This window comes from Lynx rufus, unplaced genomic scaffold (genome assembly GCF_022079265.1).
Source record: "Lynx rufus isolate CCGP_SWC_20201006 ecotype Redwood Valley unplaced genomic scaffold, mLynRuf1.p SCAF_8, whole genome shotgun sequence".
Classification (NCBI taxonomy): Eukaryota; Metazoa; Chordata; class Mammalia; order Carnivora; family Felidae; genus Lynx; species Lynx rufus.
Window position 1 is genome coordinate 103,103,746 of NW_025814896.1, and position 120,112 is coordinate 103,223,857.

The 120,112-nt window shown below is 44.2% G+C and overlaps 3 protein-coding genes, 1 long non-coding RNA gene, 1 other non-coding gene and 1 pseudogene across 9 annotated transcripts; 1 reads left to right on the plus strand and 5 right to left on the minus strand.

Moving 5' to 3' along the window:
- Positions 1-1,862: 1,862 nt before the first annotated feature.
- On the minus strand, positions 1,863-18,418 carry SLC20A1 (solute carrier family 20 member 1). Its single transcript, XM_047068688.1, has 11 exons — positions 18,223-18,418; positions 17,160-17,773; positions 16,873-17,013; positions 16,597-16,682; positions 11,861-11,957; positions 9,292-9,411; positions 7,236-7,505; positions 6,556-7,114; positions 4,884-5,069; positions 3,819-3,903; positions 1,863-2,821 (listed from the first exon to the last, which is right to left on the minus strand). The coding sequence occupies exons 2-11, from the start codon at positions 17,503-17,505 to the stop codon at positions 2,666-2,668; spliced, it is 2,046 nt and encodes a 681-aa protein (XP_046924644.1). The 5' UTR covers positions 17,506-17,773; positions 18,223-18,418; the 3' UTR covers positions 1,863-2,665.
- Positions 18,419-29,439: 11,021 nt separating this feature from the next.
- LOC124503332 (uncharacterized) lies at positions 29,440-51,799 on the plus strand. The gene is made up of 5 exons (XR_006960152.1): positions 29,440-29,541; positions 35,343-35,441; positions 35,768-35,853; positions 47,930-48,032; positions 51,314-51,799. It is a non-coding gene; the product is annotated as an uncharacterized LOC124503332 (long non-coding RNA).
- CHCHD5 (coiled-coil-helix-coiled-coil-helix domain containing 5) lies at positions 34,923-77,920 on the minus strand. 5 transcript variants are annotated; one of them, XR_006960150.1, is made up of 6 exons: positions 77,736-77,920; positions 76,524-76,664; positions 76,258-76,423; positions 68,115-68,273; positions 67,431-67,740; positions 34,923-35,801 (listed from the first exon to the last, which is right to left on the minus strand). XR_006960150.1 is itself a non-coding variant. In XM_047068308.1 (3 exons), exons 1-3 carry the CDS (start codon positions 76,673-76,675, stop codon positions 73,377-73,379), a joined length of 342 nt encoding a protein of 113 aa, XP_046924264.1. In that variant the 3' UTR covers positions 72,935-73,376. The 5 variants fall into 5 exon arrangements, 1 of the variants encoding a protein (XP_046924264.1); XR_006960148.1 differs by lacking the exon at positions 34,923-35,801 and adding an exon at positions 46,577-47,085; XR_006960149.1 differs by lacking the exon at positions 34,923-35,801 and adding an exon at positions 65,616-65,898.
- On the minus strand, positions 69,304-69,376 carry TRNAK-CUU (transfer RNA lysine (anticodon CUU)). Its single transcript has one exon. It is a non-coding gene; the product is annotated as a tRNA-Lys (tRNA).
- A 7,428-nt stretch (positions 77,921-85,348) lies between the features above and the next one.
- On the minus strand, positions 85,349-112,866 carry POLR1B (RNA polymerase I subunit B). The gene is made up of 15 exons (XM_047068943.1): positions 112,612-112,866; positions 108,534-108,701; positions 108,135-108,281; positions 106,347-106,479; positions 105,114-105,250; positions 104,117-104,340; positions 103,201-103,372; positions 100,645-100,816; positions 99,289-99,570; positions 97,995-98,128; positions 93,177-93,347; positions 92,412-92,568; positions 89,333-89,529; positions 87,928-88,181; positions 85,349-87,283 (listed from the first exon to the last, which is right to left on the minus strand). Exons 1-15 carry the CDS (start codon positions 112,786-112,788, stop codon positions 86,401-86,403), a joined length of 3,408 nt encoding a protein of 1,135 aa, XP_046924899.1. The 5' UTR covers positions 112,789-112,866; the 3' UTR covers positions 85,349-86,400.
- LOC124503719 (NADH dehydrogenase [ubiquinone] 1 beta subcomplex subunit 8, mitochondrial-like) lies at positions 110,718-111,403 on the minus strand (annotated as a pseudogene).
- Positions 112,867-120,112: the final 7,246 nt, after the last annotated feature.

Sequence of the window (120,112 nt, forward strand, 5' to 3'; positions counted from 1 at the left end):
GGCTCTCTGCGCAAAGCCCACTTGGGATCCTCTGTCCCCCTCTCAAAAATAAACATTAAAAAAAAAAAAAAAGGCAACATTGGGGACACCTGGGTGGTTCAGTCAGGTTAAGCATCCAACTCTTGGTTTTGGCTCAGGTCATGATCTTGCAGTTCATGAATTCGAGCCCCACGCTCTGTGCTGTGGAGGAGCCTGCTTGGGATTCTCTCTCCTTTCTCTTTGCTCCTCCTGCTCCCTCTCAAAATAAACTAACTTTAAAAAAAAAAAAAGGGAACATCAGGTGACTGGACAGCTCAGTCAGTTGGGCATTCTGACTCTTCATTTCAGCTCAGGTCACGGGCATGCAGCCTGCTTGAGATTCTCTCTTCCCCTCTGCTCCTTCCCCACTAGCTCTCTCTTAAAAAAAAAAAAAAAAAAAAAAAAAAGCCAACATCTATTCTCAAGAAACACAGGCCAAGGTTCTGTCAACCACATATCCCTGGCCCATATCAGACATTACTATACATGGAAATACAAACTCCCTCTGGTTTCTTCCTAGCTTTTGGGGTTCCTCTTCCCCAGACCTGGCTGCTCTTCCTAGAGAAGCACATTTTTGATTCAAGTATTTTTTCCGCTGTTCTCTCCTGAGCCAAGGTGAAATGCCGAGGAAGGTTACTATTCTCCATTTTATCACAGGGAAGATAGGATCTGGGCTTGTGTGAGGTCATATAGCGCCAGGAGAGGAAGCCAGTACCAAAACACAAGAGGGTCTCCTCCAAAACCTTCAGTTCAGAGATTAATGCTAGGTTCCCCTTTACCATACATAGCCTCCTCCCTCCTTCCTCAAACAAAAAGTTTCAAGACCACTTTCAGCCAGTCCCAAAGGCTAAACTGATGTTCATTCTCTACTAACATGTAATATTGGGAAAGATACGGTTCCCCGAACAGATTCTATCATCTGTGAAAGAATATTAAGACCTGTTTGAAGAAATCTTGAGGATTAAATGTATATAAAAAGCTGAGCACAGTTCCCGACCTTAAATGGTGAACGCTGACTGAGCCATTCTATGGCATGTATCCAACCAGTGATCTAATCTCTTTCAGGCATAGGTCAAGCAGGCATAACTTCATCTGCTACAGTGTAGCTTCTCAAAAGCATCCTCCTAAAACTTAACTCTCAGGACAGTAACTATCTACCTAGTTTGCAAAGCAATGCACTTTTCACTAACTGTTCTGACCAAGGGTAAAAGAAAGGGTCAAGACTCAAGAACAGAGAGAATTTTTAAATAAGCTGAGCTACACACCACACCCCCCATCTGTCTTAGCATCCTTCATAATAGCAAAGCTAGGAATAAATATTTAGTAAAATAGTCCATCCAAACAGGAAAACAATGAGTAGATTTATACATGCTAACATCGAAGTGTCTAGGTTGTGCTATTGAAAGGAAAAATGGGGCACCTGGGTGGCTCAGTAGGTTAAGTGACCCACTCTTGATTTTGGCTCAGGTCATGATCTCAGTTTAGGAGTTTGAGCCTCGTGTCAGGCTCTGTGCTGACAGCCCAGAGCCTGCTTAGGATTCCTTCTGCCCCTCCCCCAACATGCGCTTGCAAACGCCCCCCCCCCCAAAACAAATAAATAACCTTTAAAAAAAAAAAAAGGAGGAAAAAAAAGGAAAAATGTCAAATAGTTAAACAGTGCCTATGGAGTTATGTCATGTATATTCTGGGATCCCAAGAAACTTAACAGGGAGGAGTGGGGAAGTTTAAGTTGGTCGGTAGTTCTCATTTAAGATATCCACACTCTGCTAAGAATGGCATAGGGCTAACTGATTTGGAGCCCAGATGCTTCAAATATGAACAAAAACCATGAGAACAAAATTTTCTAAAAACTGTAGGCTTTTTTATTCAGTTAAGAGGTAGACAGATGAACATGGAAGGCTGTCCCATTTTACTTGCCCAAAGTTCATATTCCACTTCATTCATCCATCCCACACTGCCAGAAATCTTAAATAACCACAACTGCCAGAAGGCTTTTTCTTCCTACTTCTTTTTAGCAATAATAGTCAATGAATTGCTTGCAAAGAAGTTACTACTAACTTAAATCTTCACCGTGTCCAAAGAACCTCGTCCCTATAAGAAGTTCCCACATATGCCAATGGAACCTGCCACTACCGGACAGGAGGGCAGAGTACAAACGGCTCTATTTCTCTAAGAGACTACAAGGGAAGCTTCAGTTATGTTTCTGTTGTTAAGTCCCTGTGCATGTTAGGGCAGAAGCTGGTGAAACCACCAAAGCAGAGCACACTGTGTCAAATGGCTCTGAATGGTTTAAAAAAAAAAAAAAAAAAATCACAAGTTATCTTCAGAGACAACATTAAAACATAATGGAATTGAAGCCTGATACAAAAAGTAGAGAATTATGTACAGGAATTCACAGCCCAGAAGGAAAAGGGACCTTAATAGGAACCAGTGGAAACCTGGCTATTTTACATAGCTAATTTTGAGACAAGTCATATTTAGCACAAAAGCAATTATAGCACAAGTAACACTTCCCTCCCACAGCTCCCAAACTTTAAAAAGACTCTTGTCGGTCTTCTGTAACACTGTGATCATTCTTCAAAGGAGCAGGAATGTGTAAGGTGGCCCCAAACATTGACAGGAATTTTAATCTCAAACAGCTTCACGCTCAGAGGATGACATATTTGAAGACTGCCATAATAGCAGCACTGATAACGCCAGAAATGGGGACTGTAACAAACCAGGCCATAAAAATGTTGCGGAAGAGTCGCCAATCAACAGCCTTTTTGGATCGGAGCCAGCCAACAGATACAACAGAACCCACCTAGCAGAGAAAGGGATCAAGGAAACTGATTAGTAAAGGCCAATGGCATTTTGGTAACAGACACATAACCTTATTTATGTAGATAAGGAGCCCGAGACTGCTGGATGAGACTGATTCCATCAAAGATGGTTTGTATTAAGAAGATTACTAATAAGAAGATAAAAACAATATAAAAATCCAACCAAGTCTGTGTTAATTGGGGTAAAATAGGAGAACACTTCCTTTTTCTCTTCTGAGCTACTGGAATTTAATCAACTACTTTAATGAACTACTTTAATAATATTGAACCACTTGGGGTGCCTGGGTGGCTCAGCTGGTTAAGCATCCGACTCAATCTCCGCCTCGGGTCATGATCCTGCAGTTCGTGAGTTGCAGCACAGAGCCTGCTTGGGATTCTGTCCCCACCCCCCAAATAAATAAACTTAAAAAAATATATTGAACTACTTTAATAAGAAGTTATTTTCAGTTTTAGGTTTTCCAAATATCATTTCAGAGGGAGACAGATATTAGACCTCATAGCCAGTGACCTGGAGATATCCCGGAAAAAAAAGGATAACTGACAGACTCCATCTTTTTAAGATCAACCAACTTAAATTGCCTTAAGGAAGCCAGTTTCTTCCTCTTCCCACAGTTAATGCATGGCCATCACGCAAAGTCTGAATTCAACAAGTTTCTTCATACTTTGATTCGGAGAGTCTCTGAATATATTCTTTCCATAAATAAACTGCCCTTCAATGTCCAATAAGCCTCAAAGACTTGCTAACCAATACAAAAAGGGCTTTTGCATCATTTGGGGAAAGCCTACATCATTTGCTTAAATAAGCATACTAGACCCAAAAATTGTAAAATGTAATAAGCCTTTACATTCTTACAGTCTCGTCCTAAACTTGTGAACTCTTCAAGACTCCAACTGTATAAAACTTTCTAAACCACAGTTTCACACTTAAAAACTCTCTCCATATTAGAGCCATTCAACAGACACAATATGTTTACTTACTTTACAATGCGTTGTACTGATGGGAAGACCAATATTTGATGCGATTACCACAGTGAGGGCAGATGCCAGTTCAATACTGAAGCCACTGTAAACATAGAAAGATTAGTTGTCAAGAATAGAAATTGATATTTTAATAAGCTAACATTATCTCAAAGTTAACACAATCTTACTGTGCTCTCATACTCGGTGACAAAACCTTCACTACCAATCTTTAATTCGCTATAGCTCCTGAAATATACTTTAAATCAAGCTCTCGGGGCACCTGGGTGGCTCAGTTGGTTGAGTGTCTGACATCGGCTCAGGTTGTGATCTCACAGTTTGTGACTTCAAGCCCCACATGAGGCGTGCTGTGCCAGCACAGAGCCCACTTTGGATCTTTTGTTCCCCCTCTCTCTGTTCCTCCCCCGTTCACACCCTCACACTCAAATAAAACACTAAAAAAAATTAATAAATCAGGTTTAGGCGCCTGGGTGGCTCAGTTGATTAAGCATCCAACTTCGGCTCCGGTCATGATCTCACAGTCCGTGATTTCGAACCCCGCATCGGGCTCTGTGCTGACAGCTCAGAGCCTGGAGCCTGCTTTGGATTCTGTGTCTCCCTCTCTCTGACCCTCCCCTATTCATGCTCTCTCTGTGTCTCAAAAATAAATAAACATTAAAAAAAAAAATTTAAATAAATATATCAGGTTCTCTTCCCTCTTCTCTAATGTTTTGAGGTTTTAAAGTTTTCTGGAAGCTCATTATTAAAGTTTGCACTTTTATTTTGAAGAATTTAATAATCAGTCTCAGCTCCCAAGTAAAGACAAAGTATACATAGCTATTCACACACACCTTTCTCAGAAAAGCTGTACTGTTAAGAAACCACTGGAAATGAATATTTGACCAAAATTATGTTTAAGGGCCAGACAGTATGTAAAACCTAAAAGTTCACACAATGAGAGTAACATCAGGAACTTATATAAGCTTGGGTTACTTTAGATGAAGAGTTGTGTGGTAACACTACACAGTACTATGAACCTTAAGAAAATGAGCATTAATCTTTCTAAGACCTGCTTTGCCAACTTACCTAGAAGGTGTGATCGGTGTCAGATCTTTCCCCATGGTCTGGATAACTCTCCTTCCCCAAACCCACAGACCAATACAAATACCAACTCCACCATAGAGCAGAAGCCATATCGGTGTTGCCACTTTTGAAGAAACATCTCCTGTGTCATAAACCAGATATAAAGCAACCAGAGGACCGATGGCATTGCTGAAAGAAAAAAAGAGGATGAAGATGATTTTTCAGGCAGAACTAGAATTTCGCAAGATCCAGTTTGCTAAATGACCTACTAGATTATTCAAAGCAAAGCTGGCAAGCTCATCCAAAAGAAATAAATGAAACCCCAACATACACAGCAGAAGAAAATAAAAGCTGCTCTCAGAAGAATCCCATGCATTTGGTGGCCTATCTTCCAACAGGTAGCCTAAAAAAAACGCAGGTTCCAATGGCCAGTTTACAAACCACAAGACTAAGGCTAACAACTAAGTTATCACAACAGTGATTAAGTTTTTCATCTTACACTCAGAGAATTTACTATCAAAGAACTGGATCCTATCTCAATAGACAAGACCATTCTTTGTAATCTCTCTAAAGAAAAAAATTGTACTGCCTGTTTAATAAGTCAATAACTCCTCTGACCTCATCCTTTTTTTTTAAAAAAAAATTTTTTTTCCAACGTTTTTATTTATTTTTGGGACAGAGAGAGACAGAGCATGAACGGGGGAGGGGCAGAGAGAGAGGGAGACACAGAATCGGAAACAGGCTCCAGGCTCTGAGCCATCAGCCCAGAGCCTGACGCAGGGCTCGCGGGGCTCGAACTCACGGACCGCGAGATCGTGACCTGGCTGAAGTCGGACGCTTAACTGACTGCGCCACGCAGGCGCCCCAGACCTCATCCTTTCTAGACTATTTAGTGTCCCACGGGGTGGTATGAGCAGCACAACCACAAGCAGAGCCTTATAAAAGGGATAACGTGATATAAAAATAGAAAGTGTGGTGGGGGGCACTTGGGTGGCTCAGTAGGTTAAATGTTCAACTCCTTTTTAATTAAAAATTTTTAAACGTTTTTATTTTTGAAAGACAGAGCTCAAGCAGGGAGGGGCAGAGAGGGAGACCCAGAATCCGAAGCAGGCTCCAGGCTCTGAGCCGTGAGCACAGAGCCCAATGTGGGGCTGAAACTCACAAACTGTGAGATCATGACCTGAGCCAAAGTCAGATGCTTAACCAACTCAGCCACCTAGGCACCCTTAAGTGTCTGACTCTTGCTTTGGCTCAGGTCATGATCTTATGGTTCCTGAGTTCGAGTCCCATGTCAGGCTCTGTACACTAGCCAGGAGAAGCCTGCTTGGGATTCTCCCTCTCCCGGGCCCTCCCCTGCTTGTACTCGCTTCCAAAATAAATAAATAGGGGTGCCTGAGTGGCTCAGTCGGTTGAGCGTCCGACTTCAGCTCAGGTCATGATCTCATGGTTTGTGGGTTCGAGCCCTGCGTTGGGCTCTGTGCCTACAGCTCGGAGCCTGGAACCTGCTTCTGATTGTGTCTCCCTCTCTCTCTGCCCCTCCCCTGCTCATGCTCTGTCTCTGTCTCTCAAAAATAAATAAATGTAAAAAAATTTTTTTTAAATAAACTTAAAAAAAAAAAAGAAGAAAAAAAAAAAAGAAAAGAAAGCGTGAGGCTGAGATTCCAAGTCAACTGACCTGACATCATTTCCACCATGGGCAAATGACCCAAAGCAGGCTGTCAGGATCTGCAGGAACTGGAAGAGGAGAGATACCTCCGGTTTATCTTGGTCATACCATTCTTCTAGAGAGCTGCTACTTCCTTTTCTGTCACCCAGACCCATCTCTGCCTTGACACTCATGTCCATCTCAGATGCCGAGTGAATATCAGACACAGCATTGCAGTAACTGGTGTAACTATCCATTCGAATTCGCTTCTTGCTCTCCGCGTTAGGCCATGTCAGCTTCTCCATTTCTTCACCTTTCTGTTCACCTTCTTTGGCACGGAATGAATCCAGAGGCATGCCACAAATTGCCATGGTGTAGGAAGTATAGCTATTATTGCGCCTCAAGGGTTTGTCGCCAGAGTCTCCCATGCAGTCTCCCACCTTGGCGAGATGTAATTTATGCAGCAGCTCTTTGTATAAGCCAGAATCTTTATGCACGGTATGATACTGATAGTGGCCACTGGAGTTCATCTGGTTACTGACGGCTTGATTGAACTGAACAAGGTTCCCATTAGGCAACTGAACTGCTCCTGGCCAAGACCAAAACAGTCACATTAAATACAAAGACCCATCAGGTCCAAACAGTGAGCCCCCTCACCAGTACAGGTAACAAAGTAAAACCCTTATTTTCCCCACTAAGAAACCACTCACCATTCATGGCGCTGTCTATGCTGGTTTCCTCTTTCAGGTCCACACTGGGAAGCCTCTCTCGCTCTGGAGCTTCCTCCAAGTCTCCAAGTTTGAATGAGACCGTTCTCTCCTCCACCACAGCCCGGAGGGGCACAGTGGCAGATCCTACCTCAGAAACGGGACTCCTGGTTTCAATATCACTGACAGACAACTTTGTTTCTTCATGGTCTTCTTTCAAGCTATTCTTTTTTTCCATTAAGGGGCTTTCAGAAGGACTAGACTTTATTTCTCCTAGAAAAAACGGGGGATTTTTGTTTGGTTTGAACCAAACTAACTTGTTCCCCATCTCCCCTTTCCCCCCACCTCAAAAAAATCCATCTCAAAAATATATTTCAGTGAAAATTCTGGATAATATTCCTGTCTACTTCATTTGCCGTATCTCCTATCTTTCCTTTGCAAAGATATAGCAATGCTTCAGGGGTCACACGCTTTTTCAGTAAAGGGCCAGACTGTAAAATATTTTTTTAGGCTTTGTGGGCTCTGTTGTGTATTCCTGTCCTTCACAAGACAAAGATTGTTGTTTTACAAGGGTAAAAACCATTCTTAGTTCCCTGCTGACCCATTCTGAGGTGAAAGATACCTCAAAGCATGAGGCTGACAGACTGAAAGTTTAGACTGCATCTAGTTTATGTTCTTTTTAAAAAAGGAATGCCCCCAAATTTCAGTCCAGGAGTTCAAGTAAAGCAACAGAGCTCAATGCAGGCAACTAAAGATGACAACTTGAATTCCCACCTCCTGAAACAGAGATGTGCCTTATGGTTCTACCTTATGGTTCTAAATGCCATGACTACACAGGAATATTTATTTTCTGCCCATCCTACCGATGCCCAGTATGTTTACATGTTCATTCAGGCATCACAACTAGGCTACAGACTAGGACCGAAAACATTATCAAGACTTGTATCATCTTCTCCCAGACTGGGGGGAAAACGAGGTCAGAAAGTGGTACAAGCCTCGTTCCCACTGTGCGCTCAGCACAACCAGACTAGCAAAGACCAGAGCCTCTCAGAGGCATCTCAGTGCAGCTGCATGACGCAGCACTCTTCCTAAGGCCTCTGCAGTCTGTGCATCCGTCCACTTCCAAACAACAAACTTGAAATCACTAACCAAGCATTTGCAGATAGAAAGGGCTGAGAAGATTACTTTAAAAGCTCTCAGCCAGTAAGGAAATGAATACAAGGTTTAAATAAGACTGATGCTAACCAAAATTTATTGTATTTAATTATACTCTACTACCGTGTGATAGTAATGATCTAAATGATTCCTTCACATTAACACTGGAAAATGTCTACCTCTAGAATCTGTGCTATAATTCTGAGAATTAACCAAATCTAAAGTCAGATATAAAAATGTGACTTAGCTTTACAGGCCCAAATCTGAAATTACACACAGAAGTAGTTCAGATAAATGTTTCTTGAAAATATTTTGTATCTACTCCTTATTTTATATTAAGATATCCTCACACTTCCCAATTAATGTAAGCTACATCTCTATATATCTCTGTCACCAGCAACTGATGTACGGTAAAAAAAAAAAAAAAAAAAAAAAAAAAAAATTACATTAAAGGCCCAGTTTGCCCCTAGCATATGTCAAAAATCTCTTATAACTAGGTCTCAGGTCATTTCAAGTCAATAAAAACAGTTTGGGCAGGGGCACCTGAGTGGCTAAGCCAATTAAGCGTCCAACATCCACTCAAGTCATGATCTCGCAGTTTGTGAGTTCAAGCTGTGCATCAAGCCCAGTGTCAGACTGCTTGGGATTCTCTCTCCCTGCTTCCCTTCACCCACTTGCACGTGCTCTCTCTCTCAAAATAAAAAAAATTAAAAAACCTAGTCTCTCTCTCTCAAAAAAAAAATTAATAAAAATTTAAAAACCTAGTTTAGAACAATAAACCCATATTCTGAAATCTCATTTAAATGTGTGACTTCGCCAATCTACCCAAATAGTGAGTTTTTGTACACAAGAAGTTAACAGACACATTGCCAGTTAAAACGATCTGCTACAATTTGTTACTTACGTTCAATTTTTCTCTTCATCCTGGGACATACAAAGAACCAGACGATAAGGGCACAGAAAACTGCACATCCCACCGAGATGAGGATGGTGCCCCACAGAGGAAGTTTGTCAAAGCCCAGCACTAGGAGATAAAATGGTGCATCTTGAAAACCCCAGGGCGACAGCCCCCTGCAACAACGTGTAAACCCTCCTCGGGGGGACTCTGGGGTTCCCCCCAAGCCAGCCCATCACCCTTTACAACTGCTGCCAGCCTTAGGTCCACAAGGTTTATTGTACTGACTATACAAATTCAGGAGAAATCCAATGGTCATCTGAAACCCACACCTCCACCTCTGGCCCACTCTCCACACCTGCTGGATTCAAGTCCCCCAAGTTCCTTCAAAAACTAGCTTTTTTTCCCTTTTTTTGTTTAGAAGATAAGGATTACTATACTCTGAGGATCTGCAACTAGCTATGAAAAAAAGGAAGCATTCCACTCCCTAGCCTCCACATGGTAGCTGCCACACATTATGTTTGCACATACAGATTTTAATGTTAAAAAAGGGACCCTAAGAATCACATTTGTCATACTGATAAAATTTTCTGTGGAAGTTAATCGAATCCATTGTACTAACCTCCAGCAAAAACCTTTAACAAGATTATCTCTTAGGATACATTATCAAACTAAGATACAGAAAACCAGAATATTATCTATCAAAAGATAAGGATAGTTCAAAGGACCATCTTTCACAAAAATAGTTCAGTGGTAATTTCATTAACAAGGCATATCTTAGAGACATGCCTACTTTTCACATGGCTTTGGGATCATTAATATCAGTCCTCATGTGCTTACCCCTTAAATGCCAATAGGCTTCAAGCCACTAGCCTATACTAAGGACAGAAGCAAAGCACTACAGAATTCTATTTAAGACTGTAAGATGTTATAATGATCTGTAGTTCATCCACAAATAGCTTGGCTACCTGCAGTTCTTTTGCTTTATTCTGATAGGAATAGATTACTTATAAAATGGAAAATCTATTGCCCCCCAATGATTAATATTTAAAAATCAGATGTAACCGTGGTCCTTTCAAAACTAAAGTCCTATAGTGACTACAAATCCTTCCATTTTAATTCCTATCAATTCTGACCATGTAGTCACACAAACTAAAATATACATGAAGCTTAATTAATCTCTATCACAGTTTAAATCTATGTTACAAGCCAAAAGGGGAAATGAGAAAGGGAAATTTTTCTTGTAAATGATCCACAAAGAACAGAACAAAAATATCCCAAGTTCCTTTTTCAAAAATGATTGCAAGTTTAAGTTTCTAATTTCACTGAACTATGACCTTTGCCGCTACCAGATAAAACATCTGTGCTTAGAGTGTCACAGGAGACTTTAGTTTAGCATGAAGAACTCAATTTAAAACATAATTGGAAATGTAGCATGCAAGCTTTTCTTTGCCTGTACCATTTGGTGAGGAGTCTGGTATCCCCTAAGTAAGATCAATATTCTCATAAAGTTGTCCATTTTCTTCCCTAATTATTCCAAGAATAAAGACAAGGTTAAAAATACTTAGCTAATTCCATTTTTGGCCAGTGACTTACTACTTCAGTGAAGTTTAAGAACCAATTTACAATCCATTAATCAGAAACCAATTTAGTGGGCTCCAATGAGCATTAAAAAAAAAGCTAAAGAGAAGTATCTGAAAACATGAGGACACAGCACATAGTAAGGGTAAGTAGCTTCTAAATACTATTCTAGTTTTCTTTCCCTCTCTCTCTGTCTCTACGTGCACATATGTCTTGGGCAGCAACGTACAGTGTATTTTTTCCAGTGGGTCACAGTCAAAAGATCAAAAGCCACTCGCCTGACCATCAAGTCAAAAGACCCTAGAGAGCGAACCTGAACTGATAAAAAGCAGGTACTGTCAAGTTACAAGTTAGTAATCTTTTTCAGTTGCTAAATTGAACATGGATCATATTTTTATCCATGCTTTGCCTTAGTCCCAAAATAAAAGTAATCATCTGAATCTTTATATCCTCACAAATTATTTTTCCTCTTAGCTGCATGAATTTCTTCTTCCAAGTGCACTTAGATCAGGTGTTTAAACATCCCAACTCTTCTCATTCAAGCAGATTCAGGGAAGTAAATTTAGTGCTTAGAAACAAAAGTAGCTCCATTTGGGAGAGAAAAAAGAGAATATCCAGCAAACCAGTCCTAAATGACTGATTATTGAAGACCAAATATAACTAATTACTCTTCAGCAGTTGAGGTCAGTATCAATTCCAGTTATTTTTAGCACAGAAAGGAGAAAGGGAGGGAGAAGATCATATTATCGGTGGATCCTGTGAAGACTATAAAGAGTAAAGGTCTGTAGTGATTTAGAATCTGAGCAGGTCTCTTTGGTTGAAAAACTATCTAGGTTAACTCAGCATACACTAGCCTGCAGCCTTCTGAAATGGGCGCAGGCCAGCCACCTTCTAGGAGATTTCAGCCCTGTAAAGCAAAAAGGGGTAAATTGGGCATTTAATGCAAGTCTTATAAACAACGTTAAATTCACATTTAAATATTTTGGTATGTACTTACAAGGTGCTCCAGTATACATGATGGAAAAGAGGTTTATTCCAACTGTGCAGGCATAGAAAACTGGCAAAGCTCGCAAACCATTAGGAACGGGATCTGTCTAAAAAAGATTATCAAGATCAGTATCTTGAAAGGTGTTATAAAATTATGTTAACTAACTTGAACTTAAATTAAAAAAAAGGGGGGGGGTTAAGTTAACTCATTTCCATAGAACTTTGTAAAAAGGGCAGGTTCAGGAATTACATAAGGCCAGTTAATGGTATCCATAGTAGTAGGAAAAGCCCAGTTGGCCTCGCTCCTGAAAGTCTCCTTACCAAGGCTGATCTCATCTTTTACATCTACCTGAATTTAAATTTGTGTTTGTTTTAGGTTTTTTTTTGGGGGGGTGGGGGTGGGGGGGTGCTATTTCTAACAAAGTCACCTACACCAGTGACTGGTAATGTCTCAAATAATGTTTCAATACCCAGTGTCCTAAGGTACCCGATTGTCCAGATGTAAATCCGAGCATACACCTGAGATGTACTATACATTTGTAAAGGATATCAAGAAATAGACTATGAGATGTCAGGACATTTCTCACCATGCCTGCAAAGATTTCTTAAAATCAAAACATGTAGAATTACCTGCAACAACAATCTTATCTAGACATTAACAAATACACCACTATTAATGACTTACCAAAGAGCTAAGATAAAAATCAATTGTACACTAAGTTACCTCCTCATTCAACAGACTGTACCAAACACCATCCTGGGCACTAAAATATGGGAGTGAATGAGAAAGTTCCTGCCCTCAGAGAACTAACATTTACATTCTAATACAGAATAATGTAAAGTAGCAATAAATGCTATGAAGAAAATAAAGAAGGGTAAGGAAGAGGCAGTGATGGAAGGCAGAACACACTGGGAATTATCAGTGGAACAAAGACACAAGCCTGGTAAGTCAACAAGCCATGTACATACATGGGGGGGGGGGGAGGTGGGACACAGAATATTGCAGACAGAGATAACAGCAAGTGTAAAAACCCTGAGGCAAAAACTCAGGAATTGCAAAGAGGCCAGTGTGACTGGAAATAAAAAGAGCTCCACTTAGAACAAATGTGTATTAATTCTACAGGAAAACACCCAGGTCAAACACTTAAAGAGAACACAAACTTGAATATATGGGAAGGCTAAACTATGAAGATGTTATCCTAAAGGTTTAATGCTGTCTGGATAGCAATCCAAAAGAAAATCTTGGGAAAGAGAAAGATCCAAAGTGCTTCTAAAGCTTCTAACTAGGATAATCAACAGTTGGGAAGAGGGAGATAGTGGCTGAAGACAAACACAACAGAAGAGAAAGGAAAGATGCCATTCAAAATCAGTAGAGATGGGCCCTCACTGAAACTTTGAATTTTAGCTTCCCATGAGGTGCCTGGGTGGTTCAGCTGGTGAAGCGTCAGGACTTTTGATATGGCTCCGGTCAGGTCGTGATCCTACAGGTGTTGAAATCAAGCCACAAGTTGGGCTCTGCTGGGAGCCTACTTGGGATTGGTCTCTCACTCTCTCTGTCCCTCTCTCCCGCTCTCTCTCTCAAAATAAATATTTTTTTTAAAAAGTTGATTTTAGGGGCACCTGGGTGGCTCAGTTGGTTAAGGGTCCGACTTCAGCTCAGGTCATGACCTCACAGTTTGTGAGTTCGAGCCCCGCACTGGGCTCTGTGCTGGGCTCTGTGCTGACAGCTCGGAGCCTGAAGCCTACTTCAGATTCTGCGTCTCCCTCTCTCTGTTCCTCCCCCACTCGCACTCTGTCTCTCTCAAAAATAAATAAAGATTAAAAAAAATTCAAAAACTTAAAAAAAAAAGTTAATTTTAGCTTCCCTATCCATACTTTAAATATATATAAACACATCAATAAATACACAAATAAATAAGTGCTACATACAGAGAAATAGCCAAAATAAAAATGATAGCCTATACCTAGAACTATTCAGCATCCTGGAATAACTCAACAGTGTGGGACACACTCCAAGGGCAATCAATAAGCTATCAATTCATAAGATCCCCCCAAAATCAAAACCCATTAGGGATCTATAAACATTATGTAGGGACTTCTCTTAACAGATTTTCAAATACAATTTGGTAATATGGTATCAAATCAAACTAATTAGAGTTGAGAAATAATAGGTTTTATTTTATTTTTCTGGGTTTTATTTTTCTGTACAGTCCAATTATGTATTCCCTGAGGTAACCAGTATTTAATTAGTAGCAGGGAAGGTAGTGAATGAATGATACTTGTGGTTTATTATGAAACACAAGCTCATCATCTTTTAAAAAAAGGCAAAGTTCATAAATCTAGGAACTTTTACTCCCTCCAGACTCGTCTCGGTCACTCGCAAGAGATAACCAAGGCTAACAACTTTATAAGATTTGTATTACTGTATGACCCATCTAACTACACACTTGGAACTTTATCTGGAAATAATGTAAATATCTCATCATCCAGTCATGTGAGATGGGAAGGGGGGGCGGGGGGGGGGGGGAGTCTTGGTAACTCCCCATCCCCAACCAGAATAGTTCATTGTTTACATACTGGATGTTCTGATAAGCCTCTAAAGAAAAAGGCTCCTCTGAGTTTGAAAAGATGTCCTAGATTTAATGTGATTCCTAACAAAAGGGAGACTGCTCAAAGACCCATTTTTCTCTGACTAGCATTTAAATAATAGGATAACTTTCCCTTTTCCCCCATTCCTTTATTGCCCCTAGCCTTTAAGGAGAAGTACCTCATCTCCACTCTGGATTTTCCTACTAGACTACCCAACACCCTTGGCACAGACATCAGAAAACAGAAAATTTTAAAAAAGCAATTTTAATGTTAATTTCCAAAACAGAATCTTAAGTTGAAAAGCAGCTTAATGGTCAAATATTCAGACTTTAACAGCCAGTACCCCCAAAGGTTACCAGCATAAGGATGTTTTGAGATTTAAAATCGAACAGTAACCACAACTATTCACATTCATCACCCAAAAACTCATTAGCAGATTGGACACAAGACTATGATGGGTCACAGGGAGGACAGGGGAGTTTGGAGGTAAAAAAAAAAAAAAGTCCTCAAAGTCAATACTGCTAAACACTATTCCAATCATTCTTGATCATGCTCTTATCCTCATACCTACATAAAGAATATATTGTTACAAAGGGAATATATTTAACTCCAGCTCTCAACTGTGGGTAGAAAAATTCCTGCCATGCAGTTCTCAGATGAGAGATACCGAACACCTAAAAATCCCTCTTTGCACCTCAGAGCACCACCATTTCCCCTCCAACAAAGAAGACAAGTTTTATCTTGAGACATACAAAGCCTCTCCAGAATCAGAACAATCTGCTTCCCAATAAATAATCAACAAAGACCCAGTGTAAAGTTTCATAAAGCAGGAATCCATAATACAGGATCCTATGTATTCTCCTTGTTCTCTGGTATGGAGTAATCTATATGGCTCTAATAAAAATACTGAAAAATCTGATCTGTCACTACCAGTAAGCCTTGAACCTAAGCATCATGTTATCTATCATATGCTACAACAATTCTGGGGATCCGGCGGGTAGCTCATCAAATCTGCTTGCTAAATAAAACGATATCAAACTTCAAGTCCATTAGTAGTAACAACGAACTATTTACTCTCAAATTCTAACCAATCTATAAATATTTCAATTTTCCAAGTATTCAACTGCTATATTCTGGCAGACTCAGGTGATAGGAAAGAACAATTAATGAATCAATTTACCATAGTGTTTCTACAAAGGCCCAAAACCTTCCCTACAAAAGCTTACAACTAGACCGAACAAGTGGGTCTGAATATATTCTTACCCCTTGGGACTAAGCTACCTATCTCTCTTCACTCAGATGTCTACAGTTTAGGAGCATTTTACAAACTTACAATGGGCCGTTAAGAGGCATTCACCTCAGAAAAAGGACAACTTTGTTTCCTCAGAAAAATGCATTTATTCTTACCAAGTAATTCAGTCCAGTGACAACATCCCTTGTCGTCTACATTTATTTTGGAGCCAGCATCAGACTTCTTGATAAAAGAAATGCTATTGGGTCCCTCAAAAGGGATTTTCAATTGGACAGGAAATTAAATGACTGTCTGGAATTTTTTTTTTTTTTTTTGAGGGCCAAGGGAAAAAACAAAAAACACCTTTACGGGCTCTTTTTACCCCATCTGGGAAATTAGAGTCAAGTCACTGTGAAAGATAGAGTCCCCACCCTGAAGCTTGTAACCTGGTTATGCTAATCAGCACGACAAAAGTTAACTGCGTGGAAACCCAAACTACTCAATTTAACTGTCGACTAAAAAAACATTATGTCAAGACACATTACGACTTACGAACCCCAAGCTCATAAGTCAAAATGGTCCAAAAAAAAAAATAATAAGTCAAAATGGTCCATATACGTTGATTTAGAGAAAACAGTAATCTACAAACACCTGTACAAAATCACCCTGAATAAATTTCCTTATTTTTTCATTCCCAGCTTCTCCTCTATTTCTTGGCACACCATATATTCAATTTTTCCTTCCTGAATGCATTCTGGACTATCGAAAACTTGACTTTTTCAGAGAGCTCAGCAACATACAAGAGGTGTACTGAACACAGATGTATTTTTTAACTTCCCAAGGCCACACTAATCACATCTACAAGAAGGCTAGCAGTCTGAATACCATTGAGTGTGACCCACCAAAGGTCATAAAAGAAAGATTACCTTACGGAGGATGAATGCACGAACAAGGAAGAATAAAATTCCAGACATGATACCAGAAAGCAGTGGAGAGATGAACCAAGACATCACTGGAACAGAACACATTAAAAAGAAAAATGTCAACTAATGAAAATCAGGAACCAAAAAAACTTTAAATTTTAGTATTCCATCTTCAAAACTTTCCATCCCTCCATTTTACACCATTTATTTCATACAATGCCATGGCAGCACATGACAAGAATAAAAATTTAAAAAAAAGCCATTTAAAATTAAACATACCAATTTTTATCAGTTCAGACCACTTGACACCCTCCTGCCCCTTTGCCACAAGGGAGAAACCGATGGTTGCACCAACAATACAATGGGTTCCAGAAATGGGAAGCTTCAAAAACGAAGCCACTAGTTGCCACACAGCAGAACCTGAAACACAGGCAAGTTTTATTAAATGGCAAAATTCTCAGGAATGCAGTGCCTTCCGAAGAAGAAAACCTGAAAGGGAGAGCCCAAGTATGGAACCACCCACTTGCTCACCCGCCACCAAGGGGGAATACATAAAAAGAACTTACCAAACATAGCACTGACAGAGCCGGCCATCAACAGCTGTTGGGTCGAGTTGTACATCTCCACGTCGATCAAGCCCTTCCTGATTGTTTCGCTCACTTTGGCTCCCAGAAGGACGGAGCCCACGGTTTCAAAAATACTAGCTAGGATGCAGGCTTGCTTGAGGGTCACTACACCTGAGCCCACAGCTGTACCAAACGAATTTGCTACATCATTGGCTCCCACGGAGAATGCCAAGACAAATGCAATAATGAAGCCCAGGATCAGCATCCATAGGTAGTCCATCAATGGACCAGAAGCAGCAGTAGCAGCAATAGTACTGGTAGTCAGCGTTGCCCCGGTAAATGCCATTCTCTAGACTAGTGGTTTTTATTAATTGTAAGAGAATTACTGAGCGGCTTTCAAGATGTGTAAACAGAATATGAGGTATCAAAAATGCTATAATAAATAATATATATTATATAAAATTAAATACTGTAAACTACGGCACAGAAACCGAGCTGGGGAGTTACTGCTATACGCTGCGTATGAGCATCTGTTGTCTGGGGTTTCTTTGGCTCTGGAGGGCTAAAAGCAAGTAGAATTCCATGGCGGAGAAGAGAAAGGACGCAAGTTCATCCTGGGGGGGCGGGGAGAAAATAACAATAGCAGCGCGCCCTTGGGGGAACCCTTGCGGCGCCCCACGAGGCTGGGGGCTCCGGCCTTGTCCTCTGGCCGCAGCCCACCGGCCCCGGCCCCGAGCAGGGCGCGCGAGGTGGTGGGCACGTGGCGCCGGGGACCTCCTCGTCAGCGCTCGCCCAGCCCGGAATCCCCCACCCCCACCGCCCGCCGCCGGCCCGCGCGCGCCCTCCCCGCGAAAACCGGAAAAGGGCCGTTCCCGCGCGCGCCGCCCGAGGACCGCCAAAAAGGCCCGCGGGCGGGCGGGATGGGGGAGGGAGGCGAACGGTAAGGAAGCCAGAATCCCAGTCCGCCGCCCACGCCGGCCCACCAGACCGCCTCCCGCTCGACGGCGTCGGCGCCTGGTCCCGCCGGGAAAGAAAGCCTTTCCAAGGTGGCGCCACCACTCACCAGAGGAAACCAAGGGCCGAGCGGAAGACCAGACGCGCAGGCTGCGGCGGCGGCACGGACGCACGCACCTGTGGTCGGTGAGCAGACGGCCTGGGGCGGAGGCTCGGGGATGGATCGACAGGGCTGGCGACCCACCCAATGAAGCACCCGCGGCGCCTCAGCGGCAGAGAAGAGAAAGCACGCAGCGCGCGCCGGCAGCCATCACTCTGGCGGCACACGCCGCCGGCCGCCACTTATAGCCGGCGCCGCGACCCGCGTGACCCGCAGCGCCTCGCCCCGGCTCCGGAGCCCCGCCCCCGGGGTGGTGCAGCCCACGCCTGCCCGGCGTGCCCAATCGGGTGAGCCCTTCGGCGGCGCTCATTGGCCAGACCCGCGCCCGCGGCCACGCCCCCGGCGGGGAGCTTGTCCACGTGGGGAGGGCCGACCCCCTTTCTGCAGCCTCGCCCTAGCGTCCGTGTAGCGTCTCGCCGCTCGGGTTAGTTACTGGTGGAGGCCGTAGGGGACCCTAGCTGTGCCGCCAGAGGTCGTCGGGCCGACTTATAGGGGCGGCGACCAAGGTCATTCCTAGTTTCCCTTTTGCGGGCCCCATTTCGTATTGCTGACCGCTTCTCAAGCCTTCTTTTCAGCTTACTTAATGACCTGCCGCGTCCAGAGGCCACACCTGGCCGAGTTCCCTCCCGCCGGTCCAGTGACGCTGAGGGGGAGCTCGAGCCCTCTGGCTCTGGATCCAGTCTTGGCACGTTGTCGCACCTGTGACTTGCCCTTGGCCAGACAGGCACTGGGGGGGAGGGGGGGAAAGCTCACGTGGTCGCTTTGCTCCCGCAGTCATGCACTTGGGAGAAAACGGAAAGAGTGAAGAGTCACGAGAACCAGGTTGTCTCCCCGATTATAGCGCAGAGCCTCAGGAAGGCTGTGGGTCATTAATTTCCCTGTAGTGGACCTGTGTTTTCTGCGTGGTGGCTGTGGCGCTGGGAGGAAGGACAGTGCTTCAGATTCAAATCCTGACTTCTTGCTGCAGTGTGTCACCTTGAGTAAATTCCAGATCTTTCAGACTGCATCGTCACGAATGTAAAACGTTAACAATCAGTACCTACCTTGTGGCAGGATTTAAATGAGTTAACGTGGGCGAATGAGACCAGAGCTGTGTAGGCACCGAACTCTAATTTCCGGTTTGCTCTTAATGTAAAAATGCCTGTTTTAGGATGTAGGAAAGGGTGAAAGGGGATGTTCTCTTTGCATCCCGAAGCTTTCCTATTCTTTTGACATAAAAATTGATTTCTGGTCTCCTACAGGGTATATAATGTAGTTTTGACATTAATAAGATTTGCTGTGCACATTTGAGGGCATTCTGTTGTGCAGCTTAAGATCAAAAGTAATCATGCCTGGAGATTAAAGTCGTGGTTTCTTGTCAGGGTTGTAGTGAGATTGAAGAATTTCACCAGAAATACTTAACAGGCTTAGAATGTTCTGGAGCCCTCCCCACCTTTTTGCCATCTCTAGCAGCAGGGCACTGAATAGCAGAAACAAAGATGCTGTAAATCATTGCTATGTCTGGGACATCTTATGGAGGCTTGAACTACACATGAGTATCCTCTGACCTACCTCGAACATCTGATGGAGTTCTATGAGTAACAAAGTTACAGAGTTACAAAGCTCTTGGTCCCAAGGTCGTGTCTGAAAAAGAAAAGTGCATGTCCGGGTGCAATGACCCTACAATGCAATTCTGATGTAATTCTGGCACCTTAAAATGTACTCCTCCCTCAACCTTCAGTTCATTTCAAGGTTATAAAAAAAATTGAATAAAAGGACTGATCTGTTAAAGGTGCTTAGTGTTCTGCCATTTAAAACAATAATTTGGGGGGGGGGTGTGAAGTAGGTGAAGGGGATTAATAGTACACTTATGATGAGCCCTGAGTAAATGTGTTTAATTGTTGAATCATCATACACCTGAAGCTAATGTAACACTGTATGTCAGTTGTACTTGAATTTAAAAAATAAATAATAAAAATTTTAAAACAATTTTCAAAGCAGTTATTTGTAAGGGAATTGTTTCACAGTATGTGTTTTTTGTTTTGGGTTTTTTGTTGTTGTTGTTGTTTTGTTTTGTTTTCATTTTGTCCATGGGCGTACTTTTGCTCATCTGTGGTATTTAGCCCTTCAAGTTGGCAAATACTTGCTAGACAACCTCTTTGCGGGGAGGGGGGGGGTGGGGGGGGTGGGGGTGGCAGCCAGAGTGAGTAGTCATCAATGAGAGAGCACAGTCCAGGCCCTTTGGGATGGGCTTGCAGAGAATGGGAGAGCCCTAGGGCAGAGACTCAGAGAATTCGTCATTACAGATGAATTCTGCCAACATCTTTAAGCTGGTCCTATCCTTCTTCCTTAGGACAACAGAGCGCCTCTGCCAACCAGACTGTAAGAAGAGAGAGATGGGAGATTAGGGTGGGTCCTGGCTACCTCACCAGGGGAGAGACCATCAGTGGAGTACGGCCCTTAGAGACCTGGACTTGTCTTGGTCCTGATAATCTTCATCCTCCCATAGGGGAGAAGAGGTAAGGCTCTGCCTATGAGAGAAGTTACAGTGCCTTGATAATGGAAAGAGGAGGTAAGAGGACCGCCAGTTGACACACAAATGGCACTGGTTCTGACCTTATCGCTGGACGTGGGAAAGAGGGCAGAGAGCATTTGGTCTAGTGGTTAAACAGACTGTAAAGCCATACTATTTGCTCTGCTCTTCACTAGTCCTGTGACCATGGGCAAATTAATTCTCTGCCTTTGTCATCTGTAAAGGGGAGATGTTGAGAGTCCCTACTGTTACAGGGCCATTATGAGGCCTCAAGTTATGTAGAGCCCTTCTAAAGTTCTCGCACATGGATGGTCCTCTCTTGGCATTCATGTTCTTCTTAAACTAGCTGAAGGCCTGGGGTGTGTGTGTGTGTGTGTGTGTGTGTGTGTGTGTGTGTGAGAGGTGTCAGAGCTGCCATCTGGGCCAAGCTTTTTCACACTTCTCCCACTGCTCAAAGAAAATGAGGGGCCACAAAAACCTGGGACCTTCTGCCACAGGGGGAGGAGCAGTGTGTAGCAGAGGACACACAGTGTGGGCTCACTGGCCTGGTGGTGGGAGGCCTGGGCCTGGCCCCGGCCCTGACTGCCCACAGGATCTTTGGTAGATCAGAGTTACTCCCACTAAGCTCACAAACCCAAGGGTCCCCCACCCATCCTCATCCTCAAAGAGCACAAAGCAATACAACCTACCACATGCTGCTAAACACCAACCTGGGCACTGCAGGTTTGGAGTTTTCTTGGAGGTGTTTCCATCTCTCACTCACTTGGTGGAGGCTAAGCTTTTGAGATCTGGGAAAGCAGACCCACCACCCCCTGCAGGCCTGCAGAAGTGGGACAAGAGGAGGACGCAACACCACTTCTGCACTTTCAGAGCCCGAGAGACTTGCAGTCAAGGAAATGTTTCTGAGGTCATTGTTAAATGAGCATGAAGTAAGCATCCCGGAAATAGTCTGCTTGGAGGGGACGAACTGCAGTGGAATGGGAACATTGTGGAACAAGACCAGGTTCAAAGGCAATTTCAGAGGCTGTCCATTAGGATTTGGATGGAGCAGGGAAGAGAAGGCAGGAGCCTTTGAATAAATGGAAACTGCCTCCGCTCTACCCACAACTCCCACTTGGTTATGCTTACACATGAATGAGGTAGGAATTACTGTGATTGCGACGGATGGTTTACAACTTGCCAAGCACTGTTTCAGGTGCTCTGTGTGTATCATATCATGCGATGCTCTCAATAAACTTTAGGTTGATGCACCTTGTTTTGCAGACTAAGAAACTGAGGCCCAGAGAATGAAGCAACAGTTAAAAGAGTGGAGCACTTAACAAACTTCAAGTCCGTAGGTGCCTTTTCTCCGGCTATCAGTAAGTGCAGAGGCAACTATGATGCCCTAGGGTGTTAACTGTTGTTTGCACTTAACACATTTACTTCCCCCCTTCTTTCTTTCTTATTTTTATTAACTCTGTTGCTTTTACAGCCAGCATGTTAAGCTTCCTCAAACCCTGTTGGAATAGAAAGGGCACATCTAGGAGAGCTGACTCCAAGATTGTCCCCAGTTTCTCCAGCACAAGAAGAGGCAGGAAGTCAGGGGCACATGGTCTCTCCAAAAATAAAGTTGATAAAGTAGCCTGACCATGTCTCAGAGTTACTGAAAACTCTGTTCTCTTGAGACTTCTCAAGAAAGGAAGTCTGTCTTCCACACACCTGTAGTCAATTCCTATCGGCAATAGGTTCAGAATTAATTAATAATAAATAATAAGGACCACACATCACCATCACCACCTCCACTTTCCTACCTGCTGTGGATGTGGCTGGCCTCTGCCTTCAAACATTTCCTCACTTCCCATCAAATAGGACTGGGCACCCAGTATCCACAGCTCTGCCCTCACCAGGTCCAGGAAAAGTTCCAGGCAAAGAGGGAATGTTTAGGGAGGGTGTTTTCAAGCACCCAGAAAGCCAAGCTCTGATGTGGAGACACTGGTTGAGACTGGTCTCAGGCCAGTGTCCCATAGCAATAAGGAGCTGGATTTTGGTTGCATCAGGCAAATGGGTCAGTCCATTCCTCTGCCCACCCAAGGAGTGGGGGACAGGGCCACCCACTCCACACTTTATGTGGTTCCTCCCTGACTGCTCATCGCCTGGTCTCTTTCCTTTGGTTTTAAGTTCACATGTTTGGGCGTGATGTGGCTTAGGACCCAGACAGGGAGCAGAAGGACAGTTCCTAGAGTTTGAAATGGTCCTGAAGTCTCTGGTTTTCCCTTGAGCCAGCTTCAGGACAGCCCGGTGTTTTTGAACACTTGTTCAGAAAGACCTCTCTGGAGACCTAAACTGGGTCTCCCATTTTCTCCAAGGCCCACATTTCTCAGCTCTTACCCAGGAAGCAAGGAGGAAGGGCAACTTGCTGGAAACTTAGGAACTGTGTACAATGAAGATCCTGTGGCAGACAGGGAGGGTTGGGAGGGGAAGGTCAGCTCACTGCCACCACACCCCAGGACATGTGGTTTTAGGCTAAGAAAGTGAGTGGGCAGCAGGACGTGAGTCATTCACACAGCCATCCCAAGGACAAGGTAGAGGGGAAGGGCTTTAGGCACTGCATTGCTCCCCCTAGCTCTTCATTTATTCATTCACTCAACAGTCTGCTATAGATCTGGCAGATCAGCAAGCTTGACCAGCCCATGCCTTCACGAAACACAAACTCCTTAGATCTAGAACTTCATGCTGAGGCCCGGCCATGAACGTAACAGCCAAGGAAGCAAAGTCAACCTTCTACTCCCCGCCCCCCCCCCCGCCCCCACCATGCACACCTCCCACTACTGTACTCTCATGGTTTATTTTCCAGTACACCCTTATTATCGTTCATTCTCTCACCAAACATTTCCAGAGTACAAGAGAGTGCCAGGCCACTCATCCCAGAGTCTACCCCACACGGCATAGCCTCCTGCTCTCCATAGGCTCCCTGCTCAGCTGGCCCAGAGCCCCCTCAGTCTTCTGATTGCCTCAGCAAGAGAAAGCTCTCCAAGAACTCCACAGGGCCCCATGGGTAAAGCTGAAGGAAAAAGCTGTCTGACTTGGGGGAGAGATCAGAGCCTCGGCAGGCCCAGAAATTCAGGTGTTTGGAGCCTCAAAGTGGGACTTTAGCTGTTGGAAGCGGCTTCATGGGACACTGAGGTTCTGAGCAGAACCCAGTTTCTTCATTTTCAGTGGGCAAATCCTTTTCTAATGATGGGCACCTTCTTGCCCTCTGCCCAGAGCCTGGCTCCTTAAAGTGTGGTCTGCAGACTAGGAGCAAAGGGGAAGATGCATGGTCTCAGGCCCCACCCAGACCTACTGAATCAGAATCTGCATTTTAACAAGGTCACCATGTGATTCATATGTACATTACAGCTTGAGAAGCAATTACGGGAAGAATAATGATTCTTGTTACCTGGTAAGTTTAGAAACAGTATGTTAACACATTCTTTTTCAGTTGGATATTCAAAGGCCACCCCTTTTTTCTATATTAAGTCCTACTTTCCTGAGCATGCGCTCCTACCGCTTCAGCTGAGCAGTCCGTTCAGCACACAGGCTCTGAGGTCAGACTATCTGAAATTAGAATCCTGGCTCTACCATTTCCCTGCGATGACCTTGGGCAAATCACTTCACTTCTCTGTGCCTCACATTTCTCCTCTGTAAAGTAGAGATAATAGGGTTGTTATGGGGATCAAATAACTAAAGTGTTTGCATGGCACCCTGCATTTAGCAAGCACGCAATACATTTGGATACTAATTGGATTTGGGTGTCCCCAAATTTCCGACACACAACATTTGCTGTCTTTTAGGATGAAATGCTTCTGGAGTTGATGGTCTCATCTATTATGCACAGATTCTTTCCCATTTTCCAAAAGTGACTTTATTTCCTGAGGGCAATTTCCTGTTACCCCAAAATACATCCATTTCGGGACTGTCCATTTAATTTATTCCATACTTGCCATCTGCAGGGAACTGAACTTTTTTTTTTCCATGTTTTTTTTTTTTATTTCCAGTATAATTAACATACAGTGTTATATTAGTGTCAGGTGTACAATATAGCAGTCCAACAATTCTATACATCACTCAGTGCTCATCATAATAAGTGTACTCTTAATCCCCTTCAGCTGTTTCACCCAATCCCCACCCACCTCCCCTCTAGTAACCACCAGTTTGTTCTCTATAGTTAAGAGTGGGGCACCTGGCCGGCTCAGTTGGTTAAGTGTTCGGCTCTTGATTTCAGCCCAGGTCATAATCTCATGATCTGAACTACTTGGGATTCTCCCTAGCCCCCTCCCCAGTTCATGTTCTCTCTCTCTCTCTCTCTCTCTCAAAATAAATAAATCAACATTAAAAAAAAAATACTGTCTTGTGGGGCATCTGGGTGGCTCAGTTGGTTAAGTGTCCAGCTGTAGCTCAGGTCATGATCTGATGGTTCGTGGGTTCAAGTCCCAGATTGGGCTCTGTGCTGACACCAGTTTGCATTCCCACCCACAGTGCACAAGGTTCCTTTTTTTCCACATCTTTGCCAACACTTGTTGTTTCTTGTGTTTTTTATTTTAGCCATTCTGACAGGTGTGAGGTGATATCTCATTGTGGTCTTAATTTGTATTTCCCTGATGATGAGTGACATGGAGCATCTTTTCATGTGTCTGTTGGCCATCTGTGTGTCTTATTTGGAGAAATGTCTGTTCATGTCTTTTGCCCTTTTTTAATTGGATTATTTGGTTTTTTTGGTATTGAGTTGTATAAGTTTTTATATTTTGGATACTAACTGCAGGAAATTGAACTCTCCTGGGGGGAATTGAACTTTTTTGCGGGGGAGATTTTTAAGATTTTTTTAAGATTTTACTTTTAAGTGATCTGTACAGTTAACGTGGGGCTCAAACTCACAACTCTGAGATCAGGAGTTGCACAGTCCCCAAACTGAGCCAGCCAGATGCCCTGGGAATCAAACATTTTTTTTGTTTTTGTTTTTTTAGTTAGTTAATATACAGAGCAATATTGGTCTCAGAAGTAGAACTCAGTGATTTATCATTACCTACAAAACCCAGTGCTCATCACAACAGGTGCCCTTCGTAACACCCATCAACCATCTAGCCCATCCCCCACCCATCTCCCTCCATAAACCCTCAGTTTGTTCTCTACCATTGAGAGTCTCTTGTGGTGGGAATTTAATTTTTTACCTGTGACCTTGGATAATGCCCCAACCATGATTTATAAAAACTTCAAATTTATATGTAGGGCCCTTACCCTCCTGGTTCCAGATACCTTCAAAAGCATTGTTTCATTTCATCTTTATATCTGTGTGATATAGGTGTTGGTGAAAACCAACTTCTGTGCTTCGCAGCAAAGATGGAGTTTGGAACAAAGAGGAAGGATAATATCTTTATTGCTTTGCAGGCAGCAGGCTCTGGCCTTCAAAGACTGCAAGCCTGCCCTGAGGAAGGGTGGGCGGGGGGGGGGGGGGGGGGGAGAAGTGGAGGCGTGGGAGTTACAGGGTAATATAGGATCTAGCCAGTTTTCACAGGAATGGTGCATGCACTGCCCAGGCTCCTTAGTCGGATTTTCAGGATGTTACCAGATTCCTGAAAGAAAAGGCTCAGAAGGGAGGAGGGAGGTTTTCGGAAGAGAGAAGGTTTACTTTAAAATCAAGCTTCGCTGAAGCATTAGTGCAGCCATTTTTATTTTAGTTCAGCTTTATGCTTTTAGGAGGGTTCATAGGCAGAGCAAGTATCATTACCCTATCTTACAGGGATACGAAAGACCGAGAGCCCACAGCCAGATAGTAAGTAGGAGAGTAGGGCTGGAACATGGCAAGGTGGGCCCTGGCAGGCATTCAATGAATGAATAACTCAAAGGCCAATGTTCTTCCCTCTAGATTTAAACCAGAGAAGCTGTTTACAGGAGTGAGGCTTTCAGGCAGATAAGGGAGAGAAGAAAAAGAGAGTTACTTCACTTTCTAGGATGACCTCAATTAGAAAATATTTTATTCCATTGTCCCCATAAAAATTCATATTTGTCAGCCTTATGTTCTGACTAGTTCATAAATTGTGGTCACTGAAACTATCAAGCTGAACAATAGGCGCTCCTATTAAAAACCACACCATGCAAAAACAAAAACAAAAACAAAAAACACACCATGCAGATACTAAAAAAAGAAAATCCAGGCCCAAAATGGAGTCACTTATGCTAGGCCAAGTCACCAAACTGGGGCTTAATCCTTAACCTAATGGCATTTATAACTTTCCCCAGAAATGTAGTCTTAACCAGTTAGTCAGGAATTTTCTGGTAAGCGCCAATGAGGTCATCTGTCACATGGGCCCTCTCTATCCCCCAAAGGAAGATGAGGTAATCCACCTAATAAGACCCTTGCTCTTACCCCAAGGGAAGATGACCTTGCTTCACAATATCCTTTCTTTTCTTTTGCTAATTGTTCCACACACCCTCACCCCAACACACATCCTTCCACCCTGTTTCTGCCTATAAAATCCTTCTATAGTAAAACCTTGGATTGAGAGTAACTTGTTCTGCAAGTGTTCCACAAGACAAGCAAACATTTCTGATAAATTTTAACTTGATAAATGAGCAATGTCTTGCAGTTCGTGATGCGGAACGTCACATGAACACAACTGAGCCAATGGTTCTTGACATTCCCTCTGACATACAAGTGCTTTAGATTACAAGCATATTTCTGGAACGATTTATATTCACAAACCAAGGCTTTACTGTATTTTGTGCAGCTCCTTGGAGCTCCTTTCTATTTGCTAAATGTGATGCAGCCCAACTCATGAATTGTTGAACAAAGCCAGTTTGATCTTTACATTTATTTGGATGAATTTTTTAATGTTTATTTAGTGAGAAAGAGCACAAGTGGAGGAGGGGCAGAGAGAGAGAGAGAGAGAGAGAGAGAGAGGAAGAGAGAGAATCCCAAGCAGGCTCCACACTGTCAGTACAGAGCCTGATGCTGGGATGGAACCATGAACTGTGAGATCATGACCCTGAGCTGAAATCAAGAGTCAGATGCTTAACTGACTGAGCCACTGGCACCCCAGGTGAATATTTTTTTAAGTTTATTTATTTTTTTAGTAATCTCTACACCCAATATGGGGCTCAAACTCACAACCCCGAGATCAGAGATCAAGAATTGCATGCTCTTCTGACTGAACCAGCCAGGCACCCCAACTATGGGAGGGGTGATATGAATTTTGTGGGTTTTTTAACATTTTTATTTATTCATTTATTTACTTATTTATTTTGTGTTTATTTATTTTGGGGAAGGGGGGCAGAGAGAGGGGGAACAGAGGATCCGAAGCGAGCTCTGTATGGCAGGTGCCCCTGAATTTTGTTTTTTAACACAGAAGACTATCAAGTTAAAAGTGCCCCTCCTGGGGGCACCTGGGCAGCTCAGTCAGTTGAGTGTCTGACTTCAGTTCAGGTCAGGATCTCGTGGTTCATGAGTTTGAGCCCTGCGTTGGGCTCACTGCTCTCATCATGGAACCTGCTTCAGATCCTCTGTCCCCTTCTCTCTCTGCCCCTCCCCCAGTTGCGTGCACACTTTCTCTCTCTCTCTCTCTCAAAAATAAATAAAACATTTTTTAAAAAGTGCCCCTCTTAGGACCCCAATTTTCTAATCTAACCCTCAAAATAACTACTATTACCAGTTCCTTCTGAATTCAAGTTGGATACATTAAATATGTACAGCTTTTTGTAGGTCAGTCATACTTCAATAAAGTCATTTTTTTAAAAACATTCCTGGGGTGCCTGGGTGGCTCAGTGGGTTAAACGTCCAGCTTCCGCCCAGGTCATGATCTCATGGTTCATGAGTTCGAGCCCCGCATCGGGTTGTCCGCTGTCAGCACAGAACCTGCTTCAGATCCTCTGTCCCCTCTCTCTCTGCCCCTTCCCTACTCACACACTCTTTCTCAAAAATAATAAAAAAATTTTTTAATTCCTTGTGATACACACAAACATGTAAGATATTTATATTTTTCTATAATATATAATATACATCATTTTTCTTCTTTTAATCAAATAAAATACTACCATGCACAATTATACAACTTGTTCTTTTCACTTAACATTGTCTTAGATACCTTTGCATGTCATTTTGCTTCTTTTAATATCTTTTATTTATTATTTTTATAATTAACTTGTTTTTTTTTTTATTTTTTAATGTTTATTTAGTTTTGAGACAGAGAGACACAAAGCATGAACAGGGGAGGGGCAGAGAGAGAGGGAGATACAGAATCCGAAGTAGGCTCCAGGCTCTGAGCTATCAGCGCAGAGCCCGACATGGGGCTCGAACTCACAGACCGTGAGATCATGACCTGAGCCGAAGTCGGACGCTTAACCGACTGAGCCACCCAGGCGCCCCAACTTATTTGTTTTTGAGAGAGAGAGAAAGCAGGGAAGGGGCAGAGAGAGAGACCAAGCAGGCTCCACATTGTCAGCGCAGAGCCCAATGCAAGGCTCGAACTCACAAACCATGAGATCATGACCTGAGACTAAGTCGGATGCTCAACCAATTGAGCCACCGAGGTGCTCTCTTTTAATATCTTTTAATATGTGTGTCTTAGTGTGGGTAGAATAAGCTGAGTCATAGGCTATGTGAATGTTTTCTTTTTTTCTTTCTTTCTTTTTTTAAGGAGATAGAAGTTTATTGAATACAGATACAGTGCAAGAGAGCAGCGGGCAGGACAACAGAGGAGAGGCTGTCTGCCTTCATTTTCTATGATGTTGCCAAACTATACCAGGTAGATGCCCAACCCAGCATATAAGAGAACATGCCAGTTTCAAGGCTCAGGATGTTTTAAATCTCCTTCAGATGACACGTCCCCAGATCACCATCAACACAACCTCCCTCTTAATGCTCAGTCAGAATGAAACCTTTCGATTCAGCCCCAGCAATGGGCTTTTCCCCCTTCCACTTTAGCCCCCCTCCTTTGGGCATCGGCTTCTTTCCCTTCACACCATCCCTCCCAGCCGAGATCTGTCTGTCTTCCCAGCCTGCACTCTCCAGAACAGTTCCCCCCACAGCCCAGCAGGGAGCAAGCCCCTCCTTCCCCTCGGGGTGTGTGTTTGCTTTTCTGGTGAGGTCATCCCCACAGCCACCTCCTTGCTTGTTGATGCTCCTACCTCCAACCAGGGCCTGCTGGCTTGGTGGTTGTTTTGTGCTCGGCGTAGGTGACCAGACTCTGAAGGGACACAGACTTTGCCGCTAAAAGCTTTCAATCTGTAGTTACTCACCATTTCAGCAAAGGCTGGCTGGGAGCTTGCGGCCAAGAATTCTGATGATTAACCCAGTCCTCGCCCCCTCTTCCTCGTGGTTACCCCACTTTCACTTCCCGTCTGCCTGCTGGTGCCTACGCACCTAAAACAGGGGCCAGAGGCTTCACTACTCTGTACAGCCCTCTGGATGGCATCCAGCTACGAGGTCTGCCAGGGCCCTGTGCTAAAGAAAAGAGAGGGAATCCATGGCAGAAGTGGAAAGGGTAACTGCTGGTGCTTTGGGTCCCAGTCCCGAGGGAAGAACCCCCTCACCATCCCTAGAGAGTATCCAGTCTGGCCCCACCGACTTCTGTCTGCTGCCTAACCACAAGAATGTGGACCATGGACAGTGGAGGGGTCCCAGGACCTGGCACAAGATTGAGGGACAAGGACACGCAGACGTTGCAAAATCCAAGATGAGCATCTCTGTCTACCTCCTCCACCTCTCCTGGGTCCTGTCTTCATTCTAGCCTTTCCCCTTGAGGGACTCAGTACCCGTTCTCACCTCTATCTCCTTCCTTCTTCTTCTTTTTTCTTTTTTAAGTTTACTTATTTATTTTGAGACAGAGAGAGAAAGAGCACAGGCATGAGTGGGGGAGGGGCAGAGAGAGAGGGAGAGAGAAAGTCCCGAGCAGGCTCCATCCTGTCAGTGCAGAGCCCGACTCAGGGCTTGAACTCACAAACCGCAAGATCATGACCTAAGCCAAAATCAAGAATCAGAGGCCTAACCAACTGAGCTACCCAGGCACCCCACCTCTGTCACCTCTGTCTCCTGGATTTCCTTTTGCTCCTACGGTGACTTCTATCTGCTACATACTCCTTGACATAATGGTTTACACCTGCTACCTTCCTCTCCACCAGGTCTCCTTGACCCTGAAATAGGTCACCCCCTTCTCCACAGCAGCAGAAATCCCTGTCACCTCCTAGCTTCAACCTCCCGGCTTTTTTCTGCTCTGTTCTTCCTGAAGCTCCCACTGCGGATATTACTAACGAACTCAATCTTCGCTTGTCTTCTCTGCCCACACCTGTGTACTCTCCAACTCTCCAATCCCACTTTAGTCTCCTTCTCTGGTTTCTCTTCTGCCACTCTCCCCGCCCTGCCCCACCTCATCTCTCTCAGGAGTCCCATCTAATCCACTGCAGCCCTAAATCACCACCTCCATCTCCTGGTCCTAAATGCCAGCTGCATATTTCTTTCATCAAATGTAACACATTTAAACCAAAATTTCTGTCAGCTTCTCACACCCCACCCCAAGCAGCTGCCTTCTTGTGACTTCCCTCTCAGTGACTAGAGCAGCATCTCTAAGATGCTCTGAAGCTTGAAGCCTGGCACCCTTTGGATCCTTCAACTCCCACTCTGCACCAGTATTTACATCTTCAAGATTACTCCCCAGTTCAGCTCCCACCCACATTACCTTTCCTGGATCGTCTTGTGCCTTCATCATCACTGCCCTGTGCAAACACCTCAGAGGTCCCGTGCTGCCTGCGCACCTTCTCCAGGCTGACTCCCCTGGCCTGTCCCCATCTGGGAGCATCCCTATCTCATCTCCATCGAGACCTCTCTCTTCCAACAAGTTGCCCCTGACTTCTACACACCCTTTTCTTATGACCTCCGTGGGAAAAGATCTCTTATGTAGACACAACTCCAAAATACAGGTGTCTGCCCCACACACTGGGTCTGGCAGGCTCAGCCTCTTGGCCTGTGTATTTGTCTTGCTTTCCCCAGCAATATCAGAAGCTCCCAGAACATCTTTGTATTTCTTTGTGCCTTCTAGGATGGGGTTGATAAATTCATAAGCTCAGGGGGGAGACTAAGAAGACAAATATATGAGGTAGAGAGGGAGAAAAGGGGGAGTATAACATAAAAGAGAGTGGGAGGGCCTGAGTTGGCCAAAGAAAACCCATATGCAGGGTAAAAAGACCTGTGGGTCACCAGTTTGAGATCCTCAACCAGGTGCCTTGTCCTGGCCACTCTTCCATGAATACTTCTTTTTGGTTTGTTTGTTTGTTTGTTTGTTTGTTTGTTTGTTTTGAGAGAGAGAACACGCATACATGCACACAAGTGGGGGAGGGGCAGAGAAAGAGGGAGAGAGAGAATCCCAAGCGGCTCCACACCCAGCACAGAGCCCTACGTGGGGCTCGATCTCACAACCGTGAGATCAGAACGTGGGGCTCGATCTCACAACCGTGAGATCAGAACCTGAGTGGAAATCAAGAGTCAGACATTTAACAGTCTGAGCCCCCAGGCACCCCATTCTACAAATACTTCTTTTTTTAATGTTTATTTGTTTTTGAGAGAGAGAGAATGCAAGCAGGGGAGGGGTAGAGATGGAGACACAGAATCTGAAGCAGGCTCCAGGCCCTGAGCTGTCAGCACAGAGCCTGACGCAGGGCTCGAACTTCCATACCACAAGATCATGAGCTGAACCAAAGTCCCGTGCCTAGCAGACGGATCCCCCAGGTGCTCCGTTCCATGACTACTTTGTGGTTGATTCCCCAACGGCAGCAGTGGGTCCCTCAGTGTCTGGCAAGCGAACAGGGTGACCTGATTTCCTTGGCCTGGAGTAGAAGGAGCAACGGGCCCCAGCAGCCCTAGGGTGTCACCTCTCTTCTCACCCACCCAGCTGTCCTGCACTTGATGTCAGGTGCTGTCACTTGGCTCTAGCTTCCTGTGAGGTCTAACCTGCAGCGGCTTTTCTCACTCCCATACTAAAGAAAAAGCGGGCCTGCCCTCCCTGCTCATGACCCAATCAATGCCCACCAGACCAGCTGTACCCAGGGAGGCCCACCGGGCAGCATCTTTATCATCTGAAGCATTTGCTGAGCCTCATTTGCCTGCCTCCTTAGGTGGTGGAAGGACACAGGGCTGATAAGGGGTGGGGGTAGGGGTGGTGACAGAAGGACCAGGAGCAGAGGGCAAAGACTGGGAGAAAGAAGCAGTGGAGGAAACATCCGGAGCATGCAGAGACCCCATTTTGACAACTCCTAGGGCTTGCCTCTCATACCTGCTGCCCCTTCCTCTCTCAGCCTTCTAAGTCCAGCTGCTCACCCCTAACCCAGCCTCCAGCCTCACTCAACTTCCAAGCAGACTTTAGGCCAGAAGAATCAGCTAAACCATTACTTTTATGAAGTCTTTCACCTGCTCTCACTGCCTGCAGAACAAAATGCAGCCAGTTCCAGCTGGCTGAGGTTTTCCATGACAGGGCCCTCTAACCATCGGCTTTATTTTCCACGGATTGACAAAGGGAAAACCCTACTCTGCCCAGTCTGACTCATCACCTCCATCTCCCTTCTGTGCACTGAAGCCAGTGTGCTTGTATGGTCACCTCACAACGTTACCAGCTTCAGGGTGCCTGGGTGGTTCAGTCAGTTAAGCGTCTGACTCTTGATTTCGGCTCCAGTCATGATCTTGCGGTTCGTGGGTTTGAGCTCCGTGTTGGGCTCTGCGCTGACAGTGCAGAGTCTGCTTAGGATTCCCTCTCTCCTCTCTCTGCTCTTCCCCAGTTTGTGCATGCAAGCTCACTCTCTCTCTCTCTCTCTCTCTCAAATAAATAAATAAGGGGCACCTGGGTCACTCAGTTGGTTAAGCATCTCACTCTTGATCTCAGCTCAGGTCATGATCTCGCGATTTGTGGATTCGAGCCCCACATCGTGCTCTGTGCTGATGGCACAGAGCCTGCTTGGGATTCTGTCTCTACCTCTCTCTCTCTCCCTCCCCCACTTGTGCTCTCTCTCTCTCTGAAATAAACTTAAACCAGTAAGTAAACTTAAAAAAAACTTCAAAAATTATTAGCTTCATGAATGTTAGCTGTTGCCACGTATATCCCCCTCCTTCCCTCCTCACAGAGGCTTGGGGAGCAGTATAGTTATCCACATTCTACAGATAAGAAGAAACTGGGTTCAGGAGTCCCTTCCCAAGACCACAGGGCTTGTGAATAAAGGTCTGAGCTCTGACCTTTGTCCTCTGCAGGCCAAGGCTTCTCACTTTACCTTGGTTACGAGGAAGAGGTAAGCTCGGGGGAATAAGGGCCAGGTTCTCTTTCCCGTGTGACAAATAATGCTCACAGTGGGTTACAGCTGGGGTGCATAACAGAAAGCAGAACTAGGCAAATAGTTAAGAGGAATTTGTCTTTGTTTAGTTTTTAACCTACAGAGTTGCTCAAATCCTTTTACAAGTTAAACTTCTTCCCTTGTGGTAGACATCACAATGCTATCCTGCTAGAAGGCATTCAATAAAGTTGAAAGAACAAAGACACAAAGGGAATGGGGCCCCGATGCAAGCAGAGACCGGCTGGAATGTTCTGGAATCAGATTCCAGGTTCCTTTCTGAGGTGTTGGTGTCTCTACAGAAGAGAGCTCTCGATGTTTGTTTTTTCTTTCTTTGTGAAAGTGTGGTCACAGCTATCGTAGGACAAGCAGAACAATAACTTATGTTTCCCAATGTCGTGTTGTGATTTATGTGCTATTGATGTTTCATGATCTGTGTCATTTCCGACAGTTACAAGAAAATTTTCCACCAGGACTATTAGCATGTTGGTATGACAGGGTTGGGGAGACACAACATTCACCACCCTCCTTCCCTGTATTCTGCTTACTCGCTCAGGATGAGAGGCACAGCAGAGAAGAGGCCGAAGCTCCAAGGCCCTAGGGTTGTATTAACTAGTGGGGGAGGGACTTCCATCACCTTTGGGCTCTCGATGCCCAGCCCTGAGTTGGTTGCCACCTGCCACTTAATTAGTTTTTTTTTTTAAATGTTTATTTTGAGAGAGAGAGAGAGAGAGAGAGAGCCCGCACACAAGCAGGGGAGGGGCAGAGAGAAAGGGGACAGAGGATCCATAGCAGGCTTTGCGCTGATGCAGGGCTCGAACTCAAGAACCGTAGACCATGACCTGAGATGAAATCGGAGGCTCAGCCGACTGAGCCACCCAGGCGCCCCTCTAATTATTAGTTCTTTAGCAACTGCAGTCCCAGGAGCCTGCTTTCAAGTGCCAAAGTTCACCCTGAAGCTCAGGTTTATCGTCTTCATTTCTTAAATTACGGGGTTTCTATCCAAAGTGAAGAGATAACTGAGTTTTGTAAATTCCCTGTTGAATCCCAGCCACTGCTTCCTGCCTCTGGGCAGTACCTGCCCGTCCTGCTCCAAAGTGGCTTGCCCTGGCCTGCTTCTCCCTCCTCAGCCCACGGCACCCCCTGACCCAGGCCACAATCTGGAAGAGATGGGTGCCTGCAGACCCCAAGAGAGAGCAGACATTCGTCTCTTCTCAATGCACCAAACCCTTGTTGACAGGGTTCCCCGGGCCAGGCTCCCTCCAGGAATTCAGTTGAGCGGCCAGCCACGTCAAAAAGACTTGCAATACGGTCTGGCGCGGTAACAGCAGTCACAGAGGTATGCACAAAATACAGCTGGGGCAGCAAGTGCAATGCGAGGAATTCTTTGCAAGGTGGGGATGGCCTTGTTCAGGAATGAAGGAAAGCTAGGAGGGACTGAACAGGAAAGCTGCCAAGGGCCGTTGGTGCCCCAAGCTGAGGTCCATCACATGGTCAATAAAGCCCACCTAGCCCTCTGCTTCATGATACGGCTGAGACCCTTATGGCCCGCACATCAGAGCTGGCTGAGGCCCTCATTTGTTTACAGCTTAATCCTAATCGGATCCTGGTTTGGAAGGGAAGCTCTTCTCCTTTTAGCTTTACCAGCTTCTCTTTATACTTTAGGACTGCGGCTTTCCACCTGAGGTCCCAATGAGCACTTAAAAAAAAGAGAGAAATAAAAGAGAAAACATCAGAGTGCATCCAACATAGTAAGTATTATTTCTCGAACCTTCTGTTTCGGTTAGGTATGTGTGTGTGAGAGTCTGTGTAAACAGGGTCATGGTGTGAAAAGTATTTCCTACCGAGAGCTGTGGCTAAAAAGTGTATGAAACATTGTTTTAAGGGAAATATCCATTCCTCAAATATTAAACGAACACTATCAAAAACCGTATCTTGTTCTAGTAAAGAAAAAAGCAAGACTTGGGTCCCACACTTAAGAGGCTCTGAGCCCGGCGGTGGGAAGACACACATGTCACCAGGACAGGATGTGCAAACCACACTGACAGAAGGGTGTGCACCCCCCCTCCCAGTTCAGAGGAGGGAGCCACCGCTTCGCCTCAGGGCCCCATCTAGGAGATGGTGTGTGGCTGGTCCTGAAGAGCGGCTTCTGGGGGAGGAGAAGGGAAGTGGTGTTCCCGCTTGGGGGAGGGTGTGAACACAGAGCAGCGAGGGGGGCTGGTGTGGCCCCCGCCCAGGCTTGGGTGTGGGTGCAGGGAAGGGAACGGGGCAATGGTGACAGACAGCAATGAGAAGATCAGAAGGGGCTGGATGATGACTTTATCCTCTGAGAGACGTGGGATTAGTTCTGTTGTTTCAAAAGGGTACGGAGGGCAGCAATTTGAAAGCCACTATTCAAGGATTTTTCAGGTTTATCTGAATATTGGTGCTGATGAAGACCCTGGAGGCAGTTAACCAACCGATAGTCTGATAAAAATGTCCATATTTTGATTTTCTTCCTGTTTCTGCTTCGCTGGCCAGCTAGAGCTCAGCATCGGTGTCTGCCCACCAGACTCAGCCTGCTTCCCTCCCTCCTCTTCTCCTTGCTTTCTCCTCTCATTTCCTCTCATTATCCCTGCTGAGCACTAAACCCTCCAGCTGGGGAGGGGACAGGAAGGGGAAGAAGTGCTTTCCCTCGACACCTCTCCTGGCACAGCCTGGGGGCTGCCCGCAAGTTGGCTTTAGACAGATCTGCAAGGCTACTGTCTGACTTTCAGCTCAGCCAAGGAACAGGGAGTGGCTCCTCTTTCTGCTTGTAAATCTCCGCTGAGAAAGTAGACACAGAGGAGAAGAGCAAAAGCAACCAAAGGAGCTAGCATTTTATTTCCCCTTTATGCAAAAAGAGTTTTTAATCTGTAGATCCAGCATATAGTGTCTATCTTTTCCAGTAATCTCTCTGAGCCCAGTAACCAGAAAGGGATGAGACAGATATCAAATATCAATATGCAGCTATGTACAAAAGGACTAACGTTTAGGGCCTGGGTATTCACCGACCTCATCCCAACCTCATTGTGGACACCTTACTCTCTTGATGTTCACCTTGACTTTGAACTCCAGCAGATCTCCAAGAAAGTTATGTATGTGCCCGTCTATGTTGTCCATTCTTCTGCAAAAGCTGGTCTTCTTGGCTCGCCACACACCAAGCCCCTTTCTGCACCTCTGCCCCCGGTGGGTTCTGTTGCCTGGAATTCCTTTGCCCCTTTTCCACACCTACCTGAGTCCTACCTATGAGGTTTGGTTCAAATCCCACACACATCCTCCAAGGAGCCAACCCACAAGGAATGCTCAGAATCCCTGAAACCTTTATGGCCCTTAAATCTTTGTGAATGATAAGGGACTCATTCATTTCCCTATTTTTATAGCCTCGTGGTGTTAAATGTTTATCACGAATGTTGTAGATTCTTGGAACCCAGGGGCTCTAACTCATACTTCTGTGCCTGGCACAGAGCTGAGTATATAATATGATCTCAGAACTGAGACCTCATACAAATCTGATACAAAATCTGAATTCAAGTCCCTGGGACCTTGGCAGCTCCCTGAATCCCAGTGAAGCATGACTTCCTCCCTTGTAAAACTAGGAGAGTAATAGTACCTACCACTTAGAGATGTTGCAGAGATTAAGTGAATTGCAGGGAAATGTTTAACACATTGTAAGGGATTAATTATTTTTAGTAGAATCAAAGGAAATCGAAAGGAAATCAAAATTTCTTATTTGCTTATTTCTAAGTATATTCAGTTTTAGCATTTTCCACATCCTTGTGAGTTTTGTTTTCATTTATTTTGAGATGGAAAACATTAAAATGGTTCCAAAAGCCAAGTCAGAACAAGAAGATATTTCAGAGACCTGTCATCGGCCTTGTTCCCTCTGGCCTTTCCAACCTGTTCCATCCTCTGCCCTCCAGCTAACTAATGTCACTAGTTGGTGTTTTTTACTTTTTCTCTACGTTTCCCTTGAATACATAGGTATATGCCCTTATTTCCTCCTCTCAATATTATTTTTTTAAGTTTTATTTGAGAGAAAGAGAGAGACGGGGGGGGGGGAGAGAGAGAGAGAGAGAGAGCGAGCATGCAAGCAGGGGAGGGGCAGAGAGAGAGGGAGAGAGCAAATCCCAAGCAGACTCAGCACTGTCAGTGCAGAGCCCAATGCAGGGCTCGAACTCACTAACTGCAAGCCCATGCATGACCTGACCCAAAATCAAGGGTCAGACACTTAACCAGACTGAGCCACCCAGACGTCCCTCAAATGATATTCTTTTTATTAAAAAACATTTTTTAATGTTTATTATTGAGAGGGGGAGAGAGAGAGAGAGCAGGGGAGGGGCAGAGAGAGAGGGAGACACAGAAGTCGGAAGCAGGCTCCAGGCTCTGAGCTGTCAGCACAGAGCCCGAGGCGGGGCTCGAACTCACAAACTGAGATCATGACCTGAGCCAAAGTCAACGCCAACTGACTGAGCCACCCAGGCGCCCCAAATGATACTCTTGAGACACTGTTCTTTTGAGATGGCATTCTCAGGACCGTAGTCACCTTTTGTACAGCTGCTTGGGTGGTGCTGCAAGTGGGTGCTCCGTGACAGAGGGGATGGTCGTTCCTGCTCCTCACCTGGATTACTCAGGGAGAGAATGTTGGTGCTCCTCACGTGACTGCCTCTATCAAATACTTGCCCCAGGACCCAAAGGTGTCTTTACGACTGGTAATGGGGCCACAGCCCCATTCCTGTGACTCAGGAGACTGAGCCCTAACGCAGCATCCCCACCAAACCTGCCGATTCTCTTGGACAGGGTGACAGTGCCAGCTTGCCTGAGTAGAGCATACGATTGTATAAGACTGGATTTTTAAAAAAGTTTTCTAATGTTTATTCATTTTTGAGAGACAGAGTGTGAGCGGGGGAGGAGCAGAGAGAGAGGGAGACACAGAAATCAGAAGCAAACTCCAGGCTCTGAGCTGTCAGCACAGAGCCCAGTGCAGGGCTTGAACTCATGCACCGTGAAACCATGACCTGAGCCGAAGTCAGGCCCTTAACCGACTGAGCCACCCAGGCGCCCCTCCCGGTCCCCTGCTTCACACAATATGGGAAAACAACATTTTATGCTTCCAGTCATTACTGCTCAGGGAGATTGGGGGAATCAGGGTTGAAAGTCTCTTGGGTACTTCTCCATAGGACCTCATTTCAAGGAGGAAAAAACCTGAGTAAATAAAAGTTCCCGGCAGTAGGGAGGTGGCCAGAGGAAGTGGAGCACCACAGCTGGAGGTATTCATTGGAAAAAGCAGTGGGAGGGAAGGATTCTGTCTTGGAGTCAAGCTGTCCGCAAGTCAGCTCAGAGGCTGTGACTCACTGCGAGGAAAAGGAGGGCCCTGTATCCTGGGGGAGGCTACTTTCTCCAAACAGGAGATGGTGGCCAAGGAGGGAAATGAAGTAATCCAACATGAAGCAGCCGCAGGGCATACAGAGCTGGAAGTCTAAGTCATCCTCAACTGTTGAGCTTGATATTACCACGTGTCCCCACGGTGCAAACAACACAGAAGGGACCAGGATGGGGAGAAAGGGAATCGGGCCCTATCTCGCCCAAGTCTTTTTCCCTTCCTGGACCTCAGTTTCTCATATTTTTTTAAGAGGAAAGGGAGACCTGGCAGCCAGCGTCCCAGCTCAGCGAGTGGCCAGGTTTTCTGTTCCTCTCAGTGAGAAACCCAGTGAACCTAGGCGCTCTGGCACAGGTCTGTCTCCAGTTCACACAGCCCCTGTCACCCCCCACCGGCTCATCCTGAGTCCATGAGACACATGTAGGCTCCCTGCCTGCCTTTGAAGTTATTTAAAATGGTAACTCCCAGACAAGCAGCTCCCAAGTCTCTTCCAGCTCGCCTCAGAAAAAGACAGATTTTGAACAGTGAGTAGAAACGGGGCAAGCAGCCTGCCCTGGGATGAGAAGGAAACGATCCTTCGTCCCAGGACCCTTGAGAGGGTGAATGTGGCAGAGTGCCAGGGCCGAGCATCTGCCGGGCAGAACAGACACAGCTTAGAATTGAAAACAGCCTTTTTTTTTTTTTTCTTTTGGTACAGCTTCCTGGTGCATCCTGTTTCTCTGGGGCTGCTGCTGCCAGCTCATGGGCATCATGCCCAAGCCTCAGTGGGCAGTGAGGGGGCTAGGTACCCATCTGTCCAGTTTCCTAAGCAGGTGGCTAGGAAAGTGGGGGCCGGGCTCTGGCTGCCCTCTGCTGGGCAAGTACAAACACTGCTGTGGGGTCAGAGGCAACAGAAAGATCCAGAGGGGAAAGAGGGGCTCCTCTCCTAGAGTCTGTGCACCTGTGAAGGGCAAAAGGCATCATCGAGGAGGTGTTCCGCTGTTCTGACACTTTCCCAGGGAAGGCTTGGTCTCCTTGGGTATCAGGGTCTCTTAATAGTTCTCCAGTAAGACAGTCTCAGGTCATATAAGTGTTCTGTATTTAGTCAAATCAAAATGATATTCTGACATGGGGTCTGGTACAATGATAAATATTTTTTGTAATTTATTTTAAAATTTAAAATTTAAATTCATAATTTTTTAATTTTTTAAATTAATTTGTTTATTTTTGAGAAAGAGTGCACGAGCAGTGGAGGGGCAGACAGAGAGAGAGAGAGAGAGAGAGAGAGTCCCAAGCAGGCTGCACTGTTAGTAGAGCCCAGCGTAGGGCTCGATCCCATGAACCTATGAGATCATGACCTGAGCCGAAATCAAGAGTCAGATGCTTTACCGACTGAGCCACACAGGCGCCCCCTGATAAATATTATTGAATAAATAATTAGGTCAGCAGTCACCTAGAAGGCAGGTAGAGACTGCTCCTGGCTTTGTTCAGGAGAACATTTATAGTTTATTGTCTCTCTTTCCGAAATTCTTCTAACAGACCTCTTGTCTGGATCTCCCAGTTCCAAGAGATCCTACCTAGTGATCTTAGTGATCCTACCTGGGCTTCCTCCTTTGGTCTCAGGGACCTCTAATTCCTTAACCTCACTCCGGTGCCCCAGCCCAAGCTGCTTACCAATCATGTGAGACCTAGTGCATAACTTTCTCTCCTTTCTCTCTAAGTATTTCCTTCTGTCTCCTTTCTCCACACCTGCATTCACATTTGGACTTTAGTTCATTGGACTTAGAGATATTCTCTCCTTCCAGAAGCAGCCACAGGCAATCTCTCTTTTCTCCATTAACTACTGGCTGTTACTTGACACTTGCAGCTAAGATGGGTGGGTGGGAAGGGCTAGAAACTTCTGGTTTCCAGGAGGGACCTCTGGGAACCATCCGGATTAGTTTGGGGCAAGGCCAGGCTCAGGGAAGGGTTGAGGTGGGGCCTCAGGTCCAGGCCATGTGGCAGGATGCTCAGTAAGCACTGAGCTTTTCTTCAGGCCTGTCTGGGGCATTCTCACGCAGCCTCACACATTGATCTAACCATACCTAGTGTGTATGTGGTCCTTGTGGTTTTCGCCATTTTGCCTATTTCTCTTACAACTTGATTTTCTTAATCAATAATAGGAATCTAGGGGCACCCGTCTGGCTCAGTTGTTAGAGCATGCAACTCTTGATCTCAGGGTCATGAGTTCAAGCCCCACATTGGGTGCAGAGTTTACTTAAAAAAAAAATAATAATAGGGATCTAACTTATTTTTGGTTAGCTAAGTAAAATATATAGTTTTAAAAGATAAACTGAGGCACATTAAAAATTAAGTGTTTATTTGAGCAAAAATCAACTAGAATCGGGAGACCCAGACAAGAGGTCTGTTAGAAGAATTTCAGAAAGAGAGACAATAAACTATAAATGTTCTCCTGAACAAAGCCAGGAGCAGTCTCTACCTGCCTTCAATCTAACATGTAGAAAGAAGCTCCGAGGAGCTATACAAAATGAAAGCCTTTTTTTTTAAATTTTTATTTATTTTTGAGAGAGAGAGAGAACACGCAAGTGGGGGAGGGACAGAGATGGGGGGGTGGGCAGAGGATCTAAAGCAGGCTCCAAGAGGGCAGCAATGGGCCTGATATGGGGCTCGAACTCACAAACTGCAAGACCATGACCTGAGCCAAAGTCAAATGCTCAACCAACTAAGCCCCCCAGGTACCCCAAAAATGAAAGACTTCTATAGCCAGATGGGAGCAGGAACAAGGATGAAAGTCATAGTAGGCAAAAAAAAAGTGGATTGGGTAGTGCAAGGTTATTTTCCCTTAGGGGATGATGGGGTCTCCCAGGCAGACAGTTTAGTGCTGACCGGGTGACTCCTGACTGGTTTAGTATTTCCTTTCTGGGAGAGGTGACAGTCTATCTAATCTTGGTTTCGTGACACAGCGCTCAGCATGAACAACTTTATTTGGGGACTATTATGTTGTATCTAACAATTGGTAGCAAAAATTCAAAGGCGAACCAGAGTCAGTGAAAATTATGCTCACTTCCACTTTTTCCCATTTCCCTTACCCACAGAAAGTCTGCTGCCATTTTCTTGTGGATCCTTATAGACATAGTATTATGGGGGTGCCTGGATGACTCAGTTAAGCATCCGACTTCGGCTCTGGTAGTGATCTCGCAATTTGTGAGTTCCAGCCCTAAGTCAGGCTCTGTGCTGACAGATCAGAGCCTGGAGCCTGCTTTGGATTCTGTGTCTCCCTCTCTCTCTGCCCCTTCCTCTCTTCCTCTCTCTCTCTCAAGAATAAACATTAAAAAAATTAAAATAAAAGAAATAGTACTATGAGCATTCAGATGCATGTGTACGATCATTCATTGAACAGTACTTATTGAGCACCTGCTATGATCCATGCATTGCTCTTGCCCAAAACACACAAAAATTCTTGCTCTGAGAACTTACGCTCTGAAGAGGGGCAAAGGAGTCGGACAATAAATGAGACAAATCAGTCAAATCTGTGATATGTTAGATGCTGATATGGGCAATGGGAAACACTTTAGTAGGGGCTGGGGCGTGATCCCAAATGCCTTTCCTCTCTGCTGCCTCAGCTGCACCCTGAAAACCTGGGGCTGCTCCCTGCCCACTGAATCATGCCTCCACTGTGCTTCCTGGGGGGGGGGGGGGAGCAGGGGCAGGGGGAGGAGATTGCCCCGCGTGACTAGGAGGGGCTGTGGCAGGCCCTTGGGGTCAGATGGGGAGCATCCAAGGCAGGTGTTGGCACACGGGCTGCTCATCTTCATTTATCCTGGGTCAAAGTTTAAGAATATTTTTCTGGCTTTAATTAAATATTACCAGAATACTCTACATCAGTAGTTCTCAAAGTGTGGTCTGTGGACCAGCAGCATCAGGATCAGCATCATCTGGGAACTTGTCAGAAATGCAAATTATTTGGCTCCACCCCAATTCTACTGGATCGTAAACTAAGAGTAGAGTCCAGAAATCAGTGTTTTAGCTAGTCTTAATAGCTAAAGAAATGCTTTACCAACTCACATTCCTACAAGCTATGGTTACAGCACACATTTTCTACAGTCTTAAGACTTTAAAAAATCTTTTCCAAATTAAATCCTAGACTAGGGGTACAGATTAGATGTTAAGTAAAAAGGTATTTTAAAAAATTATTTAATGTTTATTTATTTTTGAGAGAGAGAGGCAGAAAGAGAGGGAAATACAGAATCCGAAGCAGGCTCCAAGCTCTCAGCTGTCAGCACAGAACTCGATGTGGGGCTGGAACTCACGGACCGTGAGATCATGACATGAACCAAAGTCAGATGCTTAACCGACTGGGCCACCCAGGTGCCCCAAAGATATTTTTTAAAAGAAGTAAAAGATAACTCTTACAGCTCAATTATTTGAAAATAAGGATCAAATCATCTGATTCTCTGGGCCTTAGTATCCAGTCTGTCATATAAGAATATCCATTCAACCTGATGATTGACCTAGTCCTAAATTTCTATCCCTAGATTCTATGTTGTTAAGAAACAACAAAAATTGGAAATAAATGAGAAATAATTAAAATGCATAAAGTGAGCTATTAAAATACTGATAGTCATACATATTTCTATTCTTCTTTACATTTTCCAGAAGAAGTAGAAGCCGATAGTATTGACGGATGTTAGTTAGGCTGTATTCTAGGCAGCGTGTAAAGCACTTGGTGTGTAATCTTATCACATCAGCACAAACAAGAAACAATCAGAAGAATATTTTTGGCTTTAATTTATGGATGAGCAAACAGGCTCAGGGAGTTTAAGGATTTTCCCCAATATACGCCTAGCAAAAGAGAGGATATACGCCTAGCAAAAGAGAGGATCAGGAATCAGGTGCTTTAATCTCAGTCTGTGCTCATTTTCCTGAAAGCCACATTTGTAGATACGGGTGCTTATCTGGGCCTAATCCCTGGAATACTGTGATTCTTTGGAGAGAGGATTAGAGGTCAGTATGAGAATAAGTGTTGGCCAGAGTCCATCTCACAGAAGGTCAAGTGGGATCCCAGACACACCATGTGGTTATTTTGCCAGCCTTCCTTCCCTTACCAGAGGAATAGGTCTATTATGGTAAGAATGGCCAAATTCCTGCCTTGAACAGGCCTCCTATAGCCAAGATAATACCTAAGAATTCTGTGCTTGTGGAACAGTGCAGAAATGAGTTCCATAAAGATTTGAAAGAGGCAGGACTAATGATTTTTACCGCATATGCATTTACCTCCCGTTTGGTGAGTGTAAAAGGCAAATGGTGGTGGGGAATGAAGGCAAGGGAACACAAACATATTCTGGGTGTGGATTTGCCTACGTGCCCACAGCACTTCTGTTAACACTGCTGTTCATAGATTTACAAACGCTTATTCAATTACAGTGGTGTCTCACAAATTATTTGGCCATGGGATACTAATTTATGACAAAAAATGTGGGCAGTAGGCCCAAATCACGAAATTCCCTGATGTTACCACATGCCATATCTCCTAGAAGCAGACAGCTTCCCAGAATGGTGTGACCGCCTACTGGAGTCTCAGCTGTAGTGGCAGTGTGAACACAATGACTTTAGGGTGCAGAGTAGACCTGTGGGTACCTCCCCAAATCCCCCATCAGGACCAAGGTGGTCAATCCTCAAGCTGCCAGGGTTTTAACTGCTGGTAGCTCAGTGCTGAGTCCCCTTCCAAGAATGACCTTGGCCCACGGGCACAATTTCACCCCGGGTCATGCACCCTCAATGGTGTGGGGACACGCAGCGTTTCAAGCGTGTGTAGAACTTCTCTTGATGGTAAGAAGCCCTGTGGGGAAAACGCTACAGTGAAGACAGGGCCGGGGGAGCAGTACCCATGCGGGACCCACCAGGCGCCCCAGCCCAGGCCGGTGGTGTGGGTGAGGTAGTGCAGGACATGGGGAAGAGACCACCGCACTGACGGAAGAGCTGACACAGGCAGGAGTGCTTCTGACCACCTTCCTGTGGGCTGTCCACCCTGCCCTCCCCCTCTGACCAGTTAGTCCCAGTAAGCCTTTGAAACTATAAAAGTCAGTGACTAACTGCTCTGCTGACTAGAGCCTCCAGGCATCAAACGAGTCAGATTGTTGCATAAAAATGTGGCCAGACATCCCCAGATGCGGCAATCCCAGAGGGAAAGTTTGGGCCAGCGCCTCCAGCTTCTTGGGGGCACTAGTCCACCAAGGTCTCTGAGGATGCCTGGGCCTGGTTCACAGATGGATCAGCCAAGTTAAAGACCAGTGGAATGTGCTTGGCCCCTGCAGCTGTGCAGCCACAGAAAACAGCTGTTTAAAACTTTGCACGAAAAAGAGAACTCTTCCCAGTGAACAGAGTTGGAATCAGGCGTGCTTGTCCTGAGTAAACCCTCCAAAATGTACCTTGCTATATCTTTATTGATTCATGGACAGTAGCCAATGGATTGCTGGATATACCAATCCCGTGACCATGAAAGGAGAGCAACCACCTGGGCTGGTGGGAAGGAATACCTTAGACCTCTTGGTTCCTGCCCGCAGAACACCTGGTTTGTTCTGTCATCTTGGAGTAACCTTTGTACCACATGGTCCCCACTGCCTGTGCCCTAACTGCAGGACACCCATTCTAGTGGACATCTTAAGTTATAAAAGTAGAGAATCTTTGCCCAACACATCAAAAAAATTAATTTTCAGGACACTTATGGTTCTACTTAGGCTTATCTTATTATTGCTGATCTCCCTCTTCCACCTAAATACACACACACACACACACACTTCCCTTGGATTGCTGAATCTGTCTCACCCTCTTGACCCTGCTGATAGATGCTTGAGAGTTCCTTCTTTGAACACTTTGGAAGTATTCTTCTAGAAAGTATTCTCTCTTATAGGTTCTTTCTGGTACTTAAATTTCCTTTACATGGCTAATCCCAACCCCCAGTCTTTTTTTTTTTTTTTAACATTTATTTATTATTTTTTGGAGAGAGCAAGGGAAAGGGGCAGAGAGAGGGGGACAGAGGTTCTGAAGTGGGCTTTGCACTGACAGCAGAGAGCCTGATGTGGGGTTTGAGCTCTCGAACCATGAGATCATGACCTGAGCTGGAGGACACCCAACCTGCCACCTAGGTGCCCCTCCCAACCCCCCGGTCTTGCAAGAATTAGACCTTGACCTCACATAAGTAAAATGCTGCTGCTGAGATGACTCAAACCTTCTATTAGCAGAATCTAAGTAACCATGGGCAGGACACAGTATTGAGGTTGGGCTGGGCTACGATAGCTAATATACCTTTGCCCCAAGTGAATAGTACTGTTCACAGTTAATATCAGGTATATAATCACCTGCCACTCATAAACAGTCCAAACTATCCAGTGTCAGTGGTGATGGATGATCACATTGCCTGCATTTTCTGCTGACCAGTCAAGTCAGGGTATGTGTAATAACCAACACCTCTTCTGGCACTGAAATTAATGACATGTTAAATTAGCCTGGGCCTGGAAGGGAAGGCTGGTTGCAATCCATCTTCTTGTAAGTCAGCCTGGTTGTCCTACGAGGAGTTACGGAGGTGGCCATTCTCATTCATTGTTGCCTAAAGTAAGGAAAAAGGATTTGGTCTAAGCTCTTATCAGTACAACTAACTATAGTATTTGATGGCGTGGTTTATATTTCTCTTTTTTTTATTTTGTTTTGTAAGTAACCTCTACACCCAGTGTGGGGCTCAAACTCAGAACCCCAAGATCAAGAGTTGCATGCTCCCTGACTGAGCCAGCCAGGAGTCCCTAAAAAGAATTCTTAGCCATGATATATGGAGGTCCAGAGGTGGTGAGGTAAAACATCTCCACTATCGTGCCCCGGCAACCTTGCATGTCTCCACATAGGCCACGTAGGCAAGACTAAACCGAAGTCTGATGCATGTCGTGGAGGAACACCTTCTAACCCCCTAAACTATGGCAAGATAGGCAGTCTTCTGAGGAGCTGTCATGAGACAGTTTATCATCTGCCTCCCTGGTTCCAGAGAGGCATGGGGCTTTAGGTCTCACCCTCCTATGAGGACCACCACAGACTATAAAACACTGGCTATAGTTTATAGAGTTGGCACCAACATTCAAGGGGTGAGGATTAGACAGGACATTATGGCAGGGGGTGGGAATCTTGGAGGCCACCTTCAAATTCTGCCTACCACCGCTCTTGCCACATCACGCATCCTTAGCCGCAGTCTGGCACAGTGCCATCCATCATCCACATTGCTGTCATCTGGCCTCTTTTGTTTTGGTGTCACCCTGCACAAGGGCCATAGGGATCTGGCACTTCTGACTGCTCACACTTTCACTCTCTATATAAGTAATAAAGTGCCCAATCTGAAAAAGTAGCTCATTGTTTCTTTGCCCGCTAAAACCGTCAGCCAGGCCTTACCTTGTCTTGATCCCTCCCAGCTGGAGCAACCACACTGCAGTCCTCTTGGCCACAGCGGGAAGACAGCAGGCCTACCAAGTGGGAGAAGGAATCGAACACCAGTGGAACTGCAGGACATGGCCAGTGAGTCCAGCAGGAGTTGGAGAATTGACATGGGACTGGATTCTCCTTGTGTTGCATCAAGGGAGGCAAACCATGAAGTTGGATGAAGGAGAGTGGATTGAATTGGGAGCACTGCTATGTGGTACAGGATGTAACACCCTGGCAAGGAGCAGGCAGTGGTATTAATGCTCTACTTGGTTGGCTCATGGAAGCTTAGAAAAAGCAATGGCTTGCACTAAATGAAACAGAACTGCCAGCACTGCCATGGCAAATAGTGGGTGAAGGGATCAAAAGACTCAGAGAAATGGGCATGCTGGTGTAGACAGGCTAATGAGGACAGAAAACCCACCAGGCGGCTGTGGTCCACAGGATGACCTGAAGAACATTCTATTTTTCCCAAATGATAAGGAATGTGCTAGTGAATATGGCCACCAGCATGGGTAAAAAGTCCAGTGGCTGCTCCTCTCTAGGCCAGGGCTGATGGGAGATGCCCGTGCAGAAAGAAGTACGCTTCTAATTCTGATGAGGATGACAGAATCTCAAAATAATAGAGGCCAGTGATGGCACGCCACTGCCAGCAGCAAGGTGGGTAAGATTACTATAATACATGACAAGAACAGTTGTAATTCACAGCAGCCAGAGGAGTCTGTTCCCATAGAGAATTATGGAGATGGTATTAGAACATAGTATTCCTAGGGGGCAAGATATAGCTTAATTTATACAACTAAAGGGAATCAGATGGATGATAAAGGCTCAAGGCAGCCATCCCAGTAAAAAATTATGATCAGTTGCCCATCAGACCTCTGACTGAAGGGAGGCTGAGCTGCATAAGGAAGGATCCTACAATGTCATGGCAAATGTATATGGTAGTGATGGTCCCTCTCCAAATGGACCTCTAAAGGGACCTCAGAAGAAAGGAGAATAACCAGATATTTCAAGGCCTGCCAGACACAGGATGAGTTAACACTGAGAAGCAGAGACCTGAAGTATCATCATTATGGAGCCCAGCTCATACATGGCATCCTGGGCCAGGCCAAGTCATAGTGGACCCACTGTGCCCATAGATCCACCGGATGCTCATTTCCCTGATCCACAAATAGATCACTGGAATGGACATGTTTCCCAATCAGAATAACCCCATATGGTCCTCAGCCTGTGGGGAAGAACCACTGTAGGGGGAAAAGTCAAGTGGAAGCCTCTGAAACTGCCTCCCCGACCAAAATAGTATGTCAAAAACCATATTCCATCCCAGGGGGGATTGGCCTAACAAATTAGCGTCACCCATAAAGATGCAAGAATGTGCAGGTGGAGGTGCCTATCATACCCCCTTTTAAATCACATCTGGTTCCTGCACAAACCAGATGTATCCTAGCAGAAGGCAAGTAGACAACTGTGAACAGAACCAAAGGGTAGCCCCAGTGGTTGGTTATCACGGCTTTGCCTGAGAGGTATCCAGAAGATGTTTCTTGGTTGAGCTTAACAGGCTATCAGGAATGCAGTACGCAGTCTGATCTGGCAAATGGCTGTTTTGCATCCCGATCAGGGGCCATTTACAATCTTGCCCCAGGGTATAACTCTCCCAACCTCTGGTTGTTGTCAAAAATGCCTTGGGGTGGAATTAGGACCCCTGAGAGCAAGTCTGGGTTAGGTTAAAAAAAAAAATCTTGCAGGGTGAAGAGCAGGAGTAGACCAACTAAAAGTGTTTACAGAGAATTGCAGTCATATGCAACATAATGTTGAGCTCCCTTTTGGAACACAAGCTCTGGGAATCTGTACTCATTTCTGGTACTCCTTTCCTCCCTCAGGATGGACTGGGGCAAGAGACCTTGGAAGCAATGAAAGGGGTTACTTCCACAAGCCTCCTAGCCTCTCTCCAAGACCGACTTGGCCCACTTTTTGACCCCGTCCTGCAGATTTTGCATTTATTGTACCTTCCTTCCCAGCCATTCCAAACAAGAGACTTGCTCTTTCTCACCTAAAACTAAGCAGGGACCTCCAACTTCTTCCACCTGTTGACCCTTAAACTCCACTAGCTGCATCACAGGTATCTTAGGAATCCTTGACCCTCAGCCTCTAAGGCTCTCAGCCTGTGCCTCCCACAATTGACCTGTGAGTCCAGCAGACCCCACAGGTGCCTCAGAGCTGCCCAAGTTCCTCTAAAATAATTTTTTGTATGTATATATGTATTGATGTATTTTAAAAAAATTTTTTTTTCACTGTTTATTTTTGAGAGGCAGAGAGACAGAGCACAAGCAGGGAGGGGCAGAGGGAGAGGGAGACACAGAATCCGAAGCAGCTCCAGGCTCTGAGCTGTCAGCACAGAGCACGACACGGGGCTTGGACTCACGAACCATGAGATCATGACCTGAGCCAAAGTTGGACGCTTAACCAACTCAGCCACCCAGGTGCCCCTATTTATGTGTTGTAAAGAATCTTTCTTCCTGGAGAAAGCTTCAATTCCAGGCCCGAGTAATCCTTCAGGCAGCCTGGGTCACAAGTTATGATGAACAGGAACATCTCTGGGTATTTAACATTCTAAGGCCTCTTCTTGTAGAATCCCTTCCTTCACCATTTTTGGGCAAGTATTTGAGTTCCCACCGTATGACAGCCACTGTGCTTGAGCTGAGAGTATCAGGATAGCATCTAGACTTTCAGCTGACTTCTCACCAGCAAGATCGGAAGCCAGAAAATGATGGAATATACCCAGTGTTCTGAGGTGAAATGACGGTGTGTCAGGGCTCCTTCAGGTTCAGCAATTCACCAGGAGGTCTCACAGGACTCAGCGTATAGTCGGACTCATTCATTATAGTAAAAAGACATAAAGCAAAACAAAAAAACAAGCAAACAAACAAACAAAAACAAACAACAAAAAAGGAAATGGTGCGTGGGGCACAGTCCAAAGGAAACCAGGTGCAAGCTTCCAAGAGTCCTCTCCCAGGGGAGTCACACAGGACACGCTCGATTCTTCCAGCAGAGTTGTGACAACATGTGTAAAATGTTGTCCACCAGGGAAGCTCATTAGAGGCTCGGGGCGTAAGATTTGTACTGGGAACTGGGAACGTAGGCACCTCTGTCTAGCACAGATCAAAATTCCAGACTCCCAGTAGGAGAGCAGATGTTCAACATAGACCATATGGTACAGTTTCGACACAGTAAGCCATTCTTGTCAGTCAGGGAATGATGGGAACACTTCTGAAATCCAAGGGCCCACATGCCAGCCGCGGGCCATCCTCGTAAGCAGTCCTTTCTAAAGATAGCGGTCTTGAGCCACCCTGTTAATGCTTTTTTTTTTTTTTTCACAGACTGTCAACTTGGAATTTTGTAATCAATAAAAGTACCCTTGAAGAATGAAAGCAAAATGAAGACATTCCAAGCTAACAAAGTAGAGGGTCTGCCTCCAACAGAGCTGCAGTACAGATGGAAAGCAATCCAGAAAAAAGATCGAAGGAAAGAATGAAGAACACTTGTGGTGCAAAACATAATAAAAATGTCTGCCAGGCTTAAAATAACAAGATGAACAACAAAATAAGGGGGAGAGGATGTGAGGTTAGTGTATTCAAATATCCTTGCATGATGTGAAGGATGGTAAAGCTATTCACTAATTTTGGACTTTAATAAGTTAATTGTGAATGTCAAAATACCTAAGGTAAAAATTATTAGACTAGAAATAGAAATCCCACACTTGTACAAAGGAAAAAAAAAAGGAATTCTATAACAGTATTTCACCAGTACAAAAGAAGCCAAAGATGAATAGAACTAGAAGAAAAGGCAAAATATAAAGCACAAAAGATGACCAAAGTATTCCAAACGGGTCACTGATTATCATGTAAATTATAATAGAATATACATAATATAAATAACTGAAAATTTTCACTTAAAAGATTTATAGTAAAGGAATGCAAAAGGATGTATTTAGACAAACTAAGGAAAAGAAAGCAGATGTGGCTATGCTATTATCAGACCAAATAGAATTTAAGGCAAAAAAGCATTACTAGAGATAAAGAGGATCACTCCATTATGATAAAAGGTTTAATTCACCAGAACATGAAATAAATACAAACTTCTGTGAACCTAACTGAATAGCATAAAATACTGTATATAAATAAAAAATGGGCAGAACTACAAGCAGGAATTCACAATGCTACTATCTATGGGATATTTTACACATCACTTTCTGTAATATTTTGATCAAGATGTTACTATATTGACTAAACTTGGCAGCCAAAGGCATTATCTTTGGGGCAAAAATGGAACAACAGTTGTGGAGCACACATTGTTTTGAATTTCACATCGAGCTTTTACGAAAAAAGATCCCACGTAACATTGTTCACCAAATCTCAAAGGATTGGTGTCACTCCTTGACCATAATTCAATTAAGTTAGAAAGTGTTAACCAAAAGAAAAGTAGAAAAACACGATATTTGCAAATTCATGAAATAACTTCTATTTTATTTATTTTTAAGTATGCTCCATGTTCAACGTGGGGCTCAAACTCACCACCCTGAGATCAAGTCACAGACTCTACCCCCTAAGCCAGCCAGGCATCTCCTCATGAAGTAACTTCTCAATATTCATGTGTCAAAGAAGAAGTGGAAATCACTTAGGATGCAGAAATGAAAAACAATGATAATGCTACCATATCACAAACACTGTCTAGATATTATAGCCCTAAATGCTCATGTTAGAGAAAAATAAAGGCTAAAAGTGAAAGATCCATGTAAGTAACTTAAGTTACAAAAAGGACAAAATACATGAATTTCTAGACGATGAACTGCTGCATTAAAGTTACTGGTATTTTTCTTGGTTGTATTAAATCTTGCAGACATGCTTTCCCAGTTTATACTCCTAGTAGCTCTGGTTGGAGCAAAATTTCTTACACTCTCACCAACTTTTTTTTTTAATTTTTAATTTTTTTTTAATGTTTTATTTATTTTTGAGACAGAGAGAGACAGAGCATGAACAGGGCAGGGGCAGAGAGAGAGGGAGACACAGAACCGGAAGCAGGCTCCAGGCTCTGAGCCATCAGCCCAGAGCCCGATGCGGGGCTCGAACTCACAGACCGCGAGATCGTGACCTGAGCTGAAGTCGGATGCTTAACCGACTGAGCCACCCAGGCGCCCCTCTCACCAACTTTTAAAAGAAATAACTTGCTAAATTAAGTTCTAGGATAGGAGTACAAATGTATTTTCAAAATGTAAGTTAAATTGTATGGCTCATTGTGTGAAAATAAGGAGCAGATCATCTATATTCTCTGGGTCTAAGTATCTAAAATCTCAAGGGGAGTTTGTACCAGCTCAAATCTACTTTCAAGAAATATTATGAATAATTAAGTGATGTAAAACCTTTGAAATTAAATTAGAAAAATCAAAATGCTATGGAATGTAAGTTATCAAAATATTGATGAAGGAATGATAACAACTCAGGTTTGCACTCTCCTTCCAAAAGAAGTAAATGGGGGAGCCTGGGTGGCTCAGTTGGTTAAAGTGTCTGACTCTTGATTTCAGCTCAGGTCATGATCTCACAGTTGGCGAGTTCGAGCCCCATATCAGGCTCCATACTGACAGTGCAGAGCCTGCTTGGGATTCTCTCTCTCTCCCTCTATCTCTACCTCTCCGGCTCTCTCACTCTCTCTCTCTCAAAATATAAACTTAAAAACACATTTTAAAAAAAGAAGTAAATGGTATTCATGGTCATTAGACTACATTCTAGGCAGCACTTAAAACACTTGATGTAAGTGGTCTTGCCATATCCTCACAACAATCTGATGAGTATTTTTAGCTCCATCTTACTGATAAGCAAACAGGCTCAGAGAGCTTAAAAACCTTGCCTCTTCTCCTCCCCTTGCCCTCCCCACCCCCCCCCCCAAAAAAAACTGGAAAAAAGTGAGGCCAAGAATCAGATTCTGGTCATTTTTAAAGCTGTGCTCATCCCACTAGCTGCCATATTGTGGATATTGCCTCATATCTGAACCTAATCTTTGGAAAGCCTAAGTGCCCCATCATCCAATGGAAAGGAAAAGAGCTTATGGAGATCAGCAGATAGAGTTTTGGCTGAAGTCCATCTCACAGTGGGCCAGCTGAGACCTTGAACTAATCTTGTGGTTATTTCCCCAGTCACATCAGATATATTTCCCAGCTGGTGAAATCCCCACATTTCTTTCCTGACCCAAAGAATAAAGCCTATTGTGATGGGACAGGCCAAGTGAAAGATTCTAGAACTGCTCCTCCCCACCTCTACCTTAAATACTCAACCAAAAATCAATGCCCTATCCCTGGGGGAATCCCTATCTCTTGCTACCACCATCCAGAACCACCACCATCCAAAGCTCAAAAGATGCAGACCTGGTGATCCCCAACATATTTTCATTTAACTTATATGTTTGGCCTGCACAAAATTCAGATGATAGATTTTCACAAATTTAATCAGGTGGTGATGCCAATGCTCAATAGGCCCATGTACAAGTGAGAAGAGTGTACATGGAATAGTCCATGTATGAGATGGCTTGGCCATAGTGGGTAATGGAGTCCATGCCTGGGTTCAACAGAATGGCTTTTCCCTCACAAAGGCTGGTATGCTATGACATTGATGAGTATCCAATCTGCCATCAGAGGAGGCCAACACTGAGCTATGGGAATTCAGAAATATGGTTTAGTCTAGCCAAGCTGACATACTACAAAAACATCACAGTGACCAAACTGCCTTACTAAGGTATTTAGACAAGGAGGAGATGAGAGAGGTAGAGTCTGAAATCTTTGTGAGTTGATTTCCGAGGAGAGTGTTTCAAAGCTCAACAATACCAGAAGCCTGTGGATGATAGAGAGCATATAGATTCATTGAATACTTGGACTCTCAGTCCCTTGTTGGGTGGCTTTGCAGGCTTTGTTACAAAAGGTGCACCACTGTCAACCTGCAAATGATCCAGAAAGCCAAATACATGATAGTCTGGTTTCAAACACCACAATGGTATGCCTAGAGTCAGCTAATGAGACTGGACCAGCAACATCATAACCTAAAAAAGTGTAACAATGGTGAAGCACTGTTGGAAGCCAAAAAAACGAGAGTCAAAGGTCCAATGTAGCCAATCCATCAAGAATGGGTAGAGCCAATGCCCCTGTCCTGTGGATTCCTTCACTGTTAAATAAAGGGGCCAACTTTTGGCAGAAGTCACAAGTCTTGCATGTAGTGGAGGCTTCTGCATCAGAAGCAGGGTCCTCAACTTTGTGTCCAATATAGGATGGTGGATGTAGTGCCATGTTCAGTATGACTGTGGGTTCAGGAGGCAATGTGGACCACACAGGGTGGACCAGCACCTTGACTCCAATCAGTCTCCTCAGAGAAAGTGTCCTTACTATGTGTCCAGTATGCTGAATCATTAACTACAATTTGTTCTCAGTCTGCAGCCCAAAGAGTCAGTAGTTTTCTAAGTAACAGAACCGATGGCTAATCCACTGGGGACAGGCCAAGAGTCAGAAAAAACATGACTTAGAATATCATCTAAAGCAATGGTTCTTCCCTTGTGCATGTTGGGTAGAAATCTAAATTGGCGTTGCCACTGTGGAAAACAGTATGGAGGCTCCTCAATAATTAGAAATACTATGTGATCCAATAATTCCACTACTGGGTATTTATCCAAAGAAAACAAAAAAGACCCATTAGAAGAGATATAATATGCACCCTGTATTTACTGCAGTATTATTTACAGTAGCAAAGATATGGAAACAACCTAGGTGTCCACTGAGAGATGAATGAATAAATAAGATGTGGTATAGGGACACCTAGGGGTTCAGTTGGTTGAGCATCCGACTCTTGATTTCGGCTCAGGTCATGATCTCACAGTCTGTGGGTTCGAGCCCCACATTGGGCTCTATGCTGACAGTGTGGAGCCAGCTTGGGATCCTCTCTGCCTCTCTCCTGCTCGCTTGCTCACTCTCTCTCTCAAAATAAATAAAATAAACATTAAAAAATTTTTAAAAAGATGTTATACACAATGAAATGTTACTCAACCATAAAAAATAATGAGATCTTACTATTTGTGACAACATGGATGGATGTAGAAGGTATTGTGCTAAGTGAAATAAGTCAAACAAAGAAAGACAAATACCATATGATTTCACCTATATGTGGAATCTAAAAAAAAAACAAAACAAAACAAAGCAGAAACAAACTCATAAGTACAGAAAAAAAACTGATGGTTGCCAGAGCTGAGGGGGTGGGGAGATGGGCAAAATGGAGGAAGGGGAGTGGGAGGTACAGACTTCCAGTTATGGAATAAGTCAGGGGGATGAAAAGTACAGCATAGAAAATGTAGTCAATGGTATTGTAATAGCAATGCCTGGTGACACACGGGAGCTACACTTGTGGTGAGCACAGCATAATGTATAAAACTGTTGAATCACTATGTCATACACCTGAAACTAATGTAACATTGTGTGTCAACTATACTTCAATCAAGAAAATAGTAATACATTAATTTTAAAAATAAAGTGATGGTTCTTAACCAAGAGTGATTTTTTTCGTCCAGGAGACATATGACAACGTCTGGAGACATTTTTGATTTCCATGACTGAGGGTTGGGATGCCACTGGTTATCTAGTGGGTAGATGCCAGGATGGTGATAAACACATTACAGTGCCTGGGACCTCCCCACGCCCCTGCAAAGAATTATAGTGCCTAAAGTGTCCATTGTGATGAGGTTGAGAACCTTGGTGAAAGGCCCTTCAGCCCTTATTGCAATTGGTCTTCCAGAGTTGTCACTGGGGCTGGATGGGTGTCCTCCATTCTAGCCTACCTTTGTATTTGTTTTAAATTCTCCATAATGAGGGCGCCTGGGTGGCTCAGTTGGTTAAGAGTCCAACTTCAGCTCAGGTCATGATCTCACCATTTGTGAGTTTGAGCCCTGCATCAGGCTCTGAGCCCTGCATCTGAGCTCTGAGCAGCCTGGAGCCTGCTTCAGATTCTGCATCTCCCTCTCTCTCCTTGCCTCCCCTACTCACATTCTATCTCTCTCTCAAAAATAAATAAACATTAAAAAAAAATTTTAAATACATTCTCTGTAATGAAAAGTGTAATTAAATGTAGAGGCCTAAGGAACCAGAATTCTGGGCAATCTCCATTCTTATTCAGACTTTCCAGAGATTCCCATGCTTTCTGAAGTCTGAGAACATGACTATAATTGTCAGGAACGCTAGGAGGATTGTTTTTGTTTTTTGTTTTTGTTTTTTTCTGGGCCCAACAGAGACTCAACAGAGACTCTGTTATGAAATTTCCCTCCAATTTTTGACAACACACTTACTTGCAAACATTTTACTTCTTCCAGATCCTCTTTCTAACACTTGAACTAAAATTTTCTGCTCGTGCTCTCTTCTAATTTATCACCTTCACAAGGGCCGGGAATTTTGTCTGTTTTGTTCACTGATACAGGTAATCCCAGCACTTAAAACACTACCTAGCACTTTATAGATGCTCAATAAACGTCTGACTGACAGACTGAATGGAAGAAGGAGGGAACGAGCTAGCTTTTTAAAATTTGTGAGGTTTTTTTTTTTTTAATGTTTATTTATTTTTGAGAGAGAGAGACAGAGCATGAGCAGGGGAGGGACAGAGAGAGAGGGACTCACAGAATCCAAAGCAGGCTCCAGGCTCTGAGCGGTCAGCACAGAGCCTGATGCGGGGCTTGAACTCATAACTGCGAAATCATGACCTGAGCCAAAGTCAGTCACTTAACCGACTGAGCCACCCAGGCACCCCAAAATTTGTGGATTTTTTTTTTTAACGTTTATTTATTTTTGAGACAGAGAGAGACAGAGCATGAACGGGGGAGGGTCAGAGAGAGGGAGACACAGAATCCGAAACAGGCTCCAGGCTCTGAGCTGTCAGCACAGAGCCCGACGCGGGGCTCGAACTCAGGACCGCGAGATCGTGACCTGAGCGAAGTCGGCCGCTTAACCGACTGAGCCACCCAGGCGCCCCTCACCCCTTGTTATTTACGGCTGAATAATATTCCATCAGACAGAGATAGTTCGTTCTGTTTGTCTATTCATCAGTTGATAAATACTTGGGTTTTTCCCACTGTTGCGCTATTATGAATAATGTTGTTATGAACACTCTTGCACAAACTTTTGTGTGAACATGTGTTTTAAACTCTTTCGGGTGGGGGCGCCTGGGTGGCGCAGTCGGTTAAGCGTCCGACTTCAGGCAGGTCACGATCTCGCGGTCCGTGAGTTCGAGCCCCGCGTCAGGCTCTGGGCTGATGGCTCAGAGCCTGGAGCCTGTTTCCGATTCTGTGTCTCCCTCTCTCTCTGCCCCTCCCCCGTTCATGCTCTGTCTCTCTCTGTCCCAAAAATAAATAAACGTTGAAAAAAAAAAACAAAAAAATCAAAACTCTTTCGGGTGGAATATACCTAGGAGGGGAATTGCTGGGTCATGTGGTAACTCCATGTTTAATTTTCTGAGGAAGTGCCAGGCTGTTTTCTGAATCAGTGGCACCATTTTACATTCCCACCAGAAATGTATGATACCGTGACTACCATGGGTTCTTGCATAACAATGTATTTCACAAGAGTGAAAAGCACCCACTTAGCACCCAGTTTCTTGCTTCTTCTCAAATTCAATAAAAATCCTGATTTTAACAAGTTAGGGATTTTGCTGAAATGAAGGCAAAAAATAATATAACAAAATATTTAATAAATCTGAATTCTACTTGTCTTGATTTTATTATTCCTCCAACCATCATCAATCACCCAGACATGAGCAGTAAATGTTAAATGGAGTCACCTATGATATGCTGTCAACTTTTATCGTCTATAGCCACAGCTTTATACATTGGGGTGTTTTTTTTTTTTAATGTTTATTTATTTTAGAGAGAGAGAGGAAGTGCATTAACCTACATGTGACCTGAGGAGGAGCAAAGATAGAGGAAGACAGAGGATCCAAAGCTGGCTCGTGCGAGAGCCCCATGAGGGGCTTGAACTCATGAACCATGAGATCATGACCTGAGCTGAAGTCGGATGCTTAAGTGACTGAGTCACCCAGGCACCCTATACATGTTTTTTGATTCTGTTAATGTAAATATGTGTTTATCATGGGAGGAGGATAAGACATATTTCATTTAGCATCTTGTCACTTTGACTTTGTAAATATTGGATGTATTGGTGCAGGGCCTCCGTTACACTCTTGCCTTGGTTGCGAATGTTGGGGGCCAGCTGGTAGCTGCCTAACTCTGCTTTGTGATCTAAGCAATTAATCTCTTTTTTTTCCCCTTGCCAAATCTGGTAGGTAGAAAATGCTGGATAAGACCTATGGTTTATTTTGTATTAAAAAAGAATTTTTTTTTAACATTTATTTATTTTTGAGAGACTGGGAGACAGAGCATGAGCAGGAGAGGGGCAGAGAAAGAGGGAGACACATAATCCGAGGCAGGCTCCAGCTCTGAGCTGTCAGCACAGAGCCTGATGCAGGGCTCAAACTCACGAACTGTGAGATCATGACCTGGGCTGATGTCAGACGCTTAATGGACTGAGTCACCCAGTGCCTCAGGATCTATGGTTTAAATGGGAAGTAAGAGAACAGCTCTCCCAAAGGAAGTTAATGAGACCAGGTCACTATCTGCTCAAGTTGAGGTGGACTTTCAGCCTCTCCTCAGGGCTGGGGACATTACCAAGACAATGAGTTTAAAGTGGTTTAAAAACAATAGGCAGACTTACTCTTCTGGAAATCTGACCCCTTTATGTGAAAATGCGGGTGGGGGGAAGGCCATGTTGCTCTGTGCAGCTATTACAAGCCTGTTTCAAGGTGATTCCACTTGGTGTTATTCTCCATGAACACAGATTATGAGATGTCTTCTCCATGAACTGAAATTTTCTTGGACTTCAATCAAATGTAGACAAGTAGAATGAAAGCATGGCCCAGCTGATGCTTCCACCTCTGGCATTTCTCCAAACCAAGGTGGCCTTGATGCCTAGGAAGCCCCATGCACATGGCAGCCTGGGGAGCAGGGGCAGGAAAGGCATCTCCCCATGAGGAAGAACATCCACATAATTTTTTCCTGTGCATGATGTGAATCCATAAATTCATGAGAGACAAAAACCAACATCCTCTAATGAAAATTTCGGACTTAGAGGACATTAATAAAATGCTGCCATAAAATTCCCAAATTCTCAAGGAACACTTAAAAGTTAAATTAAGATCTGTCACAGGTACATACATGCAATTGAATAGAGGACAGGCATCTGATCAGAAAAAGCGGAAATATAAAATTTTAATTTGGTGGGTAAAAAAAACGTGGTATTTCTGTCCTCCTATTATCATGCCTTCCCCCTTTCCTATCTTGTTGGGAAAGAAGGTTGAATTCTCCATTCAGTGCTATGGCAGTCAAGGGGTGGGGAGTGGGTAATCCCTTCACAACAAAAAGAAGAAAACCAACTCTCTTCTTCACACGCAATGGTTCAGGAAACTGTAGGGGTGAACTGCAAGGAATTAAAAGCCTGAAGGATGCAACCAGTGTGCAGAGCTCATAAACATGACATGATGTAAGCTACAGGATCTGCATCTGAGTAAATGGTTGCATATGCAGAAAATGGGAACCGTGTGAGGGATCACAGCAAGGGTGAAGCATTGTCCCTCCCCAGACAAGACTAGCACAAGATTAACAGAGTCCTTGTTTCATCTTTAAAATGAGCAAAACGAGGGGCGCCTGGGTGGCTCAGTCGGTTGAGCGTCCGACTTCGACTCAGGTCATGATCTCACACTCATGGGTTTGAGTCCCGCGTCGGGCTCTGTGCTGGCAGCTCAGAGCCTGGAGCCTGCTTCCGATTCTGTGTCCCCTCTCTCTCTGCCCCTCCCCCACTCACTCTCTCCCTGTCTCTCTCTCTGTGTCTCTCAAAATAAACATAATAATAAAAATAAATAAATAAGTAAAATAAAATGAACAAAAGGGGAATTGTATACAGTCAAGGCTTAAGATACTGGGCAGCAACAATAATGCCACCAAATCTTTTTCCTTTTAATTTCTTTTTGAAAGACGAATGTGTGAGTGGTACTTGGCCAAGTAGAGAGTTGGAATATTTGATTAAGAAAATGATGTTATCCAGAGTTTGTAAGGCTACTGGATTGCAATGATGTTGAGCCATTTAAGTTAAGGTGTTATCAGTTGGATTGTACTTTATATTGTGTCTTAGATTTTTTTTTCTTTCTCTTTTTCTTTTTTTTTTAGAAAAAGCAATTTTTCTGGACTGTAGCTAAAAACAAAGAGGATGATAGGGGCGACTGGGTGGTTCAGTCGGTTAAGCGTCTGACTCTTGGTTTCAGCTCAAGTCATGATCTCACGTTTCGTGAGTTTGAGCCCCACATTGGGCTCCACACTGACAGTGCCGAGTCTGCTTAGGATTCTCTCCCTCTCCCTGTCCCCCTCGCTCTCTGCCCTTCTCCCCCTCGAAATGAATAAATAAACTGAATAAAAAAAAAAAAAAAAAGAGGATGATGATGGCCTGAACAACAGTCATCAAGAAGTTCTTCTCCAATGCTTCTTGTACTTTATGTGATCACTCATTTCCCCCCAACTTTTTATTTTGGAAAATTTCAAACCTACAAAATGCTGCAAGGACAGTACAGCATACCCTTCACCTTGATTCATCAATTCTCAGCCTTTTTCCGTATTTGTTCTTTCTAGACAGATATAGCTGTAGATACCTGTTTATATGTAACATGTATATATACATGTACTTATGTATAAATATACATGTATATGAAGGATAGGTATAGGCACATATCTAAACTTAGATATAGGTATAGGGATATATAAACACACATTTTTTTCCTGAACTGCTTGAGAGTAAGTTATGAGACTTCAACCCTATACACTTCAACATGTATCTCCTAAGAAGGACATTCTTCTATGTTAACTCAATATCATTATCAAACCCAAGACACTTAACATTTCTTCATACTTTTATCCAATATCCAATCCTTATTCAAATGTCCCCAGCTGTCCAAATAATGGCTTTGAGAGACTGCCCGCACAAGGGTAATATCTCTTCAGTCTCTTTTAATCAAGCACTGTTCCGTGGGTATTTTCTTTCATGATACTGATGTTTTTGAAGAGTCCAAAACAGTCACTTCACATGGTATCTCTCAACCCAGATCTGGCTGATGTTTCCTTTTTCAAGGGAGGTCACGAATGAGAGGTTTAGGTATTGCTATGAAAACACACAGAAGTGGAATCTGGGCCTGTGAAGAGGGCAGGGACAGGGAAGACTCTGAGGGGCTCTGGACTGACTGAGCTCAGGTCTGAATGATGAGTAGCAATTAACTGAGCACACTGAGCCATCGAGAGCAAAAGCACCCCGGGCCCAGGGTCCACGACGCTGTAGCAAAAGAGAGCGTGGCGGCCGAGGGAAATTACAAGCTTGGGAAGACAGCTTGGGGCTGAAAAAAAAAAAAAGAAATCTAAGGAAAAGTCTATGCAGTCAAGTGAAAGCCCACGGCAGGGGCCTGGGCTAGTGATAACTATCTACGAGCCAGTGATTTAATATGCTCTATAATGAATGAGATCACTGCAGAGAGTAGAGAATAGAAGAGATGGGGTTTAGGCCTTGAAAAATACCACCACATGATGGCTGGGTGGGAGAAGGAGGAGGAACAGCCAGAGAAGGAGGAGGAGACCTGCAGAGTGAAGAAAGACAAAGGAAGAAGGGGTTCAAGAAAGTAGCAGGGCAGTTAAAGAAAAGATCATCTGACGCTTGTTAAAACAGTAAGGAAGACTTTATTTGGGCTATTGCAATATGGATATGGCAACCGGGGAGCAAGATCTGGCTCAACTCTGAATCCAAGGCCAAGTGGGGATGTGCAGCCAACAGAGTGTCGGTGGATGGAAAATTACTAAGAGGGGACATCAACAATTCTTGCCTTTACCAAGAATCAAAGGTAGGGCGTGAGGAATTTGAGTAGATATCAAAGGTGAGGAGATTCTCACTAAACCGACTTCGTAGAATTCTTTGCTGAGACTGGGCTGGGAAGGCCAGACACAGGATGGGGGGTCAAAGCTGAGATTTAGTCAAAGAGAGGCCCAGAGGAACCTGATTAAAATTTGATCAAGGAGAGAGTCCTTGTCAGGGGTCAGCCGTCCAGAGCTGCAGGGATGAGGACGGAAAAAGTAAAACCACATGGACGTCATTTGACTTCTGCAAGAGCTATGAAGTTTGAGGATACCTTTTATACAGTTCTATGTAAAAATACTTATTTTTAAAAGTAATTCCTTTTGTATATCCATATATGGAAATATGATGAAGCCATAAAAAGAACGAGAGAATTATTTATGTAGTGATATGGAATGGTTGCCAAGTTAAATCTTTAAGTGATAAAAGGAAGGTGCAGAAGAACATGTGTAGTAAGTTAGCATTTGTATAAAAAAGGGGGCAATAAAAATACACAGACATATATATGGGGGAGTGTGCCCCCATATAAATGCGTTTGCTGGTGTATGTGTAAGATGTTTTGCAAGGAGATACAAGCAACTGGTAGCACTAGGTGCCTGCAAAGACAGGAACTCAGTGACCCAAAGCACGAGCAAAGACTGTGCAATGCACAGCCTTTTGTACTTTTGGAATTTGGGACCACATGCAAGTATTACTTATTTTTAAAATTGGTGTATGAATATTCTGAGATATTATAATTTGCATTTCGCTAGACATATGTTCAAATGATAATATAAGGAGATCTATCTTCATTTCTAAATTATTATATGTATCCCATTTTATAGACAAACCATTATTTGTCCAATGTTTCCAACTATTCATTATTAAAAACTATACTGCAAGGTCTTTCCTGTACATTCATGTTTTTACGCACGTTTCTGTCGCATAAATTCCGATAGATGGAGCAAGACAGTTCCACATTCCCTTCCAGAAAGGCTGCTCTAGGCCACACATCTCCTTCATCCACACCAGTGGATGCCCCTTGCTCCATGTGTTTCGCACTGAGTATCCGCCCCGAATTGTGCAATGTCTCTAGTGTGGCAGAGACGAGGCCGAGTGCTCACTCGCTTTTCCTCTGGAGCACACAGGTAGGCCACATTTCCCGGCATGCCTTGCGCTGAAGCAGGGCTGAGTTCTGGTTGATGGCAGTAGTGATGTACAGCAGCACGGCTAGAGCTGGCCCCTAAAAACTCTCCCTGTGGTCCTCAAGCTCTCTCTCTTCCTTCATCTGCTCAATGGGTACAGAAGGTCACATGGAGGACTCTGAGCTCTAGAGCATTACTTGTCGAGCAGAGAAATAAACTTACCATATCCCATTGCTGCCTCCCCCCCTCCTAACTAGGATTTGACCCCACACCCAGGACCTGTCACCAAGTCCTTTGCTCAAATGTCATCTTCTCGGGGCACCTGGGTGGCTCAGTCAGTTACGCATCCAACTTCAGCACAGGTCTTAATCTCAGGGTTCCTGAGTTCGAGCCCCACATTGGGCTCTCTGCTGCCAGTGGAAAGCCTGCTTTGGAGCCTCTGTGCCCCGCACCCCTCCTCCCCCCGCCGCCCTCTGCCTCTGCCCCTCCTCATCCCTCGCAAAAATAAACATTTAAAAAACAAACAAACGTCATCTTCTCAAAGGGCATTCTCTACCACCCAACCTAGCACAACCTTCTGCCATCACTCCGCTTATCTGATCACCTTTGAGGGATCTGATTGTCTTCTAATACTTATATTTCCTCTGAACCTTCTTCCCCAGACAATGCTGCAACCTTGATCAACCTGGCTAGCACCATTTAGGGCAGGAGGTGAGACATAGCTGCAGGTGACCACTAGGCCCCTGACCTCAGCCCGCCACTCACCACTATTCTGGGGACCCTGTACCTCACGACAACTACAGCTGCACTTCCCAGGATATAATCCGAACAGAGGATGGTGACCACCTTCTTCATTCATTCTAAAACACTTATTGAGCACCTACTATGTACTAGACACTATTCTAAATGCATTGAATATACCAGGGAACAAATGAGACAAAAATTCTTGCCCCATTCTGGTGGACGAGACAGACAATAAACAGTAAGCCCAATAAATAAGTGCCTTATATGAAAAGAGGTGGTGGGGTGAAGAAGTTCAGGGTAAGAGGTAGGTGTCTATGCTAAGTCGGATGGAAAGAAGGTGACATCTGAGAAAAGACCTAGAGGTGACAGTCACATGTTTATCTGGGAGAAGTTTTCCAGTGAAACAATTATGCAAAGTCCCTGAGGCAGGGCCAAGTCTGCAGTGTTCAAAGAGCAGGAAGAATTCCATGTGGCCGGGAACCTGGAAGGAAACGAGGTCAGAAGTAATGATGAGGAGGGTGCCCAGATCACACAGGTTTTAGAGGTGAGTGTAAGGACTTTGGCTTTTGCTCTGAGTAACATGACGTGCCTTGGCAGTTTTAGAGAAGTGACATCTATTCTGACTTACATATTTTAAAGCAATTTTTTTAACGTTTATTTATTTTTGAGAGAGAGAGTGTGCATGCGTGCATGGGGGAGCAGAGAGAGGGGGGACAGAGGATCTGAAGTTCTGTGCTGAAAGTACAGAGCCCGACGTGGGGCTCAGACTCATAAACCTTGAGATAATGACCTGAGCCGAAGTCAGAAGGTCAACTGACTGAGCCACCCAGGCACCCCCATTCTGACTTACATATTCAAAGGGATCCCTCTGGTCATCGTACTAAGAACCTGCCCAGGGGTGGGAGCTGAGTAGAAATTGGGAGAGCAGGGAGGAGGCTGCTGCAGAAACCCAGGGAGAGTGACAGTGGCTGGTGCTGGATTTGGTAACAGGAAGTGTGGCTCTGTTTGAAGATGGGGCCAACAGGATCTCCTACCGCACTGGCTGCTGAGAAAACAGGAATCAAGGAGCCTTCCAAGCCGGCCTGAAGAGCTGGAAGAATGGAACCACATGAATTAGGGAAGGCTGAAGGTGGAGTGGTTCTAGGAGCAGCACCGGGGGCTCAGGTCTGAACTTGGTAAGGCTGAGAAGTTTCAAGACATCAAAATAGAGACACTGGGTAGACAGTTGATTGCAAGCGTGGAGTTTGGGAGAAAAGTCTGAGTGGAGACTGAACTTCAGAAGTTGACTACTTTCCATAGTTGCTGTTGCTGTCCCCACCCCCACCCCACCCCTGCTCTATATTTTGTGATTCAAAATAATGAATCATGCATGGCCACATCACTCTGAATGATGGGACTTATGTGTGCAGCTGAGGAGCACTGTAGTTGTGTGTTAATAGTCTTTTTTTTTTAATGTGTATTTATCTTTCAGAGAGAGAGAGAGAGAGAGCGTGTGCACGTGTGGAGAGGGGCAGAGAGAGAGAGGGAGAGAAAGAATCAATCTCAAGAAGGCTCTGCACTGTCAATGCAGAGCCAGATGCCAGGCCCAATCCCACAAACCTTGAGATCATGACCTGAGCTGAAATGAAGAGTCAGACGCCCAAGCAATGGAGCCCCCCGGGTGCGCCAACAGTTTGTCTTCGACTGTGGGTTAACTGTTGTGCTCTCTAGAGAGACCACACTAGTCTAACTTTTAGCACTTTGAGTAGCGTGACTCTGTTTTCTAGGAGTTCAGACAATGAAAATGAGAATGATTATGTAACAACACCAGCATGACATAGATGTCACTGAAACACAGATCCGGTGATTGAAGCAGGTGAATGACAAATGGGAGGATGCGGATAACTGGATTAGGAAAGCAACTGCGCAGAAAGGAATGTGAGCTCGCGCACGGTGAGCAGACATGAAAGCACCCGCGGAGACTGAATCTCACAAGTTCAGGATAAGACAGGCGAGGACTTCTAAATCTATCAAAAATGGGGGCTTTTCGGTCTCCCCCAAAGACACCAATGCTTAGTGGAAACTAGCCGCCACTGAACTGGGGTGGGCACACCACACAAACAAGCAGGCATTATCATACAGTATCCTTCCCTTAAGGATTCAGATATTGCACATTTCCAGATTCAGATAGTGCAGCTCAAATGTCCTGTGGGCTAACAAAAGGGGGAAATTCTGGAAACAGATGTGTTGGCCCCTGAGGGTGCAAAACCAATTCTGTCAGGTCTTCCTGTAGTTAGTTATTCATGCTATAGTTAGTCTTCCTATAGTTAGTCCACTGCAGCGTGGCAGCAACAACAAATGTGCCCCCTAGCTCTCAGGCACTTCGATTCGAAAAATGGAGTTTCAATCAACTTTCTCAACTCCTATGACTACTGCAATGCAATCACAGAAGACGTAGAAGATTGCTGATCCTTTATCCAAAGACAAACTAGACTTTCCTTATTTCTCTGCATATTTGGCGGGCATGCAACCCATCCCATTCAGTCTCTGTTTCTTAGCAAGGAAAATGAAAAGACCTTACTTGTCAGACATCCTGGACATCTTCTGTACAACATTGCTAAAACAGAGATGTAATTTACTCACCTGTGACATCGAGGTGTTCATAATGTGCATTTTGGTCACATTTCCATTTCCTCAAAATTCACAGAAGCATTTAATGAGATTTTTTTTTTACTTGATCGCTTTTACTTCATTACGTAAAATCTGCTTTGACGCGCGACTCAGCAAGCCCACATAGCACTAATTCCTGGTGTCAGTCCGATGTGATGACATCAAGCTCAGTATCCTCTTGACAAAAGCACTGATCATGGAATAATTAGGATTTTCGGTTTCACCACCACATAGAAGAAAAGAAGGGTGTCCTCAAGACTGCAGGCAGTTTAGAGAATTCTTACTGTAAAAGGAAAGAGAAAAAGCAAACTTACCGTGTTGTCAGAAGAAAAAAATATGTCGTTATTTTTTCTTCAACCTAGATAATTTGCTTTTTAATCAGTACTATTGGGTTTACATTCTCTTTTTTAAAGTCTTTCATTTAAAGGGGTGCCTGGGTGGCTTAGTCAGTTAAGTGTCCACGTCTTGATTTTGGCTCAGGTCATATCTCATGATTCATGGGAGTGAGCCCCAAACTCAACTCATATTGAACCCTCTGTCAGCACAGGGCCCGCTTGGGATTCTCTCTCTCTCCCTCCCCCACTCATGCTCATGTGTACTCTCTCTCTCTCTCTCTCAAAATAAATGAACATTCATTTATGTATCTTCAGAACATACACGTTTGCCTGGGCCTGGTTCCATGGGACTTGTGCTCTGCTGGGTACAGATGCTTGGGGTTGTTCTGGTCTTCATTTTCTGGTCTGCATTTACCCCTTTTTCTCAACAGCACCGTGCACTGCTCCTCCACAGTCCTGGTGTTATTCTCAGTGGCTTCTCCTGGAAAGTACGAGATTTGCCTTGGACTAGACTATCTGCCCACACTCTGCAGCAAGAGCAGCTCCATCAACCGTCCAGGCATCTGCCCTTGGGAGCCTCAGGAGGGCAGATCCCTTTGTTACACAATCTTGTCCATGTCCTTGGCATTTTTATTTATTTATTTATTTTTTATTCTTGAGAGAGAGAGAGAGAGAGAGAGAGAGAGAGAGAGAGAGAGTATGAGTGGGGGAGGAGCAGAGCAAGAGAGGGACACAGAATCTGAGGCAGGCTCCAGGCTCCAAGCTGTCAGCGCAAATCTCGATGCGGGGCTCAAACTCACAAGCCGTGAGATCATGACCTGAGCTGAAGTCGGCCACACAACCGACTGAGCCACCCAGGTGCCCCACATCCTTGACGCTTTTGCCGCTTCTTGATACTTTTCAAAGTGACACTCTTTCCTTCTGTCCAGCTGACCTGACATACCATGCATCCCATAACGTCTGGCCCATCAGAGAAGGAAGAAGGGATTCAAATTATTTGGGTCTGACCTTGTTTCACGTCACCACCTCACTGGCAAATATTTATTGGGTTAAAAAAGAAAGACTACTGTGACACTCGTCAGCTCTCTGTGTCATCAGGGGCTTCCAGATAGGCTCAACAGCTTTCAAACCTTAATTCCAAGCACGTTAATATTATAAAACACAGTCAACCAAAATTGAGAAATTCCACTAGGACAGCACTTCTCATCCTTGCCTGCACATTGAAATAGATTTTCAAATCAGTATATACATTTTTTTAAAGTAGGCTCCATGCCCAACATGGGGCTTGAATCCATAACCCAGAGATCAAGAGTCACATGCTCTACTGATTGAGCCAGCCAGGTGCCCCTTGGTATATATTTTTTAATACCAAAGTCTGGGTCTCACCCTAAGACATTCTGATTTAATTGCTGTAGGGTGTGGGCTCAGACTTTTTAAAAGCAGCATACTTTATGGTAGAAGCCAGCTGGCTTTTTTTTTCTTTCTTTCTTTCTTTTTTTTTTAAAGCTTTATGCCCAACATGGGGTTTGAACCCATGACCTTGAGATCAAGAGTCACATGCTTTACCAACTGAGCCAGCCAGGTGTCCTGCCAACTTGCTTTCTTTCAGGGTTATAAACTTCCTTAGAGAATCTGGTTCTATTTGTGCATATCCTGACTGAAAGCTTTTCACAGCATAAATAAGGTGCTTGCTTGCCCACTGAAGGGAAGTACTGACTGAAACACTTCTTATTCTGATGACTTTATCAACAAAGTCAGTATATTCGAAGGCAAGCACAGATCCTCAGTTCAACCACCAAGGTGAAATGGAGATTGCTGAACATCTGCTTTCTGCTTAACAAACCCTACCTCCTCACCTCTGCACTCCCTTGACTGCCATTTTCTGCCTCCTCAGAATCCTGAGGGTCATCGGCTCACTCAACCACTTCAGCATCTGCACACGTCCCCATACACCGCCACCTGTCCCTCCCCACACTGTTCTCAATACTCCCTCAGCCTTCATGCCCACCACTTCTAGGTGGCCTACTTGGTTGAAGGTAGTCATTCTTTGTGAACTGAGTCAAGCATTTTGAAAGCATTCCTGTTATTGCAATACCTCCACCAATGGCAATTGTGACAGGATGCAGTGACGGATGGCAGCAGCAGCGACAGGCAGCAAAGGAAGTTGAGATGATGGTGGCTGCTGTTAAGGCAGCCGTGACAGGCTGGGGCAATGGTGGCTGTGGCAATGGGTGGTGGCCATTGTAATGAATGGCCACAGGGTGGCTACCACTGAAGTGAACTGCACTGAGGCAGCTGCTCTTTGCTAGAGAGCTTTCTCTCCACCAAAGTCCACTCTGCCTCTGTAACTGACAAACAGGAAGCAGCAGGGAATTTGAAACTCCAGTCCCCTAAGTGACCCTGAACTAAATGACTGATGGGGGTTAGTGTATAAATACCCCCCACCTCTTGAGTGGGAAGGTATGTTCTCCACTGTTTCCCAGAGTTCCCCAGAGAATTAAGCTGTTGCCCAGTGATAATCTCCTTGATAATGCAGCCTTGATGTACTGCTTTCCCTTCCTGTTTCACTTCCCTCAGCCTTACCAGTGCTTTCTGGGGTCATCTCCCAATGCCTTGCCTCAAAGTCTATTTCTGGGGGAACCCAACCTAAGATAGTGCATCATGAAGCAAGGATTATGATCCAAGCACAGATGGCACATTAACAAAAGCTGACCCTATGCCAAGCCATAAAGTCTCAACATATTTCAAAAGATTGAAACCATATAAAATGTGTTCCCAGCCCAATTGCAATTAGGCAAGATAACTAGAAAAATCCCCATATGCTTAGGAATTTAAAAATACAGTTTTAAATTTCTAAATAAGCTGGGATCAATGAAAAATGCAAAACAGAAAGGCTTGCTTTGTGGGAAATTTAAATACATACATTAGAAAAGAAGAAAGATGAGGTGCCTGGGTGGCTCAGTTGGTTAAGCATCTAACTTCGGCTTAGGTCATGATCTCACTGTTCGTGATTTCGAGCCCCGCATTGGGCTCTGTGCTGACAGCTCAGAGCCTGGAGCCTGCTTCAGATTCTGTGTCTTTCTCTCTCTGTCCCTCCCCCACTTGTACTCTCTCTCAAAAATAAACATTAAAGAAAAAAAAGGCTAAAATTCAGTGAGCTAAGCTTCCATTTCAAAAAGGTAAAAAACAGGGGTGCCTGGATGGCTCAGTCAGATAAGTGACTGACTCCTGATTTCAGCTCAGGTCATAATGTCACCATTCATGAGCCCCACATTGGGCTCAGTGCTGAAAGTGCAGAGCCTGCTTGGGATTCTCTCTCTCTCTGCCCCTCCCTCATTTGCTCTGTGTGTGTGTGTGTGTGTGTGTGTGTGCATGCGTGTGTTCGTGCGCACACACGTACTCTCCCTCTCAGAAAGATAAACTTTAAAAGGTAGAAAACAAAATTAAATCCAAAAAAGGTAATTATAAAGAAGATAATTAAATTAAAAACAAATACACAACACAAAGAACATCGACGAAGCCAAAAGTAAATTCTGTGTAGATTAAAATTGGTAAACTAATCAAGACTGAATAAGTAGAAAACAAAGAGGGTACAAATAACCAATGTCAGAAATGAGAAAGCAGCTTTCACTGCAGATTCTGTAGACATTAAAAAGATTATATGAGGCTATTATGAACAACTTTATGGCAGTTTGAAATTTTAGATCATGTGAAAAATTCCTAAACGCAATTCACCACAGGAATAGAAACTATTAAAGTTCCTATGGTAGTTTAAATGTGGGCAAAATTCCTTGCAGCCAAATGCCATCAAGAGGTGGAGTCTCCTACCCCTTTAACCTGGGTTGACCTTGTGACTTGCACTGACCAACAGAAAGTGGTAAAAACGGACTTTGACGGTTCCATTTTTGCTCTCTTGGACCCTTGATACCACCAGATAAGGAAGCTGGTCTAGCCTATTGGGAGAGAGGCCACTTTGAGAGGTTCTACATAGTCTCGACCTGTTTTGTCTGTTCTTATCACAGTTCCTTTAGCTACATGGAGCAGAACCCCACTCAAGCTTACCCAGGCAAAGTGGGGTTGGCTGAATACAAAGAATCTGAGGACTCAATCCACAGCCCAAGAAAACTGGAGCTGCGAACAGAAAGCCACCAGGACCCAAGCAGCCCTTTTAGGGACCACAGAAGCTAATCACAGTCCTCCCTCTACCTGGGTTTTCCCTGCTTTGGGCTTCCCGGCATCTGTTAGCTCTTGCAATCCTGATGGCAGGACTTCTACCTCAGCTCCCAAGCCAAGTGACAACTTTGTCTTAATGATCAAATCCTGAGGAGACACTCTAGCTCATTTTTCCAAGCCAGAGCACAAGACTTAGGCTTCAAATAGTCAGTCCAGTCATCACTGGTCAGTCACTTCTAATTTCTGGAAGTCGGGAGTCACCCACAGGGGGAAGTGACATGTCTGAATGAATCTGGCTGCAGGTCCTGGGCACACGAACTAGGCACCTGGGGTTCATTCTCCTACATACGTGTCTGTCTGCCTTCTGTCCTTTAGGACAAGCCCCTGCTGGGGAGCGTGTAATCAAATAGCTGGGCCCACAGAACACGGACTCCTGAGGAGAAATGCTCAGGAGCTGCAGCAGCCATTGCTGGTCCCTGCCCACATCCACTCAGCATTCTTCTGGGCCCTGAATGCTTACTTGATTCTCCACTACTCTCCGCTCAGGGCTCTTTTGATGGCAGGGCACATGACAACACATGGGGCAGGCAGAGGTGCTAGATGGTCAACACCCATGGCAACAGCCCCAATGACAGATGGGGAGTTGATGATCTATAGCCCAACTTCCTTGCCCCTTGGATTGAGCCCACTGACCACGGTGGTGACTGGCCTGATAATGCACCTTTTATTGGCTGCCTTCCTGTCTCACCTCCCCATTCCCTTCCAAACGCTTCTGGAATCACACATTCCAAATATACTATCTGCTCTCCGGTTCTCAGGGTTGGACTCTGGAAGAACACAAACAAAGGCAGAAGTCCAGGGCAGCAGACTCTAAGCCACATTCCACAATGCAGCCGTTTTCAATAATAAAGCCAGTATTTTTAGCCCCATCGCCTAGTGTGCATGTCTATCACACAACTGGCTCAAAACTCAGAAGGAAAAGAAGTGTGATATTTATTGCCCTCCAAGCCTCAGGTAAACACTCAATAAAGACTTGGTAAATGCTAAAGTGGAAGGGAGAGAGAGCCTTTTCCCGTGTCTGTGCAGGAGACAGGAAGTGGCCGCTGGCAGAGTTAACAAGGGAAGAAGAGGAGTCAGCTTAACCCTGGTGAACACGTCCTTCTTTGGCACACTAAGTGAAGCTGGGGAACAGAGGAGCAGGGTTTCTGCCCAGCCAGCTCTCCAGGGGCCCCTCAGGTGCTGAAGGCAGGAATCAAAGCCCGGTATATAGAGTCTTTATTTATTGTAAGTCCTGCTGTCCAGAGAAGCAAGACCCACATCCAGGGTCCTCATGACTTCACCTGGCCACTCTTCAGGGGTGGGGGCATCAAGTGGCCACTCACGTCTAGTTTTCCTATGGCTCAAAGAGTCCTCAGGAGGCAGGAAGCGGCTGTGCCTATAGAAAAAACACATCAACATCTACTAGCACCTACTTTGTGCCCGGCCCTGGGACCACCACCGGGGAGATTGCAGCAGAGGCTGCCCTTGCCAAGTCCACAGTCTGGAGGGGGGGAAGTATTAAGTGAGGACCATGCCATCTGCCATGTGAACGCGTGAGACACAGTGAATTGTCACTGGGAGCAGGGAAGGCTCCATTTACTATATTTACTGAGCACCTCCTCTGTAACGTTGTTACAGGGCACTGAATGAAGCAGGCACAAATCTCTAACTCGAGGAAGAGACAGACAACAAACAAACAAACAACTAAAAATACGTCAACTGGGTAAGTTCTACGAAGAAAAGTAAATCAGGGTGTGTGGAGGGGGAGGTAGAGGTAGCACTTCTGTCAGCTACATGAACATAAGACGTCCTTATATCATGTTTTCTGAGATGAGACTGGCTACATGTTTGCCACTTTGCAGAGCAGAGAATAGAGACTGGCATCTCGCTGCCCGCAATCAGGTGGGGAAAGCTGCACCTGGGATGCCATTACCCAGAAGGAGGAAGATGGGGAGGAGGAGCAGGTGTGGTGGTAATTATTCTGAGTGCACTGAGGAGCTATGACAAGGCTGTAAAGGGGAGAGATGTGACCTAATTGCCATTTTTACAAGTTCCTCTGGCCGCCAGGGGAGAGTAGACTTGTGGGGCGGGGCAGGATGGCCACAGGGAAGACCAGGGAGAGGCTGGCTGCTTATGTAGGGAGGGAACAACTAGCCCTAAGATGGGAAGGTGAGGTCTTTACTGTTCACATGCCCAAACAACTCGGAAAAAAAAAAAAAAAAAAAACCAATGCTAACGTATGACCAACATATAGACTAAGAAACTATGTGAACGGTATGAAATTACTAAATATTTTCTAAGAATTAAAAGTCCTGATAAAGAAGATGTGGTTTATATATACGATGGAATACTACTTGGCAATGAGAAATAATGAAATCCTGCCATTGGCAGCAACGTGGATGGAACTGGAAGGTATTATGCTGAGTGAAATAAGTCAGAGAAGGACAGATATCGTATGTTTTCACTCATATGTGGATCTTGAGAAACTGAACAGAAGACCATGGGGGAAGGGGACAAAAAAATAGTTACAAACACAGAGGGAGGGAGGCAAACCAGAAGAGACTCTTAAATACAGAGAACAACTGAAGAAGGGTGGGAGTGTGGGGGAGAGGGAAAGCAGGTGATGGGCAATAAGGAGGGCACTTGTTGGGATGAGCACTGGGTGTTGTATAGAAGCCAATTTGACAATAAATTATATTCATTAAAAAAAAACAATTAAAAGTCGTGCTAGTGTCGGCTGTTAGGCCTGAACTTTTCATTTATTGCTGCCTTATCAAAATGAAACAAAACAAAACAAAACAAGGACTATAGGGCCTGTCAGAAAGGTATCTCAACCTTTAGCCAAGAACTTCTCTGCAACAGGCAATAAGGAATGAAGCAGTGACAAGGCAGTAAGATATAAGCCATGATGGAGGGAGCTCAGAGACCATGGGTGCCTGGGGATGGGGATAGGCCAGCATGGGAGATTTCCAGAGGGAGGTGATATCTAAGTTGGAATAGCAAGTAGCCAGGTGGCCTAGAAGGGCAATCCAGGCAGAAGGAAACAGTTGGGTAACAGCCTGCCAGCAGGACAGACGTGCATGCACTCGAATAATGCATGTTCACTGGGGCTGGAACGCAGAGCTTGAGATGGAAAGTAGGGAGTGGTGGGGCCAGAGTCCACACCATGCAGGGACCTATAAGCTGTTCCAGAACTGAGATCTGGCCTGGTGGAAATGAGGAGTCATGGAAAAGTTTTTTAAGGGAAGCAGAACATGGTCAGATTTCCTCTGGGACTGCTCTGGAATCATCAGAGAGAATAGATTAAAAGGGATAATACAGAGCCATGGAGGCCCAAATGAGAGGGTGTTAAGAGGGAGGTGGTACAAAATGTGACTTTTGTCTTAGGAGCTCACAGTCCATCCAGTGGGGGGAGACAGTGAACATCTAAAGTAGTGTTTCTCAACTTTGTTTTTTTAAACATATATTTATTTTTGAGAGAGAGAGAGAGAGAGAGAGAGAGAGAACAGGGAAGGGGCAGAGAGAGAGGGAGATACAGAATCTGAAGCAGGCTCCAGGCTCCAAGCTGTCACCACAGAGCCTGATGCAGGGCTCAAACTCACAAACCGCATGATCATGACCTGAGCTGAAGTTGGATGCGTAACCAACTAAGCCACCCAGGCACCCCTCAACTTTGTTTTTATTACTGCTCCCCATGAGGTCTTTATAGACATTTTTTTTTAAAAATTGCAGTCACCCACAAAATTTTAATACCATAGTTATACTGCATATCTGTTTATGTACTATATTCATTAAAGAGAGTAAGACTTACCCCCCTCACCCCCATCCCAGTAGAGCTGAGGGGCAGTGAGGAAGGGAACAGACAGCAGGTAAGGAAGCCTGAGGAAGAACGCAGAGAACCCAGCAAGGACCTGGGATTTTGTTCTCAATGTGAATGGGAAGCTATTGAAAAGCTCTAAGCAAACATGTAATGTGATTCATTTTTAGTTCCTCTATGCTCTCTCTGGCCACTGTATGGAGGCAAGTAAGACGAGATTCAGGGAGACCAAGGAAAAGGCTGGAGCAGGGATCCTAGAGGTGAACAGGTCAGGAAAGTGGCTGGACTAAAGCAGGGGCTATGGGAGGGGCAAGAAATGATCCTGTTCTGGATTCTGGATGCACACAGTGCAGGTCTGTGTGGGGGTAGGGTGGGGCTGGGGATAACTCCCAGGTCTTTAGTCAGAGCAACTAGAACTGATAAGCCCCTGCCTCACCTCCACATTCGAGGGTGAGCGTGGTGGCTGCACCTGGTCAGCACACTGCAGGAAGCGGCGCACGTGCTCTGCACAGTTGCCCACTGCTGCCTCATTCTGTCGAAGACACTCCTCAAAGGCCTCAAAAGGCTCAGCACAGGCCTGGCGGATCTGCCGGATGATTGGGCTGTGGAGGTAGGGCATTTCAGGCATTCAGACTTCCATTCCACTGCCCACCTCGCCCCCTGCCTCCCGCCACACATTGTCTCATACTTGCCCACACTCACTGGGAGGATGTGCATTGAGCGATACTCATCTTAAGGTGGTGGCAGTCCCGCTGCCATGACTCAGGCTTGGCCGCCACACACTGGCCATATTGCTCCAGCTCCCGGCCACAGTAGCGAGCAGTGACCTCCAGGGCCGCCTGCCTGTGGAACATAATGGGCTGAGGATAATTCCAGGCAACAGACAAGAAAGGGAGTTCTGGTCTGGGTTGGAGGTGGAAGCAGAAACACTAGAGAGTCTGAAGGATCCTGGGATAGGGTCAGGGAAGTGGAGGGAGAGGTAAGGCATGAGCCCTGGGGAATGTGGAACAGGTTGGAGGGCTTCTGGGAAGATAGTGGAGATCTTTTCCAAAAAAGACCTAATTATTCAAAGGCAAGCCTTGGGATCGTGCAAGAAGGGTCTTGGGAGTCCAGGCATCCCTCAACAGGGCCCTAACTATACTGAATTCTAGGGGAAAAAAAACCTGGGAACCCTAAAGGATTTGGAGGTCCTAAAAAGAGGTTTGTAAGCCCATGTGGTGAGATCTTGGGTCCTGGGGAAGCGTCTCTTGACCAGAGAGTCTTCAAGATTAGGCCTGAGGACAGGGTTACTGGAGGTGAGACTTGAGGCCCTGGGGTAGGTTTGGGGATCCTGGGGTGGGTCTCAGAGTTCTAGAGATGTGGAAGTCCTGGATGAGGATGGGGCTCTGGGACAGCTCTGGAGGGTCCTAGAAGTAAGCTCTTGGGAACAAGATCTAGAAATCCAGAGCGGAATCAGAGGTCTAAGAAAAAGTCTGCGGGCACTACAAGGCAGGTCTGGGGTACTGCACAGATCTGCAGGTTCAAAAAGGTATGGTCAGGTGATCTAGGGGGACGAGCCCGCAGCTCTAAGAACGGGTATAAAAACCGTAAAAGTCCTGAGACAATCCTGAAGTCTGCAGGGTGAGGGACCAGACCTTAGATCCTGGGGGCAGGGACTGGGTGTTAGGGATGGGCCTGAAAGTCCTCAGTTACTACGAGAAACAGGGGCGGAGCCTAAAAGTTCAGAGGGCGGGACCTCCCTCTCTCTTCCACGCGGAGATGGAGCTTGTAATAGACGGCGCTGGGCCCTAAGGGTAGGTTCTCCGAGGAACAAAGAGGCCAATCCTTCTTCCCGGAGTGCGGGCCTAGGTTTAGGTCACTGGGGAAGGGAAGGCGCGAAGCGGCAGATCGGAGGTAGGCGCTCCCACTACTCACATCTCGAGGCCGGTGCCGGAGGGAAATCAGTCAGGGAGAAGAGCCCCGCCTTTTCCGGTGCAGGCTGTCATGGCGGCGCCCGGGTCAGCTGTCCCTGCCTCGTTTTTTCCGGTTACAGAACCGGCAAGTTGCCTCGTTCCCTTTAGGACCAACCTGTCATGGCGGCGCCCTGTGTCTCCTTCCGGTCCCGCCTGTATTGGCAGCGCCTGCGCAGCCACGGCGGGCTCCCAGTCTGACTCGGTTGTTGTACCTCTTTCTACTTCCGGATTGCGGGGGCGGTGCCGCAATGCACCGGAAGCAAGGCGTGGCCGCTACTGCGAGCGCTCTTAGCCACCCACTGGGATTTGGTGGCAAGTGGTTACTGCAGTCTATCAGCGTGGCCCCGTTGGTGGCTAGGTTGGGCACCGTGGCTGCGGGCTGCTGGGCGCTGGGAGTCTGATGCATAGCGCCGCGATGCCACCATCTGTTTTGCGCAAGCGCTCCCCCCCCCTCGGGGTGCTGGTTCGTGCGCGCGCACGGAGCGGCGGGAAGAGGGGTCGCAAGAGTGGGACCAGCCGGCCTGGACGTCCCACCAGCTGTACCTGGGTTACCCAGACCAGATCCCCTCCTTCTAGGTATAAGCCCAGGAGCCAGGCCGGACTTGATTTTATTTTTTTTTTTTAATTTTTTTTTTAACGTTTATTTTTTGAGATAGAGAGAGACAGAGAATGAATGGGGAAGGGTCAGAGAGAGGGAGACACAGAATCCGAAACAGGCTCCAGGCTCTGAGCTGTCAGCACAGAGCCCGATGCGGGGCTCGAACTCACGGACCGCGAGATCATGACCTGAGCCGAAGTCGGACGCTTAACCGACTGAGCCAGCCAGGCGCCCCGGGACTTGATTTTAATAATGTCTCCACGTGATTATGGGCATGCGTAATTGTTTTATTTTTATTTATTTTTATTTTTTAATGTTTATTTTTGAGAGAGAGAGTGTGTGAACAGGGGAGGGGCAGAGAGAGACACACACACACACAGAATCCAAAGCAGGTTCCAGGCTCTGAGCTGTCAGCACAGAGCCCGATGCGGGGCTCAAACACACGAACCGTGAGATCATGACCTGAGCTGAAGTCGGTCACTTCACCGACAGAGCCACCCAGGCAACCCTTCTTTCTTTTTTAATTTTTTTTTTTTTTTAATGCGCAATTCTTTCTGATTTCTCCTGGCAGGGTATTGTTTCCACCTCCTCCAGTGTGAGGCCTGATGGTATGTTTCCCCACCTGTGAGGTTGGGCGCAAGTATCCCTTGGGCAGAGACTAAGCATCAGCCCAGCAGTCTGATATGTAGGGGTCTTCCCAGACTCTGGCCAAAATGAACATAAAATGCACTTCATCTTGGTGTTTGAGGAGCAAGAGCTACTTGTGAGCAAATGACAATTACTTGGAGTATTGTGTCCTTGCTCATCTGTAAAGTAGGGATGATGATAGTGACATCTTTTACATAGAGCATAGTGCATGTGAACAGTTTAGGGCACAGCCTGGACCCTCAGGAGTTGTGGATAAGTGAGAGCTGTTGGAGGAGGCTATTACAATTTTGCTGCTCTTGGTTGGCCCTTGGTATAAGATTGTGCCACTGGCCATCTGAACCTGCCTCAGACGACAGGGACAGGTTTGGAGCCATGGGCATGGGAGGAAAGCTTTTCACCCAAAGCCCTCCTTCTTGCAAAAACTTCCAAGTGTATTTCTGATAGGAGAGAAGGGGAGGAAACCCCATAAATGACAGAATATTTTGGCTTCAAATGTGGACTGAATTCTCACGTTTCACATTTAAGTGAAATCTTAACCTGTCCCTTGCCACTTCTCGAGTCTAATCTCAAAGTCTGGGTAATGTGCTTCCTCAAGGGAAGGGGTTCAAAGATCTGGGTTCATAAGTAGAGAAGATGAAGACCCCAGCAAGAGATACATTCTGGGGAGTGTGACACCTATGCCCCCAAGCTTCTAGGTTGTTTTTGGCCTATAGCACAAGAGTGTAACTAAATTTCTCTCTAGGGATCAAATGTCAGGCAGACCTAAGTGACGATGGGGTTTGGCGTGAAGCAGACCTGGGTTTGAATCAGAGATCTTGGACAGAATCTTTCTGCTCTCTGGGTTTCAGTTTCCTCCAGAACAGCTGCTTCAGGATGCCCTTGTGAGCAGAAACCGAAGTGACATCTGCAGAGCAGATGGTATGGAGCACTTTGTACTTTCCCTTTCTAGCCTTATCAGAATTTGTTAGTATTGTAATTGTTTTCTTATTTTCTGCCTGCTTTAAGACCCTGGAACTTTACAAGGGAAGGGGCCTTGTATCTATCTTATGGTCACCGCTGGATTTCCTCCCACACACCCACCCATAGCATGGGGTCTGGCAGAGTAGTGATGGAATGAATGAAACCATATGCTCACAGGATTGCGTGAGGATAAAATGAGACCCAGTCATTGACTCGAATGATACTTATTAAGTGCTGCTTTATGTGCCAGGAACTGTTTTAGCTGTTGGGGAAACAGCAGCGACTAAAATAGACAAAAATTTATACTGTTAAAAAAGGAATGGGGCGCCTGGGTGGCTCAGTCGGTTAAGTGTCTGACTCTTGATTTCAGCTCAGGTCATGATCTCACAGTTCGTGAGTTCAAGCCCTGCATTGCGCTCTACACTGACAGTATAGAGCCTGCTTAGGATTCTCTCTCTCCCTCTCTCTCTGCCCCTTCCCTGCTTGCTTGCTCTCTCTCAAAAAAAACTAAACTAAAAAAAAAGGGGGGTATATGGTGTGATGTTTTGATATACGTAGGCATTGTGAAATGATTACTGCAGTCAAGCTGATTAACATATCCATCAGCTCATGTAGTTACCATTTCTTTTTTTTTTTTTTAATTTTTTTTTCAACGTTTATTTATTTTTGGGACAGAGAGAGAGCATGAACGGGGGGAGGGGCAGAGAGAGAGGGAGACACAGAATCGGAAACAGGCTCCAGGCTCTGAGCCATCAGCCCAGAGCCTGACGCGGGACTCGAACTCCCGGACCGCGAGATCGTGACCTGGCTGAAGTCGGACGCTTAACCGACTGCGCCACCCAGGCGCCCCTGTAGTTACCATTTCTTAAGTGTGATGAGAACATTTGAGATCTGATCTCTTAGCAGATTTCAAGTGAGGTCTCCAGAACTTGACTCATCTTACAACTGAGTTTATACCCTTTGACCAACATCTCCCCATTTCCCCCACACCCCAGGCCTGGCAGTTACCATTCTGTTTCCATGAGTTCAGCTGTTTCAAGTTCCACATGTAAGTGAGATCACGTGGTGTTTGTCTTTCTGTGTATGTCACTGAGGATATAGTCCTCCAGATAGGGCACGTCAGATTTGATGAGAGGCAGGGAGTGTGATGGGTGGGTACCGGGTGGTGGATGGGAGCGTGCACTTGTTGAATGTGACTGACTTGGAAGGAGTTGTTCAGTGCTTTGATCCCTGGCCAGAGTAAGAGCCACCACTAATGGCAGCACAGAAACAGCTTTGACCAGATGATCTGTGAGCTGGCAACAAAGTGAGTCCTGACCCTTGATCCCCCGAGGGGCCCACGTGGCAGGAAGGGATGGTGCCTGAGTGTGTCAGTGATTTCCTAATGGAGTTATGAGAAGAGCACTGTAATTAGGAGAGGGTCTCCTGGACTCCTGAGAGCTCCTTCTGTCCCCTCAGGTGGCTTTACTGCCACCTTCATCTTCTGGGCTTTTCTATTTTGCCTTTTCTAGAAGGTCTCCCTCTTGATCTTAAGTTTATAGGACATGATGGGTGGGAGGCAGATCCTGACAAGCCCAATACACGTGAAATCTCCAAGCTGAGGACGGCAGTGAGCAGTCACGCTCTTCCAGCCACATTACATCTTTTCTCACTGGTCAGGTGGCTAGTGACGTAGAGCTTCAGGACCACTCCTCCTCTGGAAATAGTGGCACAGGTAATTGTTAGAGGAAACCATATACTCTGAATCGGGGTGAGGGGTGTCTCCTGGCCTCTTTTCTCCATATTTTTAAAAATAACTTCAGGGTTTTTTTTTTTAAGGTCTATTTATTTATTTTGAGAGAGAGAGAGCAGGGGAGGGGCAGAGAGAGAAAGACAGAGTCCCAGGCAGGCTCCTCACTGTCAGCGCAGACCCTGATGAAAACTGAGACCGTGACCTGAGCTGAAATCAAGAGTCAGACGCTTAACCTGCTGAGCCACCCAGGCGCCACTTAAGCTCCTTAGTTTAAAAAAAAAAAAAAAAAAAAGAAAAGAAAAGATGGAGAAAAAGGAATGCTTTCCTTGAAGCTTAACTTTCACTTCACCAGTGTCTCCTGGATCCCATGTCTCCCAGGTTTTTTCTTCCAGAGCCCAAAGCCTTAGGATTCCTGGGAACTGCAATGAATTCCATCCCTGCCTCTTGCTTCTGGATTCCAGCCATTTGTCACTTCTATGGAGTGGCCAGTGAGGCTTGGAAGAGGGTCCACTTGTTGGGTCCTGCCGTGCTCCACACAGGCCTGTATTAAGGGTGTTGGGTGAGGGAGGGTTTGGGAAGAGGTGAAAGTCATGGCTCTGTCCTAGAGAAACTGACAAGCACTAGCTTAACAACCTAGGTGATGATGGGTGTGCTGCAGAACAGAGGGTGTGGTGCCCTCGTGGTGAGGTCTGCTGGGCTCTGTTCTGCCTCCTGGGGACTGGTCTTAAGCAAGACCTTGACCGCTCACTCAGGGCAATTCTTTCCTCCTGCCCTGGGCTGCTGCCTGGTGCTGGGGTTCCCAGTGGGCCTGGCCACCTCCTCAGCACTGCCTGTGCCTTCCTCATCCACTGCAGATTCATGGGGTTTGAGGCATAGGAGATAACAGATTCAGAAGCTGCAGCTGATGAATGGGTCCCAGTGACGATCTCTTCCAGTTCCTCCAGAGCTGTGGGCCACAGGCTGAAAGGGAGGTGTACAGAAACCCATCCTAGATTAGAGAACATTGCCCTCACTTCTTGGCTTTGCCTTCAAGAAGTGGTATTTAAGGGGTGCCTGGGTGGCTCTCTGTTGAGCATCTGACTCGATTTCAGCTCAGGTCATGATCGCAGGATCATTGGATCAAGTCCTACATCAGGCCCTGTGCTGAGTGAGGAGCCTGTTTGGGATTCTCTCTCTCTCTCCCTTAAAAAAAAAAAAAAAAAGTGGTATTTGATGTTTCAAGTAAGACCCTACACCACTTGGGAAGGAAAAGGAAGCATGGAAAGGGTTAATTAAGTGGTTTGGTTCCCTTACAGCTAGTCTGGGCTTCCTCACCAATCTCTGTCCACATGGAGGCACCCTGGGAAATTGCACACTTAGAACTCATGCCATCTAACCTGTGCTCCATAGGGAGCTGAGCCTCAGCAGGATTAGATTCCTGAGGTTGCTATAACTACCACACACCTGGTGGATTAAAACAACGGAAATGCATTTTCACGTTCAGGAAGCCGGAAGTCCAAAATCAAGGTGCTGGCTGGCAGTTGATCTCCTTCTGGAGGCTCTGAAGAATCTGTTTTATGCCGGTCTCTCAGCTTCTGGTGGTCGCAGGCAGTCCTTGGAGTTCCTTGGCTAGTAGATGCATTATTCCCATCTCTGCCTCCACTCGCATCACCTGGGTGTCTCTGTCCTCTCCTCTTAGGACACCAAGGCCAAAAACCCAGGGGGCACTTTAACCTACATCCCTTTGCCACAGGCTGCCCTCTGCATCATTGTCAGTAATTAATACTTGCAGTTTTGTCAAAAGACTTACTGAGACTGATCAGAGGCTGAGGGCAGTGTGGACAGCCTGTGGGAATGTGTGAAGCACTCCTGCCTGTACCAGCTCTTCCATCAGTGCGGTGGTCTCTTCCCCAGTCCTGTACTGCCTTACCCACACCACAGGGCTGGGCTGGGGCACCTGGTGGGTCCTACATGGGTACTGCTCCCACTGACACTGTCCTCATTGTAACATTTTCCCAACAGGAACGCTTCTTACCATCAAAAGATGTACTAAACATACTTGAAACCTTTTTTATAAATAGATCTTGTAGTACCTGTTACAACCACTTGGGTGTATGGCATGTCCATTAAATAAAACTCAGGTTACTTTCAAAGACCACAGCAGGGCAATTCATTTTTGTTATATCAACATTCTTGACAGAGACAAATAATTTACTTCACCTTGTGTATAGCTCTTTGATTAAAAATTCACTTTTGGGGGGGGCACCTGGGTGGCTCAGTTGGTTAAGTATCTTGACTCGGCTCAGATCATGACCTTACCGTTCGTGGGTTCAAGCCCCACTCGGGCTCTGCGCGGACAATGTGGAACCTGCTTGGGATTCTCTCTCCCTCTCTCTGCCCCTCCCCAACTCATGCTTTCTCTCTTCCTCAAAATGAATGAACTTTTTAACTAAATATTAATCTTGAAAAAAAAAAAAGACATTTGTTTTATAACAACATTCCATTCATATGTGTATCTTGTCTATACCTGTATCCTTTCACTGCATATAGTGATTTGTGTTGTACCAACCCAACATTGCAAGAGATACAGAATATATCACCCAATCCTCTGGCACAAAAAAAAAAAAAAAAAAAAAAAAAAAGAATCTTGATCTGAACCTCACATCTTCTACAAAAACTCAAAATGGATAAATGGATCATAGATTTAAATGTAAAGCATAAAACTGTAAAATGTTTAGAAGGTAACATAGGAGAACATCTTTAGGGTTGAAGAGTTCTTAGGACACCAAAAAGCATGATCCACCAAAACCCAAAAGCAAATGAACTGTGCTCCATATCGTGGAATGCTGAGTGGCAGTAAGAAGGAATAAACTACTGACAGACACATGCAACAACTTGAATGGATCTCAGGGGAATTGCATTGACTGTTAACAGCCAGTTTCAAAAGGTCCCATACTGTGCGATTCCAATTATGCAATATATTTTTTTCTGATATTCTTGAAATAACTAAATTCTAGAGATGGAGAACAGATTAGTGGTGGCCAGGGGTTAAAGATGGGGGACAGAGGTAGGTAGTTATAAAGTAAAAGCCTGAAAGAGCCTTGTGATAGAATAGTTGTGTGTCTTATGTTGGTGGTTACACCAATCTACACATGAATAAAACGGAACAAAACTGTATACACAGATACAAATGAATGCATGTAAAACTGGTGAAATATGTCTAAGCTCTATGAATTGCCCCAATGTCAGTTTTAGTGATGAATCTAAAAAGTTTAGCTGGGATACTAACAGTAGGTGGAAGTATCAGCCAGTAGGTACAATGTATTTTTCCTTATTTTTTTCCAGCAGTCTCATGAAGCAAAGCCAGGATATCCTTTGAATGGATATTCTTCTCAGTCTAGCCCGATCTTACAGTTAGTGATAAACACCTAAAGCCAGACTCAAGAAAGAATTATTAGTGAAGTTTAACATCAAAGAGCATGCATTCACAAGTGAATACAACAAAGTTATGTATTGCAAACACTGTTTATAATAGCCAAAGAATGGAACTTTCCAAATACCCATCAACAGGGGACGACAGTATATCCATGCACTGAAATACTGTACACAGGAAAAACAGCCACTGGATTTGAGACTGGTATGAAAAAAGAATGTAAAATATCTCAATAAATTTGTTTATTACATATGGAAATGGCATTTTGACGATATTACATTAAATATAGTATATGAACATTATTTCTGAGATACGGAAACAACCTAAATGTTCATCGAGAGATGAACAGACAAAATGTGCTATATACATATAATGGAATATTATTCAGAAAAAAAAAATTCTGCCACATGCGACACAAGTAAACCTGAAGGACATTATGCTAAGTGAAATGAGCCAGTCACAGAAGCACAAACTCTGCCATGATCTCACTCATACGAGGTATCTAGTCACTCACAGAAACTAGAATGATGGCCCGAGGAAAACGGGCAGTTGCTGTTGAACGGGTGTCAGATTCCACTTAACACAAGACGAGTGAATTCTAGATACCTGTACAACGTTGTGCCTGTCATTAACAATACTACCATGTACACATAAACATCTGTTAAGAGGATGGATGTCAGGGTAGATGTCAAGTTCAGTGTTTTTACCAAAAACGAACACACACAACCCCAAAGGGCACAAGGAATCTTTTGGAAGTGGCATTTATTACCTTGATTACAATCATTTCACAGGTGTATGCATGTGTTCAAACCCATCAGATTGTATACATTAAATACGTGCAGTTTTGTAGAACAACTACATTTCAATAGAGCCACCTTTTGTTTTTACTTTAATGGAGATATAAGAAAATATAAAATTACATCTATGGCTTGCATTGTATTTGTATTGGACTGCTCTGCTCTAGCCAGAGAAATGTTTGATGGTCACTGCCTGCTGAAAATAGGATATAAAGAACCTAGGGTTGGAAAGACTTCCCTGTATATCCGTCTACTTACCAGTGTATCATTTTTTGAACATAATGTATTAAAAATCAACTTCAGAAGTTCTTATACTGGATAGACTCAGAAATCCTGAATTCTCAGTTGTTAGGTCTTGGTTGAAAACTCTAACACCCTTGGAAAAACTCCACAGTAACCAAGTAATATCTTCACTAAACTAAAGTTACTTACATCTTATTTTAATCTGATAGTTTTCCTAACCCAAAAGGCCACATCAGGTTAAATGACATCCAATTTCACTTTGATGTTCATAGCTGCCAGTTCGGCTACAAAATACCGGAAAACGTAAGGCACAGAAACAGTGTCAATAGTATCGCTGCGATTACATAAAGTACAGTTGTACTTTCTGTTGCGCATGGCAGACCAAGAAGGCGGTGGCTTCTCCAAGAGTGGAGAGAGTAAACTACCACACTCCACGCACACGTGGGCTACCGATCGATCCGAACAGTTGAAGAGGCGGTCATGAAGGAGAAAAGATGTACCGTGGGCTAAAAGAGCATCCCGCTCCATTTCCCCAAAACGGATTCCGCCCTGGACGTTTCTTCCCCCAATAGGCTGGTTAGTGACTTTGTCTCTGGCTCCCGTCGTTCTAACCTGGAATTTGTCTGAGACCATGTGGCGTAAACGTTGATAATAAACCACGCCTATGAAGATGTCTGCTTCCAGTTCTATCCCACTGATGCCACTATACAGCCTCTCGGTGCCATAGAAGTTGTAGCCAGCAGCTTTCAACATCTCACCGAAGTATTCTAAGGCTGAGTTCTCCTCTGAAAAGGTGAAGGGTGTAGCATCGTGGCAGAGACCGTGCAAAGCAGCAGACTTCCCCGCCATACTCTCAATTAACATACCAATGGTCATGCGGGAGGGAAAACCATGAGGATTGAACAAAATGTCTGGGACCATCCCACTCTCAGAAAATGGCATGTCCTCAGCTGGCCACAACCGGCTCAAGATGCCCTTCTGCCCATGACGACTGGCAAATTTATCTCCAATAGTTGGGTTCCGAGGGACTCTCATCGTGATGCAAATACACTTGAATTTCCCACTGCCGGTGTCATTACTGCACACTTTGATGTTATCCACAATGCAATTTTCTTTACTCCTAGGAAAAAATAAGCAGACGGGAGGTCAAACTATGTTCTTTAAACTTACAAAGACACTTAAGTGTTATTGATATAATTAGTGCGTCATATAGGATATTTGCAAAACTTATTCCTACCTCTACTCTCCAGTACAAATAGATATGGTGTCCCTACGAGTATTTACGAACAGGGCTACTGATTACGTTCACTACACAACTATGCCCATCTGAAAGAACGGCGACAGAGGCAACTGAAAAACTATGATGAAGACCTACTGTTGAAACAATTTTCTGGATGTCAAATAAGCTAAAAAATTTTTAATTTTAATAAAAGGCACAGTGAACTTGACATTTTAGCTAGGAAAATTCCTAACAACATGCCTGAGAGAGATGATCAAGTTTGAATAATACAGTTTTGAAATCAATCACAGGTAACTTGTCAAACTATGAGACTGACAAGAGAAGTAGAAAAACAAAGGCCATACAGCAGACACAGAACTTTGTCTCATTTAAGAAACGTCACTTCAGTTATGACTGAGTCAGTGACTAAAACCATCACTTCTGTCTTCTCCAGAATTCTCCTGTTAAAAGATAACATTCACTGACCACCAGCAATTTCATTGAGAAACAGCCTTCACAAAGTAGTATTGGGTATCCGAACTTACTTATAGTAGATCACAAAGTTTTCCCCGGTGTTGAGGTTCAGGTAGCCATAATACGGATCTCCATACTGCAACTGTGCTCCGATAAATGGCAAGCCATCATCATCTAACTTCTGCAAAACCCGTGGGTCACCAGGTTTGACTCCGAACACCAGACTATCATCTCCTTGTTTAATTTTTTCAGAGAGATCTATGAACTCAGACTTGTAGACACTTCCATGGGCAAAGCCTCGTTCCCAAGAGGCCTTATTCACAATCTGTGAGATCAAAAAAATCATTAATTTAAGAGACTGAGGCCAAATGGGGATTTTCAAAATTAAAACTAGTTAGAATTAAAATACTGGGTTTATGATAACTGCCATTCTAATTTTAAAACTCCAAATTTTCCAAGTCACCTACACTAATAAAACCCAGACACTTGTAAATGGCTTAAGACCTAATCATACATAAATATAAATGATAGGGGCACTTTGGTGGCTCAGTCAGTTAAGCATCTGACTCTTGATTTCAGCTCAGGTTGTGATCTCACAGTTCATGAGATCAAGCCCCACATCGGGCTCTGTGCTGACAGCACAGAGACTGCTTGGGATTCTCTCTCCCTCTCTCTTTGCCCCTCCCCCGCTCACATATGTGTGCACTCCCTCGCTTAAAATAAATAAACTTAAAAATAAATAAATATGAAATGTAGACCTATCCAAGACCTTATTCACTCAGCATCTACTCACACATGCACTCAAATATCCATGATATATGCATATTTGAATATTTAGTGAATATCCCTCAAGGCTTGCCATTTTCTTTCTTTTTTTTTTTTTTTTTTAATGTTTGTTTATTTTTGACAGAGAGAAAGAGTATGAGCAGGGGAGGGGCAGAGAGAGAGGAAGACACAGAATCCGAAGCAGGCTCCAGGCTCTGAGCTGTCAGCACAGAGACCGACGTGGGGCTCAAACTCACAGACTGCGAGATCATGACCTGAGCCGAAGTCGGACGCTCAACCGACTGCACCACCCAGGCGCCCCAAGGCTTGCCATTTTCAATGGAGACTAGGAATTCATCATTTAACAGAACACTCTGGTGCCAGGACATGAAAATATTCCTTCAGTAATCCCACAGTAAACAAAAAAGTTAAAATGAAAAGAAATGAGGGGTGCCTGGGTGGCTCAGTCAGTTAAGCATCCGACTTCAGCTCCGGTCATGATCTTGCGGTTTGTTGAGTTTGAACCCCACGTCGGGCTCTGTGCTGACAGCTCAGAGCCTGGAGCCTGCTTCGGATTCTGTGTCTCCTCCTCTCTCTGCCCCTCCCATGCTCATGTTCTGTCTCTGTCTGTCTCTCAATAATATAAACGTTAAAAAAAATTTTTTTTAAAAAAGAAAAGAAATGAAACTACATTCTCTTGGCAGAACTCACCATGGCATCTTCCATATCGTAGCCAGTGTAAGAAATAACAGCAACAATGGCATTTGTCCCAATTGGATAGTTATCCATATCATAATAATCATACATGTATGGTCTCACTAAAGGGCTTTGTGGAGTCTGAAGACGATACAGTTTATTATCTGATCGAGCTTGGTAAGTGAGAAGTGGAAAGCCCATAGTTTGCTTCCCTACAAAGGAAAAAAAACCCTTAGCATCGTTTTCCCCTTGACTATAAAGGTCATATATAAAATTGGTAACAATAAAACATTCATCATCAGGGAATGAATAAATCAATCGTGGTGGTTCTGCTCACTACAGACTAATACACAGCATGAAAATGAAGCAGACCATGTGTATCTATGTAGCCAGACCATGAAAACGATGCTGAGAGGGAAGAAGCACAGAATGACATTTAATATTATACGATTTAGGTACACATCCCAGATAATTCCACTCCTAGTTTATGGACATGTGTATAATGTAAGAAAAGCATAAAAAGGATGCATATAAATTATAGGATATTACTAGTTGGGGGACAGACGGGGTGAAAAGCAGACAGTAACTATTATCTATCTACTTAGATTACTTCCTTACACACACACAGAACACAATGTCAGTATCTGCTAATTCTGGGTGTGGGGTACAGAGGGTAGGGAAGTAAGACTCTTCTTTGTACTACTTCACATTACAGAGAATCAACCTGAAACAAAATGATTTGTAAGACCATATGTGTATGCATACATACACAGTGAATTTTAAAATCTAGAAAAGGAGACTTCCAGCTTCCAGTAAGAGAAAGCTACACCTCAGCACATTAAGATCCAGAACAATGCAAAACAAAAAACCACCCCCCCCCCCAAACACACGCAGTATGAAAGCACTGGAGTCAGAAACTGGAGAGGAATTCACACTTGGACAAAAGAAACAGTACAGAGGGAACTACTAGCTTTTTCAGCTTTTAATGTTTTTGCCTGATGGTTCAGTCACTGTAGTGGCTACCACTTGGATAGAAACCTACAGTCTTACCAGCCTACAGAACCACGGAACAGAGTTCAGAACACAACAGCAACTGGAAAGTAAGGGGGTAGATTTTAGAAAGGAAAGAACCATGAAGAGCCTTAAACTCTGCAAATAAACGGAGTCCAAATCCTTGGCGGACTAAACTATGCCTGTGACAGATCCAAGCAGGCCACCTGAGGCTAAAAGACCATACTTCAACTGCTGTGTTCAGCTATCTACCAATTAAATCTAAAAACCCATCTTTTTGAAGGACCATAATAGAACCGACAGTCTTTAAAATCTATCATTCACGATGTCATGGATACAATCCAATATTACTAGAAATACAAGGAAATAGGAAAACACAACCCATACTTTAAGAAAAGTGTAATCAATGCAGATGGATCCTGAGATGACCCAGATGTTAGAACCAGAAGACGGTGATTTTTAAAAACCTGTAATAACAATGCTCAAAAACATAAAGGGAAATATGTTCACAAGGAAGACAACAACCTCAGAGAAAATAGAAACTATAAAAAAGAAACAAACAGAAATGCTAGGCTAAAAAACTAAATATCTGACATAGAATGAAAAATCAGTGAAATTAACAACAGATCAACAAATTGATCCAACCCGAAGAGGAAAAAAAAAGATAGAAAAGGAGATTATAAACCAATGGCTTACAGAACAATACCTAAAGTTTTAATATACATGACACATAAGTGAAATCTCAGGAGAGGTATGAGAGAATGGGGCAGAAGCAGTGTTTTTACAATTAATGGCAAAAACTACAAATTTAATTACATCTTTTATTTTTTATTTATTTTTTGACAGAGAGCGTGGTAGCAGGGAGAGGGGGTAGGCGGGGGGAGGGAGACAGAGAGAGAGAATCTTAAGCAGGCTCCATGTCTAGCAGGAAGCCCAAGGCTGTGGGGCTCATTCTCAGGACCCTGAGATGACCTGAGCCAAAATCAAGAGTTGGATGCCAACTCAGGCATCCAGGCGCCCCGATTGACTCTTTAAAACCAGATTTAAGAAGACCAATACACTCCAAGCACAAAGAACATCATATCTAGGCATATCATACTCAATCTGCTACAAATCAAATATAAAGTAAAAATCTTAAGGACAGGGGAGGGTGGGGGGCTGGGGGAGGAACACATTATCTACAAGCAATCAACCATAAATGTAACCACTGACTTCTAGTAAAAATAAGAGACCAAGGAGAGACAGTTCGATACCTTTTAAGTGCTGAACAAACTAACTCTCAATTCAGAAATGTACATCTATTTCCTTCAAGTGAAGATCAAACAAAGACATTTTCAGAGAAATAAAAACTAAGAGGATTTGTAGCCAGCCACCTAAACTATAAAAAATGCTAAAGGAAGCTTTTCAGGCTCAAGAGATATTACTTGGAGGTATTCAACGGAACACGGAATCATCAGGCAGGAATGAAGAATATTGCAAGGGATAAGATGTGGGTGACTACATGGTTTGTATTCTTCAAAAGTCAAATCACAAGACCTCAAACAAATCCAAATTGACAAACGTTGTACAAAATAAATTACCTTTTGGTTCAAAAACATCAATGTCAAAAGTGACAAAGGCTAAGGATCTGTTCTAATTTAAAAGACTAAAGAGACATGACAACTAAATGCAACTTGTTATCCTGGACTAGGTGCTACGCAGAAAAAAAAAAAACTGCCACAAGCCATATTTTTGGGACAATCAGTCAAAATTTGAGTAAGGACTATAAAATAGTATAACAACATCAATGTTAAATTTCCTGATTTAAACGCTTGCCCCTGGTTACGTAAGCGAACATCCTTGCTGTTAGGAAATACACAATGAAATATTTAGGGGTAAAGGGGCATCGTGTCTATAACTTCCCTTCAAATGGAAAGCAGGGCAGATGAGACAAAATGTTAACAGAATCTAGATAAAGGGTTTATAGGAAATCTTTGTACCATTCTTGCAAGTTTTCTCTGAGCTTGAAAGTATTTCAAAATAAAAAAGTTACAAGCGCTTTTCTTCTGTGTGAATACCACCACCACTCTCTACCCCCTCTTACCCATCTGGCACTGGTACATGTTCCGAGGACTCTGGTTGTGATCAGAGAAAGGGATGAAGTTGGCGATCACACTCAGCAGGCTGTGAGGGAAGAGCTCCTGGTGGGTGGTAACTCCGGCCAAAACCTCATCCTCGAAGATGGCAATGTTCATGAAGATCTGGAAAAAAGGAAGGGCGAGAAGTTCAAGGCACAAAATAACTGACTGCTAGCATATTAACTCATCTTATCTCTCAGAGTTTAGGACTCAAAGCCTTGAACGAAAACCTTCCCCACTCAACATCATGAACACGGACAGGATCCACTGGGAAGCAAGGGGAAGCTTCCAGTTAGAAATATCGCTTACCTGACCCGTGTCACTCTAAATCCACCCTGGTTCAACTGTGGAAGATTGGAAGAAAGAAATTTTTTGGTAGCACAAAGCCCACAGTTTCCCAACTGCAAAGATGGAGGCAAAGGCGGTGAGTGAGTCTAATGGAATGTTCCCACCTCACACCTGAGGCAGAGTCAGGTGCATAGGAGCTGGGCAGGATGGGAAGGCAGGTAACATGACCATCAACCCTCTCTCTCGATAGGTGAGCGGAGGGAGGAAATGTGAAAACGGCTTTGTGTTCATCATAGAGGAGACAGAGGTAAGTTCTGATTTTCTCTCAAACTCCTGATGGTTATCAAACAGCGCTAACATTTTTAAAAAGTAGCAGTGATTAAGTCTTCAGAAGTCATATACCACACAAGTAGGTTCAGGCACCAACACAATGCTCTGTGTACCTGTTCCATAGTTCCAATTAGTTCTTCTTTGCCTAATTCCAAGTTCTGCACAGGCCGCACAAGTCTACAAGGAGTGGTAAACAGGAATAACCCTGGGTATAGACTTGGTTTTCCCGTCATGGGGATAAGGGCCACTTCCATCCAAGGAGGAATTCTTTTTTCTCTCAACACCTGTTTTCAACAAAAAGAGTTCAATTAAGAAGTGATGTAGGGGGGCGCCTGGGTGGCTCAGTGGGTTAAGCGTCCAACTTCGGCTCAGGTCATGTTCTCGCGGTCCGTGGGTTCGAGCCCCGTGTTGGGCTCTGTGCTGACCGCTCAGAGCCTGGAGCCTGTTTCAGATTCTGTGTCTCCCTCTTTCTCTGACCCTCCCCTGTTCATGCTCTCTCTCTGTCTCAAAAATAAATAAATGTTAAAAAAATTAAAAAAAAAAAAAAAGTGATGTAGGGGTGGGCACTTGGGGGTCATGATCTCATGATTTGTGGGTTCGAGCCCCTGCGTGAGGCTCTGTGCTGACAGCCTGGAGCCTGCTTCAGATTCTGTCTCTGTCTCTCTCTGCCCCTCTCCTGCTCATGCTCTCTCTTACTCTCAATTGAGCCACCAGCCAGGCTCCCCTAAATGGATTAAATTCTTAACACAAAGGCCAAAAAACAAAACAAAACAAAAAAAACCACACACACAAAAAGATAAAACCTGAAATTAATACTGAAAAAGGTTCAAGGCAATAAATCAAAATTCTGCATTCTCTCAAATACCCACTGCTTAACCTAACCAAGAAAAAAAGCTGGCGGGGGCGGGGGGGGGGGGGACAAATGCACAGAGTAAGAAATGAAAAAAAAAACAACCCAGTGAAACTAAAATTTAAAATCATGGGTCTAGTCTAAGAAATCAAGATGAAATGGATAAAATGCAGGTTACCAAAACAGACCTCAACAGAGGTAGAAAGCCTTTTTAAAGATGATCGAGTTCCATATTAGAAATAAACATATCTAGAAACTATCCCTAAAGAAAGCACTAGAGCCAGATGGTTTCATAGGGGAATTCTAGCAGACTTAGGACCAGATAACCCAATTTCTACAAACTGTTCCAGGGCACTGAAAACAAAGGAAAACTTTCTAATTCTTTTTATAAAGCAGAAATGTATCTATTAAGAAAAAAATAAATTTTTACTATTTAACTGGTATTTCTTAAATATTAAGAAAATGATACACCATGACCAAGTGGGATTTATTCCAGGAATTGAGGGTTCATTATTCATCACTAGTACTAGAGAATGATGATCAGGGAATAAATTAATATAATACACTTAGTATATCTAAAAGAAAATACTACAGATTTCCCCCAGAACACATCAAAGAATGAAATACAGAATTACCGTATGATCCAGCAATTCTAATTCTAGGCATACACGCCAAAGGACTGAAAGCAGGAACTCAAACAGGTACTTGTATATCCATGTTCACAGCAGCATTATTCGTGGTAGCCAAAAGGTAGGAGCAACCTGGGGCACCTAGGTGGCTCAGTTGGTTAAGCATCTGACTCTTGATTTCGGCTCAGGTTATGATCTCACAGTTTGTGGGATCAGGTCCTGCATTGGGCTCCGCGCTTCCAGCACGGAGCCTGCTTGGAATTTTCTCTCTCCCATTTTTGTCCCTCAGCCCTGTCACTCAAAATAAATAAGCTTAAAAAAAAAAACAACAACACAAACGGTGAAAGCAAGCTAAGTATCCATCAATGAATGAATGGATAAGCAAAATGTGGTAGTATACCCAATGGAATATTCTTCAGTCTTAAAAAAAGGAATGCAATTATTTTTACGTTTATTTATACATGTAATCTTTACAGCCAACGTAAGGTTCAAACTCATGACTGTGACATCAAGAGTCACATGCTCTTCCAACTGAGCCAGCCAGGTGCTCCAAAAAGGAATGAAATTCTGACACAGGCTGCAACAGGGATGAACTTGAAACATTACGCTAAGCGAAATAAGCCAGACACAAAGGGACAAATCCTGTATGATTCCACTTACATGAGGTACCTAGCAAAGTCAAAGTTCATGAAGAAAAGTAGAACAGTGGCAACCAGGGAAGGAGGAAATGGGGAGCTCCTGTTGAATGAGTACAGACTTCCAGTCTGGGATGATGGAAGACTTCAGGAGATGGATAGGGTGGTGGTTGCACAACAACCTGAACATACTTAATGCCACTGGACTAGAAGCTTAAAAATGGTTACAATGGTAAATTTTGTTATATGCATTTATGAACAAAACAAAACCACAGGGACCTCTGGAAAAAGTGAAATCATACAATTTGAGCATCAAAATAAGCAACAGCAACAGAAGACTCATGAAATAAAACAGGCATCTGTAAATCTATGCTGCTGTGAATAAAAAAACATATAAATGGAAGAGAAAGGAAAACTCTACCTTACAAAATAGCAACTCACAAACACAGAAGGAATGATAGAACTAGGAAACAATCACGGGGCAGCCATCACAATAATCATTCCCTCAGGAAAGAATCATCAATGGGAGAGTAATAATTCTGCAAAGAATTCGCCAACTTGCAGGTAAAAACTTGATGAGGCTTTCACATAGCTTCTTCCAAATATCTCTCCACAAATTACTAATTACCCAGAAAATTAGCAACAGCACAGTGCATCAACCTAGAGAACACAACCTTACCGCGATCATAATTAGCGTCACTAGTTGTGGGACAAGTCAACATCATGTGCCTCTTTTTTTTTCATTTTTTAAATGCTTATTTATTTGAGAGAGAAAGAGAAAGAGAGAGAGAGAGAAAGATTGAGAATGAGTGGGGGAGGGGCAGAGAGAAACACACACAGCACCTGAAGCAGGCTCCAGGCTCTGAGCTGTCAGCACAGAGCCCGATGTGGGGCTTGAACTCACAAACCGTGAGATCATGACCTGAGCTAAAGTTGGCCGCTTAACCGACTGAGCCACCCAGGGGCCCCAAGATCATGTGCCTCTTGAAAGGATATCCTGAATTTCATCATCAGAAAGCTACACACCAACATAAATAAAGGATAGCTATATAATAACTGGCCTGTAGTTTTTAAAAAAGTCAAGACACAAAGAGCTGAAGGGCCGTTCATGATTAAAGGAGACTAAAGAAACACGATAATTACATGTAATACATGATGCTGGACTGGGTCCCAAACGAGGATAGAGAAAAAATTGCTGTCGAAGACATTCCTGAGACAACTGGCATAATCTGAGTGTCAGCTGTGGACTCCACCACCCTGACCTTCCCTGATGTTGAAAAGTGTACTGGGATTATTGAGGAGGAAAAGCCCTTGTTCTCAGGAAGAATACACTTGATGGTGGCAATCTTCATGGAAAAGGGGATTGGTCTGAATACCACCCTCAAATGGTTCAGAAGAAAAAACTATACAGGCTTATAAAGGGCATACAAATGGATAAAGCATGTGGGGCAAAACCTAACAACTGGTGGATCTAGGTAATGGGCAGATGGGAGTTCTCTGTGGTGTTCGAACACCTTTACATTTAAAATTGTATTGAACAGGGGCACCTGGGTGGCTCAGTCGGTTGAGCGACCGACTTCGGCTCAGGTCATGATCTCACGGTTTGTGAGTTCGAGCCCCGTGTCGGGCTCTGTGCCGACAGCTCGGAGCCTGGAGCCTCCTTCGGATTCTGTGTCTCCTCCTCTCTCTGCCCCTCCCCCACTTGTGCTCTGTCTCTCTCTGTCTCTCAAAAAATAAATAAATGTAAAAAAAAATAAAAAAAAAATTGTATTGAACAATTTGAAAACTAAAAATACCGAAAACTGAACCAGAGTACAGTTTGAAATAAACCACAGCACGAACTATAATTCATCCTGTTGCCAAAGAACAATTCTTCAATGCCCATTGTCTCATACCAAAACTCTTGTTAGGAAAATTCCAAATATAAGTTAGTCAAAGAATGTTATTCTACTTTTTTTTGTTAATGTTTTACTTATTTTTGAAAGAGAGAGACAGAGCACAAGTGGGGGAGGGGCAGAGAGAGAGGGAGACACAGAATCGGGAGCAGGCTCCACGGCTTTGAACTGTCAGCACGGAGCCCAGTATGGGGCTTGAATTCACGAGCTGTGAGATCATGACCTGAGCCGAAGTTGGATGCTTAACCAACTGAGCCACCCAGGCGCCCATACCCGACTTTTTAAAAACACACTTTCATGGGGCGCCTGGGTGGCTCAGTCGGTTAAGCGTTCGACTCTTGGTTTTGGCTCAGTCATGACCTCACGGTTTGTGAGTTCGAGCCCCACATCAGGCTCTGTGCTGAGAATGCAGAGTCTGCTTGGGATCCTTTCTCTTCCTCTCTGCCCCTCCCCCTCCCTGTGTCTCTCAAAAATAAACTTAAAAAAATTGTTTAATAATAATAAAAAATAAATAAATAGAAATCCACTTTTAAGACCCAGAAGGTAACAGGGTGTGACTTATACCTTACATATCTTCAACATTACTTGAAATATAAAGGACGTATTTTGAGGCCCCCTGTATGCCACTAGTATTAACAAAACAAAAAAAGTTAAAAATTTGTAAGATTAGCAGACTAGGGCCTCAATGAAACTACCAAAAAAATGCATGCAGGTCAAAGAATCTGTCACTGACCCTAACCTCTGAAGCCAGCACAAGACAAGACTGTGACACTACAGGGGATGTGGAGGCACTTTCAGAATCAGCTTCTGACCTCCAGAACCCCTGGCCAGTCTACGCTGCCCTGGGGCTACCTCGACAACGAGAAAAGGACAGACAACCTAGGAGTAAGGGACAGAACAGTTCACAAAGACATAAGATCACCTTAAAGTGTCGAAGAGAATCTGCAACACCAGGAGCAAGGTCCTTATCCACCCAGCCAACCATGACGCCGTCCAGCAGGACAGGGTAGCACTCACTGTACGGCCGGTGTGGAGCTCCATCAACTGGAGTGACCCCTGGGGAAGTGAACAGACCAAATGCTCACACCAGAGTGCTTTCTCCTACGTTAAAAAGTCCCTCCAGATAGGCTCTACAACCGCTTCATCATTTTAGAGATCTTGCCTCCAAACCAGAACATTTTTATATTGCTTACATGTTTCCAAGCCCTTTCAGCAAGGATACACAAGAAACTGGTGACTCGGACTGTCTTTGGGGAGAGCAGCTGGGGGACAAGGGTATAAGAGAGGCTTTCCTATGTATATCTTCTATGTTTTGATTAGAACCATGTAAATAGATAAACTTTTCCCCAAAACCTCAACTGCACTTGATCCTCCTTATTTGCGGATTCCACATCTGTGAATTTGCCTACTTGCTAAAATTTATCTGTAACCCCAGCATCAAGACTAGTGGTGCTTTTGTGTTTATTCCAGGACATTCAGCCAAAGTAGAGATAGCAGCTGTGAGTCCCCCAGAACAAAGGCTCTGTCTCTTATGACATCAGGGTACAGACTACTAGACAACCTCTTTTTAATGGTCTTCCTGCAAACTGACACTGTTTCCTACTTAAAGATGCAGTGGTCGAGTCACCAGATACAGGGAGTGACCCAAAATGTTATTTCTGATATTGTTGAATGTTAATGCATTAACGATAATGCTGAATGCTGGTGTATTTGAAATGTTTTGACATTTTTATTTTTGCAAAAAATAAAATAAGGGGCGCCTGGGTGGCGCAGTCGGTTGAGCGTCCGACTTCAGCCAGGTCACGATCTCGCGGTCCGTGAGTTCGAGCCCCGCGTCAGGCTCTGGGCTGATGGCTCAGAGCCTGGAGCCTGTTTACGATTCTGTGTCTCCCTCTCTCTCTGCCCCTCCCCCGTTCATGCTCTGTCTCTCTCTGTCCCAAAAATAAATAAACGTTGAAAAAAAAAATTTTTTTTAAAAAATAAAATAAAACTATAGCATTTAATTTCTCCCTCACTCATTCTCAAAAAAATGCACCTGACCTACAGACGAGCCAGGAAACCAGCCCGACTCCTGCACACAAGAGTAAACAGAATTCTTGCAGGAATTCCCTGCTTAGTTCCCAAAGAAGCATAACTTGACAGTTATAACATAACAGTTTGCACCTGTTAAAACCCCCACACCCAAACAAGACTGTTTATCACTGTCCATCACATACCCAAGCTGCAGAGCAAAGCCGGAATAGATGCTGTATACACAAACTGTGTGACGACCTCACACACGGCAGTCAGGTGGTTCATCAGGCCACAGGGCTCCCCATCTGGGGTGTGCACAGGACAAAGGAAACCCCAGGACTCCGGCAGCAGCCTGCGTACTGTGGTGGTCCTCATCTTAGCAAAATCAGCCCCTCTGTGCACACAGCGGAAATGGGAGAGATAGCGTATGAAGTTCAGCTTATCAGCCACAACACAAAGTCCAGAATCTTGCAGGAAGCCAAGACCTTAATAAAACAAAAGTCATTCAAAAACAGGCTAAACTTAAAAAACAAGTGTATTTCGATGCGAGGCTCTGAGGACAAAACCTCAGAGCACACTATAAATCAGAGTGAGTTATAAAGTTTATTAGCGCTGACGAGTGGGAAGGATTTACAAAATTAGTAGTAAAAAGGCAGTAACCCCCCCCCCCAGATTCCCCAAGTTATATTAGCCCCACTGGTTCCCTCTCTCCTTCTACTACTACCTCCTTTGTGGGAAATGTTAAATGAGTGTGAAACAGCAAGTAACTAAATGGGATTCATCAGAGAGGGATGGAAAATATGTAAGAAGTTGTTAGTCGTAAAAAAAAAATCTGCATCGGTACTATCTGTGTAAAAAAAAGTCAACAGTATTACTTCTGGGCCCTCAATGACTACTTAAGTTTTTCAGGCCTTTCTGATGGACCTGGTTTAGGTGATGCACCCCCATCCCCGCCCCAGACTACCTGTAACAGTTCCTCACAGATCTAAGCTATCTTTAGAATTCTAGAAGGAGGCACAGAGATGCATGTGATGATAAGAAGTGGATTTAAGCTCTAAAGATGCCTTGTCTCAAGCCCTTCAGATTGATGCACACTGATGCACACTTGTCAAATTTACAACATGAAATCCGTCTTTAGTGAAAGGGACAAATGCACTTTTTTAAAGGCCTTTTTTCTTTTTTTTTTTTTTTTTAAGTAGGCTTCACACCCAGCACAGAGCTCAACATGGGTCTTGAACTCATGCCCCGAGATCAAGACCTGAGCTGAGATCAAGAGTCTGACGCTTAACCAACTTAACCACCCAGGTGCCCCAAGGGAGGAGTTCACTTTTAAAGAGAAACTCTCTCAGCAATATATAAATCCATATTGATCAAATAACTTTAAAACTGTACCTAAAATGAAGTCTATCTATTTTTATTTATTTTTATTTTTTTAATTTACATCCAAGTTAGTTAGCATGTAGGCAACAATGATTTCAGGAATAGATTCCTTAATGCCCCTTCCCCATTTAGCCCATCCCCCCTCCCACAACCCCTGAAGCCAATCTATTTAATTTCACCTGTTTTAGAACGCAGATTCCCAGTAGCAAGAAGATATTCAAATGGTTTTGTAAGGTCTGTTCCCATATTAAAAATCTTCATCAAATTTTCAGTGTTTATGGACACATTGGCCTTCTGAGCCCTCTTGTCTAGAGCAATTTTTATAGACACTAACCAAGCTTCCATTTTTTCCTGAAATAAAAAAAATTGAAACTATCACATTTAAATGACTCACATTTCATACTTACTCCCACATAATAATCCCATGTCCATAACAAAGGCCCACTAATTTATACATTTGACATGGAGAACGTCTGGCCTATAAGCCTGAAAAACAGTCTTTCGTCACACTATTCCTGTTCAGGCAGAAGCCACAAACTCCTGCATATCAAGGTTTCTCAACCTCAGCACCACTGACATTTTGGCTAGATAGTTCTTTGTAGTGAGGGGCCAGGCCCTGCATGCAGCATATTTAGCGCTATCCCTGGCGCTGACCCACGGGATGCCAGTAGCATCCTGCAAGCTGTGACAACCAAAAATGTTTCCAGGCACAGTCAAATATCCCTTGGAGTGAGGCAAAAACTGCTCCTAGTAAAGATTATCCACATTCACGAAAAGAATCAAAAGTTTGCTCTGGGAGGAAGCGCCTGGGTGGCTCAGTCAGTTGAGTGTCAGAGTCTTGATTTTGGCTCAGGTCATGATCTCAGGGTCGTGGGATCAAGCCCCGCGTTGGGCTCTGCTTGAGATTCATTCGTTCATTCATTCATTCATTCATTCATCCTCTCTCTCTCCCTCCCCCACCCCCACTCGTGCACACACTCTCTCAAATTAAAAAATAAAATTAAAACAAAAACAAAAATCACATTTGCTTTGGCTTTAGAAAAGTTTTTCATTAAAATGCTCTCATCAAGAAGTCAGAACAGCTTCAACCCCAGAAACAGGCAACGAGTGCAAAGCTTTAAAGCAGCAGCCACTCTCTTAACAGTAAAAACAACTAAGAAGAGTCCAAGTCCCCAAATGACACCCAACACACAAGACAGCTGACAAACTGGTAGGAAAGAGTGACACTCTCTTCTCCTGTAAGTCTGAAGCAAAATGGAAAAGAAGTGAGATAGCAGAGTCAGAAAACAGGAAAGAAAAGCCACAGACCTGAGGACCAGAGACCCAGGTAGCAGCTCTGTGACCTGAGACAGGAGACCAGAGGAATGAGGACCGAAACAGTCTCTCCCTGGTAAGAGGTCTGCCTATTGTCACTTTGTAGTTAACTGGCTAAGGTGAGCAACTAGCATGGGGCACATACTGTAAGCTGGCACCCTGCATATTTATTTAAGCCTCACAACAAACTTTTCTTCAAAGAGCAGTGCATTATAGGACGACCTGGGCCCAATTTATTTCTGTCTTAAGAATTTTCCAGACTTTACAAAGGTAGCAGGTACAAAAACTCATTATGAAGACTGAGGTGCCGGCTTGTAATCAAACACACTTCTATGGAGAGACAAACAAACTATCACACTAAGTAGAATAAATGAAAATTATAAATAGCCTCCCGTCAGTGCAGGTCAGGTTCTCCCGCCAACTCGCATTTTTGGAGTTCTAGCACTTTTTGACTTTAGAAATGCAGTCGAGTGACTGGAGACCTGTATGTAAGGCCTGCACACAACAGCGCAAGAGAAGTGAGAAGAGGCCTCTAAGAAGCCTTCCTATGAGGTCCCCAGCCTTTCTGGTAAAAGGTTCAGGGGTATAAAGCTGAGCAGACAGTGCCTCTGGCAGGGAGGGCAGACACCACAAAGGACGATGAACAGCGTTCACCAGAGCTGTTCTAAAGTTCAGAGAGGGCAGCTCTTCAGTATCTCTCGCTCCCTCACTATTAAGAAGCCCTCAGAACCAAGCACGGAAATCACAGGACACCTCAATCTCCGCTGTGATATTCAGTGAAATGGCTACTGAAGTCTGTAGTTCAGATGATGTCACTGTCCTGTACCTTCCTGAAGATTCTTACTGTGTCCCAGAGTCAGGGATTCAGAAGCTTAAAACAAAGCTGGTATAAAAGTATGGAAATCTGGGGCGCCTGGGTGGCTCAGTCGGTTAACCATCTGACTTCGGCTCAGGTCATGATCTCACAGTTCGTGAGTTCGAGCCCCACGTCGGGCTCCGTGCTGACAGCTCACAGCCTGGAGCCTGCTTTGGATTCTGCGTCTCCCTCTCTCTCTGCCCCTCTCCTGCTTGCTCTCTCTCTCTTTCTCTCTCTCTCTCTCTCAAAAATAAATAACATTAAAAAAAAAAGTATGGAAATCACACACGTTTGGCTAGTTACATGTTATCATTAATGTTATGACCGAGACTTGATGTTGCCTTTAACCTCTTAGAAATATTAAAGAAGTTTCTGAATTTGGTATAAACTTAAGATCTTGGATTAAATCCCTTACTGCCGAACAAACAAAAAATTAAAAAGGCAGGCTAACGTAAAGTGCCGAAACTACAAATTGCAAACACGCAGAAAACAGTGCTACCGGAAACCGTCTCACCATTCCATAAGAGGGCCGACTGGCCCAAGGATGAAAGCAGCAAGCGTTTACCTTCAGAAACATAAGGAAGAGCTGACCAGGTGTAAGGACTTCTTGATTCACTAAACTGTCAGGATTCTCCTCCATGCACTCTCCTTTGGCTAAAGCAAAGAGCTTCCGGGTCATGAGACAAAGCATGTAAAACTTTTCAGTACTGGATTTCAAGTGGATACAGATGCACTGGCTGTGTCAAAACAGAAAGCGAAGCTTAAAACGACTGAGCTGCTACTAGAACTTGATGTCCTACGAACCCAGGTTCCCGATTCCCATTTACTTAAAAGTTCTTACTCATTTTTAAAGGCAACTGCTTTTCCTCTTTACTGGCAACATTAGCAAAAGGACAGTACATGCTCACAGGGTCTAGAGCTGTGCTGGACCACATGGCATGACATGCAGAATGTGGCTATTTAAATGTAAATTAATTACAACTAAATAAAATTAAGAATTCAGTTTCTCAGTGGCACTGGCCATTCAGGTGTTCAACATGTGACCTGTGCCTACATACTAATTTACACGCTAGTAACTGTACATGGTTACATAACAGAGTCCTTGCCTTGGAGAAATAAAGGGACAGGATGCCTACAACTTTCAAATGTTACAGGAAGAAAAATGCTGACCTACGTAAAGAGAAATCAAGAGAGCAAACGTAATAAAAATGGTAACAACTAGTAAATGTGAAGTGTCCACGGTACTATTTTTGCAGCAATTCTGGAAGTCTGGAGTTGTTTCAAAATAAAAGTTTAAAAGCACAATAAAATAAAACGAAACTACTATAGAAAGAAAGGTGTGGATGGCCAGAGGAACAGAGCTGGGCCCTGCTTCCTTAGACCAGAATGCTACCCCCAGGTCCATTCTGATTCCCAGATGACTCATAGCCGTAACTACAACCTCCCGCCCCACAGACAACCGTTTAGGCAAAAGCACGTACTTAAACAGAAACTCTGCAGCCTGTTCATTTGGGTACCAGTCAGGGAGACTGAGCTTCACTCTGAAGCATTCACCTAGATAATTAAGGACCTGTTTTTGTGTGGAACAACCCTCTTCCGTTACGATCCTTAACATCTGAGAAATGGAGTTCCTAAAGAAAGAGTCCTCCTCTTTGCCTTTGATGAGCTCCTGAAAAATCTGGTAATCGGAGAAGTTGACAAGTGCCTAGAATAGAAGAAAAAAACAAAAAACAAAAAACCAAGGTTTTCTTTTTAATCGCTAGTCATAACTAAACAATTTTAGCCATTCTATTTCCCTAGGAAGATTTAGCACTCCACTACTGGCAAATCCAAATGAACTCTCCAAAACAAGGCATGGCTTGTATGGTAAGACAGCAAGATGGCCCCATCATCATCCTTGCCTTCTGGTATTCACAGCCTTGTAGAGTCTCCGCTCACACTAAGTCAGCACTGGCCTGTGTGACCAAGACAACATGGTAAAAAAGTTGATGTGTGATTCTCAAGGTCAGGTCCCAAAAGGGACTGTGGCTTCGGCCTCACTCTCCTGGCTAACCCTCTCGGGGAAGACAGCCGCTTCCAGCAGCCTGTGGAAAGGCCCACGTGCACAGGAACCAGGACCTGCTGCCACCAGCCTGCAATGACCTGCCAGCCATGAGTGACCACCTTGGAAGTGGATCCTCCGGCCCTACTGGCCTTCTAAATGACTGCAGCCCCTGCTGACATCTCACTGCTACCTCCAGAGACCTTGAGGCACAAGTGCCCCAAATCCCAGCCACTTCCAAATTCCTGACCACAGAAATAGTGAGAGAGGAAAGGTTGTTGATATTTTGAGCCACTGCATTTTGGGTAATTTGTTTTGGAGCAGTGCACAGCTGATACAGCCATCAATTCCACTCGGGAGAACCTATCCATTCTGCACAGAATGTGACCTCCACTGAACCTCTTCATAGCAAAAGAAACACATTCGTTAAGTCACACCTTCAGTGCAAATCCCAAAGGAAGGAAAAATAGTTCTTTCCGGTAAATAAAGTTCAACATAACCGTGCCATTTTCCAGGTAGTGAAGGTTCATGTTGACAGCAGAATGTTCTTCCCTTACACAGTGCATTGAAACTCCTATAGAAACAAAGCAAAAAGTCAAAAACTCAGTAATACTGTAACTGCTTTGATAATTACTTTTTTCCCTAAATTATTTTTAACCCTCTTAAAAATAGAGCCAAATCACTAAGGTTAGCCAAGACTGGCAACCAAAAATGTCTCCAGACCTTGCCAAATCCCCTAGGGCACACAATCTCCCTAGGCTGAAAACCACTACAAGTAACTGAAACTACAAATTTAATGAAACTTCAAAGTTTCCTTGTAGAGCTGGGTCCGTGTGTTATAACACGTTATATCGCGAGCACCTTGCAGAGCCTCATCATACAGCACTTTGTATCCCCTGTACTCTGTGGAATCTGATCAAGAGAAAATGGCTTCATCCAAGAGTCCAAATGGAGAAAAGCAGAATTTTAGATTTTGTTTCAGCTTTAACAAAGACTGGAACGGCATTCCACATCAGCGATGCAAAAGAATAAACGACTAGCCGTTTTGACTTGCTGAGATGCTATTATTCTAGGGATAGTATATATGGCTATCATTAGAGGCTGATTTTTAGCTCAATTATAAAAACAAGTTATTCACTTGCAGGGTTACCAAAGAATGAAAATGTTGTCTTATGAAGCCAGGCTCTGTCACAGTGAGCACTCAGAGGCCAGGTGGCTGTCAGCCAGGGACTCCAAGAGGAATGCCATGGAAGAGGAAACCTACAAGGAGACTTCTGAGGCCCACACCCCGCCTCTGGTTGAGTCAGGCCAGCCTTCGTCTCCATAAATAAGAACATCAGTACATGCATTCTTTCTTTCTTTGTTGTTAAATGTTTATTATTTTTCCGAGAGCAGGAGACAAAGGATCCAAAGCAGGCTCTGGGCTGACAGCAGAGAGCCCAATATGAGGCTTGAACCCACAAACTGCGAGATTATGACCTGAAATGAAGTCAGATGCTTAACCGACTGAGCCACCCAGGCGACCCATACATGTGTTCTTTCAATGTGAAAAAAATTAAACATAATAAAAGTAGGCTTCCTGCTATAACATGCTTACTAACTTAACAGAAATGCTTACTAGAAAAACAAAACTTTCCTAAAAGAACATTCCAAAGGTCACTACAACTTACCATACTGAGTATAGCCAGGCCCTCTGGTTTTCCATTTTGGTCTTACCATTGCAATGGGGAAATTTCTCCGAGGCATAATTAACATTCGGATGACTTTTTCAATGCCATTGATTATAAAATAGCCTCCCATTTCCTGCCGAACAGATGAATTATAATTTGTTAAACAAAGATACACTGTCAACATGAAGATAACTGCTAGACGCAGTGCAACGTGCAGAAGAGGCACGCAGAGGCGAAAGGGTCTACAGGTCCCCTGGAAACTTCATGGAAACTGTCAGTGTGTGAATTAAGTCTTCTCTCAAGTGCACTAAAAAGGTTCTAGGGACCTGGCAGAAAAGTATGGAAGGATCAGGATACTTTCCTCTACTAGACAGACTCGAACTAACTTGCCTTTCTGTCCCCCTAAAATGATTTCATGATTTAGTCTTCAAATGATATTTAAAAAAAAGAAAAAAAAACCTTACTTGAAAGAGATAAGAGATAATAGCCATTTTGCTTCCAGGTGAATATGGTTCCCAAATAAGTTAAAAAATTCTGACTGTACAAAAACTCTGGAAACCAGAAATTCAGATTAGCTAAAGAGGAAACTGTTTTTCATAGTTCTGGTATCACATTTTTTTTTTTAACTAAAAAAAATTTTTTTCATGCTTATTTATTTATTTTTGAGAGAGAGAGACACAGAGAGAGAAAGAGAGAGAGACAGACAGACAGAACACGGGCAGGGGAGGGGCAGACAGAGAGGAGAGAGAATCCCAAGCAGGCTCTGCACTGTCAGCACAGAGTCTGACGTGGGGCTCAAACTCACAAACCGTGAGATCATGACCTGAGCTGAAACCAAGAGTTGGACACTTAACTGACTGAGCCACCCAGGTGCCCCTCTGGTATCATAGTTCTATAATAAATAAAAAGCTACTACACATTGATACTATGAAGCAGGTATATCATGCTGGGTGCTCTATGTTACCAGCCCGTTAATCCTCATAACAATAAGTGGCACAGTTATTATGCCCAGAAGAGAAAACTGAGGCGCAGAAAGATGAAAATTCCCATGGGGCACCTGGGTGGCTCAGTCGGTTAAGCGTCCAACTTCAGCTCAGGTCACGATCTCGCGGTCCGTGAGTTCGAGCCCCGCATTGGGCTCTGGGCTGATGGCTCAGAGCCTGGAGCCTGCTTCCGATTCTGTGTCTCCCTCTCTCTCTGCCCCTCCCCCCGTTCATGCTCTGTCTCTCTCTGTCTCAAAAATAAATAAACGTTAAAAAAAAAAAAAAAGAAAATTCCCAAAGCCACATAACTGGTAAGTGGAGCACTTGGGTGTCAAACCCAGATCTGATACCATAACCCTCATCCCATCACAAAACACAGTCTCCCTACTGCCAGCGGAGTCTATATGTCTTGAGTACTTCAACTCAATACCACAAAACCACGTATCGCAGATGAAAACAATGCCGAAGGAGAGATACGGGAAGCAATTCAATATGCTCACAGAATCTTACTGTTGGTAAAGCAAGCATCTCATATGGAAAGTGTATCATGCAGGAAATTAGGGAACAACCTATCAATACTTCCCCCATAATAATATTCTCTAACTGTGCGGCCACTTTTCACACACGGTCTCATCTGAGACTCATTCTGAGCCTACGAAGTATGCAGCACACAAGATACCAAGCCCCATTTTACCTATCCAGAACTTGGAAGCGGAGAAAGAAAAACTGACTCTCACTGGCAAGTTTCTATCTTCTCACCCCCATCTCAGGCCTTTTCTACCATCACCTGGATGCCTGCAATTACCTCTGCTTCCTCATGGTGCTCAATGAGGGCTTTTGGAGGAAGGTTGTATAAGTTGCAAAGCTTAGACTTCACCATGATGGGAACATAGCCAAGAAACTGTTTAATGACTCCTTTTGAGATGCCATTCACTGCCCAGCTGATATCAGCCTAAATGAAAATGAGAGAAGAAAATTACTTAATAATAAAAAGAAACTACCTGGATCTACCAAAGCAAGTAAGTATTTTAAAAGAGTAAAGAAGAAGACCATCAGGTAAATGATTTTATCCTTTGGATTTAAAAGATAGCATCTTTAAATGACAGTACTAAGAAAGCAGAATTCTGGTAGAAGTTTTATTAGGCACCAGCCTTATTCTCAAAAACGTACAACCTAAGAGTCACACGCTGTCACTTGTACTCACTGTCAACTTGCCCCGGTAGGTACTCCTCCGGCCCCGACATTCTGCGGGATAAATGTTGAGCTCTTTGCAGATGTTTCCTTTTGGAACCATCGGTGGACTGATGACAGCATCCACAATAGTAAGAGAGATCCGCTCATCTTTGAAAGCAAATTCAAAGGGAGGTATAGCCTGAAATACAATCCACACGATGAACTGCTTGCATTTCCAAGGCCCTCTTTCTCCAAGATTCTTCCAAAGCTCACGTGTTCTACAAGCACTGATGCCCAAAATGCCAAACATGACATATCTAAAAAGACGGTTAAAACTACATCCGGTCTACTCACACCCTCACTAAGTACCTGCAACTACAATGAACTAATTCAGCTTGTGAGTGTCTGCAACACGTCACATTTGTAGTAGGCTCTAGGGTACAGTTGTGTTCAGAACAAAACCGTTCTGTGAACCAAGTGCCTGACTTCTCTATTGTACGTGGTACCTGCAACGTGCACAGCAAGACAAATGGGACTGCTCCTAACAGGAGAGGATACGGAAACATCCTCCTGATTTAGGACCGGACACTCTAATGCCATCATTCTTTACGCTGATATTTGTACATTTCATTCCATGGTGGCCGCATACCGAAACCAGAGCCTCACAGGTGGTGGCCACGGTGGTTCTTCCCGTTGCACAACAGCTGCTTCTCTGCACCACTCCCTGGGGAAGCTCTCCTGTTCCGAGGAAGGGGCATCGCTGAGCTCTCCTACATATTAACTAGGAACAACCTCCTAGCCTTAGCGTTAGAACAAGAATGCCAGAAATGGAGCCAAGAATATAGAGAAGATTCTCTACCCCCATGTCAGTTCAACTGACCTTGTCTCCATTTTCAAATGTTATCTAAAGCTGGCATTGTTTTAGGAGTTTTTTGTTTTAGGATTTTATTCTAACATAAAATTTTCATGTATTTTTTATTTAAGGATGAAGCATCAATTTTCAAAAGGGAGATCAGAAGATTTTCTTTCTCAAGTCGCAGCTACACTATCTATATCACAATACAATCTTGTTATTTGAGATAGTTAAGGTCTATAAAGTTGCCACAAACACTGAATTGTTCTTAGGGGAAAGTTACGTTCCTGTCTCTGATCACACTTTTGTCAACTGATCAATACATAAGCTTGTTTCATGTACATTTCTATTTAAAGACACCTTACTTAATATATATCGTTTATTCATTAACACTGAACTCACAGCCAACAGCACTAACTCATGACTGAACAAAGGTTATTTAACACATATTTCTCTTAAGGGGTACATCACAGCCTTTTTGCACTTAGAACATGAGATAGCACTTCAGCACTATGCTTGAGGGCTATTTTAAAGAGTGAAATCACCAACAAAAAGCACCAGAAGGAGAAAAATTGGACAGATTTAGAAAAGGATACTTGTTTATAGTATGGAACTTGAAACAAGAAATAGAGCATCACCTTCTTGGACCTCAGCTGAAATGGTGCACACTGGGCAATTCAAAAATTTCACCATTCTGCATGTGGTGGTATGTACTGATTTGTGGGCTATGAATAGATTTTAATGAATAGGCAATTCACAAAGACGAATTCCTGAATAATGAGATCGAATGTATTCTGAAAAGATGACTGTGAGATTTATCAATTTAGACTCACAGAATGAAGAAATATATCCCCCCCCCCCATATTGGGCAAAACTGTAAATAAACCAAAATATGACAAAGGCTATCTTTCCCTTGACTTTATAAATGTTAGTCGTTTACTTTACTGTTTTATGTAACAACATTTTCCATACAGTATTCTGGTACTAATACTAAGTTGCAGCATCACTATCTGTGCTGACCACACTTTCTACATGTACTTAATCAAAATAACTTATCACAAGAGGCTGAATACAGAAGCAGAAATGCAAATCCAGCTGTCTTCTAATAAGCCAGACATTCAAAAGACAGGAAAAATATCATTTACCTATTAATTTTTCTGCTCTAGAAAAAAAATATTTTTAATGTTTATTTTTGAGAGAGAGACAGAGTGCAAGTCGGGGAGGGGCAGAGAGAGACGGAGACACAGAATCCGAAGCAGGCTCCAGGCTCCGAGCTGTCAGCACAGAGCCCAACGCAGGGCTCGAACTCAAGCTGTGAGATCATGACCTGAGCCCAAGTCGGACGCCCAACTGACTGAGCCACAAAGACGCCCCTAGAAAAAATTTTTTTAACCATACCACTGTTTTATTAGGGATTTATTCAGGTTAAGTCTCTAGAAATAAGGGAGTCACTTAGGGGGCACAAAGCTGACGAAGCTTCCTCAGATCTCATAACAAACCACCAGCTTAGCAGGCTCTTTGGCTATATCACTGCCTCGTTCCACCTACAAATTATTTTAAGGATACTGTTTTGGCCCCACAGACTAGTAGGTGGGGTAGGTTTCCCCAACCCAAAACATGAACAGCATAAAGGCCATGAAGCCCAAGAAGTGCTTACACATGAGATTCCAGGAAACAGGTGTGGGGGGATGTGCCCGCACGGTTCCTGATATACATGTCAAGGCCCCAGTGCATCGGTTCACCCCAGTTCAACCTCAGGTCTGGGTGGTCCCAGTCAGACCATGGATCCCTCTCCTGTTGCAAGCCATCAGGAAGCTTCCAGTAGTTGCCTTACCCCATGCCATCACCTGGATGTGGTTGGTAGGTAGTCTTCCACCCACATATTATCCTTCTTGGCAACGGCAGCCTGTTCTTCTGGGATCTTGGGATAGTGCCCTGGAGCATGTCCTTGGTAATGTGGGAGGCTCTCTGTGCACCTAATGGCACCAGGGTCCCAGCTGCCCTTTGAGCCATCGGACTACCAGGACCTGTGCCCTGGTCACTGCCATCTTCACCTTCCCCCCCCCCATTTTTTTTTTAATGTTAATTTATTTTGAGAGAGAGAGAAAGAGAGAGAGAGCGCGAGCAGGGGAGGAGCAGAGAGAGAGGGAGACTCAGAATCTGAAGCAGGTTCCAGGCTCTGTGCTGACAGCAGGGCTCAAACTCACGGACCTCAGATCATGATCTGAGCCGAAGTTGGAGGCTTAACTGAGTCACCCAGGCACCCCTCTCCAAAAATATTTTTAATAAAAATGTTAATATATCATTGGTTTATCTTTTAAATGAATTCATATTTTAAAATTTTCTCAATTTTAATTTCTAATAGAGTAAATACTGATAAACAAAGCTCTTTAGGACCCCTCAAAAATTTTAAGAGTGGAAGGGGGTCCTGGGACCAAAAAGTTTGAGAACTTCCAGTCTATGTATTACTGGCACCCTCAGAGCCCACTGCCTGGGAGACGCTGGCGATGCTAACCAAATGAGACCTTCCCCCACCATCTTCATTTGAACTCTGCTACCGTATCCTTTAGATCAATCAAATCACTTAATGTTGAATAAGTGTCACTACTACTCAGTCTCGCTTTCAGGGCTCATTTATATCTTCCTCAACACCCACCTAATTCAGAGCAGGTGCCCAGTAGTTTCTCCCTTTAAAGCTAAGAAGAACACCGTGGAAGGATGACCTCACATGTGGAGTCTATGTACAAATAGGTTCAGAACCTTTTCAGGTAAGTTTCGGAGAGGTAAAACTTCAGTGACATGAAAGCATGTGCGGTGTGAATGGCACACCCACCATAGCATAGCGCCTTCCTCACTCTCAGGCATGCAGACATTGGCTAGAAAACACTAAGGTTCCAACCACGAAGAAATCCAGAAATCACAAATACATCTAGTACTCCCCCAGTCGACTAGACTACAAGTGCCAGGCCCCCCGCCGAGCCTGGCACGATCTGGGAGAACTATTTGGGATTATACTGTGATCTCCCAGCCATCTCTCTGGGAACCCTACCCAAGGCCACTGCCCCACTTACCCCAGCATCTTGGATCTATCCCGCACCCCTCGCCACACAAGCATCCTCCCACCCACCCCCCTCGTCCAGCCCGCGGGGTCCTTCTCCTGTGCCCGCCTCGAGTTTCGCCTCATCTGGGGCCTCGTCGGAGCAAGTGGCACCGGAGATCGCAGAGCGACTGCAGCCTGGAAGGACGCCGCGCTCACCTGCACCGCGTGGCTGAGGCCCTCGCGCACAGCGTAGTTGAAGGACTCGACATGCGCCCGCGTCAGTTCCTGCAACGCTGGCTTTTGGTGCTCCCGCGGGATCCCATAAGACGGGTCAGTCAAATGCTTTAAGCTGGGTCCCTTGGGCAGGCTCTGCCACCGGCCGGCGGGATCCATGCGTCCTCCTGCACACCGGGCGCCAGCGACTGCTCCGCACGCGCCGGGAAGAACGGCAGGCGCCCCGGTGCCCACGGCCTGCTGGGAAATGTAGTTCTTCTGGTTCGGCCGGCCTTGGCCCTTCGATTTTCCTCCGCCGGCTTGAAACCTAAACCTTGGAGTGAACGGGCCGGGATAAAGCTGTACGGAGCCAAAATGTGGTCTCCCCACCCATTTCCCCTTCCGCGGGAAGGAAGGCAGAAGCCAGCTTCACGCTACCTCTGAGCCCAATTCAGCGTGTGATCTGTTCAACGTAAATTCGCACTGATGATTAGGCCTGGAGGAGAGCTGTCATCAGAGATTCATTCCCTTCCTATTCTCCTTGATCGTTTTCTGAGGCTGATGCCTGATGCTGACCTTGGCTTCAGGAAAAAAGCAGATGTTGGGCACCAGACTGCTGTCTCTACCCAACTCTGAAGTCGTGAAGACTCTTCACAGTGAATGGGAAGGAATGCTCTGCTCTCTCTACCCCCTCTCCACATCTAGATCCGAGGCCTGGGGGGAGGAGGAGGCCGTACATCCAAGGGGAGGTCCAAGGAGACGTCCAGCTTTAAGTTTCTGTGAGTGCTATGAATCCCTTACCAGCCCAGAATATGGGGTTATCAAGGAATGCCTGCAGTTGTTTCTCAACTTTGTGTGTGTGTGTGTGTGTGTGTGTGTGTGTGTAACAGTTGTATTCTGTATTGCGACACAATTGACATAAAATACATTTCAAGTGTAAACGTTAAGTTTTGACCTATGTGTACAACCCATGAGGCCATTACGATAGAAGATAGGATTCAGTAAGCGGAAAGGGAAAGATTAGGGCCTGAGGTCCCTCAGTGGGGAAAAACACATATTTTGGAACAATGCTGGGAGTGTCTGACCACAGCAACACCCTCAGGCATGAGGTTCCTCTTAAGAAAAGTAACAGAGCCTACCTACTCCCCCTCAGGTTTCCCTCAGGAATTTGACAAAAGACCTAAGTATGGCCATAGACCACCCCTCATACAATGTAGAGGAGCCAATCAGGAATGGACAACCCAGCACCTAGACCTATGAAGCCAATAAGGGTAGAATCTGAGAAGGAACAAGAGGGAAGGGAAAGCACTCAACCGAGTGAGCCACCCAGGCACGCCTCCACCTCTTCATTCTTCAAAGCGGCAGGACAATGAATCCTGGGTATTGTGGTAAAAAATCCTGCAATACCATCACAATTAAGATAATGAATTAATCCACCTCCTAAAAATGTCCTCCTGCCCCTTGGGAATCCATCCCTCCTGTCCATTTCACCTTTACCTAGGTCAGCTGGTTGTTTTCATTCCTATACCACTTTTAAGTTACCATTTAGGGCACCTGCGTGGCTCAGTTGGTTGAGCATCTGACTTTGGCTTAGGTCATGATCTTGAAGTTTGTGAGTTCGAGCCCCGCATCTGGCTCTGTGCTAACAGCTCAGAACCTGGAGCCTGCTTTGGATTCTGTGTCTCCCTCTCTCTCTGCCCCTTCCCCGCTCAGGCTCTGTCTCTCAAAAATGAATAAACGTTAAAAAAAAAGTTTTGTTTTTTTTTAAGTTACCTTCTTTTTCTATGTTGACACCATTAAACCTACCAAGATGTGTGCAGCTGTAACCTAAGTTCTGTCTTCTCCCCCTTTACTATCTCTGCTCCTTTTAAGGAAAACTCTCCTTTATTTCCTCTCCCCTAGTCAAGGACTCCTAGAAGGCCAGAGAAGGAGGAGATTATTGCTGGGGCAACCATTTGCATCAGCATACAAATTTGCTGGAAAAGCTGTTACACAAAACAAAACAACAAAATAACTCACTGATCACGTGTCTCTCTTCAACTACCAAGTCTCTTTAGAATACAAGTTTTAAAAGGGTTGATCATCCTATCTCTCCACTGCTTTCAAGGATTATCCACGTTACAGCACTTTTCAATACTTCATTTCTTTCATGACTAAGAATCCATTGTATGGATGCATTACATTTTTAACACTTAGAATTCAACACTGAAGCTGTTACTGGGCTTTTCTCTATGAAAAGATTTATTATTATTAATTCAATCTACTTGTTAGGTCTGTTCAGATTTTATCTTCTTGAGTCAGGTTCATCAGTTTTGTGTCTTTTTAGAAATGTGTGCATTTCATGTAGGTTATCTATTTGTTGGCATAAAATCATTCATAGATCCTCCTAATCCCTTTTTATCTATGCTTTAGGAATGTCTCCTTTTTGTTCCTTATTTTAGTAATCTGAGTTCATTATTTTTTTTTTTCTTGGTCAGTCTAGCTAATGCTTTGTCAATTTTGTTGATCTTTTTGAAGGACCATCTTCAAAGTTTGTGCTTTTGGTCTCATCCATTTTCATTTGTTTTGAAAAGGTCTCATTTGTTTTTCTATTCTCTATATCATTTAATTCTACTCTCATCTTTATTATTGCTTTGTATTTAAACTCTTCTTTTTCTAATTTCTTTCTTTTTCTTTTTCTAATTTCTTAAGGTAGAAGTTAGTTTATTGAGAATTCCAAGCAGGTTCCACACCACCAGCTCAAGCCCCACTTGGGGCTCAACCTTACAAACTGTGAGATCATGACCTGAGCCGAAATCAAGAGTTGCACACCTAACCGACTGAGCCACCCAGGTCCCTGAGACATATCTTTTTTTTTTTTTTTAATGTTTATTTATTTTTGATAGAGAGTGGAGTAGGGGCAGAAACAGAAGGGGACAGAGCCTCCAAATTGGGCTCTGTGTTGACAGCAGAGAGCCAGATGTGGAGCTTGAACTCACCAACTGTAAGATTATGACTTGAGCCAAAGTTGGACACTTAACGTACTGAGCCACCCAGGTGCCCCAATTTGAGATATATTTTTTTAGTTTTATTTTTTTTTTAATTTACATCCAAATTAGTTAGCATACATATAGTGCAACAACGATTTCAGGAGTAGATTCCTTAATGCCCCTTACCCATTTAGACCATCCCTCCTCCCACAACCCCTCCAGTAGCCTTCTGTTTGTTCTCCATGTTTAAGAGTCTCTTATGTTTTGTCCCCCTCCCTGTTTTTATATTATTTTTGCTTCCCTTCCCTATGTTCATCTGTTCTGTCTTAAAGTCCTCATATGAGTGAAGTCATATGATATTTGTCTTTCTCTGACAAATGCCCTCTCTAGCATAATACCCTCTAGTTCCATCCATGTAGTTGCAAATGGCAGGATTTCATTCTTTATTATTGCCAAATAATACTCCATTGTATATATATACCACCTCTTCTTTATCCATTCATCCATCGATGGACACTTGGGCTCTTTCCATACTTTGGCTATTGTTGATAGTGCTGCTATAAACATTTGGGTGCATGTGCCCCTTTGAAACAGGATACCTGTATCCCTTGGATAAATGCCTAGTAGTACAATTGCTGGGTCATAGGGTAGTTTTATTTTTAATTTTTTGAGGAACGTCCATACTTTTTTCCAGAGTGGCTGCACCAGTTTGCATTCCCACTAGCAATGCAGAAGAGATCCTCTTTTTCTGCATCCTGATTTGAGATGTTTTTTAAATATGGTCATTAAAAAATATAAATCCCCCTTTAGGCATGACTTTAGCTGAGTTTCATAAGTATTAGTATGTTGTGTTTCCATTTTCATTTATCTCAAAGTACTTTTTAATTTTCCTTGTTACTTCTTTGATCCATGGTTACTTAGGACTGTTTTTAATTCCCACATATTTGTGATTTCCCCAAATTTCTTTGTTAACGATTTCTAATTTTATTCCATTGTAGTCAGAGAACATATGTATTATTTCAATAATTTTTATTTTTCTTAAAATTTTTCTTAAAAGCAATATCTACATCCAAAGTGTGACTCAAACCCATTACCCCAAGATCAAGAGTAGCACATTCCACTGACTGAGCCAGACAGGGCCCCTAATTTCAACAATTTTTTAATTTACTGAGGCTTTATGGTATACCATATGGTTTATTCCAGAGAATGTTCCATGTGCACTTGAGAAGAATGTGTATTTTACTTTGTTGGGTGGAATTATCATCTATAGATATTTCTTAGATCTAGTTGGTTTACAGTGTTTTCTATTTCCTTGGTGATCTTCTGACTTGCTTTTCAGTTACTGAAAATGAGGGGCTGAAAATTCCAACTATTGTTGGAACTATTCCAACTATTCCAAATATTGTTGAACTATTTCTCTCTTCAATTCTGCCAGTTTTTGCTTCATGTTTCTTGGGGTTCTGTTGCTAGGTGCATATTTTTATAACTGTTATACCTGCTTGATGGATTGATCTCTTAACCATTATAAATGTCCTTCTTTGCCTGTAGTAACAATTTTTTTCCTTAAAGTCTATTTTGTCTAATATTACTATGGTCACTCAAGCTCTCTTTGAGCTACTATTTGCATAATTCCCATGCAAAAAACATAGTTCCCATATTTTTACTTTCACTTATTTGTATCTTTGCATCTAAACTGTGTCTCTTGTAGATAATATAAAGTTGGATTATGGTTGATTTGTTATTTATTTTGCCAGTCTCTGCTTTTTTGGTCATAGTATTTAATCCATTTATATTTAATGAAATTACTGAGAAGGTAGGATTTATGTCTGTAATTTTGCTATTTGTTTTCTATATGCTCTATATCTACTTCCCCTATTTCTTCATTATTGCCTTTTTTGTTAAACAGATATTTTCTAGGGTACGTTTTAGGTCCCTTGTCTCTTTTACTGTATATTTAAAGTTATTTTCTCAGTGGTTGATGTGTCTTGGTGTAGATCTCTTTGAGTCTGTCCCACTTAGAGTTTGTTGGACTTCTTGGATGCATTTAAAATTTTTTTTATTTATTTTTTATTTGAGAGAGAGCGAGCACATATATGAATGGGGGAGAGGGGCAGAGGGAGAGGGACAGAGTCTTAAGCAGGCTCCTCAGTTAGCATGGAGCCCAATGTGGGGCTTGATCCCATGACCCTGAGATCATGACCCAAGCCAAAATCAAGAGTTGGACACTTGGGGGGCACCTGGGTGGCTCAGTTGGTTAAGCATCCAACTTCAGCTCAGGTCATGATCTCATGGTTCATGAGTTTGAGCCCCATGTCAGGCTCTGTGCTGACAGCTCAGAGCCTGGATCCTATTTCAGATTCTGTGTCTCCGTCTCTCTCTGACCCTACCCTGCCCGCCTTTGTCTCCTCTCTCTCAAAAATAAACATTTAAAAATTAAAAAAAAAAAGTTAAGACACTCGGCTGACTGAGCCACCCAGGCGTTCATTCTTGGATGCATTTAATGTTTTTCATCAAAGTGGAAAGTTTTGGGCTGCAATTTCTTTCGATATGATTTCTGCCTCTTTCTCTCCTCTCTTCTAGGATTCTTGTTATATATATGTTGGTAAACATATACATATCTGGAGCACTGTTCCTTTTTCTTCATTCTTTTCGTTCCTCAGACTGGATGATCTTGATTGATTTCAGATTCACTGATTCTTCCTTTTGCCAGCTCAAACCTGCCTTTGAACACCTCCACTGAATTTTTCATTTGCACTAATGTACTCTTTAATGTCAAAATTCCTACCAGGTTCTATTTAAAAAACAATTTGTATCTCTTTAATGATATTCTCTCTCTGCTGACACATCATTCTCATCATTCTTTCAATTCTTTAAACATTTTAGATAGTCTTGTGTATAAGACCAATGCCTGGGCTTCCTCAGGGATGGTTTCTACTGATTGCCTTTTCCTTCCATGGGCCATACTTTCTTATTTCTTTGCATGCCCCATAATTTGGGTTGAATATCAGAAAATTTTAATAATATAATGGGGCAACTTTGGAAGCCAGATACTCTATCCTCTGCAGGGTTTATAGTTGCTGTTTATTCTTTAGAGTTTCCTGAAATAATTCTGTAAAGGCTATATTCTTTGATGTGTGGCCAGTGAAGTCTCTGCTGTTAGCTTAGTGGTTAACCAATGATTGACAGATTTCCTTAAACACTTGGACTAGTAAGTCTCCCAGCCTTTGCCAAGGGGTTGTGTGTGTGTGTGTGTGTGTGTGTGTGTGTGTGTGTGTGTATTGGGCATGCCTTCATGCCCAGGAAGGCAGTTTACAGCTCTGCATTAATCCTTCCTGCTTCTGAAGATCCTCCTGGTCATATAAGCTGAGGCAATTTAGGTCTCCCCAGGCATGCACAGAGCCCTATACATGTGTGTGGCCTTCTATAGTCTTCAGAAACTTTTCACAACTTCCAATGGACATCTCATTCCTCACCTTTTCCTTCTAAGTTTTTTGTTGCTCGTTCCAACTCGTGTAGTCTACTCAGGAAATTGAGGTGCTAAATAAACAATTGCTGCTGATTATTTTTAACAAACTCACCCAGGGAAAAGGTTGTTTACACTGGGCACACTTTGAGAAATGTCAAAGACAAGCCCTGAGATAAGGACTTAGATGGAACTGCCAGACAGGTCAAATAATGACAATTCACTGGGAAAGGGGTTTTGGAGGAGCTCCAACCCCACTCTGTACCCTCCCATGGTTGCTAAACTCCTGGGTTTCACCATGATTGTGGGGCTTTTCATTTCCAAGGCTACCATGGAGCTAGGAAAAGGGGGATGAAAATAGAGCAATTTAAAACATCACAAAACTTGCTCTTCTTACCAAAGTGCAACCATTTTTCTTTAATAAATATTTCTGGATTGTTGCAAACCTTTGGTTAACTTCCACACAGTTTTTGTAAGTGTTCCCATTGCTTTCATGGAGAGACAATTTTCAGAGGACACCAACACTCAATCTGCCTTTGGGGATGCTTTGGGGAAGACATCTTTAAAATATCACTGAACCTCTGGGGCTAATGGGATAACCCCATCTTCTTTAAGGAGAAGGGGCAGCTACTGACAGCAAGCAGGACCAGCCTCCAAGAGAAGTCCTCCACAAGCTTTGAACCTGTCCACTCTCAGGATCCTAAATAATTTCCTGCTCCGGTCCATGTGTACTTGTCCTTGCACCCTGCCTGTGCAATCTACATGGTGTCTAGTGGGTATGTGTTATATAGCATATCAGAAACTTGTTTGGAGTGCTTAACCAGCCAGGGTTTGCATTTATGGAAGGCCCTTTCTCTGTGTCAGAAGTGTGTTTATGGAGTGAAAGCAGCCATATATGGGAAAGATGTCCAGAGCATTCAGCCTCATCATGCATGAAGTCACAAGTTAACTATAGTTTACATAAATGACACTAACTGCCAGAGGTGTGCAAGACTTACCATATACCTGGCCTTAGTAAAGTCTTAGTAAAGACTTCATGGCCTTCTGGCTGATTGTAGAATCCTTTCAGAAA

Excerpts from the sequence above, each read along its gene's own strand:
- SLC20A1 (XM_047068688.1), bottom strand. The coding sequence starts at position 17,505 with ATGGCATTTACCGGGGCAACGCTGACTACCAGTACTATTGCTGCTACT. Across the intron at positions 11,958-16,596 it reads GTGCATTCATCCTCCGTAAG|ACAGATCCCGTTCCTAATGG; the intron begins GTAATCTTTCTT and ends AATCTTTTTTAG. Across the intron at positions 3,904-4,883 it reads ACACCGATCACACCTTCTAG|TGGCTTCAGTATTGAACTGG; the intron begins GTAAGTTGGCAA and ends CTATGTTTACAG.
- POLR1B (XM_047068943.1), bottom strand. The coding sequence starts at position 112,788 with ATGGATCCCGCCGGCCGGTGGCAGAGCCTGCCCAAGGGACCCAGCTTA. Across the intron at positions 100,817-103,200 it reads TCTTCCTTATGTTTCTGAAG|GAAAAAATGGAAGCTTGGTT; the intron begins GTAAACGCTTGC and ends TTTTTATTTCAG. Across the intron at positions 87,284-87,927 it reads AACTTTGTGATCTACTATAA|GAGTAAAGAAAATTGCATTG; the intron begins GTAAGTTCGGAT and ends ATTTTTTCCTAG.
- CHCHD5 (XM_047068308.1), bottom strand. The coding sequence starts at position 76,675 with ATGTTCCACAGGCAGGCGGCCCTGGAGGTCACTGCTCGCTACTGTGGC. Across the intron at positions 76,424-76,523 it reads GCTCAATGCACATCCTCCCA|CCCAATCATCCGGCAGATCC; the intron begins GTGAGTGTGGGC and ends CTACCTCCACAG. Across the intron at positions 73,401-76,257 it reads GCTCACCCTCGAATGTGGAG|GCACAGCCGCTTCCTGCCTC; the intron begins GTGAGGCAGGGG and ends TTTTTTCTATAG.